This window comes from Ammospiza caudacuta, chromosome 28 (assembly GCF_027887145.1).
Source record: "Ammospiza caudacuta isolate bAmmCau1 chromosome 28, bAmmCau1.pri, whole genome shotgun sequence".
NCBI classification, from domain to species: Eukaryota; Metazoa; Chordata; class Aves; order Passeriformes; family Passerellidae; genus Ammospiza; species Ammospiza caudacuta.
Genome location: NC_080620.1, coordinates 5,625,785 through 5,763,813, shown reverse-complemented (window position 1 = coordinate 5,763,813; position 138,029 = coordinate 5,625,785). Strand labels below are relative to the sequence as shown.

General features: G+C 52.8%; 6 protein-coding genes and 1 non-coding gene across 9 annotated transcripts; 4 read left to right on the top strand and 3 right to left on the bottom strand.

The window, feature by feature from the left end:
• The first annotated feature begins 50,215 nt into the window (after positions 1 to 50,215).
• Positions 50,216 to 52,844, top strand: NRTN (neurturin). The gene is made up of 2 exons (XM_058821257.1): positions 50,216 to 50,465; positions 52,396 to 52,844. Exons 1-2 carry the CDS (start codon positions 50,237 to 50,239, stop codon positions 52,842 to 52,844), a joined length of 678 nt encoding a protein of 225 aa, XP_058677240.1. The 5' UTR covers positions 50,216 to 50,236.
• An 18,556-nt stretch (positions 52,845 to 71,400) lies between these two features.
• ATCAY (ATCAY kinesin light chain interacting caytaxin) lies at positions 71,401 to 89,256 on the top strand. 2 transcript variants are annotated; one of them, XM_058820921.1, is made up of 13 exons: positions 71,401 to 71,816; positions 72,882 to 73,005; positions 78,539 to 78,603; positions 79,378 to 79,599; positions 80,443 to 80,628; positions 81,102 to 81,204; positions 82,190 to 82,321; positions 83,068 to 83,154; positions 83,937 to 84,035; positions 84,260 to 84,295; positions 84,421 to 84,456; positions 85,174 to 85,209; positions 85,439 to 89,256. In XM_058820921.1, exons 2-13 carry the CDS (start codon positions 72,929 to 72,931, stop codon positions 85,446 to 85,448), a joined length of 1,089 nt encoding a protein of 362 aa, XP_058676904.1. In that variant the 5' UTR covers positions 71,401 to 71,816; positions 72,882 to 72,928; the 3' UTR covers positions 85,449 to 89,256. The 2 variants fall into 2 exon arrangements, with proteins under 2 accessions (XP_058676904.1, XP_058676903.1); XM_058820920.1 differs by having other exon boundaries at positions 79,378 to 79,638.
• A 4,738-nt stretch (positions 89,257 to 93,994) lies between these two features.
• On the top strand, positions 93,995 to 101,593 carry NMRK2 (nicotinamide riboside kinase 2). The gene is made up of 9 exons (XM_058821081.1): positions 93,995 to 94,092; positions 95,427 to 95,467; positions 97,144 to 97,234; positions 98,334 to 98,382; positions 98,610 to 98,781; positions 99,593 to 99,664; positions 100,567 to 100,673; positions 101,071 to 101,156; positions 101,245 to 101,593. Exons 1-8 carry the CDS (start codon positions 94,042 to 94,044, stop codon positions 101,154 to 101,156), a joined length of 669 nt encoding a protein of 222 aa, XP_058677064.1. The 5' UTR covers positions 93,995 to 94,041; the 3' UTR covers positions 101,245 to 101,593.
• A 2,830-nt stretch (positions 101,594 to 104,423) lies between these two features.
• DAPK3 (death associated protein kinase 3) lies at positions 104,424 to 110,305 on the bottom strand. 2 transcript variants are annotated; one of them, XM_058820978.1, is made up of 9 exons: positions 110,268 to 110,305; positions 109,059 to 109,202; positions 107,718 to 108,078; positions 107,031 to 107,160; positions 106,830 to 106,878; positions 106,681 to 106,707; positions 106,429 to 106,581; positions 105,926 to 105,971; positions 104,424 to 105,788 (listed from the first exon to the last, which is right to left on the bottom strand). In XM_058820978.1, exons 2-9 carry the CDS (start codon positions 109,118 to 109,120, stop codon positions 105,246 to 105,248), a joined length of 1,371 nt encoding a protein of 456 aa, XP_058676961.1. In that variant the 5' UTR covers positions 109,121 to 109,202; positions 110,268 to 110,305; the 3' UTR covers positions 104,424 to 105,245. The 2 variants fall into 2 exon arrangements, with proteins under 2 accessions (XP_058676961.1, XP_058676960.1); XM_058820977.1 differs by lacking the exon at positions 110,268 to 110,305 and adding an exon at positions 110,188 to 110,246.
• A 267-nt stretch (positions 110,306 to 110,572) lies between these two features.
• Positions 110,573 to 119,554, bottom strand: EEF2 (eukaryotic translation elongation factor 2). Its single transcript, XM_058821306.1, has 15 exons — positions 119,436 to 119,554; positions 118,608 to 118,822; positions 117,756 to 117,937; positions 117,461 to 117,672; positions 116,617 to 116,795; positions 116,237 to 116,342; positions 115,875 to 115,988; positions 115,590 to 115,728; positions 114,785 to 114,980; positions 114,388 to 114,646; positions 114,042 to 114,149; positions 113,609 to 113,962; positions 112,802 to 112,984; positions 111,812 to 111,944; positions 110,573 to 111,088 (listed from the first exon to the last, which is right to left on the bottom strand). Exons 1-15 carry the CDS (start codon positions 119,436 to 119,438, stop codon positions 110,895 to 110,897), a joined length of 2,577 nt encoding a protein of 858 aa, XP_058677289.1. The 5' UTR covers positions 119,439 to 119,554; the 3' UTR covers positions 110,573 to 110,894.
• LOC131569101 (small nucleolar RNA SNORD37) lies at positions 116,112 to 116,180 on the bottom strand. The gene has a single exon (XR_009275766.1). It is a non-coding gene; the product is annotated as a small nucleolar RNA SNORD37 (small nucleolar RNA).
• A 2,237-nt stretch (positions 119,555 to 121,791) lies between the features above and the next one.
• PIAS4 (protein inhibitor of activated STAT 4) lies at positions 121,792 to 136,792 on the top strand. Its single transcript, XM_058821065.1, has 11 exons — positions 121,792 to 121,828; positions 124,532 to 124,961; positions 128,761 to 128,845; positions 129,949 to 129,990; positions 130,258 to 130,348; positions 130,647 to 130,775; positions 130,857 to 130,962; positions 133,327 to 133,400; positions 133,863 to 134,023; positions 135,591 to 135,721; positions 136,165 to 136,792. Exons 1-11 carry the CDS (start codon positions 121,802 to 121,804, stop codon positions 136,368 to 136,370), a joined length of 1,482 nt encoding a protein of 493 aa, XP_058677048.1. The 5' UTR covers positions 121,792 to 121,801; the 3' UTR covers positions 136,371 to 136,792.
• The last annotated feature ends 1,237 nt before the right edge of the window (positions 136,793 to 138,029 follow it).

The following is a 138,029-nucleotide window of genomic DNA, read 5'->3' as shown; positions in this document are numbered from 1 at the left end:
TGTACGCCCTCCGAGGCTTGTTCGGGGGCTGCCACAGCCCCCTCATGAGTGTCAGGGTTGCCCAAGCAGGGAAAGGCGGCCGTTGTACAGCCCTTGTACCTTGGGGAGAGGTGTTGTCCCGTGTGGCAGCTCCTTAAGGCTTCACTTAGGGGACACCTGGGTGTGAGGGGGTCACAGGTGCTGCCCCAGGCCTGGGCCCTGAGGGTGGGCATGGCTGGGAGGACCCCTGAGACCAATGAATTCAACTTACAGCAGAACAGCATCCCGTCAGCCAGACACACAAAGTGTCCCTTTGTCTTTCCTTCAACAGTTCCCTGGTTTTGGGGGTGCCTTGGGGTCCCGCCTTCTGCTCCCTCCTCCTCACACCTATCAGGGGAGGGAATGCAGCTCTACAGCGATGTGGGGTACTTGCTATGGTTTTTTGTCATTTTAGGATTATTTTTAAGAGGTAAATGCACAGGCATGAACCAGCTCTTGCTGCCTTTGTAGTGCTCAAGCCGCCCTTGCCTTTGGTCCGTGGGTGGAAGTTTGGGCTGAAAACCAAAAAACGCGTCAGGCGTGGTGTGTCTGACCTTTCCTCCCTCCCCTGTAGCTGCCACATCTTCCTCATGTTTGTGCCACTTTTTACACTCTCCTGTTCCACAGCCCCTCCGAGATCTTGCAAGCCTGGCGTGTGTGGAAGATGCTGCATGAGGGGGCTGATGTCTGGTGGGTGACACATTTGGACCCTCCTGGATGACGTTTCCTTTCCAGCCCCATCATCCCCACAGCCCCGTTTGACTCACACTTGGCCTGGGCTGCTGAGAGGGCTGAGAAAAGGCTGTGAAATCCAAGTGCAGCAAGAGCTGGGCTCCATCTTCCCTGTCCCACGCCTTGCGCTGAATCCAAGATATTTTTAGCTGCGTTCAAACTGTCCGTGAGGCTGGACGTGGGGTCAGCCCAGCTTAATTTGTGGGTTTTGTCCTAATTTAGGAGCTTCTGGAACCTCTGCCCGTGGTGTTGGGATTGTTCGTGGGCACTGCCGGGTTCTGTGTGCACGTGGGGCAGAGGTAAAAGTGCACGTGGGGCTGGAATTCTGGTGTTTTCCTGTTTCAGCTCGGTTCTTTCCAGATGCTCCATCAGAAATGGCTTCTGGGAGGAGCTGGGGGCCCGCTGGGTGCTCCTGCTGCTGCCAAGGGTGGGCAGGTTGCACCACGGGGCCAGGCTGCTGTGGGAAGAGCTTTGGGCTGATTGGGTGTTAATTAGTGCTGGAGTGAAATATGAGGAATGCAAAATACTATTTTAAGCTTCAGCTTGGCCGGGGGAAGGAAGGAAGGAAGGAAGGAAACGAGGCTCTGGGGATGAATGAAGTGAAATCACTGCTGGTTTTTTGGGGCAATAAGCCCGAAGTCAGAGCTCTGCACCCGGCTGAGGTCACACTTCAGCATCTGATCCCTGCTCAGGGCTCTGGCTCGGCAGCTTTACGAGGCTGAGCCTTGGATGAGCTTCCCAACAAAGCCTTTCCCAGGCTGGACAGGGCTTGGAGCAACCTGGCCTAGTGGAGATGTCCGTGGCCATTCAGGGGTGGAAATGAGAGAGCTTTGAGGTCTCTTCCAACCCAAACGATTCCCTGACTCTCTGCTGGGTTTGGAGAGGTGCTGGCTCTTATCTCCTTCATCTTTTCAGCCCTTCAGGTCATGCTGAGGTTGGAAGAGGAGCCAGGGGAAGGAAGGAGGAGCTGGATAAATGTGGGGTGAATACAGAGCTTGGAAGGCCAGAGCTGTCACTCCCACATCCTCCAGCAGCTCCAGAGAAAACCAATACCCAGGAACTCACTGGGAAAGGCCAAGGCAGGAAAAAGGGAAAGGCTGATTACAGGAAAGTGGGATATAGATACAGGGAGAGCTAAGTCAGGAAAAGTTCAGCTCCTCCAAGGTCCAAGTTAAACACATGTTAATGAACCTGCCCCTTCCACAGGCTCCCACACAAAAGTCGGATGTGTCAAGCCCTGGGGTCTGGCTACCACGGCAGGAATTGGCCAAAAATGAGGCTGTGTAAAGCCCCAGGAGCAGCTGCCATGGGGAGAGAGCTCTGTGTCACTGGAGCTGTGCTGAGTGCTGTGACAAGCTCCGCTGGTCCCTCCTGCCCCAGGTGTGGGTTTGGGGGGCACCTCGGCGTCCTGTCCTCTGCTCAGCCCAAATCCGTTCCCGCTGTGCTGTCTCCCCTTTTATCCGGTCTGGTTTCAGCAGCACAGCTTGCAGCCCTCTGCAAAGGAGACAATTCCCAGCGCTCATAAATCTCCTATCAGGAAGCTGTTTCCAAGATTAAAGCTTTAAACGTTTCCCCTCTCTGGTTTCACGTCCCTGCTCCCAACTCCCTCCCTGCTGCAATCGGCAGCTCCATCCCCTCCACCAGGGTCTCTGTGCCTCACACCAAGCTGTGTCTGCTCCAGGAAAACCTGTGCTGGGACACTGGAACTGGGCTGTGCCCCTCCAAAGCCTGGGAACGGCCACTGCAGGCTTTGTGCGTGGAGTTTGGAAACTCTGCCTGCTGCAGGTCCCTCCTGGCTGCTGGGAGAGCTGGCCTAGCTTTTGGAGGAGCTAAAGGTCAATATCTGGGCAGGGTTTGGGATGAGCTCGGCGCCTGCTGTGGGTATGGGATCACTGGGAGCGTTCCTGGAGAATTATCCGTGGTGGGGAGGCTTTGGGATGGTGTGGCTGTGGGGTGTGGGCAGGGAAATGCAGGGAGCTGGGAAAGGGATGGAGCAGCAGGGAAAGGCAGGGAGAAGGGAAAAGCAGGGAAAGGCAGGGAAAGGGATGGAGCAGCAGGGAAAGGCAGTGAGCAGAGAAAAGGACAGGGCAGGGAAAGGCAGGGAGCTGGAAAAGGCAGAGAGCAGGGAAAGGGAAAGGGATGGAGCTGGGAAAGGGATGGAGCAGGAAAAAGCAGGGAAATTCAGGGGGTAGGCAAAGGCAGGGAGCTGGGAAAGGCAGAGAGCAGGGAAAGGGATGGAGCAGGAAAAAGCAGGGAAATTCGGGGGTAGGCAAAGGCAGGGAGCTGGGAAAGGCAGAGAGCAGGGAAAGGGAAAGGGATGGAGCTGGGAAAGGGATGGAGCAGGAAAAAGCAGGGAAATTCGGGGGTAGGCAAAGGCAGGGAGCTGGGAAAGGCAGAGAACAGGGAAAGGGGAAGGGAAAGGGATGGAGCAGGAAAAAGCAGGGAAATTCGGGCGTAGGCAAAGGCAGGGAGCTGGGAAAGGCAGAGAACAGGGAAAGGGGAAGGGATGGAGCAGGAAAAAGCAGGGAAATTCGGGGGTAGGCAAAGGCAGGGAGCTGGGAAAGGCAGAGAGCAGGGAAAGGGGAAGGGATGGAGCTGGGAAAGGCAGGGAGCAGCGGGGAAAGTTAAATGGATGGAGCTGGGAAAGGCACAGGCCATCTGGGCTCACGTGGGAGTGCTGAGGGATCCCGGGGCTCTTGGCTGTGGCACTCAGCCCTTTGTTAGGAAAGCTTGGAGGAGACCCCAGGCCTTTTCATCACACCCTAAAATTAGAGGCAGCCCAAGGCCCCAGAGCTGCGAGAGGCGGGTTCCTGGCAGGGGCTGCAGTGCTGATGGAGGAGCAGGATGTGGCTGTTCCCAGTGCCATGGCCGTGGCAGCAGGGGAAGGTCCCAGTTCTCCATTCTGGGGGCATCTCTCAGCAGCCTTTGTCCCTCTCAGCCTTCATCACCCTCAGCCCTGCTGTTCCCAGGGCTGGTTTGGGGCAGTTCCATGGGAGGATCCCCAAGGAACCTTCTGTGCTGGCTCTGTGTCACCTGAGGTCACCCTGTCCCCTTTCCTGCAGGTTCCCTAATCCCTGGTGGCTCAGCCTGTTGGGCATTAGGGGAGCTGAGGATCTGGACAGGAAAGGTGCTTGCCTTCAACCCTTTATCTCTCCTTTCCTAATGCCTTGTGTGCCACCAGATAAAATCCCGTGTGCATTTTGAATTTTTATTTTTACGCGAGAAGGCAACAGCGAAATTTCCTCCTGACATTTAACTCAGGCGGTCGGTGACAAACCGAATAAACATTCCTGTTCTGCTGGGACAAAGGCTCCAAGATCCTGCTGGGACTGAAATGTTTCATCATTTCCGAAGTAAAACGTTTCAGTTTAAATAAAAAAAATAAGAACAGCAACTAAAAATGACACGTTTCAATGTTTTTCTAATTATTTTCTCCACTTTGGCTACAGCTATTTGTCAAATCTGGCCTGGCTTCTCAAGTAGCTTTGGAGCCTTCCAAAACTGCTATTTTGGGCACTTTTCCTGCTATTGATGAATAATTTATCCCTGCCCTGTGTTCCTGCTCATTCCAGGTGTTTTCTGGGGTGTCTCACAGGTGGATGGGGCCTTGGTGCCATGGCAGGGACACCTCCCACCATCCCAGGTGGCTTCAGCCTGGCCCTGGGCAGTGCCGGGGATCCAGGGGCACCACAGCTGGGCTAGGAATCCCATCCCACGCTCCCAGGGAGGAATTCCATCCCATTTAATCTGTATCCCATCCAGGTGGTTCAATCTGTGTCCCATCCAGGTGGTTCAATCTGTGTCCCATCCAGGTGCTTTAATGTGTCCCATCCAAGTGATTTAATGTGTCCCATCCAGGTGGTTTAATGTGTCCCATCCAGGTGATTCAATCTGTGTCCCATCCAGGTGCTTTAATGTGTCCCATCCAGGTGATTTAATGTGTCCCATCCAGGTGGTTCAATCTGTGTCCCATCCAGGTGGTTTAATCTGTCCCATCCAGGTGGTTCAATCTGTGTCCCATCCAGGTGATTTAATGTGTCCCATCCAGGTGGTTTAATCTGTCCCATCCAGGTGATTCAATCTGTGTCCCATCCAGGTGGTTCAATCTGTGTCCCATCCAGGTGATTTAATGTATCCCATCCAGGTGATTTAATGTGTCCCATCCAGGTGATTTAATGTGTCCCATCCAGGTGATTTAATGTGTCCCATCCAGGTGATTCAATCTGTGTCCCATCCAGGTGATTTAATGTATCCCATCCAGGTGATTTAATCTGTCCCATCCAGGTGATTTAATGTGTCCCATCCAGGTGATTCAATCTGTGTCCCATCCAGGTGGTTTAATCTGTCCCATCCAGGTGGTTCAATCTGTGTCCCATCCAGGTGATTTAGTCTGTGTCCCATCCAGGTGGTTCAATCTGTGTCCCATCCAGGTGGTTCAATATTCACGTGCTCCATCAGCAGAGCCCCCGGCAGCAGCTCTGGAAAATCCTTTCCCTGGGCTCTGGGAGCCGAGGGTTTGCCACGAGAGGGGGGTGTGAGCCCGTGGGGTGGCTCAGGGCGCTGCTCCATCCCTGCTGCCCGGGGGTGGCAGCTGCAGGTGGGAAATCCGGGTCAAATATGGGAAATCCGGGTCAAATATGTATTTTCTGTATTTATCTGTATTTTCGCCATCTATCTGTGTTTTCCCCATCTGTTTTCTGTATCTGCATTTTCCCCATATATCTGAATTTTCCCCATCTGTCTGTATTTCCTGCACATATCTGTATTTCCCCCATCTATCTGTATTTTCTGTATTTATCTGTATTTTCCTCATCTATCTGTGTTTTCTGTATCTGTATTTTCCCCATGTACCTGTATTTTCTGCACATATCTATATTTTCCCCATGTATCTGTATTTTCCCCATCTCTCTATATTTTCTGTATATATCTGTATTTATTTTCCCCATATATCTGTGTTTTGTGTATTTATCTGCATTTATCTATCTGTGTTTTCTGTATCTGTATTTTCCCCATTTATCTGTATTTTCCCCACCTATCTGTGTTTTCTGTATTTATCTGTATTTATCTACCTGTGTTTTCCCCATGTATCTGTGTTTTCTGTATTTTCTGTATTTATCTGTATTTTCCCCATGTATCTATATTTTCCCCATCTATCTGTGTTTTCTGTATTTATCTGTATTTTCCCCATGTATCTATATTTTCCCCATGTATCTGTGTTTTCTGTATTTATCTGTATTTATCTATCTGCGTTTTCTGTATTTATCTGTATTTTCTGTATTTATCTGTATTCATTTTCCCCATCCATCTGTATTTATCTGTATTTATTTATCTGTATTTCTCTATCTGTGTTCCCCCCAGAGCTGCCCCCACTGCCTCACTCTCCCCTCTGCACTGATGCAACCCTTTGTGTCTGTGCTTGCAGAGAACCGGTCGATCTGGCTCACCCTAATTGTTTTAATTGTTTATTTCCCCTTTCCCAGGTCAGGAACATTTCTTTCCCAGGTGTTGATTGAGCGTGGTGTGTCCTGGGGCCTGCCTGTGAATTTCCCCAGCCACTCTCTTGTGCTGTCACACCAAAATCCCAGATTGCTCCTGCTGGGTCATCTCCAGCTCATCGAGGCAGATCCGTGTACAGAAACCTTGGAGAAATTGTTTGATTTCAGCTTGAACTCAGGCTGAGAATTGAGATTTTTCTGATTTATGTGTTTTCTCTTGTTGATTTCTTCCATTATTTTGCAGCCCACATGCAAAGACTAAAACGCTCAAGGAAGGGTTGGATGTTCAAATATCCTCCTGTGTGGAATATTCCCTCCCACATCAGAGAAGGAAATACAGAAAAACAGATCTTCGTCTTATTTTTTTTGAGGAGGAAAATCCTTAACATTCACAAGATTTTAAATTTTGAACTCAGTTTTTTGATTGTGGCTTGTTACGCACCTTTATAAACCAAATTATTTTAATCCAACAAATCATTTTATAGCAAAGCTGACTCCAGGGAGGGGCTATCCATGGGATCCAAATCCTGCTCTCCTCATTCTGGGGCTTTTTCCTGGGGATTTGAAACCTTGGGAGCAGGTTCTGGCTCTGTGCAGTCGCAGCCTTTGCAGCTGAATTCTTGTGTGAAATATCCCCTCTGCTCTGCTCTGGCTGCTGCAGGGAGATTAGGAATAATCCCCAGTCCCCATCCATCAAACTTAATTAGGGCCATTTCCTAACGAGCCTTTGGGAAGACTGAGCACCTTGTCAGCACTTCCAGGAGGGAGAAGGACCCAGGGCTGGGGCTGGCTGCAGGGTGGGCTGGAAAATCCCAGCAAAAACATCAGGAGTCTAAAAAAAAATCTGCTCAAAAAGCAGAAAACCCCCAGATTTTGGGGAAAACCAGATAGTGACTGGTGTTGTGCTCGGGGCTCTGCTCCTGACCTGGTTTCCTGCCTCTGCCTCCCAGAAAATGGGAGATCCTGGGCACTTCTTGCCCTGTTTTTCTCTGAAGTGGCCAGGGTTTATTTTTCCTGAGGAAGGCTTTGTTTTTTAGGAGATGTCAGTTGAAATAGAATCTGAATCTGTTCCAGGGAGGGTGTTGGTTGGACGAGCGTCTCGATTTATTTATTTTATTAGCATTTGTTAGTTTTTACATTGTTTATGCATCCCTTAGGTCCCATCCCAAGGAAAACACGGAGGGGAGGGGTTAAGCTAAAGCAATTTTGAAATGTCCATTAATCTCCATTTATACAAGAGAAGCTTTTTCCAGGGGTCACCAGCAAAACGTGTCCCAGTTATCCTGGTCAGTTGTTCCTCCCTCTCTCATTTAGTACCTTGACAAAATGTCCTGGATTTGATTTTTTTAAATTGGGATTTGAGGTTTCCTGGGTTGGTTTGGGGTTTTAAATGAGAGTTTTGGGCTCCAGGAGAGGTGAAGGGGGATTGGGGACAAGGGATGGAGGGACAGGACACAGGGAATGGGCAGGATAGCCACTGGTCATACTGGTTTAGGCTGTGCTTGCATTGATTTGAGCACTTTGTGCCACCAAACAGCCCCTCAGTGCCACACCTGGCAAATTCTCCAAAATATCCTGGTTGTCCAGGTATTGTTTTTGTTTTTCTCAGGGTATATTTTAGCGAGCCTGACTTTCCCTCCCTTGGCTGTGGCTGGCAGAGCCCTAATTACCGAGGGCTGGGATTTGTAATTCCTGTCACAGAAGCAGCATTAATGGATTTGTTCAGCCCCGTTTTTATCAGCCTTTCCAGCCTGCCTCTTATCTCAGAGCTCTGGGGAGGGCTGAGATGGGATTAGGAGAGGTGCAGGCCCGATGAGGGGAGGCAGGAACCGCGGAGCTGGGGTGGATCAATGGAGATCCAGCAGGGATGGATGCACCCAGCAGGGATGAGAGGTGGGGAGGGCCAGCCTGGGGGGAAGGAATGGCACCTCGGGGACTCAGCAATGAGTCAGGACCTCCTGGAACCTGTTGGGCTGGGTGAAAGTGAAGCACACGCGGAGGCATCTGACGCTTGGCTCCCTGCTCATCCTGGTCCTGACGCAGCTCCTTGCCCTGGTGCTGATCCATATCTGGCTTGGGTGGAACTTTCCCAAGGGTTGTTGGTGCCTCCAGAGGAGCCTCTGGCTGCTCTGAGGGGCACTGGGAGCTGTGGGATGTGCTGGGCACTTCCTGAGGGCTCAGCATGGACCTGGTGTTTGGGATGGGAGCCAGGATGCACAGCCTGGAAACCTTTCCCTGTGGGATTTGCAGGCAACCCTGACGAGGGAAGAGATGAGAATCCTGACTCTGTGTTTCAGAAGGCTGATACAATATACAATATACAATATACAATATACAATATACAATATACAATATACAATATACAATATACAATATACAATATGCAATATACAATATACAATATGCAATATCTAATATCTAATATCTAATATCTAATATCTAATATCTAATGTATAATATATAATATATAACATATATAACATATAACATATAACATATAGCATATAACATATCATATATAACACATGATATATTATATATCATATATAACATCTATATTATATATCATATATAATAAATTATATATTATACAATTAATATAATATAATATAATATAATATAATATAATATAATATAATATTTCTCTTAATCCCATCTCAACCGTCCCCAAAACGCTAAGCGGCTGGAAAGGCTGATAAAAAAGGGACTGAACAAATCCATATTTATATTATATTATATTCCCCTTCCCAGTAAAAACCTGGGAAGAATTTTCTCTTCACCTGGCGCTGGGCACAGATCTCTGCTCGTTCTCTCTCTCCTCACTTCTGTCTCTCCCTTCCCCTAATTCCCTCCTTTAATTTGCCTTTGCTTATTTTGAATACAAAGCTCCTCCATCTCAGTGTTTACAGTTCACAAAGCCTTGGGCCCTTTGCTTATTCTCTTACTTATTTCTCTCCTGAGCTGCCTTGGCTCCCTGTGCCCTTTCCCTGCTTCCAGAGCATCCAGGACGAATCCCAGTCCCCGTCCCCAGCAATCCTGTTCCCAGACACGGCAGTGCCTCAGCCACAAACCCTCCTCTTCCTCATCCCTCCAAATCCCTTTTTCTGGAGCCAGCCTCTCTCCGAGCCCTTCAGGAATGTCCCTGTCACCTGCACAGCGCCCTGGGTATTCCTGGTGTGGGCTCAGAGGGCTCCCACCTGCTCTGGGAGCTGTGGAGGTGCTGCCTGGCACCTCCTGGCCTTTATCTCCCTGGCACCAAGTCAATGCCAGCAGCTTTTCTCCATATCAGCCTCGGGCACGGCTTCCCTTCGGCTCTTCCCAAAATAGGCCAGCAGCACAAATGCCCCGATTCCCATCTCACCAAGGGTGTGGTGAGGAGCGAGGGCTGGCTGCATCCCAGCCCTGTTCCCCTCCAGCAGCTCCTGGACCAGGGTGGGGCCGGCTTTTGGTGGAATTTTCTCGTGGTTGTTTTCGCTGAGCTGAATTTTCAAGCCGCGTTCTGTGACGCCAGTGAGGACTGGAAAAGTTGGGGGGCAAACGGGATGAAAGAGTGAGCAGAAAATCAGTAGGATGAGAATGTGGGATGAGATGTGGGAAGCTTTGGGCTGAGACAGAGCAGATTGTGTCCCCTGGTGCTGTGGGGACAGAGCCACAGCCCTGCATGAGAGCAGAGTGTGGGCAGGGTGAGCTCAGGCCCTGCAGAGGAACACCCAGAGTTTCACTTTGCTGAGCTGAAATCCCCTCACTGCTGCACTTTTCCTGCCCGTGGCTCAGTCCTCCTCCTCCCCTTCCCCAGGCAGAGCATCTGCACTGAAATTATTCTGCACATGGAGCCCAGGACACGGCATCGTTTGAAATCCTTCCCTCTTCAATTCAATTCCCAATTCAACCCTTCCCTCTGGTCATTCCAGCTCAGGGTCCTGTTCCACACTGGGGACATTCCCACGGACACCAGGGCCCACTGAAGGGACAGCTCTGCCCCTTCTCCTGTCCTCCAGAGGAGCAGTGAGCCAGGCCAGCTGAAAATAGCTCTGCTTGTCAGAGTTTTCCATGAGAGCTCAGAGCCCCTTATCTCCCTGCTCCCTTCTGGCTCTGGATGAGTTGCAGATGGAGCAGCAGCTCCAGGAGCAGCTCCAAGGTTTCCTGTGGCCAGGCAGGACCTGGGGCTGTTGTCCCCTGGGATGTCACTGCGGGGTGACAGCAGCCTCTGGGTCGGAGCAATATTTTGGGGACTGAAACCTGCCTAATATCATGGGGTGGGGATACTGAGATGCTAGTGTCACCATCACATTTTCTGAAAAATCCCCTTTGGCAGGATTTCTTCAGGGAAGCTGAGAAGCCTCAGAGAAAATGAAAACAATAATTATCTCATTTGCTTCTCCCGTGTTTTGCTGCTTTGCAATGTGTTTGGGGATTGTTTATCCAACATGTGATTGTTTCATTGGTTTAATGTGAATTGTTTTGACTTAATGACCAATCAGGTCAGGCTGTGTTGGGACTCTGGAAGGAATCATGAGTTTTTCATGAGTATCTTTTAGCCTTCTGTCTGTATCCTTTCTGTATTTCTAGTGTAGTTTAGTACAGTATTCCAGAATAGGATAGAATAGAATAGAATAGAATAGAATAGAATAGAATAGAATAGAATAGAATAGAATAGAATATCACAAAATAATAAATCAGACTTCTAAGGACATGGAGTCAGATTCTCAATTCCTCCTCCATCTGGGGAACCCAGAAAATGCCACAGGCCTGGATTTGGTGACAGCAGGGATTTGAAGCTGTTGGAATGATGCTGGGATTTTTGGACCTCTGGAATCCAGCACTGCAAAAGTCAGCACGAATCTCCCAATCTATCAATAAATTCTGTGATTTTCTGTGAAAATGAATCAATTCTAGGGAGCAACCAGAGCTGCTGCCCCTGCCTGCAGGGTCCATTTTCTGAATGTCACCATTTTCTCAGGTGTCACCAGGCTGTGGCCCCGGGGCAGGTTTGGCAGCCTGACCTCCTGGTGCTTTCCACAAGTGCTTTCCTGGCCCTGCAAAAATGTTCTCGTGGCCTTAATGAGCCATCTGGGGGCAATTAGTTCTCGGTTTTATGAGGTCCTGGCTTTTCTCAGGGACGTGGCACGGCTGGGCTGGGCTGGTTCCCTTCCACATCTGGCAAGGATGGAGGGGAGCCAGAGGTGCTGAGCCCAGCTCTGCATCCACCCTTCCTCAGAGAGCCCAGCTGGGACCCTGCAGGAGCTTCATCCACATCCCTGGAGGATCAATCTGTTATAAATGAATACTCCAATTTAATAATTAAGGGAATTTATTCAATTATCCAAGTATCGATTTGGAAAAAGCCACAAGTGATCCGACTCTGAGCCAAGCAATCAGGGTTGGGGACACTCAGGATTTGGCTTCTATTACACCAAAGTCCCTGTGGGTCTCTGTACAAAATGTCATTTTATACAGTCCTTTGTGCTCTGGAAGGGGGCCCTTCTTTAGCGTATATTTGCATATTATCTTAGTTTTATCTTTTGGAATAGGTGGATAATTCCTGGAATAATCCTGTCAGGTGAAAACTTCCTGGCATGAACTTCTGATGATACCTATCAAATACCTCCTGCTGGGGTTTTGTCAGAGGAAAAATCCCTTTAAATATCCATCCCTGGAGCCAGTGTCCTTTGGTGTTTGAATCTCCACTCTTTATCACGTAGCTTGGTGGCATTTGGCAGGGTTTGGTGGCCCTGGTAGGGATGGATGATCCCCAGGAGGGTTTGGTGGCCCCCAGGACAGTTTGGTGGCCCCCAGGAGGGTTTGGTGGCCCCCAGGACACTGGCTGGGCACACAAGATGTGGTTTTATTTCCTTTGTCACGAATTACTGTATAACATATATCACAGATCCTGCTGCTCTCGAGCAATTCCCGAGGTTCAGGTGGAGCCAGCTCCCCATGCATGGATCCTGCAGCTCCCTGGAGTGAGGGATTACAGAGAGGATTAGCCACAAACCTCTGCTGCTGCAGTAAATCACATTTTTCACTGCTGCCAGCCAGGAGAGGTGATGGAGGCAGCGTTTCCCGTGGCAGCTCTGCTGACCCCAATTATTTTGGGGTGATAAAAGCCCCACCTGTCCCTGGTCTGCCATAAACGGCTGCAGAACCAACCAGTCAATGAGGAAACAACAAACTGCCTCTCCCACGGGGCTCTTTTCTAAGTTCTTGGCGTTTTGGGGCGAGGTTTTGGAGTTTTTTTCCTGACCCCAAGAGGAGTGTGAGCACTTTGGAGAGCGGGTTTTGGGATTGGCATTAAAGTTCATGGGGGCAGCTAACGAGATTTTCCATCACCAACTGGGACAGAGTTATGGTTGTGCCTTACAGAGGAAGAAGATGAGGCACAGAGTGTGTTCCTGACTGCTGGAAGTGGGGATTTCTGGGGTTTCTGGGGTTTCTGGGATTTCTGGGGTGTTTGGGGTTTCTGGGATTTCTGGGGTGTTTGGAATTTCTGGGATTTCTGGGGTTTGAGGCTGAAATCTGCCCCAGCCCTGCCTGCAGCAAGGGAAAACCCAAACTGTGCTGGGATTAACCGAGTCTGGCCTTGCAGAGAGCTCTGTTGAGCAGGGCTCAGGAAAAGCCAGCACAGGGAAGGTGGTGCTGACAGATTTATGGCCGAGGAAACAGCCCCTAACTCGGGAGATGCTGCTCCCCACCAGAAATAAATGCATTTAGGACGTTGTTCCCAGCACTAATTGGGATGAGGATTGATGTCCTCGCCCCTTCTCTCCAGAGGGGCTGGCAAACACCAGGGGCTTCCCTTTGGAGCTCCTGGAAGTGAGTTTTTTTTTAATTTTAATATATTAATTAAAATAAACAATTAATATTTGTTATTATATTAATATAATATATTAATTAAAATAAATAATTAATGTTGCTGAAGTGAGTTTTTTTTCTTTTCCCATGAATTCCTGCTGTCCTGGTGCCTTTTGGTTATCCAAGGAGCCTGAGCAGGTTTGGGGAAGCTCTCGTGCTCTCTGTGAATAGGAATATGTGTGACTACATCTGTATATTTACATTTTATGTACATATGAACATGTGTGTGGAGGCTAAAAGGAAATTAACTCCTATCCCATTGCTCAGGGCTGGGATCTGCACATTCTCTTTGGAGCATTTCGTGCCAGATATGAGCTCTGACTTATATTTTGAATAAAAAAAAAAAAAGAATTTAATTAAATTGGTGTTTGTGAGTTGCTGCAGGGTGGGGATGGGGGTGGCTTTGGAAAGAAAGGAAATAAAATGATGTCACTTGTGAGAGCTGTTTGGAAATAAAGGAAATAAAAGGATGTCACTTGTGAGAGCTGCAGGGTGACAGCCCCCAGCCCCAATCCCTGTTGGGAAGCTCCAAAATTTCATTTTTCACCAGGGATCACGATGAGAACGCCCTAAATGAGGCTCTGAGCACCTCAGGAACACCTCCAGCCACGTAGAGATTTTCCTCTTGCTCTTGCTTCAGTTCATGGGAGAAAAACATTTTGTGCAGAGCCCAGAGCAGCAGAAGGAATTATTTAATGGATAATCTGATCCAAAAGGTAATTCAGAGGGTAACAAAGCCATCAGAGCTGTTTTTCACCAGCCCAGAGGTGTTTTCCTGGGTGCTGGGTTGGGTTTGGCCATTGCAGGGTCTCCAAGCTGTCTGCTTCCCTTGGTGTATTCCCGTTGCCTTTTTCCTGAAAATCCAACACAATTCCTCCATTTCACCCCAGATTTGGGGAAGGATTCCTCCTGGCTGATGGGCAGGAGTGGGAAAAACATTGATCTGTTGGGAGGGGTTATTAGGAGGATTTTTAGGAGGGTTATTAGGAGGATTTTAGGAGGGTTATTAGGAGTGTTATTAGGAGGATTTTAGGACGGTTATTAGGAGGATATTATATTTTCCCCAGAGGGTTAGATTAGATATTAGGAAAATTCCTTCAGAGAAAAGTTTTGGAGTCCCCATTTCTGGAAGTGTTTAAAAAAGTCTGAATTTGGCACTTAGTGGTTGGGCTTGATGATCTCCCAGGGCTCTTCCAGCCTGGTTCCACCTGCTGAGGATCTCAGCTGCTGCCCTGGGAAAGGATCAGAGTGAGGAGCCCCTTCCAGGCCTGCCTCTAAATGAGAAACAGCCCCAGAGCTTCCCTCTCATGGATCCCTCTGCCCTTGGGAATGTTCTGGGCTGGGGAACATTCGGGGACTCATCATCCAAACCACGCTGGCTGTCACTGCAGACTTCCAATTGTGGTTTGTGGGGCTGGGACGATTTAAATTGCGTTTAAATTCAAGGCAGATCTGCTCTGCTCCTGGGGAATGGACGGGAGAGCCTGCTGGGAAATCAGAGTTCTGCAGGAGGGGCTGGCTGCAGCTCACCTGGCTGCTCAGGTGAGAGCTGGGCTGCTCTGGCTCCAGGAACCTGCTGAGGTGTGGAATTGTTGGATCCCAGTGGCTTCTGTTGGATTTCAGTGGTTTCTGTTGGATCTCTTGGATCCCAGTGTTTTATGTTGGATTTTTTGGATCCCAGTGGTTTCTGTTGGATCCCAGTGGTTTCTGTTGGATCTCTTGGATCCCAATGGTTTCTGTCGGATCCCAGTGGTTTCTCTTGGATCTGTCGGATCCCAGTGGTTTCTCTTGGATCTGTTGGATCCCAGTGGTTTCTGTTGGATCTCTTGGATCCCAGTGGTTTCTGTTGGATCCCAGTGGTTTCTCTTGGATCTGTTGGATCCCAGTGGTTTCTGTTGGATTTTTTGGATCCCAGTGGCTCCTGGAGAAGGGAAAAGGCAGAAGAGCTGGTCAGGGGATGCAGAGCTGAGGAAAGGGACACTGGACAAGAGGAAATGGTTTCCCACTGCCACGGGCAGGGATGGATGGGATTTTGGGATGGAATCCCCGGCCTGCAGCAGCTCACAAACACCAATTTAATTACTTTTTTTTTTTTTTTAATTCAAAATAAAATTGGCAGGGTGGGGAGGGGCTGGGATGGAGTTCCCAGAGCAGCTGGAATTCCCTGGCAGTGCCCAAGGCCAGGCTGGAGCCACCTGTGACAGTGGGAGCTGTCCCTGCCCATAACTGGGTAGGAACTGGATGAACTTTAAGGTCCCTTCCAGCCCAAACCAGTCTGGAATTCCACCAAGGAGGAATTCTGGCTGGGTGACAAAGCCCAACCTCAGTGGTTTGTTACCACCACGAGCTTTGCTCACCCTGCCCCTGCCCAGAGCAGCTCTGGTGGGTGAAGCCCCAGCATGCGGCCTGGTCCTTGATTTGCTCTTTGGTGTCTGCTGGGGCTGGCAGAGCCCAGCTCTGCTTTCAGCTGGACCAGGAACCTCATGAGAAGGTTCTCTGCTTCCAGCTGGATCGGGAACCTCATGAGAAGGTTCTCTGCTTTCAGCTGGATCGGGAACCTCATGAGAAGGTTCTCTGCTTTCAGCTGGATCAGGAACCTCATGAGAAGGTTCTCTGCTTTCAGCTGGATCGGGAACCTCATGAGAAGGTTCTCTGCTTTCAGCTGGATCGGGAACCTCATGAGAAGGTTCTCTGCTTTCAGCTGCATCAGGAACCTCATGAGAAGGTTCTCTGCTTTCAGCTGCATCAGGAACCTCATGAGAAGGTTCTCTGCTTTCAGCTGGACCGGGAACCTCATGAGAAGGTTCTCTGCTTTCAGCTGCATCAGGAACCTCATGAGAAGGTTCTCTGCTTTCAGCTGGATCGGGAACCTCATGAGAAGGTTCTCTGCTTTCAGCTGGATCAGGAACCTCATGAGAAGGTTCTCTGCTTTCAGCTGGACCGGGAACCTCATGAGAAGGTTCTCTGCTTTCAGCTGGATCAGGAACCTCATGAGAAGGTTTTGCAGCTGCAGAGGCAGCAAATGCTGGGGCTGGGTCCCAGCTGCACGCAGAGGGCTCTGGCTGAGGGCTCGGGGAGCTGCTGCTGCTGCACAGTAGCTCCAGAGAAGGGTCTGGGGATTAAATTTCCAGGAACTGCTGGGGCCCACAACCTCGTGTATCCCTCAGAAGCCGCTCAGTTTTGAGCCACCCTATTAAAAATAAACACAGAGCTGTGGATGGGCCCGTGCTGGGCCCCAGCTGATTTTTATCTGGCCTGGCTGGGCCTTGGGATGGAAAGAGTGCTGGGCTGGAGTCGCTCTGGATTCCCAATCTCGGGAGGATTTGGGGAGCAGAAAGTTCGAGCTGGGGCCTCTGTGAAACCCTGGCTGCTTGGAGATTTTCCCACATTTTCATTAGACGGACCTATGTCACAGACATCTTTTATGAAAAATCCTTTTCTTAGGATTTTTCCTTCCCGAGAAGCTGAGAGGCCTCAGGAACCAAATGTAAACAATGGTTGTCTGCTGCTGTGGAATGCAACAAGGAGATCTTTGATTAACCCATCTTAGATGTTTGTAATTAATGGCCAGTCACAGTCAGCTGGGTCAGACAGAGAGCCAAGCTGCAAACCACTGTTATCATTCTATTCTATTCTATTCTATTCTATTCTATTCTATTCTATTCTATTCTATTCTATTCTATTCTTAGCCAGCCTTCTGATGAAACCTTTTCTTCTATTCTTTTAGTATAGTTTTAATGTGTATATATATATATATATATAATAAAATAATATATATAATAAAATAAACAAATCAACCCTACTGAAGCATGGAGTCAGATCCACGTCTCTTCCCTCATCTGAAAACCCCTGTGAACACCATAACAGCTCATTGGAGTATTTTAGTTTTTTTCCAGAGGTTTTAAGGGCTGAAGAGCTCCCTGTGTCTGCCTGGTGATCCCTGGTTTCTCTGGGAGCTGCGCACTGTGCCCTGCAGGGTTAAACACTGGGGGAAAGGGTTTTTATTGTTTTCTGTCCCAGTTTAGGAGGTGCAGGAGGCAGCAGAAAGGCAGGGCTGGGGGATGGACACCTGCCCCAGGAGGTGTTTTAGCCAAGGTTTCCATCTGTGCAGCCACAGCTCCCAGGGAATACAAATAATAAAACTCCCTGGTGCCCGCAGGCCCTGGGGAACAGCAGGGTTATCTCAGAGGGGTGGCTCCTCTCTGGGATGGAAATTTCTCCTCTGGCCAGAGGCAGAGCTTGGCTGGCATCCCTGTCCCTGTCCCCGAGCCTCGGCACCTTCCAGGGCTCACTTTGTTCACAAAGAGCCTCAGATAAGCTCTTGGCAGGGCTGCTCCCTTCTGCACAGGGCTCGGGGCAGGGAGGGGGTGCTTTTAACCCCTTGTGTCCCTCGGGAGCTGCAGCTCAGACACAGAACCTGGGCTGGGGCAGCGCTCGGGGCTCTGTGTGGGTGGGTAGGGCAGCAGCACTGCCAGGGTGGCACCAGGGAGGGCACAGAAATGCCCTGAGCTGGAAAGGACCCACAGGGATCACGGGTCCAAGCCCTGCACCCCAACAACCCCACCGTGTCCCACAGCGTTGTCCTGGAGAAATGAGAATATGCGATGTTCCCATTCCCTGGGGAGCTGCAGTGCCAGGGGAAAGAGCCTCTCCTGAGGTCTGAGCTGAGCCTGCCAGAGCAGCTCCAGCCCTTCCTGGGCGCTGTCCTGTGACAGGGAGCAGAGGTTGGAGCTGCCTCTCCCCTTCCCATCCCCAGGAACTTCCAGATTTCCACGAGACCTTCCCTGGGTGTTGTCCCTGCTCACAAGGAGCAGAGTTTGTGGCTGCCTTTCCCCACCCCCAGGAACTGCAGATTTCCATGAGCTCTCCCCTCAGCGTCCCCTTCCCCAGGATGAGTCGCACCAAGAGCTTCCCCACCATGAAATTCCATTACCAGCCTGAAAACCCCCTATAACCCAAACTCCCACCGCCAGCAGCGATCAGAGGGAGCCGGGCTGAGGCACCTCTGGGGCTGCTGCACCCCCTGACCCCAGCAGAGCCCTGCAGCACCCCCAGATTCCCAGGAAGGGCTGCCTGGCCATGCTCAGCCCCATTAATCCTCTCCCTCGCTGTTTGCACAGCCGCAATTGGCCCGCGGTGCCCGCTGCGTGCCAGGGGAGGAAGCGGGCACAGCACAGGCTCTGGTGGCTGGCACCCTGTGCCAGGGCAGAACAAAGGGGCAGGATGCAGCTCCGTGCCCGGGGGCAGCCTGGGCTCCTCCTTTGATGCTCAGGCACCTTCCCACACGTCCCTGCCATCCCAGGGCCTCCATGGCTTTTGTCCCAAAGCTCTGCCCTTGGGTTTAGGTTCTGCTTAACCCTTGGTGGCTCAGCTGCTGCTGGGCGTGAGGAGGGACGTCCCACAGTTGGTGTCCCCTCGGTCACAGAGCCACCAGTGCTGTCCCAGTGCTGGGGAAGGTGAAACAGGAAAGCCTTATAAATGTGATTGTCCACAAAAGATTTGGAGAATATGGAAACTATAAGTGAGATTATATAAATATAAATATATTTATTATAAAGGATTTGAGATCCCTTAGCTACTAAACAACGGGAAAACAACGGTGTGGCTGCTGTTCCATCCCCTTTTGATGGAACAACACCCTCTGCCTGCAGACAGGCCCAAGGGTGGGAGCAGACCCTACAGCTTGACCCAAAGAGGAGTTTTTAGGGTTTAAAATGGAGCACAGTGTGGTTCCTGGGCACCATCCCGGCGTGTCACAGCAGCCTCAGATGGGACCCTCTCTGTTTGTTGTCCCTGTTTGTGTCTCCTTTGTGTGTCCCCCACCACAAACCAGGGCTTTGGGGTGTTTGGTCCCATGGGTTTCTGTCACAGACATCATTTATGAAAAATCCTTTCCTTATGATTTTTTCCTCCTGAGAAGCTGAGAGGCCTCAGGAACAAAATGCAAACAATGGTTATCTGCTGCTGTGGAATGCAACAGGTGCATCTGTGATTGGTCTCATGTGGTTGTTTCTAATTAATGGCCAATCACAGAGAGCTGGCTTGGACAGAGAGCCTGAGCCACAAACCTTTGTTATCATTCTTTCCTATTCTATTCTCAGCCAGCCTTCTGATGAAATCCTTTCTTCTGTTCTTTTAGTGTAGTTTTAATACAATATATATCATAAAATAATAAATCAAGCCCTCTGAAACATGGAGTCAGATCCTCGTCTCTTCCCTCACCCTCGGACCCCTGTGAGCACCGTCACAGGTTTGGGTCCCCCAGGGTCACACGGGGACACCGGCTCCCTCCCAGCTCCCTGGCAGGTGACGGGGAGCAAAAGCAGCGCAGCCATTTCAGAGCAGGAAGGCAGATTGTGTAAACTGTCTGCAAACGCATCCTCCGGAGACGGAGACGAGCCCTGGCTGCGGGCCCGAGGCGGGGATCCGAGCTCCGGAGGGGACAGCGAGGGAGGGACAATGGGGTGGGGATGTCCTGGGGTGTCCCCCTGCCTGGACAGCCCAGGGTGGCACCCCCGGGCCTGTGCACACCTGGGCGTGGAGCTGCTGCCTCTGAGCGGGGAGGATTTTAACTTAAAATCGCGTTGTTTTAATTCATTAACCCTGCACGGGATGGAGCTGCTGCCTCTGAGCGGGGCAGGTTTTAATTTAAAATCCTGTTATTTTAATTCATTATCCCTGCATGGCTGTGGCTTGTCGCAGACATCTTTTCATGAAAAATCCTTTCCTTAGGATTTTTCCTCCTGAGAAGCTGAGAGGCCTCAGGAACAAAATGCAAACAATGATTATCTGCTGCTGTGGAATGCAACAGGTGCATCTGTGATTGGTTTCATGTGGTTGTTTCTAATTAATGGCCAATCACAGTCAGCTGGCTCAGACAGAAAGCCTGAGCCACAAACCTTTGTTATCATTCCTTCTTTTTCTATTCTTAGCCAGCCTCCTGATGAAACCTTTTCTTCTACTCTTTTAGTATAGTTTTAATGTAATACATATCATAAAATAATAAATCAAGCCCTCTGAAACACGGAGTCACATCCTCATCTCTTCCCTCATCCCAAGACGCCTGTGAGCACCGTCACAGTGGCTGATCCAGGGATCAGATTCTCAGGAAAGGAATGATATTCCCAGGAAAGGAATTCCATTCCCAGGAAAGGAATGATATTCTCAGGAAAGGAATTCCATTCTCAGGAAAGGAATTCTATTCTCAGGAAAGGAATTCCATTCCCAGGAAAGGAATGATATTCCCAGGAAAAGAATGATATTCCCAGGAAAGGAATTCCATTCTCAGGAAAGGAATGATATTCCCAGGAAAGGAATTCCATTCCCAGGAAAGGAATGATATTCCCAGGAAAGGAAGGGCTCCCTGCTGCTGCAGGTAGGGCCACAGAAATCCCCAAAGTGAGGAGTCCAGGAGTTATGGAATGCCAGAGTCCCAGCATGGTTTGGGTTGGAAGAGACCTTAAAGCCCATCTGCCGCAGCCCTGGGTGGGATTTGGGGTCCCTCCGTCCCATCCTGTTCCCTGATTCCCCAGTTCTCCCCTCCGTCCCATGCCATTCCCCGATTCCCCAATTCTCCCCTCTGTCCCATGCCATTCCCCGATTCCCCAATTCTCCCCAGTCCCATGCCATTCCCTGATTCCCCAATTATCCCCTCCATCCCATGCCATTCCCCGATTCCCCAATTCTCCCCAGTCCCATGCCATTCCCGATTCCCCAGTTCTCCCCAGTCCCATGCCATTCCCTGATTCCCCAATTATCCCCTCCATCCCATGCCATTCCCGATTCCCCAATTCTCCCCAGTCCCATGCCATTCCCTGATTCCCCAATTCTCCCCAGTCCCACGCCATTCCCTGATTCCCCAATTCTCCCCAGTCCCATGCCATTCCCCAATTCCCCAGTTCTCCCCTCCGTCCCATGCCATTCCCTGATTCCCCAATTCTCCCCAGTCCCATGCCATTCCCCGATTCCCCAATTCTCCCCTCCATCCCATGCCATTCCCTGATTCCCCAGTTCTCCCCAGTCCCATGCCATTCCCCGATTCCCCAATTCTCCCCTCCATCCCATGCCATTCCCTGATTCCCCAATTCTCCCCAGTCCCATGCCATTCCCTGATTCCCCAATTCTCCCCAGTCCCATGCCATTCCCCGATTCCCCAATTCTCCCCTCCATCCCATGCCATTCCCTGATTCCCCAATTCTCCCCAGTCCCATGCCATTCCCCGATTCCCCAATTCTCCCCAGTCCCACGCCATTCCCTGATTCCCCAATTCTCCCCAGTCCCATGCCATTCCCCGATTCCCCAATTCTCCCCTCCGTCCCATGCCATTCCCCGATTCCCCAATTCTCCCCAGTCCCATGCCATTCCCCGATTCCCCAATTCTCCCCAGTCCCATGCCATTCCCCGATTCCCCAATTCTCCCCAGTCCCATGCCATTCCCTGATTCCCCAATTCTCCCCAGTCCCATGCCATTCCCTGATTCCCCAATTCTCCCCAGTCCCATGCCATTCCCTGATTCCCCAATTATCCCCTCCGTCCCATGCCATTCCCTGATTCCCCAGTTCTCCCCAGTCCCATGCCATTCCCCGATTCCCCAATTCTCCCCTCCATCCCATGCCATTCCCTGATTCCCCAATTCTCCCCAGTCCCATGCCATTCCCTGATTCCCCAATTCTCCCCAGTCCCATGCCATTCCCCGATTCCCCAATTCTCCCCAGTCCCATGCCATTCCCTGATTCCCCAGTTCTCCCCAGTCCCATGCCATTCCCCGATTCCCCAATTCTCCCCAGTCCCATGCCATTCCCCGATTCCCCAGCGGTCCCCAGTCCCAGCCCCGAGCTCGGTGCTGTCCCGCAGCCTGTCAGCACCTCGGGGGATGCACAACAGACCCCGAGCAGCCCAGCCCAGCGCTCTCCCGAGGCGGGCAGCGCTCACAGACATCCTCTCCCCGGAGAGCAGCTCTTCCTGCCTCCCCCATCCTATTTACAGCCCAAAGTACACCCTCGGAACGGCAAACCCAGACCGCTGGAAGGGGAAAAGCCGGGACATGCTGGGGTGCAGGGCTGAGGGAAGGTTGGGCAGCACAGGATGGAGCTGAGCTGCTCTGGGGGGGGCCTTTTCCGACCCCCAGTTTGTGCCCAGGATCCCTGGAAGAATTTGCAATAAAATAAGGAAACACTTAATTTGAGAGTGCTGAGGGAAAGGAAGAAGGGAGAGGAATAAAGAGAGAGGTTTAGTCCTCCCCATTACTATTATTATTATTATTATCATTATCATTATCATTATTATTATATTTAATAATTTCTATATTATTAATGTAATTATTATATTTTCTATTTAATTATTTATTTTTAATATATCATATTATAACATATTATTATATCATATCATATCATATCATATCATATCATATATAATAATAATATAATATAATATAATATAATATAATATAATATAATATAATATAATATAATATAATATAATATAATATAATATATATAATATATTATATTATATTATATTATATTATATTATATTATATTATATTATATTATATTATATTAATTATTTAGCCCAAGTAGTAATTAGTCCATGTGCTCCTGACTTTCACAGATCTGCCAAAACTAAGAAAGATAAAAAATCAGATTAGCTTTTCATCTAAAGGGCAAGAACTGACTGGGACGAGGGTGTGCAGTGAAAAGCCTCCAGGTACAGCTGCTTTTCTCCCCAGATGTTTCTCACAGCTCCTGATTTTAAAACAAATTTTTTTTTATTTTAGCTCCTGGCCTCATTTCACCTATTGAATTTTGGAAAGGGTCAATGGATTTTTGTTTTGATTTTCTCCCACCCTGAGATTGCAGAGAAGCTGCTTTCCCAAATGAAAACCTTTTTTTTCCCCTTTTTTTAAACCAAGCCTTGAAAACACCGCGGAAGAAAATGTAAATATTTTCATCCCAGTTATTTTACGGACTAAAAGTGACTTTTTTTTTTTTTTTTTTCTCCCCCTTCAGCTGCTCTTACTCCAAAACCTGGGTCTTATTTAAAAGCTCAGAGGGGAATTGTTTAGAAAACCAACCTAATGCTTGGAGCCTTTGCTTTGATTTCTCGGGAGCGTGGCCAAGCCTCTGCTGCTGCGGGAATTTGGGGGTTTGGGGGCGCTACACGGCAGCGTTCCCAAACCCCCAGCCCCAGCCGCTTTCTCTCTTTATTTGGGTTTTCTCTCTTTTTTTGGGGGGATTTTCTCTCTCTCTCTCTTTTTTTTTTTTTTTTTTTTTTTTTTTTTTGGTGCTTTATCTCTTTTTTGGGGGGCTTTCTCATTTTTTTTTTTCTCTCTTTTTCGGGGGGTGGGGGGTTTATCTCTTTTTTTTTTATTTTGGGTTTTCTCTCTTTCTTTGGGTTTTCTCTCTTTTTTTTTTTTTTTTTTTTTTGGTGCTTTATCTCTTTTTTGGGGGGTTTTCTCTTTTTTTTGGGGATTTTCTCTCTTTTTTGGGGGGTGGGGGGTTTCTCTTGTTTTTTTGGGTTTTCTCTCTTTCTTTGGGTTTTCTCTTTTTTTTTTTTTTTTTTTTTTGGTGCTTTATCTCCTTTTTGGGGGGTTTTCTCTTTTTTTTTGGGATTTTCTCTCTTTCTTTGGGTTTTCTCTCTTTTTTTTGGGGGGTTTTCTCTCCTGTTTTGGGGTTTTCTCCCTTTTGTTGGGTTTTCTCTCTTTTTTGGGGGGAGTTTGATCTCTTTTTTTTTTTGATTTTCTCTCTTTTTTGGGGGGGGGGAGTTTCTGTCTTTGTTTTCTTTTTGGGGGAGTTTCTCTCTTTTTTTTGATTTTCTCTTTTTTTGGGCTTTCTCTCTTTATTTGGGGGTTTTCTCTCTTTTTTTGGTTTTCTCTTTTTTTTTTTTTTTTTTTGTTTTCTCTCTTTTTTGGGGTTTTCTCTCTTTTTTGGGGGTTTTTCTCTCTTTATTTGGGGGGGTTTTCTCTCCTTTTTTTTTGGGTTTTCTCTCTTTTTGGAGGGTTTTCTCTCTTTCATGTTTTGGATTTTCTCCTTTTTTTTTTTTTTTTTTTTTTTTGGGGGGGGTGTTCTCTCTTTTATTCTTTTGCGTTTTCTCTCCATTTTTTTTGGGGGGTTTCCTCTCCCGTTTTCCACCCCCCTGCCCCGGTTTCAGGTCGCATTTCTGCCCTCCCAATTTCTCTCCTCCTTTGCCGAGGTTTTTCTTGGCCCGTGGCTGGAGGAGCAGGGGCGCCCAAGCGCGGCACATCCTTTGCGCTGATTGTAATTACTCGTCTCTAATTGCTGCTCAGCAAATAAACAACGCGGGGCCGGGGCACTCGGGCACTGCGCAACCCGGACACGGGACGGGCTGGGAAATGTTGGATTTTACCCTGGGACACACTGGGAAAAGGGAGTCGGGATCTTTGTGGGAATTCGGCACAGCTTTGCAGTAGGAAAAATTAATCTCTGCTCGTTTTTTGGGGTGGGAGTTTTGGGTGGGATTTAAGGGACAGGCTCGGGAAATGTTGGATTTTACCCTGGGGACACACTGGGAAAAGGGAGTCGGGATCTTTGTGGGTGTTGTATACAGGTTTGCAATAGGAAAAAATCATCCCTGCTCGTTTTTTGGGGTGTTTGGGTCTCCTCATCCCATGGAGCTCCTCATCCTATGGATCACCTCCTGATCCCATGGAGCAGCAAAGCCATGGTTCACTTCTTCCTTGGGTTCCATCCTCAGCTCCTGATCCCATGGTTCACCTCTTCCTTGGGATTCCACCCTAAGCTCCTCATTATTTTAATTCACCAATTGCTTGCATGGAGCTCCTCATCCCACGGATCTCCTCCTCATCCCAAGGAGCTCCTCCTGATCCCATGGATCTCCTCGTCCCATGGATTTCCTTCTCCCTGGTGTTCCTGGGTTCCATCCTGAGCTCCTGATCCCACGGATCTCCTCACCCCGTGGATCTCCTCCTCCCTGGGTTCCATTCTGATCTCCTGATCCCACGGATCTCCTCACCCCATGGATCTCCTGATCCCACGGATCTCCTCACCCCATGGATCTCCTCCTCCCTGGGTTCCATTCTGATCTCCTGGTCCCATGGATTTCCTCACCCCATGGATCTCCTGATCCCACAGATCTCCTCACCCCATGGATTTCCTTCTCCCTGGTGCTCCTGGGGCTGATCCCACAGCTGGATGTGCAGGGCAGGGATCCAGGCCAGCCTGGCCCCTCACCTGTGCCCTGTGCCCCCTGTGCCCCCTGTACCCTGTGCCCCCTCACCTGTGCCCCCTGTGCCCCCTCACCTGTGCCCCCTCACCTGTGCCCTGTGACCCCTGTGCCCCCGTGCCCCCTGTGCCCCCTCACCTGTGCCCCCTCACCTGTGCCCCCTCACCTGTGCCCCCTGTGCCCCCTGTGCCCCCTCACCTGTGCCCCCTCACCTGTGCCCTGCCCCAGGGCCCTGCCCAGGCAGGAGCAGCCCAGCCCGGAGCCACCCGGGCCTCACGCAGGAGATCCCCAGCTCATCCACTCACCCACCTCGTGTCAATGAATCCTCCTCAGCCCTGACCCCGTGTCTGCTCGTGTTCCTCATCCCCGGGTTCATTGCTGAGTTTACCTTTGGGCAGCACCCAGCGCGGGCAGCTTCTGCGAGTGCCTGGAACTGCCTTTTGCAGAGCCAGCCCTGCCGCAGTCCCCCAAATCCAGGGGGATTCTGGACCTGGCTGTGGGGACGGGACAGCTGCAGGGGCAGGGACAGAGTCTGGCTGGGATTTGTGGAGCTGGGAGGGACGGGAAGGGCTCCATCCTCCTCCTCCTCACTCCTTTCTAGGCTGAAACCCCAGCCCGTTCTCCATGTGGTTCCCAGTTTCTCTCCCTCCCTCCCTCCCTCCATGCCAGCTTTGTTTTCCTGACCTCCTGTGCTCCCCTGGGCCTCTCCGGGCTCAGCCCCAGCTCTGCCGCTGCTCTTTTCTCCCTGAGCAAGCCCGAGCCTGCAGAGCCAGCAATCCTTCCTGCTCACCTGTCCCCTCTGGCACGCAGGGCATGGGAGCTGCCAGCCCTGCCCGTGCCCTGGCCCCGGCTGCCAACACCTGGGAACAGCTGGAAACACCTGGGGACGTCTGGGAACATCTGGGAACACCTGGGAACACCTCACTGTCCCCACTGACAGCCCAGGGCTCTCCCCTCCCAGCTTTAGGCCACTCCAACCCAGCTCTTTGGTGGGAATTCAGGATGTTTTATCGCCCCTCTCCTGGAGTGCTGTGAGGGCAGCACATCCTAATTAAAAGCCGTTTTAATTGTGCTGTGGGGAGCGGAATTCGTCGGGGTATTTTTTGGTTTTTTTGCTCTCACCAGGCTCCTGCTCTGCTTCATTTCACACCCCTCAGCCGCAATAAATTCGGGTTTGTGGTGCTGGCAAAGCTTCTGCTGCTCCCCCAAATGCTGCAGGGGCACCAACTCCTCATCTCACCCTCCCCAAACCCCTGCCAGGACCCTGCACGGGTTGGGTCCTGCAGCTCCACGAATTCATTCCCACCTTTGAAGCTTTGTAGCTCCGGAGCAGATTTGATGTCAGAAAGGGGGGAAAAGGGGAAAAACATCCCCGGGGGAGCAGAGCCCTCCCTGCATCCCTTCCCCAGCGGCTTTTCCTGCTCCTCCCCGCAGTGACAGCGGGGAGAGGATTAATTAAGCTGCCTGTCAGGCCTTGGCAGGCGGCAGCTCTGCCACGCCAGCGCTAATTAATCCCAACAAAACCTGCCTTTATCTGCGGGCTGGGGTAAGGCCAGCGGGATGCGCCGTGCCCCGGAGCCTGGCACCCACTGCTGGGCACGGAGAGGGGCTGGGAATGGGGGTCCCGCCCTGGGCTGGGAAGGGAAAGGGGCTGGGGGGTCCGGAACCAGCGGTGACATCGGATTTTGGGGGGGCTGGCGGCTCTCAGGCAGGTTTGGGGCTGGGGGTTCCCCGAATGTGGAGGGATGAAGAGGAAATTCCCCCTAGTGTGGAGGGGTTGGGGATGAAGAGGAAATTTCCTCCGATGTGGAGGGGTCAGGGATGAAATGAAAATTCTCCCCAGTGTGGAGGGGTTGGGGATGAAGAGGGAATTTCCCCCAAATGTGGAAGGATGGGAAGATGAAGAGGAAATTTCCTCCAATGTGGAGGGGTCGGGGATGAAGAGGAAATTTCCTCTAATGTGGAGGGGTCAAGGATGAAGAGGAATTTCTCCCCAGTGTGGAGGAATTTGGGATGAAGAGGAAATCCCCACCCCGTCCCTGTTTTCTGCCCTAAAGGAGATTTTCCTGATCTCAGAGCAATCCCTTGGGTGGGCTCTGGCCCTTCCATTCATGAGGGGTTTCCTGCATGAAGCCTGGTACCTGTTGATGCTCAGACGCCTGGAAAGCCCCATTTAAACCAGAAATGGATGTAAAACAACCCCTCAGGGAGCACACGGCCCTCCAGGGGGGTGCAGATGTGCTGCTGCCAGCCTGGCGCTGCCGAGTGCCCCCCGTGCCCTGCTGTGCCAGGCTCTGAGCCGCGGAGCTCCCCTCTCTGCTCCTCCTGCTGGGCTGAGGGAGGCTGATAAGAGCATTATCGGGAGGTGCTGCTGCTGCTGAGGCAAAATCCTTCTGCTCGTTCCTAAGGAAGGGAAAAGGCCAGGCCAGGCCAGGCTGGGTGCTGCAAATCCATCCACACACGGGCTCAGCTGCTGTTTCACCTGGCTGAGGATCATCCCCAGCACACACCGGTGTGCTCCTGTCCTTCCAGAGTTCGTTCTCCAGCTGTATAATTAGGAGAACTTTAATTGCCCCGTGATTAAGTGACTTTTGATTCCCCTCTCATCAAACGTAATCTCATTTGCTTCTTCTCCTTTCCCTTTCTTTCTTTTTCTTCCCCCCCCCTCCCCTCCTGGAAATTGAATTAACATTCCATCTAATTACTCACTCAGCCACTTCTCTAATTGCTGAAGGGACTGTGGTTGTTGTGCTCATTTAATTAATTGAGACCCGCGATGTTTAATGAGGAGGAGGATTTATTGGCTGGGGAGTTGGTGTGCAGGGCTCTGGCAGGAGAGGGAGGTGGGTGCCAGAACAGCGGGGCAGAAAAGGCTGGATCTTGAATCCCTCTTTTTCTGAGGTATAAATATGGAAATAAACCACTTTCCCTGTTGGGGAGGATCCTTTTTAATGCAAATTAAAAGGACTAAAATGCGTTGTGGAGAGGGTGAGTCCTCTCCAAAGGTGACCCTTGGGATGCTCACTGGTGTGTGCACCCCATTCCCAGTGTGTGCACCCCATTCCCAGTGTGTGCACCCCATTCCCAATGTGTGCACCCCATTCCCGGTGTGTGCACCCCATTCCCAGTGTGTGCACCCCATTCCCAATGTGTGCCCCCCATTCCCATAGTGTGCACCCCATTCCCGGTGTGTGCACCCCATTCCCAGTGTGTGCCCCCCATTCCCAATGTGTGCCCCCCATTCCCAATGTGTGCACCCCATTCCCGGTGTGTGCACCCCATTCCCGGTGTGTGCCCCCCATTCTCAATGTGTGCACCCCATTCCCAATGTGTGCACCCCATTCCCGGTGTGTGCCCCCCATTCCCGGTGTGTGCACCCCATTCCCATTGTGTGCCCCCCATTCCCAATGTGTGCACCCCATTCCCAGTGTGTGCACCCCATTCCCAATGTGTGCACCCCATTCCCGGTGTGTGCACCCCATTCCCAGTGTCTGCACCCCATTCCCGGTGTGTGCACCCCATTCCCAGTGTGTGCACCCCATTCCCAGTATGTGCACCCCATTCCTGATGTGCTGCACCCCATTTCCAGTGTTCTGTACCCCATTCCCGTGTCCTGCTGACCCTCTCCAAAATCCCGGGGTTGGCTCCTGGCGCTATCCCAGGGATTGTTTGAGGTTGGCAGTGCCATCCCAGGGAATTTTTGAGGTTTGGCAATGCCATCCCAGGGAATGTTTTCAGTGCCATCCCAGGGAATGTTTGGCAATGCCAGCCCAGGGAATGTTTTCAGTGCCATCCCAGGGAATTTTTGAGGTTTGGCAGTGCCATCGCAGGGAATGTTTTCAGTGCCATCCCAGGGAATGTTTGGCAATGCCAGCCCAGGGAATGTTTTCAGTGCCATCCCAGGGAATTTTTGAGGTTTGGCAGTGCCATCGCAGGGAATGCTTTCAGTGCCAGCCCAGGGAATGTTTGGCAATGCCGGCCCCAGGGGAGGCAGCGCCGGGAACAGAGGCGCATTCAGCAGGGAGATAACAGAGATAACAGCTCCTGCTGCCGCTGGCCTGCGGGCAGGTGGCCTTGGCTGCGCTCCCGAGAGGGATTTGAGGGATTCCGTTGTGTTTTGCCTTTCTGTTGACGGGGAGCTGCCCGTTATTGTGCCCCCGGGGGCAGCAGCATCCAAAGGAGGCTCCGCTGGGATTGGATGTGGGAAAGGAGCTGTTGGAAGGGCTTGGAGCACCCTGGGACGGTGGGAGATGTCCCTGATTCCCCTGTCCTGATGCTCCAGGTCCCTCTCTCCGGCTCCTTCCCACCCCTCGGTGCAGAACCTGTCCCCGTGCGAGGCCCGATGCTCCCATCTGTTCCCATCATTTCCTCGCTTCCCTCGCACCCCCAGCCAGCCAAACGATCCAAACGTTTTATCTGCAGCCCTGCCGGGCATCTGGAAGCTCCAGGCATCCCCGTTTCCGTGGCAGAGGCTTTTGTGAAGCTTTGAAGTGGAGCCCCAGCGGCTCTCCCGGCGCTGGCAGCCGTCGGAAGCCGGGCTGGGCTGGCAGATCCAGCTGCAAACCTTCAGCTGGAGCTGGAGCTCCACGGGACGGCTCCGTAATGAGGGATAGCCCCGCTCAGAGCGCAGATTTTGGAGGGATTTTACCTGCCTGGAATGTGATGGAGAGGGAGGAGGGAGCAGAGCTCCTGGGCTGGGTGCTCCCATTGCCTCGCCAGGAGCGATGGCACCAATCCCCAGGACATTCCCTGAAATTCTTCTCCCCTGGCTGTGCCTGCGGGGCTCAGATCCATCCTGTCCCTTTTGCAGCACGGGCACGAGGCTGGGAGAGCAGATCCTGGGGGTTCACATGGTTGGGGGAGGCAGAACAAGGATTGCTCCCGTCCCAAAAGGAGCCCAGGTGCAGCTGGGACATTGCTGCGGAATCCAGAGAGCTCCGGTGACCCTCTGAGCACCCCAGCTCTGCCAGGATGGGCCTTGGAAGGAGTTTGGGGCTCTGGGGGTTAGACAGCTCCATAACACAGCCAGTTATTTTGGGAAAGGCCTGAGCAAGGCAGGCTCTGCTCTGGATTCCATGGATCCCACTCCTGGAGCAGCAGCGCTCACCCCTTCCCCAGCCAGACCCCGCTCCAGCAACCAGCATCGCTGGCCGCAGAAAATAAAGGAAATTTGGCTGCTGAAATCCGGTGTGAAACGTCCTTGCATCTGCTGCTGATGGGGAACATCTGGTGCGAGACCTGAGTGCCCGGGGAGGCGTGAGAGGAGCTGAGGAGATGCCCCGGCAGCGGGCAGGGGCTGTGAGAGCTCCAGAGCACGGCCCTGGGCAAAATTCCCAAATTTTCATTCTGGGGCATGGCAGTGGTGAGGGCAGGATGCTGCACAGGGGCTGTGAGAGCTCCAGAGCACGGCCCTGGGTAAAATTCCCAAATTTTCATTCTGGGGGATGGCAGTGGTGAGGGCAGGATGCTGCACAGGGGCTGTGAGAGCTCCAGAGCAGAGCCCTGGGTAAAATCCCCCGATTTTCACTTTAGGGACTACCTGATGGTGAGGGCAGGATGTGGCACAGGGGCTGTGGCAGCTCTGGGGCACAGCCCTGGGTAAAATCCCCCAGTTTTCATTCTGGGGGCTACCTGAGCTCAGGTGACAGGTTCAGGATGCTGCACAGGGGCTGCGACAGCTCCGGGGCACAACCCTGGGCAAAATCCCCCAATTTTAATTTTGGGGGCAGGATGCTGCACAGGCAGCTCCGGAGCACAGCCCCGGTGAAAATCCCCCAATTTTCATTTTGGGGACTGCCCGATGGCCGAGCTCAGGTGCCAGAGGGAGAAATGAGATGTGGCAGCACTTCTGTGCCTGCCTCACCTCTCCGAGTCCCCCGTGGCTTTTGTGCCCCCAAAATCTCCGTGTCCCCACCCTCCCAAACATCCCATCAGGGCAGGGACACGCGGGGAAGGTGCAGGACGCCGCGATCCTGGAAATCCCATCTGTTCCCCTGCCTAAACTTTGCTTTTGGGGACTCGGTTTATTAGAGCTTGAACGTTTAATCTGTTCATAATCCAGAGAGTGGCTCCAAGGAAAGAGAAGGGTCTGGAAAAAGGCAGAGCCACGGCTCTCCTGCATCCCAGAGCGTGCCCAGGGCTGGAGGAAAAGGGAATCATAAAAATGGGATGGAGAGTGCTCGTAACTCACAGTGACAGGGGAGGGGTCGCCGTGCTCAGACCCCACTGCAGGAGCCACTTTCAATCAGGGATTTTTTTTTTTGGCAGGTTCCCAATTTTGTGTCAAGCTCTTCTTTTAGCTGGGTCAGCCTCATCTGTGTAATTGAGTCCCTGCTGAGAGGCGAGGCGGGAGGGTTGTCTTTGCTGCGAGGAAGGTGGAGGATTGTTCCTCACAGGAGAATTTCCCATCCAGCTCTGGAAGCTGCCTCCGAGCTGAATTTTTCCATTATCAAAGGAAAAAAAAAAAAAAGAGAGAGAAGTTTTTTGGATACTACTAGATTTGGGTTGAAAATAAAATTATTTTTTCAAGAGGTACGCCAAACAAAAAATAGGATTAATCCGAGGTGTCCCTGTGCCACCTACCCAGGCTCCCAGGCTGGATCCAAGGTCCTGCTGAGGGGGTGAGGCAGCTCAAGGGCAGGAACGGGACATCCATGGGTTTGTGCTGGCCCGGATATCCCTGCCCTGGGCTGGAGCAGGGTCTCCCCTCAGCTCCTCTTCAGCATCCACCGAAAATATGTTAAAAAACCTTTTCTGGCCCAGAGCCTCCAAGGACGGAGTCGTTCTGAGCTCGTTGTGTTGATGCAGTGTGTGAGGGTTGCCATGGCTCTGGCCCGGCCCGGCCCGGCACGCCTGTCCTGGCTGGGAAATCGCGGCTGGCAACGGGCACAGAGCGAGGCAGGGCTGCTGCTGTCACCTGCCAGGCCAGCGGGGACACGGGGACAGCGTGGAGACACACACAGAGCCACGGGACATGGGGACAGTGCGGGGACACACACAGAGCCCTGGGGACACACACAGAGCCATGGGGACACATGGCAGAGCCCTGGGGACACACACAGAGCCCTGGGGACACACACAGAGCCATGGGGACACGGCAATGCCCTGGGGACACACACAGAGCCCTGGGGACACACACAGAGCCATGGGGACACATGGCAGAGCCCTGGGGACACACACAGAGCCATGGGGACACACACAGAGCCATGGGGACATGGGGACAGTGCGGGGACACACAGCAGAGCCCTGGGGACACACACAGAGCCATGGGGACACATGGCAATGCCCTGGGGACACACACAGAGCCATGGGGACAGATGACAATGCCTTGGGGACATATGGGAGTGCCCTGGGGACACACAGCAGTGCCATGGGGACAGCCTGGGGACACATGGCAATGCCTGAGGACACACAGCAATGCCTTGGGGACACACAGCAGTGCCTTGGGGACAGCCTGAGGACACGCAGCAATGTCCTGGGGACACATGGCAGAGCCTTGGGGACACACGGCCGAGCCATGGGGACACATAGAGCAGAGCCATGGGGACACTTGGCAGAGTCCTAGGGACACATGGCAGTGCCTTGAGGACATGGGGACAGCCTGGGGACACGCGACAATGCCCTGGGGACACAGGGCAGAGCCTTGGGGACACACAACATAGCCCTGGGGACACAGGCATTGCCCTGTCTCACGTCTCTCTTTCCTTTCTCGCTGTCTCGCGCCATTTCGCCACAATCCCCACATATTTATTTTATTTTTTTTTTTACTCTCCAGCTTTTCCCGGCCAGGGCTCGGGGTGTCCCGGGCGTCTCACGGCCCATTAGGATGCGGGAATGAGTCCCCACGGCCGGGTCAGGGCTCGGGGCTGCCGAGCAGAGGGCAGGGAGTGAATGATGAGCTGCATTTCCAGCAGGGATGGGATTGCTGGGGATGCAGAGATCCTGGCCGTGCTGCAGGGAGTGAATGATGAGCTGCATTTCCAGCAGGGATGGGATTGGGAGTGAATGATGAGCTGCGGGTCCAGCAGGGATGAATTTGGGATCCCATTGCTCGGGATGCAGCGATCCCGGCGATGCTGGGGTGGATGTTGGGATGCTGGGACCCCATCCCAGCCTGTCCCTGCAAATCTTGGCTTGGGTTTTGCTGCTCCCAGGGGATTTTTCTCCTCATTCACAGCCCTAAACCCCCCTCAGCCCCTGGCACCGCTCAGCCCCCTCCTTAATTAACTTTGCAGACTCCACAGCCGGATTTGATGAAAAACATCCCACAAAAAGCCGGTGAACAAGTCACCGAGCAGCGCTGCGGCCTCTTCTAATGATATTTGCTTTGTGGTTTTGGTTTGGAATATCTCCCTCTCAACTGAAGGAAGCCGCCTGCCTCTCGGGCTGCAAGGATTTGACTTTATCCCTTCATTTTCTCCCCTTCCTAAACGCTCAGTTCCGGCACTTGGGACTCAACAGCAGTTTGAAATTGGCCTTGGCACAGGAGATGCTGACCCCACTCCTTTCCCTGCCCATTCTTGCACCGAGATGCATCTGTATCCCAGATTTCTTGGGGTTTTATAAAACCCAGCTCATCCCAGGTGTGGCTCCTTGCAGGGACCAGCTGCTGTCACCAAGGAGGATTTGTCCCATGTCCAGCAGCACTTTCAGCAGGTGCCATCTCTTGGCTGCATCCTTTGGGAAAGGCCTTTTATCCAAAGGGATGTGTGGGAGCCACCCCAGCTCCTTCCCTGGGCCACCCCAGCTCCCTCCAGTGTGGTTGTGTTTTATCTGTGGAGCTCTGGAAGGATTTGGTTCCGTCATGCTGGAATTTTTATGACTCCTTTGTGTGTACATAATGCGATTGCCCTGGAACAGAGGGAAATTAATCATAGTTCCTTTGTTAGTTTTCAGGAATTTTTAATGTCCGTGATTTTGTTCATCTGTCATGTCCAAATGTGGGGTCCATGGGCTATTTGACATTTCAAATGACTTAATTGCTTAGATTTTCCCCCTTGCTGTTTACAGGCACTTGTTCCTCGTGGGTTTGGTGTGTGACATTCTGTACCACGGCTTTCCTGCCTGCTTCCAATTTCCCACTCCATTCCAGTGGTTCACAACATCCCCTCTGGTCCCATTCCAGTGGTTCACAGCATCCCCTCTGGATCCTGTGTCCAAACCCCTCGCCTTGGGTGTCACCATGCTGGAGCACATAGGGATGTGGGAACCCAGGGATCCTTGGCGTTCCTTGGGGTTCCTTGGGGCTTTTTCAGGATGCTGCACGAGGAACCAGCCCGAGATGTCCCTGCACAGCGTCTGAGAGCAGCAAACTCGGGGAGAGCCAAGGGGAATGTCCAGGATCAGCCTGGAGACGCTCTCAATCCCAGCGGATCAAGGGAGGCTCGGCTGGTCAAGGAGAGGCAGCCAAGCCAAACAGGAGAGGCTCCCAAACCTCCTGCACGGGCCAGAGGCTCCCAGTTACACTCTGGTTTGTGTGATTTGGGTACCAACCCAGCTAGAGACAGCGGGGTGAGGTGTAGGGATCGTGGAATATTGGAATATTCCCCAGATCCCACAGGGATCATGGAGCCAGGACAATCCCACCGTGAGCAGCAGGCAGGCTGACACTGGGAGCAAACACCAGGGGATGGATGGATGGATGGATGGATGGATGGATGGATGGATGGATGGATGGATGCTGCCTATCACCAGCCGTGTTACGCACGTCATTAGCAAAACGTTAATTAAAACAAAAGTCGCAAATTGTACCAGGCTGTGCTGCCTCCGCTGCGGCTCCGTAATGGCTCCGGCGCTTCCTTGGGCACGTTCGCTCCTTCTCCGCCGGGGCTGCTTTGCATTAAGTTGTTTGTTTAGCAGCTACCGGGGGTTTTGGCAGGACAGCCGCTGCCTCCCGAGGGGTGTGGAGCAGGAGGGGGGTCCTGCGGTGCCGTCCCAGAACAGCTGGACACGTCTGGTGAGGCCAGAGAGCAGCACCCTGCAGGCCCATGCCACCAGCAGCTCCCTGCTGCCCAGGCCGGGGGTCTCTGGCTTTGGATCCTGCCAGGCCTGGAGCAGCTCTGGCTCCTTGGAGCACTCCTGGGAAGGTGTTCCCGATGGGCCAAGGTCACCCAGATCCCAGAGCCCTCGCTGAACCCCCGCAGCCCCGACATGTGCTAAAGGAAACAGTCCCAGCGTATTAATACTTGCAAAAACAAACAGCGGGGAGATGGGAGAAGGAGGGAGCCAGGCACCGAGGGAGCGTTAAGTCTCTCATCTCCAGACTCTGATCCCTCTGTTTCCTGCAGCCACTGGCTCCCTGAGCATCCCCGTGCCAGGAGCAGCCTCTGGAAATGTGCCCGAGCAGGGCTGGCCCTTCACTCCGAGGGGCACCTGCGCCCCTCTCAAAGCTGGATTTGCCTTTTTTGGGGTCTCTCCAGCATCTCCAGCACTCACATCCCTGATTTCCATGTGGGAGAGCAAGGAGAGGAGGCAAAGCCGCGGGAGATGCTGCAGGATCAGCAGCTCGAGGAACCTCCTGGTCTCCTGCCTCTCCTCAGCACTTCTCATGGAATCCTGGAACGGTTTGGCTCGGGAGGTTGGGTGGGAAGGGGCCTCAAAGGCCATTTCCTCACTGGAAGGGTTGTCCACGGTGGAGTCACCACGGAGGGATGTCGGGGATGTGCAGGAGAGGCCCTTGGGGACAGGGGTGGAGGAACGGCTGGACCTGATGAGCTGAGAGGGCTTTTCCAGCTTAATTGACTCAGTGATTCCATCAATCCAGCCAGGCCATTTGGGGCTCACGCAGAAAGTACAAAATCACCGCTCATCTCCCAGGCGCTCAGCAGCCTGGCCCGGCTGGCACCGACCTCCAGCCTGTCCCGTGCCAAGCGGGGATCGTGCCGAGATCCTGCCCCGCTCCTGCCCCGATCGTGCTGAGATCCTGCCCCGCTCCTGCCCCGCTCCTGCCGCGCTCCTGGGTGGGGAAAGCCCCGATGGAAACCCAGCGGTGACTGTGCCCGAAAGCTGCTGACGGCCCCGCCGCGCCCTGCCCAGACCGGCTCCGAAATGCCCCCAATTAACGAGGGAGGGATGCGCCCATGGCCGGGGGCGTTCGGTGCCGCAGCGAGGGGAGGTTTGGGCACCGGGCCCGGGCCGGTCCCTGCCCGCGGCGGGCACCGGGTGCAGGAGCAGCGCCGAGGGGCGCGAGGGTGGCGAACCGGGGCGATGCCGTGGGCAGAACCGGGGCTCGGGGCCGGCAGCACCGGGGCAGGGTCGGCGCGCCTGGCGGAGCCCGGGCGGGGCGGGACCGGCACCGGGAGGGACCGGGGCGGCACCGGGAGGGACCGGGGCGGGGCGGGGCGGCCCCGTCGGCTCCGCTGCGAGAAGCAGCCGGTGCCTCCTCCGGGGGAGCCGCGGACTCGTGTGGCTGCGGGGCGCGGGCGGCGGCGGCACCGGGAGGCACCGGGAGGCACCGGGGCCAGACGGGCACCGGCAGCGGCGGCGGCAGCGAGCGCAGCCCGGCTCGGGAGCGGGCGGGGCGGGGGAACCGGCCGGCTCCGAACCCGCCCCGCGGCGCGGGAGGAGGCGCTGGCCGAGCCCCCCCGCCGCGCTCCAGCCGAGCCAGACCCGCGCCAGACCCGCGCCAGCCCCCCGCGCCAGCCCCGCGCCGCTCGCCCATGGCGACCCCCGGCCCCACGCGTGCCCCGGGCCCGGCACGGAGCGGCCGCTGAGCGCCGCGCACCGGCACCGGCACCGGCACCGGCGGCCAGGTAAGCGCCGCGGGCGGCCCCGGCCCGGCAGCGCCGGCCCCGGGCACCTGCCCGGCCCGGGACGCTCCTGCCCCGCGGCACCGGGGGCGGCTCCGGGGGTCCCGGTGAAGCCTCCTTGCCCCGGTCTCAGCCCCGGGGCTTCCCCGCTGTTTATTCCCCGCCGAGCCCCCGGCGGGTCGGACGCTGCCGCCGCCGAACGGGGCAGAACCGGAGCCTTGGGGCCGCCCCGGGGATGGGGGAGCGGGGGGACCGAGCGCCGCGCCGGGGTCGGGGCCGCCCGTGCGGCCGCCGCGGGACTTTGCTGCATTCTTGGAGCCCGTCCCGCCACGCAGGAACACAAACACTGCGCGGGACGGCTCCGGCAGCGCGGGAGGGAGGAGATGGGTCCTGTCTAAATATTAGTTTAAGGAACGGAAGGATCTCCAGCCGGCATCGTCACCTTCCCCCGGCCCGGCCCGGCCCGGCCGCAGCGCTGACCGTGCCCGGAGCCCGGCTGGGGCTGGGGGTGAATCCCCCCCATCCTCCCGGGACGGAGTTTCCCCCTCTCGCCGCCGTCTCTCCGAAGGCTTTAGCAAAACGAGGCAGACCTCGGGTGTCTTTATTGCACATATATGGTAGCTTGTAGCCAGCGCTGATTTAAATCCCATCCTCGCTCCGGGAGCCGACCCGCGATCCGCGCTGCGTGAAGGGCACGGTTTATCCCGGCGGGAGAAGGGGCTGGTGCCTGCTGCAGGCGCCGCGGGAGTCCTGGATGTGCTGAGATCCCGGATCCAAAGGCAGGATCCCGCTGGATCCCAAATTCATCCTCTGGTGCTCGTGGCGCTCCTGGCTTTAGGCACAGGGCAGAGACGCCGAGCGGGGAAGGGGCGGCTCTGTGCCGAATTTTGGGGTGTGTGAGCGCTCGGATTTGCCTTTTCCCCTTTGGTTCCGACCCAAATCCGCCCGCTGCGGCGGCTGCAGGGCTGCACCCGGCTCTGCTCCGCGCCCCGGTGTGAGCGCCCTCGGTGTCACCGCCGGTCCCGGGCCCGTCCTGCGCCTCCGTCCCTGCAGCTCCGGGGCTGGGGGAGGATTGGACGCTCCTGTCCCTGCAGCCCGGGTTTTCAACCAGGGCTGGGTGTTGAGAGCCGGCTCTGGCCCGCAGGAAGGGGCACGGGAGCTGTGGCACATCCCGGCAGGATGGGCACCCGTCAGAGCCTCTGCAAGGGCAGAGCCCGGCGCCTTCCAGGCCTCGTGGATGGGCTGGAAATAAAAGGAGCTGCTCGGGTTTGCTGTAGCACAGCCCGGGGGACACGCAGGGACGGGGGTGGGCAGCCCTGGTGCCCGTGCCGGGTGCTGGGCCCGGCGCTGGTGGCACTGGGTGCCCTCCCATGGCACTGCCATGAGTCACATCGGGCTCGGGCACCTCCCTCCCGCAGCCCCCTTGGGCTGTGCGGGGTGTGGGGGCTCCAGGATGAGCTGTGGGGTTGGTTTGCACCTTCGGGGTCTGCAGGGATGGATGTAAGGCTGGGAACATCCCCTTTTTGAGGTCAGGGCCCCTCCCATGAGCCCTAAACACAGCCCAGCGTGGCCGGAGCAGGTGTCACCTTGGCTGTCCCCATGCAGCACATGGGGGGTGGCACTCACAGCCCTGTTCTCTCCCCACCCAGCCGTGCTGAGCCAGGCCATGCCCTCACAGGGGTGGCTTTGGGGGGCACAAAGAGCTGGCACTGCCTCTCGATGCCAGCCTGCCCGTGGAGCAGCTCAGGGCACCCAGCAGGGAGAGGGAGATGCTGAGGGGAGGGGGCCCTGGTGGGTTCCCATCGGGAGGTGAGGTAGGACCAGATTGGTGAGGGCTTTACCAGATTGGTGTGGGGTTGTTTCACTGGGGTGGGGGTTATTTTACTGGTGTGGGCTTGTTTTACTGGTGTGGGGTTGTTTTACTGGTGTGGGTTAGTTTTACTGGTATGGGTTTTTTTTCACTCGTATTGGTTTGTTTCACTGGTGTGAGGTTATTTTACTGGTGTGGGGTTATTTTACTGGTGTGGGTTAGTTTCACTGGTGTGGGGTTATTTTACTGGTGTGGGTTATTTTACTGGTGTGGGGTTTTTTTAGTGGTGTGGGCTTGTTTTACTAGTGTAGGTTAGTTTTACTGGTATGGGTTTTTTTCACTCGTATTGGTTTGTTTCACTGGTGTGAGGTTATTTTACTGGTGTGGGTTTATTTTACTGGTGTGGGTTTGTTTTACTGGTGTGGGGGTTTTTTACTGGTGTAGGTTTTTTGTACTGGTGTGAGATTTTTCCACTGTGGGTTTGTTTCACTGGGCTCACTTGCCATCCCCAGAGCTCAACCATGGGGTGGCCCAGTCTCCTGGTCAAGGTGAGCCACCTACTCCAGCCCCACCATCAATGGCTTGGACTGGAGGAATCCCACCCAACTCTGATTTTTCTGTGTTTTGGCCAGTCTGGAGTACATTTCCCTGTGAAATTTGGAGAAGAGGACGAGCAGCTCCCTCCCGGCCGTGCCAGGCGTGCTGGAGCGGAGCCGTGGGAAGGGAAACACCACAAACAGCTCCATCCCCATCTCCTCTCCCTCACAAAACCCAAAACTGGCTCACTTTGCAGCCCAGCATCCCAGAGCTAAATTGAAACAATCCCTTTGCCACCGTGGTGTTCTCCAAAAAGCGTTTCCTCCTCCCGCCGTCGCTCAGAGGCTCGCAGGCGATGCCACTCGCATCAGTGCTGCTCCCTGGGCTGTTTCCATCTGCATGGAACCACATCCCATTTGATTTCCTGCAGCAGAGGCTCCCTCTGAGCAGCTCCAGGAGCAGGGGAGGGAGGCAGGGCAGCTCTGAGGGTCGGGGGTGTCCCAGGAGGGGAAGCTGCTCCTGCGGCATCGCTCCCCAGCTGCAGTAATCCAAAGCAGGAGCTGCATTTTGCTTTCCTTTTTTTGCATTTTGCTTTCCTTTTTTTGCGTTTTGCTTTCCTTTTTTTGCATTTTGCGTTTTGCTTTTTTTGCGTTTTGCTTTCCTTTTTTTTTGCATTTTGCTCTGTCTCAGCAGCTTTTGTTGCAGTGGTGCTTGGGCAGGGTGAGGAACCCATCCTGGAGCTCTCCTGAGGATGGAGCTGATTCAGGAGCAGGGTCCTGCCTTTGTGGCTCCAGGATTTGGGGATCCCCTTAATTCAATCCTGGCCTGGTTTGGAGCTGGTTGCAAACCCAGCCTTGGTCCTTCCCAGCGAGAAAACCAACTTTGCTCCATGATTGCCGTGTCTGGGCCTTGCTGGTGATGGCAGCAATGCAGAACTGCCCAAACCCATGGCTTGTGGGGGCCTTTTTGCCTTTAGAAATGTTGGTTTTGGCTCAAGGAGCTGCCTGGGAGCCCGGGCTGTGTTTACTGCTGCTGCTGTCACTCCGGCCAGGGCTGTGGGGTTTGCTGATGGCACCTGGAGGCTGAGGGCACCGTGACACAGGATGGACCCCCCCAGTCCTGCTGCCCTGCAAACCAAAACCCCACATCCCTGCAGGCTCCGTCCCAGCGATTGTGTTCCCCAAGCTGGGCTGGGAGGAGCAGGCAGGGAACGCTCCCAGAGAGGTTCTGGGGTGGCTTTTTCTGGTTTTCCCTGGGTTTTTCCCTCTCTGCTGCCTTCCCAAGGCCGCGTCCTCGTGCAGCACAGGCGGCACCAAGGCCAGGCCAAACCTCGGGTGTGAACCCACAGCACCTTCAGCGTGAATGTCCCAGCTGGGAACTCCCGTGCCGTCCTCCCCCTGCTTCAACAGGGCAGCTGCTCTCTTCATCAAGTGGTGTTGGCTCATTAAAAGCACATTTTTGAGGCTTAGCAGCTCCTCGGAGCGGTCTGGGAGGGGACGGTGCCAGCGCTGGGGGAGGATGAGGGAGGAGCAGAGCTCTGCTGAGCTGGGCACTGACAGCACCACCCTGAACTGGGGCAAAACCCCTCCTGTTTGGTGTCCTGGAGGAGTTTAGGGAGGGAAAGGAGAGGCTGGAAGGATCCAGGCAGGGTTTGGGTGGTGGGAACACTCTGAGCATGGCAGAGCATCCGTGGTGGGATCGCCCTGACCGAGGAGGGATGGGGAGGAGATGGAGGATCTGATCCCCTCCTGTCTCCAGGAGCAGGACATGGAGTCGTGGAATGGTTTGGGCTGGAAAGGATCTCGGGCAGGGATCCCACTCTCACAAGCTGTTCCAAACCCTTGGGCGCCTCCATGGATGGGGCAGCCCCAGCTGCTCTGGGCAGACAATCTTTGAATTTCTGAAACTTCACTTTTCTGCCCCTGCCCACCATCACAGCAGGAGCAGCTGCCAGCCCCATTCCCACGGGCAGGGACAGGGAAATGCCCCAATCCACGTTTTGCTGGAGTTCTTTGGCCGCGCCGTCATCTCCCAGCAGCACCTTCCTGAATTTCCCGTTGCTCTGAGCAGCCTCTGCTCTGGCAAAGGTGGGAAAGGGGCAGGAAAATGTGCAGGAAAAGGTGCAGATTGTCCCTGTCTGTGTCACCTGCCCCGCCCCTGGCTGCCGGTGGCAGTGTGGGCAGGATTTGGTGGCTGTGTTCCAGTTGTAATCGGTGCTTTTGTGGCAGCAGGAGCAACGATCCCAATCTGGAGCCATGGGATGGGAAGGGCAGAGACGCCACAGCTCTGCCTGGATATCGGCCACACCGATATCCAGGGTGGGAGCAAAGAGAAAATTCTGCTTTTTAGGAAATCGAGTGGCTCTTCCCAGTGGAAAACCTCTCATCCCTGAGCGTCACTATAGGACACAAAACAACATGATTCAAACTTGCTGCTCTTTCTAAGGTAAAAAGGGACCTTTATTTTTCTGACTCCAACATTTACGGATTTCCCAAAGTGACAGTGGATTGGAGGGTGACAGTGCCACCTCTGCAATGCCACTGGACAAACCAACAGCCCATCAAATTTCTCCTCCTCCATAAATGAATGCACAACAATGAGTTATTTTCATAAAGTGCGTGAGGAGGTTCGCTGCAAGAACGCAAACATCAGAAGGCTCAGAAAATCTTAAAAATTCAGGGATCCCAGCAGGTTTTCCCTGCAGGGACCGGAGGGCTCAGGCTCGTGTCCCTGTCCCTGCTGTCACCATCTCCACGTGCAAAGATCCACCTGAGCCAACCTGCTGCCCTGTGGGGACCCTCCAGCTCTCCCCATCGCCTCCAGCCCCATTTCCCCTGGGAGGAATCGTGGATTTGTCTTTACAGACAAGCTGGGAGATAAAACCAGCACTGGGGGATAAAAGAGACAATGGGAAGGATTCCACTGATTGATGGATGGAAAAAGATATTTGCTTTTACAAGTAAACTTTGGGGTTTGCTGATAAATGAAATTAGACATTGAAAGATGGAAGAAACAACGGGGGAGAAAATCTCAATTCTATGAGAATTAAAAATTAAAAGGGAGGGTTGTACATTAGAGGGGAATCTTTGGTATCAGGTGTATTGGGGAGTCTGTACCTCTCAAGTACCTCAGAAATGGGGAAAAACCCCTAAATTCAGTAAGAATTAAAGATGAAAAGGTAGGGTTATACATTAGAGGGAAATCTCTGGTATCAGGTGTATTGGGGAGTCTGTAACTCACAAGTACCTCAGAAATTGGGAAGAGAGAAGGGAAACGCAGAGATTTGGGTTAAAAGGGAGGCTGCATCCTCCAAAAATTTGAGAGATCAGGAGAATGCCCCACGGCCTCTCCCTTTATTCCAATAAAGGACTCCTCTGTCTCCTTTTCGGACATAAACCTCTGGTGTTTGCGGGTTAATTTTCGCAACACCCCCAAGCATCTCGCAGCTCTGCAATGCCCCTGGCTGCAATCCGCGTTCGCAGCTCTCTGCCGCTGCCGGCCCGGCCGGAATTCCTCCTCTGCAGCAGCTCTAAGTGCTTCAATGTGTTGGCCGGGGTCGGACAGTAAATCCTGACGGGATCCCGGGCCAAACCTCGCGGCGAGGCTTTAGCGCAAATTGGATTTGCAAACCCCGCTCGGGGCTCGGTGCCCTCAGCAAAGCGCTCTAATCCCCGGCAGGAGCCGGGGGGAATCTGTGCGGCCGGGAATGAGGGAGAAGAGAGGGGAAAACGGGGGGAAAATCCCGGCTGGGCATCGGCATCGCCGGGGCTGCCTGCTGGGGATGCTGTGGGTGCGGATCCCGAGGGGATGGATGCGGATCCCGAGGGGATGGATGCGGATCCCACAGGGATGGAATGCGGATCCCGAGGGGATGGATGCGGATCCCACAGGGATGGATGCGGATCCCACAGGGATGGATGCGGATCCCCCATCCCAGCCCTGCATCCCGCAGGAGTGCCGGGTCTGATTCCCCAGGGATGAGAATGGGAATTGGTCAGGTGGGAGCTGGAGGGATTGGGATGCACCATGTCACAGCGCACCTGTGGAAAAGGCAGAGGTGGGACCCTGGGAAAATCAGGAATCAATACCTGGATATTTCCCTGGTGCAACCCTGGGAAAATCAGGAATCAATACCTGGATATTTCCCTGTTGGAACCCCAGGAAAATCATTAATTAATACCTGGATATTTACTAGGTGGAACCCCAAGAAAATCAGGAATTAATACCTCTATATTTCCTAGGTGGAACCCTGGAAAATCAGGAATTAATACCTGGACATTTGCGTGTTGGAACCCCGGAAAAATCAGGAATTAATACCTGGATATTTCCCAGGTGGAACCCCGGGAAAATCAGGAATTAATACCTGGATATTTACCAGGTGGAACCCCGGGAAAATCAGGAATGAATACCTGGATATTTCCCAGGTGGAACCCCGGGAAAATCAGGAATCAATAACTGGATATTTCTCAGATGGAACCCTGAGAAAATCAGGAATTAATAAACACCTTCAAGGTGTTTTTCCAAGGGGGAAACTGAGGCACCCTGAGGCACCGTGACCCCCCAAGGGATTTGGGGAATCCACAACGGAGGAAACCCTACAAACCAGCCAAGCTGTGCTGTGGGAGGTGACCCCTCCTGCCTGTGGCCTATTCCTCCCTCCCTGATCCCACCGAGGGCTTTTCCTTTCTTGGAAAAAAGGAGATTTTTGCCCCCAGCGCAGCCGTGGCAGCTCTCCGATACCAGCGGTGTCGAAACGGGCCCAGAGCAAAGCACATCTGGGGCCTGGGCTCCGTCTCGCTGCCAAAATTTAAGCTTTTAACCCTCTTTCCCGAGGCACTGGGATTGTTCAAACAAGCCACAGTAATTAGTTTCCTCTGACAAACCGCCCCTTTTTGGCATCGGGAGGTTTATTAATTCCGGGGAGGGGGGGGGCGCCGCTCCGCATCCAAAAATAATTGACATTTAGAGTCCAGGTTTTGGCACGAGAGGGAAAATTCGGGCTGGAGAAGCAGCACCAGGCGTGCAAAGATTGGCACAGCAGCACCCAAAGGCGCCCAGCAGCGGCCGGGGGGCCCTTGGCCGGTGTTATCCCTGATTTCCTCCGTGGCCACATAAACCATGCTGGTTTTGGTGGCGTTTCAAGCGATGTAATTTGATTTTCTCTGCCCTTCAGCAGAGGGGATCTGTCTGCGGGGAGTTTTCTTGCAGACATCCCCGCTCGGTTTCGGTGTTATTCACCTGGAGCCGGGCTCTGCTCCCGCTGCAGCCCTCGGGCAATGCCCTGAAGGGTTTTATCAGTAATTAATCTCTAATTACTCACCTCTTCCCGAGAAGGGCGGCTCTTGCTGCTGCTTAGACCTGACGGAATCCGCTTAGGGAGGGGTTTGGGTTCTGCTGCAGCCGCGGTGACCTTGGCAGGGCTGCGACACCTTGAGGGGTCAATGGGGACACTGGGCTGGGAGCACAAACTGGAACAGAAACTGGGGTCACAAACTGGGAACACTGGGCTGGGAGCACGAACTGGAGCAGCACAAACTGGGAGCGCAAACTGGGAACATAAACTGGAACAGAAACTGGGAGCTCAAACTGGGAGCAGCACAAACTGGGAGTGCAAAATGGGAACACAAACTGGGAGCAGCACAAACTGGGAGCGCAAACTGGGAACACAAACTGGGAGTGCAAAATGGGAACACAAACCGCAACACAGACTGGGAACACAAACTGGGATCACAAACTGGGAACACAAACTGGAACACAAACTGGGAACACAAACTGGGATCACAAACTGGGAACACAAACTGGAACACAAACTGGGAACACAAACTGGAACACAAACTGGGAACACAAACTGGGAACACAAACTGGGAGAACAAACTGGGAGCGCAAACTGGGAGCAGCACAAACTGGGAACACAAGCTGGGAGCAGCACAAACTGGGAACAGCATAAACTGGGAGTGCAAACTGGGAACACAAACTGGGAGCAGCACAAACTGGGAGCAGCACAAACTGGGAACACACCCACCCCACAACGATTTTTGGCTGCTTTTTAGCTGCAAAGCGAACAAATCTCCCCGAAACGTGCGGGGTTTGATGATGTGTGTCAGGGCTGGGCGGTGTCGGGGGGCACATCCCGGCCAGGTGTCCCCCCGGGCCCTGCACAGACACCCCCAGGTGTCCCCGGGCCGGGCTGGGTGACACTGCAGGGGCTGCGCTGCATCAAACCCCGCTTGTATTCGCTGCTGATTTATATTGCAGCTGCATTCCCAGCCTGCGGCGGCATGGAGGGGGAGCCGCGGGAAGCCGGGGCGTGCAGCATCATTATCTGCCCTTGCAGGGACGGGCCGAGCCCAGCCTGGGCTGAACCGGGGCTGAACTGGGGCTGAACCGGTCCCAGACTGGTCCGGGCAGGGGTGGAAACCCCCGCGCTCGGCCCCGCTCTGCGGATCCCGCTAATTAATGACATGAAATAATGACATAATAATGAAAGCCCACGCGAGACCTCCGGGGAAGGAATCAAAGGCGGCTCCTCCGCAGCTTCCCAGGGCATGGACCCATCCCCGCGGGCCGGCGGCTCCCAGCGCCGGGGCGGATGGAGGGAGCGGGGACCCCGCGGGACGCGGTGAGACCCCTGCCCCGGGGATTCCCTGCACGAATCCAGCCCCAAAATGGGTCTGGGGGCAGCTCCTGGGGGTGGGGGGGACACAGGGGGGTCGTGGCCGCGGGGTCTCTGGTTTGGGGCCATCGGAGCTGTGCTCCTTGTCGGGGTTTCCATCCCGGGGGATTTGGTTTCTCCCCGTGCAAACCGGCTGGGCTCGGGCGCAGGATGCCATGCAGGGATGGCTCAAGGTGCCCCTGGGCCCTGGCACGAGTTGGGATTTTCCTCCTCTGCGCTCCTTTCCGTACTGGAAGAGCTTCCAGACCCCTCTCTGGCAGGATTTGTTCTGTTCCAACAGGAACTATTGGGATTTGGGAATTTGGGATGGGGGGCCCTGGGGGTCCCATGCAAAGGTGATGCCCTTTGGTGTCTGGGATGTGGAAATGGATGGGGCAGTGTCCCCAGATCCCTGCCTTGTCCTGGTGCCTCCTCCTTTGATCTGGTTTGGCTCTGCCAAATCCAAAATGAGGGAAAATTTCAAACTGGGTTGGGTGGGACTTGGAACAGCCTGGGAGAGTGGAAAGTGTGGAAGGTGTAGAAGGTGTGGAAGGTGAGGAAGGTGTGGCAGGTGTGGAAGGTGAGGAAGGTGTGGAAGGTGAGGAAGGTGAGGAAGGTGTGGAAGGTGTGGAAGGTGTGGAAGGTGAGGAAGGTGTGGAAGGTGAGGAAGATGAGGAAGGTGTGGAAGGTGTGGAAGGTGTGGAAGGTGTGGCAGGTATGGAAGGTGAGGAAGGTGTGGAAGGTGTGGAAGGTGAGGAAGGTGTGGAAGGTGAGGAAGGTGTGGAAGGTGTGGAAGGTGTGGAAGGTGAGGAAGGTGTGGAAGGTGTGGAAGTGTCCCTGCCCGTGTCAGGGGTGCCACTGGATGGGCTTTAAGGTCCCTTACAACCCAGACCAGTCTGGGATTCCGTGACTCCATGGAATGGTGGGAATGTGGATGTGGCCACAGCAAGAGCTGCTCTGTTGGCTGGAAGCTCCCCAGGCTTCCTCCTCCAGCCACTTGGCGTGGCCACCACCCCGGCACCGCTGCCAGCACCACGGGGTGCCCTGGCCCATCCATCCCCATCCCACAGGCTCGGCAGGGGAGGCTCTTCCTTATTATTCCCACCGTGTTGAGGTTGGGTTTGTTGCTCTGCAGCTGTTTGGAGAGATGTAAACCAAACCCGCCGTAATTCAGCCCGAACGTAAATGTCATGGCAGCGTGGGAACGAGCGAGGGCTTGGCCGCTCAGCCTGGGGCTCTGGGATTGCTGGAGCTGCTGCTGCCCCACACCATCCACCATCCCACCTTCTCCTCCATCCCACTGCTTATCCACCATCCCACTGCTTATCCACCATCCCACTGCTTATCCACCATCCCACCTTCTCCTCCATCCCACTGCTTATCCACCATCCCACTCCTTATCCTCCATCCCACTCCTTATCCACCATCCCACTGCTTATCCACCATCCCACTCCTTATCCACCATCCCATCTCCTTCTCCTCCATCCCACCTCCCTCTCCTCTATCCTGTTTCCCTCTCCTCCACCCCTTTTTCCTCTCCCCCATCCCACCTCCTTCTCCACCCTCCCATCTCCCTCTTTTCCATCCCATTTTCCTCTCCCTTGTCCCATTTTCCTCTCCCCATCCCACCTCCTTCTCCACCATCTCCCCTTCCTCTCCACCCTCCCATTTCCCTCTCCACCACTCCAGTTCCTTCTCCACCACCTTATTTCCCTCTCCCCCATCCCATTTCCCTCTCCACCCTCCCATTTTCCTCTCCACCACCTCATTTCCCTCTCCCCCACCCCATTTCCCTCCCTGTGCTCCCACCTCCCCCAGCCCCTCCCCAGAGCAGCAGGGCTGCATCCCAGGGCTGGGGCTGTGCCTGCTTTGTGGTCGGCCCTTTGGGGGGCTCTGGGGGGAGCTGGGGCAGAGCTCTGGAGCTGCTGGGCTGGGTTTCACCGAAGCAAAGCAGAACCATGTGTCCCACACTGCGCTCTGGCTCTGCTCGGGGGGACTGGGGAGAGCTGCAGGGGGAGGAGGAGGAGGAGCAGGGATGAGCTGAGAGCAGAGATGGAGATGGGGACAGGGACATTTCCCCTCCTTTGCGCACCCACTTGCTGTCAAAAGAGCAGGGAAATCCAACAGGTCCACCCCCGATCAGGGTTTGGGGCTTTTTCCCCTTTCAATGTTCCTTATTTTGGGGCCAGTTTTGGCACTTTGAGACCAGTTTGATCCAGGGGCGCTGCAGGCTCCAGTCCTCCCAGTTCAATCCCCAAGAAAGTACTTTGGGAGCTTGTGATAAGTTTTGGGGGAGGTCTGATGCAATTTTGGGATGGTCTGAAGAAATTTTGGGGGAAAATCAGAAGGAATTTTGGGGACACTGTGAGGAAGTTCTTGGGGTAAAATCTGAAGAAGCTTGGGGGAAAATCTGGAGGAATTTTGGGGACAGTCTGAGGAAGTTTTGAGTGAAAATCTGAAGGTGTTTTAGGGACAGTCTGAGGAAGTTTTGGGGTAAAATCTGAGGAAGTTTTGGGGAAAATCTGGAGGAGTTTTGAGGACAATCTGAGGAAGTTTTGGGGTAAAATCTGAAGAAGTTTTGAGGACAATCTGAAGAAGTTTTTTGGGGAAAATCTGAGGGTGTTTTTCTTATGGTCTGAGGGAGTTTTGGGGAAAATCTGGAGGAGTTTTGAGGACAGTCTGAGGCAGTTTTTGGGGAAAATCTGAGACAGTTTTGGGGAAGATCAGAGGCCGTCTAGGGAGCAGTCTGTCTCTCCACCACCCTCATCCTCTCCAGGACAGCCCAGCCCCATCCTGTGAGCAGGACCAGGCGTTGAGCCGGAGCTGCTGCTGGAGGAGCAGCCTCTGGAGCTGCTGCCCATGGAAATTGTTTAATTCCTGCGGGATGAGTCATGAGGAGCCGGGATTTCAAAGCAGCTTGGCTCCCATGTAAGGCGCTCAAATAAACAGTGTGTGGCAGGTGGAAGCTCTCTCTGATGTCCCATCAAGGCCTCTGTCTTTCCAAGCCCTTTGTGCTGCCAAAAATCCTTCGGCCACACCGTGGCTCCATCCATTCTTGAGGCTGGGCTCTGGAAAATAATGAATCAATGCCCGGAAACATGAATCGACGGAAAATTTATGGCACACTTAGAATATAATGTCTTTTGGGTCCTCTGCTTTGAAGCATCAGCACCGAAAGTTTTGGCATCTCCTTCTTTCAACCCTTCAGCAAGGAGGATTTAGGGGAAAAAAAAATTCACTTTTCTCCCTCTGTGAGCTTTAAGGAGTCTGTGGATATTGGGAACAAATCCCAAGAGTCTGCTGGAAAAACTGGGAGTGGGGTTGAAAAATGAGAAGGATGGGGAAAAGTGAGAGTGTGAAAAGTGAGGGGCACCAGAGAACCCCAAACACTCCACTTTTTGTGAGCAAAAACATTTGCTGGATTTTGATTTATCAGGAAAAACAAGTGGAAACGCCGTCATCCCTGGAAGTGTCCAAGGCCAGGTTGGATGGGGCTGGTCTGGGGCTTTTTAGAGCAAAAAGAAACCAACAGCAAAGCCTGGAATAACTTTGTTGTTATTGTTTTGCACTTTGGAGCCGGGATTTGAGTCTTTCGAAAGGTCACAGGCGAGTGGGTGGGGGCCAGGATTGCTGGCTGCCGGAATGGGAGGCTGCTGTTTTATGGGACGTGCAGCGAGGCTGGAACCGCTCTCCTAAAGTTTTATGGGGCTGCAAGAAGCCAGAGGCCCTTTCTCAGGTGGGGGGATCGAGTGTCACAGCCCTGCTCCGGCCCAGAGCAGGACAAAGGGGGCTGAGCCCCCCTGGGTGATGGAGGTTGTGGCATCCCCATTGTCCCCATTGGTGCCACCTTGGTCCTATTGGTGCCACTTCATCCCTATTGGTGCCACCTCATCCCCGCTGGTGCCACCTCGTCCCCATTGGTGCCACCTTGTCCCCATTGCCACCTTGTCCCCAAGGCACCTTTTCCATGGCCATTCTCCCAGCCCAGGCCCCTCGTGCCTCAGTTTCCCATCTCAGCACGGTGCTGGTGTTGGGAAGGGAGGAGCTGGAGCCAAGGGGGTCCCAGGGGAAGGATCCCCCATCCTGACGTGAGGGAGGGAGGGAGGTGAGGGGCTCTGGGGGCTGGGGGCACACATTAAGGATGTTTGTTTTGCCTGTTTTGCAGAGTTTCAATGTTCTGACTTGCTCTAAGATGAAGGTATGGAAGTTTGCAGCCATTGCATCGATGCTCCTCAGTTCCATGTTATCCATTTTAGTTTGTAGAGACATGTTCAGCGGAAGCCGGGAACTCAGCCCCTTGCCTTCCTCGCCGTCTTCCTCACGGGATTCCTCTTCTTCCTCTTCTTCTTCCTCCTCCTCCTCCTCCTTGCTGCGGAGATCCCCACGGGCGCTGCGACGCCACGGCTCTCTGCTGGCCCAGTGTAAGCGCTGCTCCTCCAGTCTGGGGTCACTGTCCCCCCATCCCAGCCCCACAGATCCCCCAAATCCCTCTGGGGTCACTGCCTGCCCTCTCCTGCATCCCAACATCCCCTTTAGGAGGGTTTAAACAAGAATTTGGGGCGAGCAGGAGGCACTGGGCACAAAACTGGTGTGAGCACAGCAGCTCTCCACAGAGGGGACCTCAAACAGCTCAGTTCCTGCAAAGAAAAGAAGCTGCTTTTATTCCCTTCCAAATGGTTCTTTTTTGGTAATTTTTTTTTTTTTTTTTTTGTGTTCAGTGCTATTTTTTACAAATGGAAAATGTCAAACAGGAGCTGAAGATGAGGGCACGGCAGCAGCTCCCCCTGCTCACCCCTCAGCGCTCCCTGAGGGCTGGAAATCCCCACGTGTTTGTTTTGATTCCAAACCAGAGGAACTGCTTTTTTTTGGGTGGAAATCTGGAAATCGATGACAAGCTGTCAGATCACGCTTTCCTCTGCCTTTCCTGTGCCTCCTGCAGAGCTGAGCTGGAATAACCCTGGATTTAGGGCTGGGACAGAGGGATGGAGTGTTGCCAGCAGTGCTGGGCACAGTTTGTGTGTTGGTGCTGACCCTGGGGTCTCAGGGGCTCTTGGGGGTCCCAGACCACAGTGGAACAGTGCAAATAGGAAATTTACTGGGGCTTCTCCCCAAATCCACCTGCCCCAAGGGACCTCCATCTTAGGAGACCCACTCCAGGGGATTTTCATTCTGGGGATGTCCTCCCACCTCAGGGAGTTTCCATCCTGGGGATCATCCATCCACCTTAAGGCACCTCCATCCTGGAGGATCCTGAGATCCTCAGCCGTGGAGGATTTCCCATCTCAGGTGGCCTCCATCCAGGTGGATGTTAACCCACCATGGGAATCTCAATCCTGGGAGTCATGAACCCCAAGGAACCTTTTTCCTGGAGGGATTTACCAACTCCAAGGAGTCTCCACCCTGGGGGATATCCACCCACCTCAAAGCCACCTCCATCCTAGGAGTCATGATCCCCAAGGAACCTTCTTCCTGGAGGATGTTTACCAACCCCAGGGAGTCTCCATCCTGGGAGATGTCCACCCATCCCAGGGAATCTCCATCCTGAGGTTACCCATCCACTCCAAGGCACCTCCATCCTGGGGGATGTCCATCCACCCCAAGGCACCTCTATCCTGAGGTTATCCACCTGCCCCAGGGAATCTCCATCCTGAGGGAATCTCCATTTTGAGGTTATCCACCCACCTCAGGGAATCTCCATCCTGGGGGAATCTCCATCCTGAGGGAATCTCCATTTTGAGGTTATCCACCCGCCCCAGGGAATCTCCATCCTGAGGCAATCTCCATCCTGAGGGAATCTCCATTTTGAGGTTATCCACCCGCCCCAGGGAATCTCCATCCTGAGGGAATCTCCATCCTGAGGGAATCTCCATTTTGAGGTTATCCACCCGCCCCAGAGAATCTCCATCCTGAGGCAATCGCCATCCTGAGGGAATCTCCATTTTGAGGTTATCCACCCGCCCCAGGGAATCTCCATCCTGAGGGAATCTCCATCCTGAGGGAATCTCCATTTTGAGGTTATCCACCCGCCCCAGGGAATCTCCATCCTGAGGGAATCTCCATTTTGAGGTTATCCACCCGCCCCAGGGAATCTCCATCCTGAGGGAATCTCCATTTTGAGGTTATCCACCCGCCCCAGGGAATCTCCATCCTGAGGGAATCTCCATCCTGAGGGAATCTCCTTTTTGAAGTTATCCACCCACCCCGGGGAATCTCCACTCTGACATTATCTACCCACCCCAAGGCCCCTCCATCCTGGAGGAACCCCAGATCCCCACCCATGGACGATCTCCCACCCTGACCCAGCCCACCCTCCACGAGGACACCCTCTAACCGCGTCCCCTCCTCCTGCAGACAGCGCCTTGCTGGAGAGCTACACGGAGGGCGAGATGCGCCAGCTGCTGTCGGCGCTGGTGGAGCGCTACCGCCAGGCCGTGAACTCGGGCGGGCACGAGCTGCCGCTGTTCCCCCGCGCCGGCGGCCGCCGCAAGCGCGCCCGCGCCCGCCACAAACCCTGCGAGCTGCGCGAGCTCGAGGTCAGCGTCAGCGAGCTGGGCCTGGGCTACGAGTCGGACGAGACCGTGCTGTTCCGCTACTGCAGCGGCACCTGCGAGGCCGCCGTGCGCAGCTACGACCTCTCCCTCAAGAGCATGCGGAGCCGCAGAAAGATCCGGAAGGAGAAGATCCGCGCGCGGCCCTGCTGCAGGCCGCTGGCCTACGACGACGACGTCTCCTTCCTGGACGCCTACAACCGCTACTACACCGTCAACGAGCTGTCGGCCAAGGAGTGCGGCTGCGTGTGACGCGGGGGACGGCCGTGATGGAGGCCGGGGCGGCTGCAGGAGGAGAGACTGAGCCGCTGGCGTGTCCCTCGGTGTCACCGTCACCGGACTAGAGACCTGCCCGCTGCCATGGTGGGGTGGCTGGAGGGGTGACGGTGGCTCTAGGCTGTTGTCCCCTCTGTGGCGGCCCAGTGCCTGCTGAGGTGACAGTGGGTGTGCATCATGCCCATGGGCTGCACTGCGTGTCACAGGTGTCACATATGTCACGCGTGTCACGCGTGTCACAGGCTACATTACCTGCACAGGGGTGGTGCAGCGCAGGTGTCTCTGGCATGAGGGACACACACAGATGCCAGGGGGTTCTGTGTCAGGGTGTGGCACAGGGGTGTGGCACAGGGGTGTGGCATGTGCAAGGGGTGTTGTGAGCAGTGTCAGTGCTGTGTGGTACTGGACAGGGTGTGCTGCACACCCGGGGTGTGTTTTGGGGTGTGCTGCACGCTCAAGGTGTGTTTTGGGGTGTGCTGCACACTCTGGGTGTGTTTTAGGGTGCGTTACAGGTTTGGGGTGCGTCAGGTGCCCTGTGCTGCCCCAGGGTGGGAGCTGAGTCTTTCTCTCTGCAGCTTTGGGGTTTTGTGACCACCCCGAGCTGCTGGGGGAGGTCCCACCACCTCAGATCCCGGTGTTTGGGGACACAGAAACCCTGAGAGTGATTTGCGTGTGGCTCTGACTCCCCCTGGCTTGTGCCCCTTTTGCCATCCTCTCATTCCTGCAGCCCTGGGGCTTTTCTTCTTACAACTTGGGATAATCTGAAGTAACTGGATTAACCTCCTGTGCCCCTGCCACAGGCATCTGGGCCAGAGCCTGGCCACCACCAGGGAGGTGACAGAACCTCCCCAGGGCCACCAGCAGAGTGGCATGGGCAGGAGCATCCCTGGTTTGGCGTCTCCCAAAATCCCCCCAGCTCTCCTGGGAGCATCCCCCGTGCTCTGCCCGTGGCTGGGATCCTGCAGGAGAGAGGACTCAGGCCTGGCTTTGGCTCTGCTCACATTTACAGCAGTGTCACTGCTGTTTACTCTGCGGGGAAATAAATGAGCCCGCAGGCTCTCACATTCCCTGGGCAGGCTCGAGCTGTTGCCTGGGATTGATGGGTTTTCTCCCCTTGGCTCCCTGCCCAGAAAAGGCAAATCATAAACAGAAGGAGAATATTGGTGTCATGTCCTGGGCATTAACCAACGTGAGGGAAAACACTCCGTGTGCCACCCTCCCCGTCCTGGCTCCTCTCTCTGGACAAATGGGGGGGAAAAATCCCTTGTGCCTTCATCCCGAGGAGGAGGAGGGCTGCTGGTGGTGATCCCAGCTCAGGGATGGTGCTGCAGCATTGGGGGAGCAGGGTGGCATCCCTTGGGATGGGATGGGGGGCAGCATCTCGTGTTGGACCAGCCGCGTTCCCGACCTCCACACAGGCCCAGCCTGGTGGGGATGATTTTTTAATTCCCTTCCTTTTTATCCAAAGGCAGCTCTTGGCTGAGTGGAGCCAGGGTGTAGTGGAGGAATATAAACACCATCCCTCAGCAGGGCTGGCAGCCCGGGAAGGCAGCCTGGAGTCTGTAACACGGAGTTTTCCCTGGATTTTGGGAAAGGCAGGAGGCAGCTGTAGGTATAGGGTGCAAAACCTGCACCCAGGAAATGGGAACTGAGAGTGGATAAACTCCACAGTCCAGGTGCAGCTCCCCAACCAAGGTGTGAGTTTGCAGCCCTGATGTTGGCTGGAAATGGGAAAAGTGGCCCAGAAGAATCAGCTGGAGGATGGGAATGGCAGATGGGCAGCAGGAGCTGTGGATAAGCGGCTCACTCGAGTTTAAGGAAAAAAATAAAGCACCCAAATCTAATAATAATAATAATGATAATAATAATAATAACTGTCCTCTCAAGGGCTTGGGTGCTTTCCAGCTCTCGCTGCTATAAAACTAAAATTAGTTTTGTTGCAGTAAGGAAAAAGGAATGGAAGCAGAGCAAGGAAGGTAGGGAAGGTGGTGTGGAAGCAGAGCAGGACCTGGTGCTGCAGAGGAGGGTTTGGAGCAGGAGCTGCCTCTGCTCAGCGTTTGCACCCTGGTTTGGGGCAGTTTTTGGCAGAATCCAGGGATTTAGGGTGCCTTGAGGGTGGGCACCAGGCCCAAGGGACCCTCCTCTTGCCAGTGTGGTGGGAGCAGCAAGGAAGACGAGGGGACAAGGGACATCTCCCAAAATGCCCCATTCCCGCTGCAAATCCAGCTTGGAGCCCCCAAAACCAGGAGGAAAACCTGACTCGACGCAACGGTGTGTTAAACCCAGCAGGAATAGCTCCAATCCATCATTTTTTGTGCTTTTTTTTGGTTTTTAATTTCCCCCTGCTGGCAGCGCAGCTCCGGCCCGTGCGGAGGGGATGTTCCCCATCTGCCTCCCACTGCTCCTGCTGGGTTTTTTTTCGGAGAACAGCTGGGATTTACAGCCACAAAACTCCCCGATGGGGCGAGCTGGGGCATCGTGGCGTGGCCAAAGGATGGGTTCTGCTTCCATGCCTTCTTCAGGGCTCCTCCTCCTCCTCCTCCTCCTCCTCCTCCTCGTGGAGCTCCTCCAGCTGCCCCGGTGCCATCCCGCTGCCAACCAGCCCTGGAAATGTGGTTCCAATAGAAAGGCTGAGGTTTCCCTAATGCTTTCCATTTCTCCAGCCCCCTCTGCTGTAATAGGAGCTGGAGCAGCCCGGAAGAATGTCTACAATGCAAAAAAAAAAAAAAAAAAAAAAAAGAAGAAGAAAAAAAAAAAAAGTGGAAAATTCCCTCCTCAAAGCCTCAGCAGAATCTCATCTGGCTCCTTCCTCAGCATCCCATGTGCTGGTTAATATTAATGTTAATAATAACAATAATAACCAGCGTGCAACAGCTGTTGGGGGGATTTTGGGGTTGGGTTTTTGTCTGTCTGGGGCTGCAGGGTTTGAGGAGCAGGAGGTTTGGAGATGTTTAAATTGATCCTGGTGGTTGTGACAGCGCAAAACCCCAGGGTTGTGCTCTCCCAGCCCTGCCACGGCGAGTTCTGGGATTTCCAGTGGGTTTTCCATCAGGACACGCTGATTTTGGGATCAGACCCACAAATCCCATAAATCCCTTGGGATCTCGTTCCCTCCCAGGGTCCAATTTGGGATCCAAATTGGGGGAAATTGGGGAAATTTCATCGTCGTTTCCACTCGATGGAAGCGCTGGCAGAGGGAATATTCTGGGTTTAAACAGCTCCAGGATCCTGCTGGGATCAAGGATTTTCCCAATTTATCACAAGAAACGATGTTTTGGTGGGATTCAGAGCCTCAGATGGTAAATTTGGAACGGGGCTGCCACGTGTTTTCCTTCTGGGCTAAACAAAGCGTGGCCTCAAAGGGGAGGCACGAGAGAAAGAGGGAGAAAAGGAAATAAAAGAAAAAGGAGGAAAAAAGGGGGGAGAAAAAAGAAAAAAAAGGGGAAAAGGAAAAAAAGGGAGAAAGGAAAAAGGGGGGAGGAGAAAAAAGAAAAAGAGGAAAAAAAGACGAAGGGAGGGAAAAGGGTAAAAAAGGAATAAAAGGAAAAAAGGGAAAAACAAGTTTAAAAAAGGAAAAAAGGGAAGGAAGGGAAAAGAGCAATTAAAATGAAAAAGTGGAAATAGGGGAAAGAGGAGAAGGTAAGGGAAAGAGGTAAAAAGAGAAAAGGGGCAAAAAGGAAAAATATAATTGGAAAAAGGGGGAAGAGCAAAAAAGAAAAGGGGAAAGAGGGTGAAGAGAAAGGGGGAAAAGGAAAAGGGAGAAAAGGAAAAAGGGGAGAAAAGGGGAAAAAAGAGGAAAAAGGAGAAAAAAGGAAATTAAAGAGGGGGGAAAGGAGAAAAAAGGGAAAAATAAAAAAGGGGAAAATGAAAAAAAAAAGGGAGAATATAAAAAGGAGAAAAAGGAATAAAAAAAGGTAGAAAAGGGGGAAGGGGGAGAAGGGATTCCTGTTCCAGCACCGCCGGCACCATCCGGATTTTGCTGTTCCCCTCCGGAATGGCCGGGCCCGTGCCCGGCTGCAGAAGTGGATGCAATGCATCTGTATTTTGGATACTGCTATTTATTGGAAGTAACTTATGTTATTTATTTAGATCCCAAAGCGCCGCCTCCCAAACGCCTCCCACGCTCGCTCCCTTTTTTATGTTATTTATTGACCCCGACGGTGCCAAGTGCAGTTTACATTTATTACATTTGTACCATTTATCCTGGACCTTGAGGGGGGGGGAAAAATAAAATAAGGTAAAATAAAATGAAATAAAAAGCTGTTTGATATTATTTTTTTTAAACAAACCTGAACTCGGGTGTGATCTGTTCCATCCTCGTGGCAAAGAGGGAATAAAGTGAAGGGTTTTTATGAATTTCTCTTCTATCACAATGGTTGAGTGATGGTCAGTCCCCACCATGGCCAAAGAAAAGGGGAATTTGGGTTTTTGGGGGGAAAGACCCAGAAATAATCAGCTTTGGCCCTTCTGGGAAAAGAGCTTCTAACTGGATTGGCTCAAAAATGTGAAAATTCTGAGGAAATCACATGAAATGGGAAGGGAAAGGGAAAGGGAATAATCTCTGTCCTTTAACACCACCAGTCCTAGCCCAGTCTGTCCAGCAAAACAGAATTTATTTTGATTTTCACTCCAAAATAGGCTCAAACCTGGCACTGGAAAACGGAGAACAATGGGAGGGGGGGACAAAAAACGGATAAAAGGTTTATAGGATTTTTTTTGGGAATGGAAAAAAAGGTCTGTTTATATTCCCCCCTCATGCCACCCAGAGGCCTGACAGCCATGGCCGAGTCAAACATTCCCGAGTCAAACTCCACTTTGTAAATATTTTAGGAAGAATCTTTGGAGAGCCATAAATCTCCCCTGTGCTCGTGCACGGCGTGTGCACGCTCCAGAAACGCCAAGGAAAATCCAAATCCCGCTGCCAGCCCGCCCAGAATCAAATAAATAAACATTAAAAATGGAGAAATTAATGTAAAAAAATATAAAATAAATATAAAAAATGGAGAAATTAAAGTTTCATGATCCAGTGGGAAGGGGATGATTGGAAAATCTGACCCCTCCGAAAGCATAAAATAAAAAATAGAATAAAAAGAAATTTAGGATGAAAACAGTGGGGGAAAAAATGTGAAGTTGGGAAGCGTTGGGATGAGGGGTGGTTTTGGGTGTGATTCCTGGGAAATGAGGGGTGTGTTGTCAGCTTCCACAGAGTAAGTGACAAATTTTATATCATATATGCTGTAATTTTGTATTATACATATTATTCCAACGTGTCATGGGTGTTTCCTTCTCTTTCCTTTGGTGACCTCATCGAATATTTCAAAGCAGCTCCTCTGGACTGATGGAGCAGCCAGAGATTCCCCACCCTCCCAGGGGAGGATTTTCCCCAAAATCCCACCCCAAACTCCTCCAGGACAGGTGAGGAGGCCTCGAGCATCACGGGGGGACAGGGATGGGGACAGGGATGGGGACAGGGACAGGTTGGTTCTCTGCCATGGCCACAGTGGATGATCCTGCATTGAGCTGGGCTGGGATGTAAACCAGCCCGTGTGTGTAATTACCAGGCTTAATTAGCTCCAGCTGTTAGCACGGATGGTTGCTCTGGGATTAAAGTCACAGAGAGAGCTTTGGGGCAGGTTCGAGGTGGTTTGGGTGGGCAGGAGATGCGAATTCCAACGCGGCGTGGAAGATCTTCCATTCCAGGCCTCCTGTGCTTCCTGGGGCTCACCTGTGCCCAGGTGTCTCCTGCAGGCTTGGGAGCACTCATTTGCTTGGGAACACTCATTTTTTGGGAACAAAAAATACCCCATGGCCTGAAGGATGGGGTTGTAACTCAAGGTTTGCTCACCCCAAGCTGACCTGGGTGTCCTGAGGTCTCACCTGGCCATGAGAAGGAACCAGAATTTCTCAACATTCTGCCTAAAAATCCCATCCTTGAGAAACTCCCTGTCCTTTCCCCACTACAAATGTCCTAAAGATTTTCATTTCCAGCCCCAAGGGAAGCCTCAAGTGGCAGAGGGAGCAGCAGAGAAGAAACCTCACGCCAGGAAGAAAATTCAACTTTTGTACCCTTAAAACCAAGACCACGAGGAACCCGAGCTCAGCAGGGTTAATTAACACAAATTAAACAAACTACAAGCACGGGGAAGTGGTGGAGAGTGAGGGGAGGGATGGCTCAGTCCTGGGGGTGAATCTGGGAACAAAGGGCCCGTTGGGGTGATGGGCTTGGCAGGGCTGGCAGGAGCAGTTATTGTCTTTTGGTGAATGCTTTCACTAATCCCCAGGGCTGAGCACAAATAACTCTGTGTTTGGGGGCAGCTTCCTGGTTCCTGCCCTTCCTCACCCCACGGATGCTGAGCTCTGGCCAGGTGAGCTTGGGATCTAGCCAGGAGGAACGAGGGATGAGCTCACAGAATGCACAGAATTCACAAAATCCACAGAATTCACAAAATCCACAGAATTCACAAAATTCACAGAATTCACGGAATTCACAGAATGACCAAATTGGAAGAGATCTTTACAATCATTGAGTCCAACTCAGCCCCAACATCTCAACCAAACCCTGGCACCCAGTGCCACATCCAGTCTGTTTTCAAACACATCCAGGGATGGTGACTCCACCACCTCCCCAGTCCCTGGGAATTCCCAAAATTCCCCCAAATTCACAGAAATCACAGAATTCCCAGAATTCACAGAATCACCGGGTTGGAAGAGACCTGAAGGTCATTGAGTCCAACCCAGCCTCAACAGCTCAGCTGAGCCCTGGCACCCAGTGCCACATCCAGGCTTTATCCTGGGATGGTGACTCCAGCACCTCCCCGGGTTCCCAGAGGGACCAGCTGGCAGAAACCCACCAGCCAGGTTGGTTTGGAACCTTTTTTTTTGGCTTTAAAATCCATCAGGGAAGTCTCTCATCTCCTTTTTTCCTCTCTGAACACCTTCAGCACCCACTTTCCTCACGCCATGGCACGAAGAACGTGCTGGATAACCCAGCCACGAGCACAGAGGGCAAACCTGGGCGTTTCAGAGGCAGCTCCAGAACCCTCCCATCGCCCCCAGCCTCTGCTCCCAACCTGGAGGAGGGAGATAAAATATTCCCAGCTAATGGGTTTGCACATAAATACGAGGAGCTGCCCTCGCCAGCAGGTTACTCAGTGCCCTGACCCCTGTGAGGGTTCACAGGGAAGCTGTGGGAGGTTTCCCAGAGCAGGGATGGACACCCAGGAGCTGATTGATGGAGCCTCGAGGGGCTCCTGGAGGGGAGCAGGGATTACCAGGAGATTCAACAGCTCAGGTGGATTAAGGGTGATTTGTCACTTGTCTGCCCTGGGTCTTCACCAAAACAAAAACCCCAACCAGAAAGTGGCTGAGAAGCACTCAGGAGGTGAAACCAGAGTTGGCCTTGGGGTTTGAGGGGTTGAGGCTCAGCTCTGGTGGCAGTGAGTAGCCCTAAAAACCCGCTGTGACCACCTGTGGCTCCATGGGACCCCCTGAGCTGCAGAGGAGCCCTGAGGGGCCCAGAGCCCATCTCCTGTCCCCAGGCCGTGGTTCCATGGAGCCCCCCGAGCTGCAGAGGAGCCCCAGTGAGGCTGGGGTCCATCTCCTGTGCCCAGGCCGTGGTTCCATGGAGCCCCCTGAGCCCCAGTGAGGCTGGGGTCCATCTCCTGTGCCCAGGCCGTGGTTCCATCCTGCAGCCCCCCGGGTGTGACCCCAGCTCCCAGCCCAAGCCGGGCCCCGTTCCTGCAGGATCCCAGCTGGATCCCAGCCCTGTCCCTGCAGCAGCTGCCCCCAATGAGCTCCAGATGGGGGGTGGGCAGTGACACGTCCAGGAGTGCGCAGGAACTCCCTCTGGGCCCATCCTCCCCCCTGAGCCGTTTTTCCCTTACTTCATCCATCAAACTTCATCAAATTCAGGATTTTCCCCCCCTCAGTCCAGCCCTGAGCCCTTTTCCACAGGGCTGGGAATGAGCCGGGCCAGGAGCTCCTCCTTTCCCAGGAGAGCAAGCCAATTTTTTTATATATATATATATATATATATATTTTTTTTTTTTTTTTTTTTTTTTACTCACTCTTATTTACTGCAGCTCTGCCAAGAAGGTGCTCAGTGTTTTGCAAACCCCACCAGGGCCTGCCTGCCCGGAGATTTGATTCAGGGCAGCTCCTTGCAGGGCTGGCACAACCCCAAACTCGTGCTCTGAGCCTGCAGAGGGACTCAGGGAAACGAGAGCAGCAGCCAGAGCCTGTTCTGCTGGGAGGTGTCCCATGGTATGGGACTGGATGAGCTTTAAAGTCCTTTCTGTGGTATTTTTGGGGTCCCCAGGGCAAAGGAAAAATTTGACTTTACGCTCTTAGAAATCTAATTTATTTTAAAATTATTATTTATATATTAAAATTTTAATTATTATTTTATTTATTTTATTATTATTTTAAATTACTATTATTTATATATTATTTTTATTTTTATTTTATTTTTATTATATATATTAAAATTTCTATTTTTATTATTTATATATTATTTTTTTAATTTATTATTCTATGTACTTATATAAAAGAATACTGTACTAAAACTACACCAAAGAATAGAAAAAAGATACTTACAAAAGGTTTAACAAAATACTAATGAAAAACTCATGACTGCTTCCAGAGCTAGACAGTAATTAGTCATTAAGTTTAAATGTTCACATGTTACATAAACAATCTCCAAACCGCATTCCAAAACAACAAGACAACAAAAAAAATCCCAAATAAAATAAAATAATATAATATTCTTTTCCTTTTTCTCTGAGGCTTCTCATCTTCCCAAACAAAAAAAATCCTGACAAAAAGATTTTAAAAAAATATATAACATATAATAATATTTAATAATTATATTAATAATTATATTAACTATAATATCACACATTTTAAATATAGTATATTATATATTTTAATTCTTTATTATATTATATGTTGTATATTATATATTATGTTATATGGTATATATTATATACTATATGTTATATGTTATATATATTATATGTTATATGTTATATGTTATATGTTATATGTTATATATATTATATGTTATATATATTACATATTACATATTACATATTACATATTACATATTATATATTATATAATATATATTATATATTATATATTATATATTATATATTATATATTATATATTATATATTATATATTATATATTATATATTATATATTATATATTATATATTATATATTATATATTATATATTATATATTACATATTACATATTATCAGCTCCCCTTCCCCAGGACCCCTTCCAGCCCCATTCACCCCACCCAGGGCTCTCTGTCCCTCCTGAGCCCAGCACAGGGAGCTCCCAGCCCTGCTCCTGCTGCTCTGCACTCCCCAGATGAGCTCAAGATGCTTCTCCTGCTGCCTCCCCCCATGGCTGAGCCCCTCGAGGGGTTGGACTTTCCTGATTTTCCTGGTTTGTAAAGGTTTGGGGAATTCAGAGCAGAGCACAGCCCGTGATGTGTCTCATTTTCCACTTTATTCCCTCCTGGAATAGGAATGATGGAAGATGTAAAAGAGAGAGGCCCAAGCACCCCCTGGTTTCACACTGTGCTGCTGTTTGGGGTTTTCTCTTCCAGTTTGGGGGATGCAGCTATTCTGCAAAATGTGTCATGGCTGAGGAAATTGTTTCAGCCCTTAAAAACGCCTCCAAGGCCAGCCTGGATGGAGCCTGGAGCAGCCCGGGGTAGTGGAAGGTCTCCCTGTCCATGGGGTGGAATGAGATGAAATTCAAGATCCCTCCCAAGCCACTCTGGGATCCTGTGGCTCAATGGCCACGTCCACAGCGAGAATGAAATAAAACATCTGAGCTCTGCACGGCTCCATGAGTCACCCCAGCACGGGATTCCTCCCTCCCCAGACACCCAAGGACCCTCAGCCACATCCATCAGCTGCCTTCTCCCCCTGCTCCGTGTCATCGGGAAGGAATTCGGGCGCTGTTTGATGATCAGGAGGGATCAGAGCAGCGCTGGAAGCCTCTGGCCACAAAGATTTCGGCGGGGCTTTCAAGCCTGGCTCGTGTGGCCGCTGTCCAAGGAGCTGCTCCTGCCCGGGCATCCCCAGCCCCACCATAAATCAAAGCATTCCAGCCCCTGCCTCCTCTCTGCGGCCACGAATCCTCACAGAGGTTTCTTCTCTAAAAAAAAAAAAAAAAATTAATCTGGGCAATTGTTCAAAAATGTTAAAATTACCTGCTCCTTTTATTCTCTAATGACAGCCTGTGGAGGAGTAATTCAAGCCAGACATGGAAATGTCTGGTTTAAGGCTAGAAAGTCCCCCAAGCTGAGCTTTATCCAGCAGCAGCCAGGAGAAATCAGCTTGCCTGGTGTTAATTTTTGGTTCCTCTCATTAATGAGGTCGTTAATGAGGATCCCAGCCTGGGAGATCCAGCTTTGTGTTATCCCAACTTCACATCTTCAGTGCAAGGTCTAGTCTGGTTTCATGATTAATTTGGTTTTGTGTTTAATCTGGTTTCATGTTAAATTTGGTTTCATTTTTAATCTGGTTTCACGTTTAATTTGGTTTTGTGTTTAATTTAGTTTCACTTTTAATTTGGCTTCATTTTTTATTTGGCTTAATCTTTAATTTGGCTTCATCTTTATTCTGGTTTCATCTTTAATCTGGTTTCATTTTTAATTTGGTTTCATCTTTAATCTGGTCTCTGGAACCAGGGCCTGACGAGGATTGAAAATCACGGGATCATGGGATCATTAGGGTTGGAAAAGTCCTGCAAGATCAATCCCAGCCCATGATTGTGTCCCCACTCCCACTAAACATGAGGAGCCACCTGGATCCCTCTGGATCCCTTCCAGCCCAGGAGATTCCACGATGATGATAATGATGATGATGTTCTTGTTCCTGCATTGATATTTCTGGGAATCCTCCAGCCCACAAGGAATAATCTCCACTTTAGGTGCTGAATTCGTGCCCTGAACATTTCACAGCGAGGAGACCGAGGTGCCTCCACCCGCAGCTGGTTCATTCCAGCGGTTTGCTGGGAATTCCTGTGGCTTCTCCTCAGCCATTACTCACTCCCTGCCCGTGACACCTGAGTGGGGAATGGGGCAAATCCCCAGCAGCCTTGCCCAGCCCCGAGGGAGCTCATTATATTATATTATATTATATTATATTATATTATATTATATACCATATTAATATATGGTATATTAACGTATTCTATATTAATATATAATATGTAATATATAGTATATAATATATAATATATCATATATATTATATTATATAATATATATAATACATAATATATAAATATATAATACATAATATGTAATTATATATTATATATTATATACACTATATATTATATGTATATAATATATAATATATAATATATAATATATAATATATAATATATAATATATAATATATATATTATATATTATATATTATATATTATATATTATATATTATATATTATATATTATATATAATACATATAATATATATAATACATATAATATATATAATACATATATATAATATATAATCCCAAATCCCTGCTGGCTCCATGTGGGTGCTCCCAGGTGGGACCATCGCAGCTCCTAGGGGTTCCCTGGAGCAGATATCCCATAGGGAACTGTCAAAATCTCCATTTCCCCCATTAAAAACCTGTTGGGAAGGATTTGCTGCCTGGGTTTGACAGTGGGGAGAAATCCCTGCCGGGTCCCGGCAGCGCTGAGGATTTACGAGCTGGGGCTTCGCTTTGGGTTGCTCTGCCTGATGCTGGTATGTAGGAAAGGAGCAAAAAAAAAAAAAAAAAAAACAAAAAAAAACAACCAAACCCCAAAAGAAGGAGGGATGATGTCTGCATTCCTGCTGCCTGAATCAGAGCGGTTTCCTGGCAGATCCAGGCCCTCCCCAGCTGCAGGGACTCGGGGAAGGTGCAGCAGTGGCTGCTCTGAGCAGATCCATCCCCACCATCCCCAGAGCCTCATCCCAAACCAGCTCCACGCTCCCCTTCCTCTTCCTCGGGGCTGGAAATCCTTCCCCGTCACTCCTGAGCACTTTTTAGGGATGTGGTGGAAGTTTTGTGCCAGTTTGCTAAAGGGCAGATTGTCACCCTGATTTTTTAAGATTTTTCCAAGCCTTCTGATGTTTACATTCTTGTAGCAAACTTCCTCACACACTTTCTGTAAATAACTCATTGTTTTGCATTCTTTTTTGGAGGAGGAGAAATTTGATGAACTGTTGGTTTGTCCATTGCAGAGGTGGCACTGTCGCCCTCCAGCCCGCTGTCACTTTGGGAAATCTATAAATGTTGGAGTCAGAAATTTAAAAGTCCCTTTTTTTACCTTGAAAGGAGCAGTGTGGGACATGCAGATCCAAATCCTTTTCTTTGCCAATCCTTTTCCCTCCCCAATCCTTTTCCCTCCCCAATCCTTTTCCCTCCCCAATCCTTTTCCCACTCCCAATCCTTTCCCTTCCCCAATCCTTTTCCCTTCCCCAATCCTTTTCCCTTCCCCAATCCTTTTCCCTCCCCAATCCTTTCCCTCCCCAATCCTTTCCCCTTCCCCAATCCTTTCCCTCCCCAATCCTTTCCCCCTCCCCAATCCTTTCCCCCTCCCCAATCATTTTCCCTCCCCAATCCTTTTCCCTCTCCCAATCCTTTCCCTTCCCCAATCCTTTCCCTCCCCAATCCTTTCCCCCTCCCCAATCCTTTCCCTCCCCAATCCTTTCCCCCTCCCCAATCCTTTTCCCTCCCCAATCCTTTTCCCTCTCCCAATCCTTTCCCCCTCCCCAATCCTTTCCCTTCCCCAATCCTTTCCCCTTTCCCCAATCCTTTCCCCCTCCCCAATCCTTTCCCTTCCCCAATCCTTTTCCCTTCCCCAATCCTTTCCCTCCCCAATCCTTTTCCCTTCCCCAATCCTTTTCCCTCCCCAATCCTTTTCCCTCCCCAATCCTTTTCCTTTCCCAATCCTTTTCCCTTCCCCAATCCTTTTCCCTCCCCAATCCTTTCCCCCTCCCCAATCCCTTTCCCCTTCCCCAATCCTTTCCCCTTTCCCCAATCCTTTCCCCTTTCCCCAATCCTTTCCCCCTCCCCAATCCTTTTCCCTTCCCCAATCCTTTCCCTCCCCAATCCTTTTCCCTTCCCCAATCCTTTCCCTTCCCCAATCCTTTCCCTTCCCCAATCCTTTCCCTCCCCAATCCTTTTCCCTCCCCAATCCTTTTCCTTTCCCAATCCTTTTCCCTTCCCCAATCCTTTCCCTCCCCAATCCTTTTCCCTCTTTCTGATCCAAGCTGAAGGGAGCTGGGATGAACCCAACCTGCCCCGGGTGTTCCTTTTCCATACCTGAAAACATCCCCTGAGTTCAGGAAAGGAGGCAGAGGGACCTCCGAGCCCTCTGCCTTTCTGCAGGGTGTGATTGGGACACCCATTATTCATTGTCCCAATTTATTTATTCTATTTATTAGCAGGGAATGGGAGCCACGTGGCCGCCAAACCCCCAGGTGGGCTCTGAGCATCTCCCCAGGGCCCGGAGCTTCCTCTGCTCTCCCTCCTCTCCCTCCTCACCTGCTCCAGCCCAAAATCCCAGCTCCCACCTGGTCCCTCTCTCCATGCCTGACACAGCCGGGCCTGGTGTTTCTCTTCCAGGCAATATAAAAATGAAAGGAGAAAAATTAGAAGTTATTTCAAAGCTCTTTGCTTCAAAAAAACATCCCAGCCGAATTTAGGCAGCGGAGCCATAAACGTTGCTTTTATTGCACACACAAAATTACTCTCTGCAATATGATTCCTCTCAATTTATGGCTCTCCCAGAGCTATTAATTCAGCCCAGCTCTTTTCTTCTTCTCCTTTTTTTTTTCTTTTTTTTTTTTTTATTTCCCCCCTACTTTAAGTCAAATAATTCATAAGTACTTCACTCTGGAGTGTGCTTTATGAGCATTATTATGATCACTTGAATGTGGAAACTCCTGTGAAGTTGTTACAAGGGTTTTAATACAGCACAGACTCCCCAGAGGGGCAGAACAGCTCCATCACACTCCAGAGGGACGAGCCCTCTTGTGAGGCTCTTTATTTACCCAAATAATCAGAATTCTGCAGCCCAGACACCCCTGAATCCAGTGAATCACAACCCTGGGCTGGGTTTTAGTTTTGCTGTCTCTGGCCAGAGCGAGATGAGGGTCAGGGCTGCAGGACCCCATGAGATTTTCAGACCTAAACACAGAAAAAAAAAAGGTTAAAAATATTTTTAAAATAAAAAGTGGCCAGTGGAGCACCAGCAGGGCCGTTGGATTGTTGGATTGGGTGATCTTAGAGGTCTTTTCCAGCCTGGTTCTATGAGAAAAGGTGGAGAAGAGCAGGTAACTGGATTCCTTGGGTTTCCCAGGCATGAAGGAGGCTGGAGAACCTGGATTGCCCTGGGCTGAAGGCAAACACAATTTTCCTGTCATCCTGGCACGCATCACACACTGCTGGAAGGCAGAAATTCACTGACAGATGTGAAAGTCAGAGCTGGAAACCTCTGGAGCATTTCAAGGACAGGGAGAACCTGAGAGCTCACCTGGGTGGGAAGGGAGCTCCCAGAATGAAATGGATTTTCTGCTTTTCCCACAGCCTGTCCCAAACAAGGAGCTTTGCACATTCCCTGTGCACATTCTGCATTTCTCCTCCTCACTCTCCCATGTCTGTCCATCCCTGGGGGCAGCCACGGGAGCTGTGAGGCCAAAATTCAGTGGGAGCTTGTTTGGATTCCCCAGGAGGGTTTTGCAGCCCCCAAAACCTCAGGATCCTCCCCAAGACCACCCAGGCAGGGCTGCACAAGGATTCCAGCTCCGCTCCCCAGCAAATCCATCTTTCCCCTCGGAAAAGCTCCCCCCAGCCATCCCCTCCCTATCTCCAAGGTGTCTCCCAGCCTCGGAGGTGCAAATATTTATCCATACTTGGAATTGCAGCCTGAGGCCTGGCTAAGTGCTCCCAGACTCTGCTGCAGTTGTTGTTTTTAGGGCCTGAACCGTGGACACCTGGCTGGAATTAATCAGGGAGCAGGGAGGCAGAGCAGAGCCCTCATTAACCCTTCAATTAACATCAATGCCAAGGGCAGCCTGTGCCACCTGCCTGGGCATCCCAAGGGCAGGAATGTCCTTCCCTGCTCAGGATTTATCACCCCAGGCAGCAGGGATAAACGTTTATGGGCAGATATTAAACCACAAAAGCAGCTCCCCAAGGGACAGGATCCACTTTGCTCCGCCCGGTTTTGGGTGGAAGGATTGGGTAAATTCCAGGAGATGGGGTATGAGGGAAAATTTACTCATGAGATTGGATGTTGGGAAGAAGATCTTCACCGAAAGGGTGGTGGTGGTGGAGTCTCCATCCCTGGAATGTTCCAAAAACCTGGATATGGCACTTGGGGACACGGTTCAGTGGTGGCCTTGGCAGTGCTGGGTTGGTGGTTGGGCTCCATGGCCTCAGAGGGATTTTCCAACCTTAACAATGGCATGATTTGATGGCTCTGAGGATTTCACATCACCCACAGCTCAGAGTGGAGTCTGCTCTGCCCCTTGGGCCTGTCTGCAAGCAGAGGGTGTTGTTCCATCACAAGGGGATCACCTTCAGCTGGCCACACCATTGTTTTCCAGTTGTTCAGTAACTGAGGGATCTCCAAGCTTGTTTTCATTTCAATCTCACTTACAGTTTCCATATTCTCCAAATCTTTTGCCAGGCAATCACATTTATAAGGCTTTCCTGTTTCATCTTCGCCAACACACCAGGAACTCCCAAATTCTGCATCCTGAGCAGGTGTGGCAGCACCAGGATCCTTCAGGACCAGGATCTTCTCACCTGGACACCAAACCGTCCCCATCAAACCCCACAGGAGCTGAACACATCCTAGAGAACTGAAATCTCCCAAACTCTGCATCCTGAGCAGGTGTGGCAGGACCAGGATCCTCTCACCTGGACATCAACCCATCCCCGCCCAGCCAGCAGGGCCCAGAGCAGCTCTGGCCAGCTCTGGCTGTGCCTTTCCCGTGTTCTCCTGCCCAGGGAGGCTCAGGGGGCTGGGGAAGGGAGGATTTGGTGCTGATCGCCGGGGCTGGGGCGAGGTTTGGCTCCTGTGAGATGTAAACAAGGCCCGGAGCAGGTCAGGCCCTGGTGCCCCCCGGTCACGAGTGCTTTCCCTTGGAATAAACACCAGCCCTGGGGCAGGGCCAGAATCCCCCCCAGGTGCTTTTGGGGGCCTGATTTGAGATTTCGAAACCTAAATTAGGGGGGTCAAGTAACCCCCACCCACTGCTTTGTGTCTCCAGAGTCAATTTTCACCCAAAGATGTCACCCAATGGTGGTTCCTATGGGAGGTGGCCTCCTCCTCAGGTCCCCAAACCCATCCAGCCTGGCCTTGGACACTCCCAGGGATTTCTCAGAGCCTGGACTCTGCAAACAGCTGCTCTGGCCTTTAGATATTCCATTAGAAAATTAGGAAATGCAAGGTTGTCCCTCCTTAGGTCAAGCCAGAACGAAACCTTCCCACTTGTCCCAGCAAAACAGGTTTGGTTTTGGTTTTTTTTCCTTAAGTGGAGTCAGTGAAAACATCTTGTTCTCCCCAAAATAAAACATTTCTGGGCTTGCAAATGCATCTTTGAAGGCTCTTGTGGTCCCCTGCTTTTCTTAATTAAAGGCAGGCAGATTTCAACTGGGAAATGCCACAGCTCAATAAAAGGCAAAGCGTTTAATTTCAAGCATATCTCAAACAAAGCTGCAGCTTTTCATCCCCAAAATACTCCTTTTGGTTTTGCTTCAAGTTGTAAATAATTTCAAAGGACCCAAAATAACTTTTATTTTCCCTACAACAAATGTTTCATCTTGATTTCAGCTCGCCAAGCTCCCAGTGATTGGAGCCAGACTCTTCCCAGAGGTGCCCAGTGAGTGGACAAGAGGCCAGTGGAGGAGTGGAGACCCAGAAATTCCCTTTAAAGACAGGACAAATATTATATTTATATTTTATTTTTTTATTTTAATTTTTTAAATTTTGTAATTTATATTTTCATTTTTAAAAAACTATATTTTGTATTTTATTTTTTAATTTTATAATTTATGTTTTATTTTTAAAATTTTATATTTTATACTATTTAATTATATATTAAATATATGATAATAAAATATAGTAATAATTATATATTAAATATATAATAAAATAATATATGTTTTATATTATTTTATTATATAGTGTCATAACTATATTATAATTTAAATTATTTATTTTTTATATTTTATATTTTAATTTTTTAAAAATATATGTATTGTATTTTAATTTTTATATATTTATATTTTATAATTTAATTTTTAAATTTTAATATTTTTATTTAAAAATATATTTTATATTTTAATTTTTTAAAATTTAAAATTTTATATTTTATATTCATTTAAGGGTGGCCAAACACTGGAGCAGATTGGGCAGGGCAGGTGTGGAGTGTCCATCCTTGGGGAGAATCAACTCCTGACCTGGAGAACCTGGAGGAGGGAGCCCATGGGAAGATCTTGAGGTTCAACAGGAACCTCCCAGGCCCCAAAGGGCTCCAGGAGAGCTGGGGAGGGATTTGGGATGCGGGATGGAGGGACAGGACCCGGAGGGCAGGGCTGGCTGGGATACCGGGGAGGAATTCCTGGCTGGCATGGAATTCCCAGACTCAGCTTTTGGGTAAATTCACAATTCCTGCTTTTCCCTTGGAGAAATCCCGCGGGAATTCTTTCCCTGCCTCCATCTCCTGGTGCGCGGGGACCTCTGCAGGTCCGAGCTGTGCATCGCTGGGAGGGATCCAGGGAAGGATCCAGGGAAAGGAGGGATCCACAAGGAGGGATCCATGGAAGGGATGGATCCGTGGAAAGGAGGGATCCACAGGGATGGAGCCATGGCAGGGAATGATGCCCCCAAATCCCAGGGAACTTTCCCCTTCACAGGGAATGATGCCCCCAAATCCCAAACCCCACATCCCAGGGCACTTTCCACTTCTCAGGGAACGATGCATCCCAATCCCACATCCCAAACCCCACAGCACCTTTCCCTTTCTCGGGGAATGATGCACCCAAATCCCAGCACCCAAACCCCACATCGCAGGGCACCTCTCAGTTTCTCAGGGAATGATGTCCCCAAACCCCACATCCCACATCCCAGGGTACTTTTCACTCTTAGGGCATTATGCCCCCAAATCCCAAACCCCACATCCCAGGGTATTTTTCTCAGGGAATGATGCCCCCAAACCCCACATCCCGGGGCACTTTCCCCTTCTCAGGGAACGATGTCCGCAGACCCCTCGGTGCCTCCTGCAGGAGCAGCCCTACCCCTGGCACCCCCTGTGCCAGCGCTGGCAGCTCCACCCGCCCAGCCGGGCACGGGTTCGGAGCCTGGCAGCCGATTGGGGCGGCGCTGGCACGGGGAGGGCTCCGGGGCTGTCCCTCCCCTCCTGCAGAGCACGGAATTAATTCGCTGATTTAGGGGAGCGCAGGCTCCGCCAGCTGCGGGCGGAAAGCCACCACCGAATCCCCAAAAATCATCATCACCGAATCCCAAAAACCATCACCGAATCCCAAAAACCATCACCGAACCCCAAAAACCACCACCAAAATCTCACCGAATCCCAAAAGCCGCCACCGCATCCCGAAATCCGCCAGGAAATCCCGCGGAGGCGTTCGGGGGAGCAGCAGCAGCCATGGAGGAGCAGGAATAACGCCCTGAGCCCGTCCCTCTTTCCGAGCCGAACCGCGGAGCAGCGGCTGCTGCCGGGAAAACCGACCTGGATGCATCCGCACGCTGCTCCATCCTCATCCTCCTCGTCCCCGCCGCCATCCGCGGGCCGCACCTGCTGAGCCGCGTCCAGCGGGAGGAGGAATGCGGAGCTGGCGGGGAGGAAGGCTCGGGCTCGCCTTTGTTCCCCTCTGAGCAGCGGCAGCGGTGAGTACGGGACGGACGGACGGACGGACGGACGGACGGACGGACGGACGGATGGATGGATGGATGGATGGATGGATGGATGGATGGATGCTGCAGCCGCCTCCAGCCGGGATTTCTCCTTCCCTTCTCCTTCTCTCCTCCTTCTTTTCTCCTTCCCTTCTCCTCCCTCGGCCCCTCCATGATGCCCGCGGGGCTGGCACGGAGCAGCTGCCGCCGGCCAGGGGGAGGAAATCGGGATTTTCCAGAGCCTGGAGGTGTCTGGGGTAGGGAAGGGCAGGGATGGAGCCAGACAAGGCCAGGGGCTCGCTGGGAAGGGCGGGAATGCCAGTCTGGGAGTGCCAATCCTGGGAATGCCGATCTGGAATGCCAATCGGGAATGTCAATCCCGGGAATGGCAATTTGGGAATGCTGATCTGGGAGTGCCAATCTGAGAATGCCAATCCTGAAATGCCAGTCCTGGGAATGGCAGTCTGGAATGCCAATCCCAGAAATGCCAGTCCTGGAATGTCAATCCTGGGATGCCAATCTAGGAATGTCAGTCTGGAATGTCAATCCTGTAATGCCAATCCTGGGATGCCAATCTGAAATGCCAGTCAGGGAATGTCAATCTGGGAATGCCAATCCCAGAAATGCCAATTTGGGAATGCCAGTCTGGGAATGCTGATCTGGGAATGCCAATCTGGAAGTGCCAAACCTGGGAATGCCAATTTGGGAGTGCCAATCTGGGAGTGCCAATCCCAGAAATACCAATTCTGGAATGGCAATCTGGGAATGCCAATCTGGAATGCCAATCTGGGAATGCCCCAGGGCAGCTCACCCTCAGCACAGAGGGGCTGATGAGCAGATTGGTGCTGCATGAGACACAAGAATGGGAACCCTGTGGGTGTCAGGGGGAGCAGCTGGGGCCCAAACAGACCCACACCCCGACCCTCACCTCCTCCCTGTGTCCCAAAACGTGCCCAGAGTGCAGAATTTGTGCTTTTCCCAGACGATCCCCTCTCACCCTGCCCTCCCAAGGGGTGTGGGTGCCCCATCCATGCCAACCTCTGTGCCTCCCCTCTGCAGCCTGAGCCCCTCCTGGGGGATCTGCTGGCCCCAGCCCCCCGAGAGCCATGGGCACCACGGAGGCCACGCTGAGGATGGAGAATGTGGATGTGAAGGAGGAGTGGCAGGACGAGGACTTCCCCAGGTGTGTTCCCCAAAACAAACAAAACAAAACCAGAATCATTTTAATTTTTTTTTTTTTTTTTTTTTGTTCCCTGTGAGAGACCATCAGAGTGGGAGGGTCCATGCCCAGGCCTCAGAGGCAACAGGAGCCTGAACTCCAAGAGGGGCTCAGAATTTTTGGGGCCGCTCTGAGCGCATCAAAAATCTGGGGATGTTTTTGGCATCTCTGGGTAGGCATGGGAAGGAGCCGGGTGTGGGGCACAGGGAGATTGGGACGGATGGAGGGATCCACAGAGGGTGGATGGATGCACGTGGGAGTGCATTTATGGATTTATGGACTCATTCCCAGGCTCTGAACCCAGCAGAATCCCAAACACAGCAGCGCTGCTGTGCCAGGATCCCTGCACCCAACGGGTGCCAGCCCTGTGGAGCTGACAGGAGGTGCCAAAGTAGCGCCTTCCACCTTCAGATCGGCTCCAGCAGCTGCACAGGGGTGCCAAACCCATCCCAAAACCCATCCCCGAGTGCCTGAATCGCCAGCACATTCCCACCCCCATTCCCAGCTCGTTCCCACTGCCAGGCTGCCGGGGCAGGGCTGGATTCTCCCTCTCTGGGGGCATTCCAGGGACATCCCAAATCCACTGGATTTGGGATTCTCCCTTTCCAGACATCCCAAACCCACCAGGGCTGGATTCTCCCTCTCAGGGACATCCCAAACCCAGTGGGTGTGGATTCCCCTACTCCAGGGACATCCCAAACCCACTGGGTGTGGATTCTCCCTTTCCAGACATCCCAAACCCACCAGGGCTGGATTCTCCCTCTCAGGGACATCCCAAACCCACTGGGTGTGGATTCCCCTACTCCAGGGACATCCCAAACCCACTGGATGTGGATTCTCCCTTTCCAGACATCCCAAACCCCATCGGGTGTGGATTCCTCTGCTCAGGAGACATCCCAATCCCACCAGGTCTGGATTCTCCCTCTGCAGACATCCCAAACCCACTGAGTGTGGATTCTCCCTCTCAGGAGACATCCCAAACCCACCAGGTGTGGATTCCCCTGCTCCAGGTGGCCCTGCCTGGGCAGCAGGGGTGACGCTGAGGGGGTTTCTCAGCTCCCTTCCAACGCTGCCCGTTCTTGGATCTGGAGCCCCTGCAGGTGCCCGGGGGCTCTCAGGGCTGGCGCAGCCCCTGCAGCTGCAGGCTCAGAGCCCCAGCATTGCCAGGCACAGAGAAAGGGGCTCCTGTTCCCTGGGATGAGCCTGGCTCTGTTCCTGGCAGCCCCAGCTGCGTGCCCTGTGAGCCCCTCTGTGCTGCAGCCCACAGCACGGCGTTTGTCCTTCCCTCCTCCCAGCCCCAGAGAGGATAAAATTCCCTCTGAGAGCTGCTGGATCCCTGCCAGCCCCGGGGTTTAATGGAGAAAAAGGAGAGAGAAGTGTGGGAAAGAAAGGGATGGATGATGGATGGATGGATGGATGGATGGATGGATGGATGGATGGATGGATGGATGGATGAGGGATGGATGGATGGATGGATGGATGGATGGATGGATGGATGGATGGATGAGGGATGGATGGATGATGGATAGATGATGGATGATGGATGGATGGATGGATGGATGGATGGATGGATGGATGGATGGATGAGGGATGGATGGATGGATGGATGGATGGATGGATGGATGGATGGATGGATGGATGGATGAGGGATGGATGGATGGATGGATGGATGGATGATGGATGATGGATGGATGGATGGATGGATGGATGAATGATGGATGGATGGATGGATGATGGATGGATGGATGGATGGATGGATGGATGGATGGATGGATGATGGATGGATGGATGATGGATGGATGGATGATGGATGGATGGATGATGGATGGATGGATGGATGGATGGATGGATGGATGGATGATGGATGGATGGATGGATGATGGATGATGGATGAATGATGGATGGATGGATGAATGATGGATGGATGGATGAATGATGGATGGATGGATGGATGATGGATGGATGGATGGATGATGGATGATGGATGGATGGATGGATGATGGATGGATGGATGATGGATGGATGGATGATGGATGATGGATGGATGGATGGATGGATGGATGGATGGATGGATGATGGATGGATGGATGATGGATGGATGGATGATGGATGGATGGATGATGGATGATGGATGGATGGATGATGGATGAGGGATGGATGGATGGATGGATGGATGGATGGGAATTGTGGAATTTTGGTTGGAAGCGGCCTTAAAACTCATTTCCCTCCCAAAGTGGGGATTCCTTCCAGCAAACCAGGCTGCTCAGAGAACAGAGACAGGAAATGAAGGTGTAGGAAGGAAAAGATCATCCCAGAGCTCCCTAAATATCCAGATAAAACTGCTGTGGCTCTGGGGCACCACCTGGGAGCTCTGTCCCACTCTGCCCATGCAGCAGCAAACACCAGGCCCAGCATTCCATGGAAATCCCTCCTGGAAAGCTCCAGGCACCCCCAAACCCAGGAAAACGCCCTGGGAATGAACCCCGGGAAAGGCAGAGGGATGTGAGAGGGGAGGGATGAGGCCGGAGCCCTGGGAGGAGCCTCCTCCGGAGGGATTGAGCAGGAACGACGCCAGACAGAGCCCAAACAGCCCCAGGCAAAGCAGGGAAAGCCAGCTGGGCTCTGCCGGCAATGAAAATAAATAAATTGTCCTTTTCCAGCCGCTTCCCCGCTGGAAGCGTTGCAATAATAGGGCAGGAGCTGCTGCATGTGGGACAGCCGCTCTCCAGCAGCTGATTTGCTGCAGAGCTATTTTTGCCTGCCTGCCATTAGCCAGTCTTGCCCCCCCCCCCCCCCCCAAAAAAAAAAAAAAAAAGGAAAAGAAAAAGAAAAGCCACATCCTAGACAGAGACCTGGGCCGGGAAAACAGAAAAACAGAACCCGGGCGCTGCTTGAGGGCCCGGGCCGACATTCCAGCGTTTCTGGGAGGCCGAACGGCGGCAGCCGCTGCGAGGAGGAGCCGGGAGAGGAGCGGGCGGATCCTCGGTGCTGCCCCGGCTCCGATCCCGGCCCGGCTCGGGCGGCCCGGGGCGGGGATGCCGTGACCGAGACGCGGGCGGCGCGGAGCGGGAGCATGCTCACTCCTGCATCCGTCCCTGCATCCCTTCCTGCATCCCTTCCTGCATCCGTTCCTGCATCCATCCCTGCATCCATCCCTGCATCCGTTCTTGCGTCTATTCCTGGATCTATTCCTCCATCTACCCTTGCATCCATCGCTGCAACTGTCCTGTCTGCATTCCTGGATCCATCACTGCATCCATTCCTGGATCTATCCTTGCTTCCATCACTGCATCCATTCCTGGATCTAACCCTGCATCTATTCCTGCATCTATTCCCTGCATCCATCACTGCATTCATTCCTGCACCCATTCCTGCATCTATTCCTGCATCCATTCCTGCATCCATTCCTGGATCTATTCCCTGCATCTAATCCTGCATCTAATTCTGCATCTATTCCCTGCATCCATCCCTGCCTCCCTCCTGCATCCTTCCCCTCATCCCTCCCTGCATCCGTCCCTTCATCCATTCCCGGATCTTTTCCTGCATCCCCCCCTCATCCCGCGGTCCCGCTCTGTCCCTGCGGGCCGGGGCTGGCCCAGGGCCCCGAGCAGAGCCCCGGCTCTCCCCGAATTTGTCCCGGGGGGTTTGGAGGCAGGAGGAGCCGCGGGAGGAGGCGGCGATCGCCCCGCAGCAGCCTCGGGGAAGGTGAGCGCGGCTTTTCCTCCCCTCGGCCCGCCCGAGCCGAGCTCGGTGTGAGCAGCACGTACTCAGCTCCCCTCCCTTCTCCTCCCTCATCCCCATCCGGATGCTGTGTCACCAGCCCGTGCCGGGCGCCAAATCCCGGGACAAACCGCGCCAGGCCCGGGTGGGCGCGGGCAGGGGGAGCCGAGGGGGGCTCGGGGGGTTTTTCCTTCTGCTCCGGAGGGTCCCGCACGTGCCTTTGATCGGGTGCTGAGCCCTCATGAATATGCAGTGACCGGCAGCCGGGGATTATCCCTTAATCTGCATATTTATGGGGTTTAATTTGCCTGGTGGCCGCGGTGTCGTGGAAAGGAGCGGGGCAGAGCTGGGCTGGATCCTGTCCCCGCTGTCACCTCCCTCCTTTGCTGTGCGCCGGGGCCATCGGGCTGCGGGCCAGCGACTCTGCTCAGGCTCATCATCCTCATCATCCTCATCCTTGTCCTCATCCTCATCCTCATCTCATCCTCATCTCATCCTCATCATCCTTATCCCCATCCTCATCTCATCCCCATCCTCATCCTCATCATCTTCATCCCCATCCTCATCCCCATCCCCATCCTCATCTTCCCCATCCCCATCCTCATCTTCCCCATCCCCATCCTCATCCTCATCCCCATCCTCAAACCCATCCCCATCCTCATCATCCTCATCATCCCCATCCCCATCCCCATCCCCATCCTCATCCTCATCCTCATCCTCATCCACATCCTCATCCTCATCCTCATCCTCATCTCATCCCCATTCCCAGATTTGTCCCAGGGATTTCGCAGCTCCTCCCTGGCCAGGGGGAAGGAGGGATCTCAAACAGAGATTTGAGAGCATGGACTGGTGCAGTTGGTGGGGTTTGATGAGGAAATGTCAAACACAGATAATTCCAGGGGCCAGAACAAATCCCAGCTCCAGCTGAGGGAAAAAGCACCCAGGGTGAGGCTCAGGCACAGCAAAGGTTCCTGGCCACAGCCCAGACCCAAATTCCCACTTTTCCCACCCAGACTGGGGCAGGAGCAGCTCCAGCAGCTGCCCAGGGGTGCCAGCCGTACCCTGGGGGTTGACTTTAGCAAGGAAAACTTTCCAATCCGTTGATGCCTCCAGCTGGAGGGGCCCAGATTTGAGCTGGGAGGGTGCAGGAGCTGAGCAGGAGAGGCTGCAAACCCCAGGAAAAGAGGGGTGGCCCCAAAATAGGGGTTGGACGCTGATACCTGGATTTTAGCATGGATTCGACCCAATTCCAGCCCACAGCAGGGGCTGGGAGTCACCCAGGGGGGCTGAGGTGACAATTTGGGGTCACTGGTCCCAAATAGAGCCAGAACCAAGGAGTTCCTGGGGAAGGAAGTTGTGGGTAAAACTGTGATGGATTGGGGTGAAAACATCCCTGCCTGTGTGCTGTGTCCATCCCAGAGCCCTGCCAGGGAATGGGGACACAGCCCTGGGGTGCCCTAATTAGGGGGTGCCCTAACGAGGAGCCCCAGGGCCTGGCACTGCCCCTCGGAGCTCCTGCAGAATAAAAATGAGCAGAACACAGAGGAGGAGAACGCTGCCAAGGCCAGGATTTGTTCTCTGCTGGATTTTTTCATCCCTTGCGGTGTTCTGGAGGTCGGTGGGGATTGCAGAGCAGCCAGGAGGGAAGCCCAGACCCTCAGGGTGACAAAGGGAAAGGGCAGAGCTGGGGTTGGGTTTTTTCCCTGCTGCCTCCATTCCCTCAGGATGATTTCCCCCCTCATTTCCCCCGCTCTCTGCTGTGTTCTTTGTCCTGCAGGCCTCTCCCAGAGGAGACAGGGATGGAGTCTCTGGGAAGCCCCACGGAGGACGAGACCACGTCCTGTAAGTACCAAATTCTGCAAGCGCGGGGGAGCTGCCAGGCAGGGAGAAAACCTTGGATTCTCCACCAAAATAAAAATTAAAAATTCTCACTTGGGAGAGGGAACCCGCGGGGATTTGAAGTTGTTCGTGCATCCTGAGGATCTGGGGGAGGAAACTGGGATTTCAGGGCTGTGGGTGCTCCCATCCCAGTGCCTTCCAGTGGGACCCACCACCCTGAGGGCTCCAGCTCCATCTTCCAGCAGGAATTATCCTTGAGGGTGCCTTGCTCTGTGCCTCCAGAATGTGTTGGAATGCCAGGCTCTTGCTTGTTCTAAGGCCAGGAGGAATAAAACTCAGGAGACCTTTTTGAAGTCTCACTCCAGAGTGAGACTGCAATATTATCTTTATTTATTGCAAACTTACGAGATGTGAGCTCTCACTAACAAGTCGAGAAAGTGAGCTAAATTGGTGTTTATCCAAGGCTATTTAAGTCTTAATTCTTTAATAAACGGTTGATATTAATATTATTTATATTTATAGTTGATATCTCTATTATTTATGCTTCTAACTCGGTTATGATTACTGGAAACCTGCAGCACAGACATAATTAGAGCAAACTGAAGAAGGAAGAAGGTGTAAAACAGACAATTAACCTACCCAAAATCTTCTACCTTGGCTCCTATGTATTACTATCCGCTAAAACCCCGGATCTGAGATTTTTTTACCTTGTGAGATCACACAGCACTGCCCGAACCCCACATCACCCTGTCAGTTTTATTTTCCTCTGGACTCCAGCTCCCCCCAACACCCTGAACTTCAACGGGGCCCATCGGAAGAGGAAGACCCTGGTGGCACCCGAGATCAACATTTCCCTGGACCAGAGCGAGGGCTCCATCCTCTCTGACGACTTCCTGGACACCCCGGACGACCTGGACATCAACGTGGACGACATCGAGACCCCTGACGAGACAGATTCCCTCGAGTTCCTGGGCAACGGCAACGAGCTGGAATGGGAAGGTGAAAGAACGTCATTTTTCGAAGTTATTACGACTATGTGTTAGTAAAATAAAGTTATGAATATATTCATAATTAAATAAAATTTAAATGATTAATAAATTGGCCCAAAAATAAAAATAATTAATAAATCGGCCCAAAAATAAAAATAATGAATAAATTGGCCCAGATCGATGAGCTGGAAGGGGAAGGTAAAACAACCCTGGTTCTGGGTGAGCGTTTCCAGGGGTTGGGGTGGTTTATTCTGCCTCATTTTAAAGATTTTTGTTAGTAAAATTAGGAATATATTCATAATTAAATAAAATTTAAATTATTAATAAATTGGCCCAAAAATAAAAATTATTAATAAATTGGCCCAATTTATATTATATTGTAGAAAAACTTTAAAATCTCCCTCTGATAAGCAGAGGGAGATTTTAAAGTTATTTCTATAATATTTGGGCAGCAGAGCAAGGTTAAAACCTGTAGGATTGTACCCTCTTCTGAATGGTTAGGCGAATTTATACAATGTCATTTTTCGAAGTTATTACAACTGTGTGTTAGCAAAATAAAATTATGAACATATTAATAATTAAATAAAATAAAAATGATTAATAAATTGGCCCAAAAATAAAAATAATGAATAAATTGGCCCAAAAATAAAAATAACTAATAAATTGGTCCAAGAATAAAAACAATGAATAAATTGGCCCAGATCAAGGCTGGAGGTGAAACCCCATCAGAGCATCATCCCTGAGCGTCCTGGGCTGACAAGAAAGTGAATTTTTTGGGAACCCCACAACATTGGCGTTCCCAAAGCTCTTCCCCGTTCCTCCTCAAGGCAAGAGCCCTTTGTCCCTTTCCCAGATGACACCCCGGTGGCCACGGCCAAGAACATGCCAGGGGACAGCGCAGACCTGTTTGGGGACGGTGGCACCGAGGATGGCAGTGCCACCAACGGGCGCCTCTGGAGAACCGTCATCATCGGCGAGCAGGAGCACAGGATCGACCTGCAGATGATCAAACCCTACATGAGGGTGGTGACGCACGGAGGTGAGCCCAAACCCTGGTCCCTCTGTCCCTCTGTCCCTCTGTCCGTCCCACCAAGGCTGGCTGGGCCCTGTTTGGGGGGAAAAATTTGGGGTTTTTCGGTAGAAAAGCACAAAAGCGCTCAGATGGTGCTAAAGATGTTTAGTGATTGTAGAATTTTCATCTGGACGGATTGTGCCAGTCCCTGGGATGCTCGAGGGTCCACACATGTGCAGTCAGGTTTGTTTCCAAAGTCCAAGCCGAGCCAAGGGGCAATCCAGCTTTAAAACCCCAAAATCCATTCTCTGAGCCCCAAACCCACATTATAACCAAGCCAAGGAGGAAATTTCACAGTGGAAAATATCTGAAGAGAGAAACGCTCACCTGGAGCTGAGCAGAGACACAAAAACCACCCCAGGGCCAAATTCCAGCGCTGTTTTCCCCTCGGCTGTCCCGTTTTTGCCTGGAAAGTGTCACTTTGGTGGTTTTTTGGGCAGGATACTACGGAGAAGGTCTCAACGCCATCATCGTCTTTGCTGCCTGCTACCTCCCCGACAGCAACCTGGCAGATTATCACTACATCATGGAGAACCTCTTCCTGTGAGTGCCTGGGAGGGACAGCAGCCTGGGGGAACGCTGGCTCTGGGTTCGTCTGGGTTGGGATTGAAGGAACTTGAGGCAGTAATTCATGTTGGGACCCGGGTGTTTGTTATCTCTTATCAGTAAAACAGTCTCACTGCTGTGAGTTGGGCAGCAAGGCACAAAATGGCCAGCAATCTCTTGGTACAAGAGATTTTAAGACTAAACCATCCAATTAAGAGCCGACACCTGGATTATTTTCCCTTTTAACCCAATAACTGATCCCAATGTGGATTTTTCCACCCAATTACAAAATGCCGCCCAAACCCAAGAAGAAGAAACCGAGGACAGCACCCTGTGCCCTCCATCCTGCTCCCGTCCACAACACACTAAAAACCCAAAACCTCGATTTCTCACCAAGTGATCCACCTGCACCACTCTCTACGATCTATTTCACACTTTTGTGGATTATATTTTGAAGTTTAGGAAGCTTTCTCCATGGATGAGGGTCAAAGTCAGTGCTGCCCTGAGGGTCAGGACACTCCAGAGCAGACAGAGGAATATTCCCAGTGCTCTGGGCATCCAGAGGAAAGCACACAGCAGCTTCCCTGGAATTTCAGCTGGGAGCAGGCTGGATGCAAGCCCAGCCCTGCCAGGGGCTGCTGGGACACTGGTGGGACACTGGTGGGACATTGGTGGGACATTGGTGGGACACTGGTGGGACACCGGTGGGACATTGGTGGGACATTGGTGGCACAATGGGCACAGTTCCGAGTCCAACAAGGCCAAGAGCTCAAACATTGCAGGAATTATGGCCAGGATGGACTCACTGTGCCCAGGCTGGGACAGTCCCTGCTGAGCAGGGCACAAAGTTCTGATCCCTGAGGGACACCCAAAGCTGTTCCCAGCCCTATAAAGAGGCTCTGGAGCTGTTCCAGGGTGGCACAGGGGCACTTGCAGAAATCTCGAGGATGTTTTTGGGGTCTCACTGGGTTCCTCTCGGCAGGTATGTGATCAGCAGCCTGGAGCTGCTGGTGGCTGAGGATTACATGATCGTGTACCTGAACGGGGCCACGCCGCGCAGGAGGATGCCAGGCCTGGGCTGGCTCAAGAAGTGCTACCAGATGATCGACAGAAGGTGAGGAACCTGCTCCTGGGGCCTCTCCAGAGGAAAATCAGAGGCTGCTTGTGACCCCTGGTGTTCGCAGGGGCGAGGGAAGAGATGAGGATGTGACTCCGTGTTTCAAAAGGCTTGATTTATTATTTTATGATATGTATTACATTAAAACTATACTAAAAGAATAGAAGAAAAGGTTCTCATCAAAAGGCTGGCTAAGGATAGAAAGGAATAAATAACAAAGGTTTGTGGCTCAGGCTCTCTGTCCGAGCCAGCTGACTGTGATTGGCCATTAATTAGAAACAACCACATGAGACCAATCACAGATGCACCTGTTGCATTCCACAGCAGCAGATAACCATTGTTTGCATTTTGTTCCTGAGGCCTCTCAGCTTCTCGGGAGGAAAAAAATCCTAAGGAAAGGATTTTTTATAAAAGTTGTCTGCCACAGCTGTTCCTCAACAGGAACGAGCCTGAGCCAGTCCCACATTCCTTACACCTGCCAGGTGCTGGAATGCACCTCAGAAATCACCTCAGTGCCCTCCCCTTGGGCAGGGACAGCTCCCACCACCCCAGGCTGCTCCCAGCCCTGTCCAGGGATATTTTAATTTATAATGATATTTCCAGAGCAGTGCTCCACATCCTGCTGAGCTGGGATGAGCTTCCCAAGGGTTTCACCTGGGCAGCCCCTGCTGGAGCCCAGCACAGCACAGGGCAGCTCAGGAAACGTCCCTGGGATGTGACTCTGTCCCCTGACCTGTCCCCAGGCTGAGGAAGAACCTCAAGGCCCTGATCATCGTGCACCCCTCGTGGTTCATCAGGACTGTCCTGGCCATCTCCAGGCCCTTCATCAGGTGGGCACAGCAGCCCCAGGCTCAGCAGGTGTGGGGTGGGAGTTTGGAATCACAGAGTGATGGAGCATCCTCGGTTTGAGGGGTCCACAGGGATCATCCAGCCCAGCCCCTGGCCCTGCACAGGCTCCCCAACAATCCCAGCCTGTCCCAGAGTGGTGTCCAGGGGCTCCTGCAGCTCTGGCAGGGCTGGGAAGGGACCATTCCCTGGGAAATTCAGTGCCCACCACCCTCAGGGGGAAGAACCTTTCCTGATCTCCCTCCCAAATCCCAGAACCTCTCCCTGACCTCCATCCCAAACCCCTGAACCTTTCCTTGATTTCCATCCCAAATCCCAGAACCTTTCCTGGGATCCATTGCAAACCCAGAACCTTTTCCTGATCCCCATCCCTGAACCTCTCCCTGACCTCCATCCCAAACCCTTGAACCTTTCCCTGATCTCCATCCCAAACCCTTGAACCTTTCCTGATCTCCATCCCAAACCCCTGAACCTTTCCTTGATCCCCTGAACCTTCCCCTGATCTCCATCCCAAACCCCTGAACATTTCCCTGATCTCCATCCCAAACCCCTGAACATTTCCCTGATCTCCATCCCACCCCAGCCCCAGCCCTTCCCTGGGTTTTAATCCCACAAATCACATTTCGAGCTCACCCTCAGCCAGGGGTGACCAGGGTGGAGCTCCCCCTTGTCCTGCACCCCTCAGACCCGCCCAGTGCCACCTCCAGAGGTGTTTTTGGAGCCCCTGGGGTGGCAGTGCCTCTCTCTCTGTGTCTCTCCCTGCCAGTGTGAAGTTCATCAACAAGATCCAGTACGTGCACAGCCTGGAGGAGCTGGAGCAGCTCATCCCCATGGAGCACGTGCAGATCCCAGAGTGTGTCCTGCAGTGAGTGCCAGGGGGGCCCTGGGGCTCTGGGGGGGACAGCTGGGGGGTCCTGAGCCCAAATCCATGGATGGGGAGGGCAAACCTGCCCAGAGCCTGGGCAAACCTGGCCCCAGCCAAGGAATGGCCCCAGACTGTGGCTCAGAGCTTCTGCCCCTCAGCAAACGCCAAAAAATGGGGCTAAAAGGGAACAGCAGCAGCTAAAGGAGGCTTTGTCTCTGTTGCAGATATGAAGAAGAGAGGATCAAGGCCAGGAAAGAAAGGTAAGATGGATTTGGGGAGGGATGGAGAGCGGCTCCTCTCCAGGGCTCATCCATCACCCCAGGAAGGCCCTGGGGGCTCCTCCTTCCCCCTGGGGATGGATTCCCAATGGGATTTGTGTTTACAGGGCAGAGGAGAAACAAGACATGGCTGAGAGGGAAAGGTAAGGACTCTGATTTCCCCTTCCCTTCCCTTTGATTTCCCCTTCCTCTGATTTCCCCTTCCTCTGATTTCCCCTTCCTCTGACTTCTCCCCTCCTCTGATTTCCCCTTCCCTTGAAGGGTCTCTGGGCATGAGAACAGCCCCCCAGCTTGGGAGCCCCCCTGGAACCCACCAGGGCATTCCCAGAGTGTCCAGGAGCTGATAAAGGCTGGAACTGTAGGGAAGGGAAATTCTGGAGGGGTTTGGAAGATAAAATCCTTCACCAGGATAATGTGGCTCCGGTCCTGATCAGACACAGCCTCTCTTCTTATTCTAATTCCTGAGGGGAGCAGGGAAAGATGCCCTGGATGAGGCTGAAATATTCCTGGAGATCAGGGCAGAGAGGGGGATTGGTTTATTTTGAGATTTATTTGATATTAGAGATTTATTAATTATTATTTATTTGTTTGTTTATTTATTTATTATTATTTTTATTTATTAATTAATTTTTATTTTTATTTTTATTTTTAATTTATTTTTATTTTTATTTTTATTTTTATTTTTTATTTTTTATTTTTGATTTTATTATTTATTATTCATTATTCATTACTCATTATTCATTATTTAATAATTATTATTTATTTTAGTATTTAGTATTTGGTATTTAGTATTTCTTTATTTTTTATTTTTTTATGTACCATGTGCTGGAGGTTTATTTATTTTTATTTTCTCTTTGCAGCATGCCTGTGCCCCCAGCAGAGGATCAGGAGACCAGGTTTGAGCTCTTGGTGTGGCTGGGTCCCATCCTGTGCCATTTGTGATCCAGGGTCCCCCAGCCCGATGTCACTTTGTCCCCTCTGCCCATGGAATCCATGGCTGGCACCATCAGTGTCCCCAGCAACCATTTCACCCAAATTCCCTCGTTGTTTTTGTTGGTGTGGTGGCAATAATCACATTTTTAACCTCAGTTTGAGCCTGAAAGTGCCTCCTGTCCCTTTTGCCAGCATGTCCTGAGTGGCAGCAGCACCGAGGATGGAGCAGAAGGAGCAGCCTGGAGCCACCACCTCAACAAGGACCTCTGGGGACAAGAGCTTGCCACCACCTTCCCCCGAGCCCTGTAAATCCTGGAGCCTGCCTCCTCTGCCTCCAAAGTCCTTTCACCTCTTGGGAATCACTTTCCTCTTTTTAAAAATAGAAAAGAAAAAGAAGAACAAAAACCAAACAAACCCCCCCAGAACACGAAGCAGGAGCAGCACTTTACAGCACAGGTTCTGGTGTGTTTAGGGAATGGTCTGTGGAGAGCATTGCACAGCGCAGATACTCACTGTGTATCCTTGGAGTAAGTCAAGAGCATCCCCCAGCCCATGAATCTCCAGCCCAGAGAGAGAATTTATTTTGGTTTCGATGATAAAACCTTCCCTTCACTCGCTGCTGGCCAGCACGGAGCACCCCAGGCTCCTCCAGGACACCCCAAAAGCTGAGAACAACCAACCACACAGGCAATGGCAAGAGCTTTCCCCTCCTTTCTCCAGCCAGTGTGAGTTTCTTCCAGAAGATTCCGAGTGCAGCACTGCCAGCTCCCACCGTTCCTCTGGAACTCATTGCCAGCAAGAAATCTCATGGTTTTTCCTGGTTTTTTCCTGATTTATCCCGTCCAGGAGCATGAGGCACTCTGAAGGGATCCCACAGAACCTTCTCCTGAGGGCACACACCCCAAAGGGGTTTGGAAGCAGTTTTCCGTGATAAGGAAGTTGCCCAGGCCCTGTTTTGGTCTCCACTGGACAATCACTCTCTGCTGATGCTGCTGAAATGTTGGGAGGTTCCCTGAGGAGGGAAATGCTCCTCCAGCACATTAAATTCCACCTAAAATTCCACATTCCAGCCTGGGATGGCCCCATGGAGGGTGCAGGACACGGGGACGGCTGCTGGAACCCAGAGGTGCAGGTGGGACTTGGACCCTTGGGATTCGGGACTGGGACTTGTGAGGGTTCTGTGAGCAAAGGAAGGGGGAAAGAAACGAAGGAACATTCAAAATTCTTTGGAAATTCCTGATTTCAGAGGCAGAGGCAGCTTGCATGGCCTCGGGCTGGGTCCCTGGAATGGCCAAGGCCAGGCTGGGACAGTGGGAGATGTCCCTGCCCATGGCACGGTGGCACTGATGGGATTTCAGTTCCCTCCAAACCAAATTTTAGGTTTTCCTGATCCCATGATCAGCTAAAACCCCTCTCAGACTCCTGCAGATGAGGAATTCCCTCATTTCTTCACTTCACCACCCCTTTCATTCTCCAGATGAAGAATTCCCTTCTCATGGTTTCAAGGAGAATTCTGGATTTCTCCTGGAAGTGGGGATGGCTCCCCTGGACACACAAAGCTGCTTTTCTCCTCCTTTCAGTGAACAAAACCACGCTGGGTGAGCCCCTTCCTCCCCTTGGGTGCTCCAAGGAAGCACCAAAATGACTTTTTAAACCTTAATTCCCATTTGAGACGTTCTCCTCACACGCTCCAGCCAGGGATGGAAAGCAGAGCTCCGCGCCCACAGCACCAGCCCAGAGGCTGAAGGTGGAAAAGAAAAATAAAATTCCACATTCCATCTGAACAAGATAATTATAAACCAATTATTGACAAAATATTCCAAGTTGGAAGGGGCTGGGATCATGGCGGGGTGGCACTGGATGGGATTTAAGGTCTTTTCCAGCCCAAACCAATGGAATTTTATGAGGAATTCTGTAAAATTCGAGGCAAGGGGAGCCCTGCAGGTGTTGGTGGAGCTCAGGTTTGTTCCAGGTGGCTCCTCCCTGCTGTCCTGAGCTCCCAGCTCTGTCTGGAGGCAGAAGGAGCAGCCAGGAATCCCCAAATTCCCAAATGCCCAAATCCCCAAATCCCCAAATCCCCAAATTCCCAAATTCCCAAATTCCCAAATCCCCAAATCCCCAAATGCCCAAATTCCCTCCCAGTGCCTCTGTGCCAGAGTGGAGGAAGGACTTTGCTGATTAATCCAATTTCAGTTCCCACCATGAACAATCACAAAGCTCCTCGTGGACCCAGAGGCTGGGACTGCACTGAGAACACTTCAAGGTGATTTCCCTTTTTCTTTTTTTTTCCCTTTGTTTTTATGGATTTAGAGAGAAATTCATCAGTTTTCCACCCAGGGCGTGACCCACGCTGGCACTGCAAGGGAAGTTTGTGATTATTCAACAATAAAATGGATAAAGCATTGAGTGACGGGGTCAAAATCCAGCTCTAGGAAGAGTTTGTGCATCAAAAAACGTTCAAAAATACTTCTGGGATGGAAGAGATGGAAGTGGGAGATGAGGAATCCCAATCTCCTTTCAGGAGGGATCCACACCAGGATGGAATTTGCTTTTTTATTGTTTTTTATTTATTCCTGCCCAAACCCACTCTGCCTGCACTTTCAGGAAAAAAGGAAAAATACAGAATGAGCAGATCTGACAATGAAACTTCACCTTTCTCCAAGTAATTCCCTCAGAACAAGGGAATTTCAGCTGGGAAAAGGACAGATCCCCAATTTCCCTTCATGAGATGGAGGTGGGCACTCGTTTCCATACAAAAAAAATCAATTTTTAACTTCTTGGAAGAGATTTTTGGTTTTGTTCTGTTTCAAAAAGTGCACTTTGTGATGGAGCGCTCCAAGTGCTGTGCATTAGATTTTAATTTTCACAGCTTTATAAGCATGTAAAGTTTATGTTCATGGATGGATGGATGGATGGATGGACACATGGATAAAGTTTTTATGTCTTTTAACACAGAGAAGAACCTGCCGCCCCATCAATTAGAAATGCCAAAAGTGCATTTTATAGCAGCAAAAAAAAATTAATTACTATTAACTTATTTCAACCAGTTGATTGCAAAGCAAAAAAAAAAATTACAAATTTTTGGACAAAAACAGCAAAAAAAGAAAATGTCCCTGTCCCAAAGGTGGAGTGACAAATCTCAGCTGGATGGGGAGAAATCTGCACTGCTGCTGGTGGAAATGCATTTCCAGTGGGACTTTGACCAGTCTATAAATATATAAATATGTTTAAAGGAGAAAATGAAATGAACTCATCCCTTTAGCAATACTGCTGGACTGCTCGGTGCCCCCTGTTCCTGCCTCAGAAATCAGCCCTGCAGGACCCAGATCTTCATTTCTCAGTTCCCTGGATTGCATCGAGCACTTTCTGGTCTGATCTGACTTTTCCTGAGGTTTTTCTCCCATGGGAAGTCGCGTTTTAGCTGCAGGAAAAGTTCTTTTATGCCCAAATTCACCAAATCCTGGTGGTTTTACTCGAAGTGTGTTTCATGGCAGGACCTCAATTCGCTCCACGTCAGCCTGAAAAATCCAATTTCTTCCTGTGCAGGGCAGGATTTCCCTTCCCCTCTCCTGGAGGATTTATCCTCAGCCCCAGAAACTCCAAATTTTCTGCTTTTTACACCCAGAATTGGGGCTGGCCATGAGTTTTTGTCGTGGTTCACCAGGAAGGCACAGGAACCAAAGCTGGATTCCAGGGCAGGAATTCACCCCAATCCTTCCTCTCCAGTGCTGTGCTAATGTAAATGGATATTTAGAGATTCCCTCATGGTTATTTTTCCATCTTTACTCCCCACAGAGGTGCAGAAAAAGGTTTTAAAGGTGAAAAATCCTCTTTTTTAGAGGGTTTCAAAAAACAGGAGTCAAGGAAGGGCTGTGGCAGGAAAAAGGGACAAAAAACCCCACAAAAAGCACATTTTCCTCTTTTCTATTTCCGTCTTTCCTTCCTTCCTGGCAGCCAGAAACTCAGCAGGTTTTGGTAAAGGACAATAAACCACAATCCCAGGGGTTTAATTTTTTTTTTTTTTTTGTTCCTTTCCAGCCCAACCCCACCTGTACAAACGTGTGAAATGTCATTTTCTGCAGTGGTTGTAATTTAGGTGGTTTGTGCTAGCAGACTCTTCATCTGTACCCTGAGTTTTGCTTTGTATTATTCCATAAATTCTGTGGGTATTCTATTAAAATGAGACTAATCCTTCAGCCACAAGATTCTGTCAAGTAGATTTTATTTAGGATTTGGCTTCATGTGGAAAATATGAGGGAAATTTGTTGTTTGGATGTTGTTCCCTTGAAGAAAGGCATTCAAAGGAAATTCTGACACTGCAAAATTCCAATTATTTTCCTAAAATAACTCCTGTTCTGGAGGATTCTTTCCCAAAAAGAGCCATGGAAAAAATTCCTTTCCTTGGGTTTCTCTCAACCTGCACAGGACCCTGCTCGTCTCAAGTTGTTTAAGCTCACATTATTTTTATATTTATTTTTATAATCCAATTAATACCATGACTGTAAATTGAGAATTATAAACCCAAACACACAAAAATCAACCCAAAGCCACTTAAATGGAAAAATACCAAACCTCACGAACCCCTTTTTTATTTATAATATTATTATTATTATATTTAATATTATTTAATATTCAACATCCAACTATTTACAGTGAGATGCCTAATTTGAGTGGGTTTAGACAAATCATTAACATAATTAATGAACTGGAAATAGGAATATACACAAATCTAATCCTCTAACAAGCATTGCTCTAGTCATGCTGTGAATTCTTTCAGGAAATGCATATTAATTGAAATTAATTTTAAATTAGGGCTACACTTGTGCTGGAAATTTGTATGAAGCAGATTTTTTTTCTCTGATTTCATTTTTTCCATAAAAACCAAAATCCCATCAGGATCAATTCAATTTTTTTTTCTGTTCATCCTCTGCTTTTTTTGTTTCATTTCTATAGAAAAGCCTTTTGGGGTTGCAATTTTGCAGCTCAAATATTCAATTTATGGCATCAACAAGCACATGGGAGTTTGGGGTGACCGATTTGGGGCTTTCCAGGGCCTGAAGGGGGCTCCAGGAGAGGGATTTGGGATTTGGGATTTGGGATTTGGGATGGAGGGACAGGACACAGGGAGAGGTGGGATTTTGGGAAGGAATTTGTCCCTGGGTGGAATTAAAAAAAAAAAAAAAATCAAAAACTTGGAATTTAAATTGGGCTCTGTGTGGAATTAAAAATAAAATTAAAAAAAAAAAATTAAAAAAAAAAAAAAAAAAAAAAAACCAGCAACAACAAAAACCACCAAAAACTCGGAATTTTAATTCGGCTCTGACACCCCGTTATTCCAGGCTGATCCCAGTCCCCAAGTGAAAATAATTCCCATCTCTTGCCTCTTCACCAATCCCAAGTGAAAATAATTCCCATCTCTTGCCTCTGACGTCCCCTCCGCGCAGGAGGAACCTTGGTGTAACCTTGCTCATCCCATCAACAACGTCTCACGATCAGAGGAGGGTTGGAATTGTGAATTAAAGCTGCAGAAGAAATGAGTCACGTCCCGCAGCAGAAAGGGCGCCCAGGAACTCGGCAATGCCGGGGGAACCATTCCCCCGTGGCTCCAGGATTATCAAACTCCTTCCTGCTAAATTTAGCCAGGTTTGAACAAAGAACATTAATGTGAGCTTTCAGTAAACGTTAGTATTCTAAAAATAACGCCGGGACAGGGAACATTGTCTGTCTTTGATTCAGAGCCGCTGCTGAATGGCATTTGTATGAGCAAAGTGTCGGGCAGATAACGTATCTGTGCCACAAACAAACCCCAGAAAAAGGAACTTTCAGGTGACCCACGAGCAGCTCGCCAGCAAGGGGGGCTAAAAAAAGCCTTTCTGAGCATTGCCATTTGCATAACTCATATTTTTATTTTATTTTTTTTTTATGGTTTGGGTGAAGTTTGCTGCAGCTGGGCAGCGCTGGGGTGGGTTTTGCTGGGGAGGAAGGAAGGAGACAGCTGGAATGGCATCTCCAAATACAGCAGCAGCTCCCAGGCCGGGCAGGAATTTGGGAATTCCAGCTATGAGGGTGAATTCCAGCTCCCAGCGTGGCTGGGGTGTGAGCAGGAACAGGGCAGAGAGAAAAATCACCCCTGAAAACAAACTGGGGAAAGGGGAGCACCGAGGGGATGGGGAAAAAAAAAAACTTAGAAAATGAGATTTTGTACTGAGGAAAAGGAATTTTACACTGAGGAGTGAGTTTTATCAGTGAGGAGAAATGAGCTTTTAATTTAGGAGAAATGAGCCTTACACTGAGAAGAAGGGAGCTTTTAAATGAGGAGAAATGAGCCTTTATACTGAGGAAAAGGAGCTTTTACACCGAGGAGAAAAGAGCTTTTACAGTGAGGAAAGGGAGATTTTAAACGAGCTTTTAAATGAAAAGAAATGAGTTTTACACTAACAGGAATGGGGTTTGATCTCCAAAAACCCCCAAGAGCAGCCACAGCCGTGTCCTTCAATCCTCCCATTCCCAGGAGAAACAGAAATGTTGAAATTCCTTGTGGAGATAGTGGGACACTGCTCTGATTCCCTGATCCCAAACAATCCAGTCCTGCTGCTCCCACCCCGATTGTTTTCTGCTTCCAGAACTAAAAATCCATGTTCTCTTTAGATATACTAAAAACTCACTGTTTCTTTTCATACACTAAAAATTCATTGTTTCCTCTGATACAACTTTGGCCAAAATCTCTTTATTTTGTCCCAGGGATAAAATCCTCACCTGTATTCCCCAGCCACAGCCCTGCAGGCAAACCCAGCTGGGACCAAATTTCAAAAACACAAATTTCAAAAGCACAAATTTCAAAAGCACAAATTTCACCCACTGGGAGGGAATCTCCCAAAACTATTTGGATCAGCAGGTCTGCAGAGGGAAGGGAACTGGAGCAGAGTGTCCGGTGTCCCCTCGGAACTTTGACACAATTTTGGAGCCTCTTGGTTTCCTTTTCCCTTCTCATGAGGTCAAATGCAGTAAAATCATCCCTGGAGTTGGGTTTCTTGACCCAGACAACTTCCCGATTCAGGGATGGGTGAGAAAAGCAATAAAAAATTTGAGTAGGAGCTAATTTGAGGATAATTTATCATTTTTGTACCTTTGGCAGCTGAGGGGATGATGTGGGGACACCCTGCAATGGCCAAGCAAGGCTGGAAATTCAACTTCCCTGGGTTTGTTCAAACTCAGGAATCCAAGCTCCAGATTTCTCTGGAATTATAATTTTACCATGGAATTGATGTTGAAAGTGCAAGGAACAACAAAATTATCGATTAATTTTTATTATTAAATAATGGTATTATAATATTTATATATTATATTATAATATATTAAATATATTACCATATAATAATATAATATATAATATATATTATATAAAATATAATATGTAATATATATTATATAATATATAATATATAATATATAACATATAATATATAGTATATAATATATAATATATTATATATTATATATTATATATTATATGTTATATGTTATATGTTATATGTTATATGTTATATGTTATATGTTATATACTATATACTATATACTATATACTATAATGTAATATATAATATATAATACATAATATATAATATGATACATAATATATATTGTATACTATAATATACAATATATAACGTTGTATATTATCTGATATTATATATAATATTATGTAATATATTTATATAATAGCATTGTTATATAATTATTATTTATTAATATTATTATTTATTAATATTTCCCCTCACAATAAGAACAATGGGAACACTGGAATTAAGACTGGAAAAGCTCATGTGCTGTTTTCCCATCCATAAATTCACCCTAAATTCACTATCTTAAACCTGATTTCATTTCTTGCCTTCAATATCTTCCCTGTAAAACCTCCAGAATCGTGACCTCTGACAGTTAAAATTTCCCTAATTTGCAGTTCATGTTTATTCACGAGCAGCTGATTTTAGCACTTGGCCTTGGCCTGGTGGCTGAGGAGCAGAAACAGCTTTGAAGAGAAAAATAACATTTTTTATTTTTATTTCAGCTCAACGGACACAGCTGGGCTGAGATAAAGGAGGTTTGAGGCCACAAACCTTCTTCATGCCTGAAAGAGAAAATTTAAACTTAAACACAGCTCAGGAGCAGGTCTGACTAAAAGTTAATGGTGTCAAAATAATTTGAGGAAAATTATATATATATAATTTTTTTTTCCTTCAGAAACTTCCCTTGGAATCCAGGATATTTGGATTTTACACTGTAAAAGCTGAAGACCCCAAGATAAAATGTCAAACAGGACCCCAAATACCCAAATTTGGTGTCACTGATTTTTTTACCATCCCTTTACAGCTCACTGTAGGAACCTTTAATATTTTTAACAGTGACCTTTTAATTCTGCCACGCTGTGGTTTTATAACAAGGAAGAACAAGGCAAGATATTATTTAAAAATGCACATTGTAAACTTCAAAAATACTGTTGGAAAGCCTGACATTGCTCCAAGAACCCCTAATAAGAAATATCTGGAATAATTCAAATTAAAATACAGGTTCCACAAGGTGCAGAGTTAACTTACCTTAAAAAGCTTTATTTTATGTGAGTTAACTGGGGAGGAGGAGGAGGCTCTCTGGAGAGATAATAGTTTAGGAATTTGTGTCTATTTACAAAAAATAAACTGCTCCAAAAATTCCTTGTAAAGAGACATTCCAGGAAGATTCACTCCACATTCCTTTCTCTGAACAGCTGGACTGAAAAGGAAAAAAAATGTAAAAAAATTTCAATGTATTTCCTCCTTTTATTCCAGGAGTTTGGAGAAAAATTCCTTCCCTGGGTGAGTTTGAGATAATCAGATTTTTGGGGAATTGGGGAATAAAGGAGAGGAACTGGGGAATAAAGGAGGGGAGAGAGCAAGGGAAAAATCCCAATTTAATGATTTCCTCTGGGGCTCCCGGGATGGCGGCAGGGTGACATTTCCACCTGCCCCATGACTAATTTAGGAAAAGGAAGAGCTGGCCAAAAAGTTATTTTTGGCCACCACGGCGACGGGGCCAGCGAGGGAGAGGGACAGGTGCAGGGCCAGAGTGTGACATGGGGGTGGCACGAGCCCCCCAAAAAGGGGACATTGCAGGGTGGGCTGAAATTCCCCCAAAATGGGACTTTGCGGGGTGGCATTCCAACAAAAATGTGATTTTTGAAGGGGTTGAAGACTCTCTTTATCCCCAAAAATAAAAAAGTGGAGTTAGAGGGTTGGAACAGCACAAAGTGTGGCTTGAAATGTTGGCTGAAATCCTCCTAAATTGGGGCAGTGTGGGCTTGAACACCCCAAAAATGGGACACTGAAGGGTGGGTGGAAAAGCCCCTAAAATGTGGCACTGGGGGTGGGCTGGACCCCCCCAAAATGTGACATTTGGGAGTTAAAACCCTTTAAAATATGACATTGTCAGGTTGAACCCCCCCAAAATGTGACATTTGGTGGTTAAATCCCCCTAAAATGTGACACCGAGGGGTTGAAACCCTCCAAAATGTGACATTGAGGGGTTAAACCCCCCAAAATGTAATATTGAAGGGTTAAACACCCTAAAGTGTGACATTGAGGGGTTCGACCCCACAATATGTGACACTGAGGGGTTGAGCCCCCCCAAAATGCAACATTGAGGGGTTAAATCCCCCAAAATGTGACATTGAGGGGTTGAACCCCCACAAAAAAGTGACCTTGAGGGGTTGAACCCCCCCCCCCCCCCGCAAATGTGACACTGAGGGGTTGAATGCTTCCAAAATGTGACACTGGGGGATTAAACCCCCTCAAAAAGTGACACCGAGGGGTTAAATCCCCATAAATGTGACACTGAGGGGTTAAATCCCCCAAAATGTGACATTGAGTGTTGAACCCCCCCCAAAAAGTGACATTGAGGCTTGGCCGGCCCTGCCCCGAGCGTGACATCGCGGCTCATGACGGTCACAGGGCTCCTCCGGGGCGGGGACACGGCCCTATAAATCCGCCCCAAAAGCGCCTTTTCCTCAATGAAAAGCTCGGGGAGGCAAAGCAGAGCCAGGGGAATAAGAAGGAGCAGGGACAGCGCGGGTTTTGTTCCGCTTTAAGTTCTTTTAGCCTTCCCGATTTTATTTTTTACCCCCCCCCCCTCCCTCGCCACATTCCGGCTCAAGAGGCGGCTCGGCGAAATGAAATATATTATAGGCATCGGAGGGTAAGTCTCTGCTAAAATCTGGCTTATTTTATGGTTTTCCTGGTTTAATTTTTGGGGGTTATTCATTTGGGATATAGGATTTGAGATATTTGAGGATATTCGGGATATAGGATTTGAGAGCTAATACAACTTTGATGAGTGTTAATTCGTGGTGCTTAAATACAGCAGGGTCTATTTAAGGCATACTTTAAAGACATCCACTTTTATATATTCTTTAATTTATATCTTAATATGTACTTTTAGACGTCCTTTTATTTGATATATCCTTTTATATATTTTATAGAATTTAAAGGATGGATGCTGCTTCAACGGAGAGCAGCACATCCTTTCATACAGACTTATCTATATACATTTTATATACTTATTTGTGTTATATACATATTTTTATATACAAATTTTATACGTTTATATATTTTTTGAGATACTTTCATCCAGTTTTATATATCCTTTTATAGTTTTAACAAGAGGGATGCTGAGATGGCAAAAACACTCAAGTAAATTTAGAGGCCAGATAGACCAAGAAAATTATTTTTAAATTTTCTCTGACAGACGAAGAGGGGGAAAATCCCGTTTCTAATAAAATGGGGTGGTGTATAAAGGGCATTGATTTTAATTTTAAAAAGTAGGATTTAAGGTGTGCTCGTGCTGGGACGGGGTGAGAGTGCGGCGGGAGAGTTCCGGAAATGGAACAGTGAAGGGTAATACGGGTTATTAGAATAATATATTAATAACATGCGACCGAGGGATTTGTACCGCCTCAGGTTTAAAAAAAAGGGAGGAATAGTTAAGTTATTTAGGGCTTTTATGTTAAACGGTTTATGGGGCGTGTGAGGGCAGCGAGGCCGCTCCATCTTGAGCAGCGGGGCTGCGGCTGTGAGGGACCGGCCATGGGGGCCCCATTGCCTCTGGAGCCCGGGCTGTGAGGGACCGGCCATGGCGGCACCGCTCCCTCAGGAGCCTGGATTGTGAAGAACCGGCTTTGGCGGCCCCTCAGGTGTGCGGACTGTGAGGGACCAGCCACGGCGGCCCCGTAACTCTGAGGGACCAGCCATGGCGGCCCCTCGGGAACCCGGGCTGTGAGGGACCGGCCATGGCGGGCCGCGCGCGCGCGCTCCCCTCGGCGCCTCCGTTGCGCGCGCGCGGGAACCGGCGGGGCCGTTACACGCGGCCGAGCGCGCGCGCGCGCGGGGCGCTGGAAAGGGGCGGGACCGGGAGGGGCGGCCACAGCCAATCGGCAGCCGGGGAAAAGGCGGGGCTGGGATCGCAGCCAATCGGCGAGCGGCGCGGGAGGGGCGGGAAATTCGAACGGGGGGCGCGAGAGGGGATGGGGACCCTGAGGGTCAATGCCGGGGTCCCCTCAGGGGCTCCCTCAGGCTCCGTGCCCGGGTCCCCTCAGGGGCTGCCGGGCGGCGTTCGGATCCCTCAGGGTCAATTCCCGGGTCCCCTCAGGGGCTGCCTCAGGCTCCGTGCCCGGGTCCCCTCAGGGGCTGCCGGGCGGGGTTCGGATGCCTCACGGTCAATTCCCGCGTCCCCTCAGGGGCTCCCGCCGCCGGGCGGGGTTCGGATCCCTCAGGGCTCGGCTCCTTCAGCGGTGTCCGCCCCGCCGCGGGTCCCCGGGGCTCCCAGACCGGTTCTAATGCCATTCTTCCACCTCTGTCTCGCCCCGCTCCCTGTAGGGTCACCAATGGTGGCAAAACCACCTTGACCAACAGGCTCGTCAAGGCGCTGCCCAACTGCTGCGTGGTCCATCAGGATGATTTCTTCAAGGTGAGTCTCCTCTTCCTTGCAGCGTTGGTTGTACATGCAGGGCAAGTAAATTTTGACAGCTTAGGAGTCACAAGCTTTCTGGTTTTGTGGGGGGTTTTATATATATATTTGATTTTTAAATGACTGGGCAGGTGGGGAGTTCCTGACCTTTATAAATGCCACAGGAGCCTTTAAGTGTTAACAACAGATTTAAATTTAGTACTGAATTCAGGCAGAGGTTATTTACTGTGCTCTGCATGAATGATTTTCTCCATATTGGGATTTCCCACGTTATTTTATTAAATTAAGAATGAGAGTGCTAAATTATGCTTCAAGATTTAAGCACCTCTATACTGGTTTAAATACAGAAAGGGGGTTTATGGGGGAGCTTTTATAGTTCTGTACCAGAACCCAATTAAAATATTGCAGAGATTAATGCAGAAGACTTTCACTGCCTTCTGCCTGGGAGTGCAGAGCGTTCCTAAACCCTGCACATTTCATGGGAATGAGGATATCCCTGGACCCCACCACCCGTGGAAGTCCAAGGGATGCAGGGATGGACTTGGAGCACTTGTGGGTCATCCCCAAAACATGAATTGCTCCAGCCCCAGCATGGTGGGCTCAGTGTGTGCTGCACAGATTTGATCACTTAGGAGCCCTTGGGGGAGGCATTCTGTATGATTTTCCACAAAAATCTGTAACTTCTCTTTTGAGTGAATGCCAACACGAGGAAAGCAGTAACTGAGCAACCAAAGTACTGCCATACCCTCCTGCATTTTTATTAGAGTTCAAATACCTACTCTTCAAAAAACCACACATTCTAACGCTTATTTAACCGTATCAGCACTTTAAAACTCCTGTATTATTTGCAAACAACACCCTGTAGCAGTGCACCGATGAACATAAAAATCTTTACCCAGAGTGGTTTGAGTGAGCCAAGGGAGCTTCCCAGTTGGGGTTGGGGCAGGCTGGGGCTGTGGCTGTCCCTGCAGGCCCAGCTGGGGCTGTGGCTGGCAGTGCCAGGGGTGGTTGTGTGGCAGTGGTGCCAGGTGCCGATGGCATCGGAGGGAACTGGTCCCGCTGAGGTTGCAGCAATGTTTTATTGCTCACTATATTTCAGCCACAAGATCAAATAGAAGTCGGGGAAGACGGCTTTAAGCAGTGGGATGGTAAGAGCAGTGTTCCCTATAGGATGCAGTAATGTATATTCTTTTCCTAAGTATTTCTTTTTTTTTTTTTTTTTTTTTTTTTTTTTTTTGTTATTAAAAGCTTTAACAGTAAATTTCTGTAATTGTAACTTTACCGAGCTCAATCTGTTTTAATTCTTTGGAGCCCGTGGTGTGTGATGGTGTTTGATGGTGTCCCTTTTTCCCACCCACCCCTTTCTCCTGAGCAGTGTTGGATTCCCTGGACATGGAGGCCCTGGTGAGCACAGTGCGGGCCTGGATTGAGAACCCAGTGAAGTTTGCCCGCTCGCACGGGGTGAATGTCACACCTGGCTCCAGAGAGCCAGCCTCCCAAGATATTCATATATTGGTCATTGAAGGCTTCCTGCTCTATAATTACAAGTAAGGTTTGGAGAACTCTTCGTGGTTTGCCAGGGGAGATCCTTAAATCCCTCGTGCCAGAGCTAAAACTCCTTTTTACTAATTTCCCCTTCCTGCCTTGTTCTGAATTCTCATCCCGGAGAGTTTCCTGCTGAAAAATGTAAAATTAACTCCTAAGTGTAGAAGTGAGGTGAATTTAAGTTCTGATTTAGGGCAGAGCCTTGAACTCCGGGGGAGTTTCAGGGCAGGAATTTTGCAGGTTTCCCCTCATCCCCCCACCTTGGTGAGAGGAAGGCAATAATCCATTCCCTGCCTGGAATCTGCTGGAATTCGGGAACAACTCTCTGCTGTGCTTGTTTAACACTGACTGCACTGAGCTCAGTGAGAGGAGCAAGTGGGGCAGAGACAGCTCCTGGGTGTTTGTGGAGAACCACGGAATCCCAGAAAGGTTTGGAAGGGACCTTAAAGCCCGTCCAGCCTGGCCTTGGGCACTTCTATGAACGTGAGCTGAGGAGTTGCCCTGTCGCAGATTTTGCTGCAAACTGATTTTGGAATGGTGTAGGAAGAGCCAGGGTTCCCAGCCTGATCCTCCACAGGATCCCCTCTGATCCCCCTCAGGACCAGTGGGGGTGTTTGGGTGGGAAAAGTCCCTGCTTGGGCCATTCTGCCCTTCAGAAAGGAGCTTTCCATGGTTTTGAGTTAACAAACCCTTGGCTTGTCTTCAACAGACACAAACCCCATAGAGGCAGAGAGATTTCTGTGGTGTCTGGGCTGATTTCATGCTTTTTGCTGTCGTTAAAAGTGACATCTCCACGTTCTGTCCCCTCCCCAGACCTCTGATCGAGCTGTTTGACCTTCGCTACTACCTGGCAGTGCCCTACGACGAGTGCAAGAGGAGGAGGAGGTGAGAACATCCCAGGGTGGCATCCAGCCCTGCCCTCCTGTCCTTCACACTGCTCTGGGTCATGGAGGCGTGCAGGGGCTGGGGTTGGAAGGACCTTGAAGGTCCTTAGAGGTCATCTCATTGAATCATGGAGGGGTTGGAAGGACCTTGAAGGTCCTTAGAGGTCATCTCATGGAGGGGTTGGGGTTGGAAGGACCTTGAAGGTCCTTAGAGGTCATCTCATGGGATCATGGAGGGGTTGGAAGGACCTTGAAGGTCCTTAGAGGTCATCTCATGGAGGGGTTGGGGTTGGAAGGACCTTGAAGGTCCTTAGAGGTCATCTCATGGGATCATGGAGGGGTTGGAAGGACCTTGAAGGTCCTTAGAGGTCATCTCATGGAGGGGTTGGGGTTGGAAGGACCTTGAAGGTCCTTAGAGGTCATCTCATGGAATCATGGAGGGGTTGGAAGGACCTTAAAGGTGATCCTATGAAATCATGGAGTGTTGGGGTTGGAAGGACCTTAAAGGTCATCTCATGGAGGCCCTGCTATGGCAGGGACACCTCCCACCACCCCAGGCTGGCCCTGGGCACTGCCAGGGACGGACATTCACGGTTCTGGGATGTGTTGGTGCCATGAGCTGGATTTGAGTGGAAATTGGACCAGAAGGGGAGGAAGGGAGTTTGATGTGGTCAGCCTGGAATGATGGGCTGGGCTTGGAGAGGACCTGAGGTGGAGCCCAGCCGTGAACCCCTCACCACTGACCACGTCCCCAGGTGCCCACACACAGCCATGGGCACTCCAGCACTGCCTGGGCAGCCTGTGCTGATCCCTCACAACCCTTTCCATGAGAATTTATTTTCCCAGCTGCACCCAGGCCCCTCCCTGAATGAATTAATTCCTTCTCCATGTTATTAATTGCAGTACACGGAATTACACCGTGCCCGACCCACCGGGGCTCTTCGACGGCCACGTGTGGCCCATGTACCTCAAACACAGGAAGGAGATGGAGGACTCGGGGGTGGATGTGGGTGAGTGTTCCCCAAACACAAATCCTTCGCTCCTGGCACTGGGATTGAAGGAAGTGGGTGATTTCATTCCAGGAGACTTCCACTGGGATGATGCAGGGGGATATTTTTACTGCCAAGTTGTAATCCTGGCCTACTTTGGATAAATGCTGGCAGTTTTAGAGCTAAGAACTTCTCTCCTTTGTTTTGTACCCTTAAAGACTCAGAGGGGACAACAAAGTCCAAAAGCAAAAGAAGGGATTTATAATGGATAAGGATTTCATAGGCCATTGTATTTTCTGGATGGGTCTGTTTTTCCAAGTCGTCCTTTGGGTCAATAAAATATGAAATATTTAAAAACTAATCTCCCAAAATCTTATCCTGCTGGAAAGCCCAGCCTGACTCCCCCTTTGTCTCCCAGTTTATTTAGATGGCCTGAAGTCCAGGGATGAACTCTACAACCAAGTGTTTGAAGACATTCACAACAAGCTCCTAAATTGCTCATAGGTAACTAAACTGCAGAGGGTGGAGGATGAGGGATTGTTCAGGGAATTTCACAGTTTGGGGCTCACCCTTCTTCCCTTCACCTTTGCAGGGTTGGGAGGACCCCGAAGATCCGTGTACAGCGATGTAAATAATACTGGGAAGTGGGAGTGGGAATTTGGGTGAACTCCTCTCCCACTGCCCTTTGGCAAGTCCCTTCTGTATATAATTGAAAACTGAGGATAACTTATTCCCGCCACATGGACAGGATGGCCTGGGTGGGGTTTATTTTTTAATTATTTTATATTCTGCTGGCTTACAGAGAAGCTGGAAACGGCATTTTTATAGCAGAGCAAGTAGAGCTGTGCTGGGAAAACAAAGAGAGCTGCTGCAGACAGAAAGGCTTCGTGCAAGGCTTGTTTGTAACATCACCAACTCAGTAAAAATCCACTTCAGTCTCCTTTTGAGGCCCTGGTTTAATTCATCACTCAGCTTTGTTGCAATAAAATGGGTGTGAAGCTCACCCGGAACACAACAGCAGCCCCTTTTTCCTGGGTGTGTGGAAATCCTCAAAGCTCCTTGCACCTGTCACTGCTTGGGTTTGGGTGCTCACATGGCCCAGCCAGGTGGGAATGGCTCAGTTTGTGAATTTAAACCATGAGGTGAACGAGGGGATTTCTGAGGGAATGAGAAGTGAGAACTGTGCTTCCCTTGGAGCCATTTCAGGCATTAAAGGTAAAACAGCATCCAGATTTCAGCCTGAGAGAGGGCAGTGCCATCCCTGAAGAGAAATGAGAACTGTGCTTCCCTAGGAGCCATTTCAGGCATTAAAGGTAAAACAACATCCAGATTTCAGCCTCAGAGAGGGCAGTGCCATCCCTGAACCTGTGTGGGGCCTGCCATACAACATTTTGGGGCCTGAATTAAAAAGCAGCTGCTTTTAATTAATTAATTTTAGTTAATAACCCAAAAACCCACCAAGGGGGGCTTTCAGCAGCCCGAGGGGAGCCAGATCCATCTCCTCGTGCTCGTCCCACCCCGATGGTTTCCCCGTTGTCCCAGGCAGGGATGGCACGGCCAGAAAGGGATGTGGGGACACCACGCCACAGTGATGGCACTGTCCCCAGGCAGGGACACTGCTGTGAGCTGTCGCCCTGGGGAGCCCTGCCCAGAGCTCAGCAGAGCCCAGGGGATGCAGCCGGGGCTTTCCCTCTGCCTGCACCCGTTGGTTTAAGGGCACAGAAGCGTTTGGGGTTTGTGAAGACGTATAAGGGAAAAGCCCTCGCTCCCATCTCCTGCCAAACTCTGGGAAGCAGAAATGGGAGCCTAAAAAAGGAATTTTGGTGTCTGTCCACAGAGGGAAAACGTCACGGGGGGGTGGCAGCTCCAGCTGCTGAGAGGGGCTGGAGCAGAACGTCCTGGGAATGTCACAGTGCTGGAACCGCCAGGGGCAGCACAGCCCGTTCCTGCGGGCCTCAGGATGAGGAGATTTGTGCCATCATGAATCACACCCCAAATTCTCCTTTTTTAGAGCTATTCTGGTGTCATTCTGTGCACCCACGTGAGTGAGATCCCCCTGCTGCTCCGGGGCTGGGGTGAACGACCGGTGACTTCCAGGAGCCTTTTGGGAGTGTGAAACCCAAAGCCTGGGCAGGAGGAGAACGCAGGAAATGTTTCTCACTATGTGCCCTTTGCCCAGCCCGGGAACAGCCGGGGCTATGGGATTTCCATACATCCTTTCACCCACTGCCCCTGCAGAGCTGGGGCTGCACCAGCCCCACAAACAGGGCCCGGGTGGGCACCCTGAGCCCCCAGGTGTCCCCTCACTCACGTGGCCAGGGCTGGTGGCCCTGCTGGACACTGGGACAGCCCGGTCACCTCCCCTGGCAGCCAAGAGCCTTGGCAGGGAACACCAGGCAGATTAAATGATCACAGGTCCACGTGTGCCGTGCACGGGGGTGAAACCTGCACCTGCTGGGACGTCAGCAGGGACAGGGGGCACAGCCCCCCTGGTCCCCAGGGAGCCACAGGGGACACAAAACAGTGACAAACCCTAAATGGAGCAAATCCCCTGGGCCCGGAGCTGAGCTGGAGGTGAAGCCACCCTGGCCAGCCAGGGGGACGCCTGCCATGCACTGGCATTTGGCATTTGGCTGGTGATTCCCCAGATCAAATTCTGCTGGAGCTGGGCTCCAGGGGCCGCAGGCAGTCGGGAAGCCCGCGGTGCTCCCAGGGAAAACGTGCTCCCTGCCGTGGTAAATGGGGAAATGTGCTCCCTGCCGTGGTAAATGGGAACGTGCTCCCTGCTCTGGTAAATGGGAACCGTGCTCCCTGCGGTGGTAAACGGGGAAATGTGCTCCCTGCCCTGGTAAATGGGGAAATGTGCTCCCTGCCCTGGTAAATGGGAACCGTGCTCCCTGCCCTGGTAAATGGGGAAATGTGCTCCCTGCCCTGGTAAATGGGGAAATGTGCTCCCTGCCCTGGTAAATGGGGAAATGTGCTCCCTGCTCTGGTAAATGGGAAATGTGCTCCCTGCCCTGGTAAATGGGGAAATGTGCTCCCTGCTCTGGTAAATGGGAACCGTGCTCCCTGCCCTGGTAAATGGGGAAATGTGCTCCCTGCTCTGGTAAATGGGAACTGTGCTCCCTGCCCTGGTAAATGGGGAAATGTGCTCCCTGCTCTGGTAAATGGGGAAATGTGCTCCCTGCCCTGGTAAATGGGAACCGTGCTCCCTGCTCTGGTAAATGGGGAAATGTGCTCCCTGCTCTGGTAAATGGGGAAATGTGCTCCCTGCCGTGGTAAATGGGAACCGTGCTCCCTGCTCTGGTAAATGGGGAAATGTGCTCCCTGCCCTGGTAAATGGGAACCGTGCTCCCTGCCCTGGTAAATGGGGAAATGTGCTCCCTGCCCTGGTAAATGAGAACCGTGCTCCCTGCCCTGGTGTTCTCTGGAACGTGAGAACGGTTTGGGACCTGGCTCCCCCTGTCCCCAGGAGTGAGGGATCTGAGGCACGAGGAGCTGGGGGCTCCCCCAGCCTGGGAACACCCCACAAAGCACCCCCAGACCTCCCTCCATGCCCACAGCGAGCTCACCCACCAGCACTGGGTTTCACAAGGAATAAAAAGCATTTTTCTCCCCAAATTAAGGAATTCCCTCTGGGATAGGAGCACAGTGGGGGAGTTGTCACCACAGGGCACATCCTTATCTCCCTCCCAAGCCCTGTCCCACCATGGCAGGAGCTGAGGCAGCCACCCCACTACACAGAAACCTTTATTGTGGGAAAAGGGGGAGCCAGGGCTGGGACAGGGGGACAAGGGGTGCAGCAGCCTGGGGGGAATGTGGGGTGCAGGGGGGCTGCGGAGCGTGAGGCCACGCAGGGATCAGTCCTTGGTCCCAGCCCGTGCATGGCTGCTGCTGCAGCGCAGAGGGGAGCTCTGCACACCAACCCCCCCATGGGGCACTGGGGCAGCTCGGGGACCCGGGTGACAGGGGGGGGACAAACGTCCTGGGGAGTGCAGGAACAGGAGCCAGAGAGGAGCTGCACGTGGCACAGCCCCAGCACCCTGAGGGGGGGCTCCAGGGAGGCACAAACCCCCCCTTAACACCGAGCTGGGGCACTGCCCGGGGGTGAGCAGGGGCACCGGGGGTGAGCAGGGGCACCAGGAGCAGCCCCAGCCCCAGGAGGTGAGCAGGGGCACCGGGGGTGAGCAGGGGCACTGGGGAGCAGCCCCAGCCCCAAGGAAGGAGCAGGGGGAGCGGGGAGCAGCGGAGCCCCCAGGGATGAGCAGGGGCACCAGGGGTGAGCAGGGGCACCAGGAGCAGCCCCAGCCCCCAGGGAGGAGCAGGGGGAGTGGGGAGCAGCAGAGCCCCCGGGGATGAGCAGGGGCACCAGGGGTGAGCAGGGGCACCAGGAGCAGCCCCAGCCCCCAGGAAGGAGCAGGGGGAGCGGGAAGCAGCGCAGCCCCCGGGGATGAGCAGGGGCACCAGGAGCAGCCCCAGCCCCAGGAGGTGAGCAGGAGCACCGGGGATGAGCAGGGGCACCAGGAGCAGTCCCAGCCCCCAGGGAGGAGCAGAGGGAGTGGGGAGCAGCGCAGCCCCCGGGGATGAGCAGGGTTAGCGGATGCTGCCGTCGCCCTCGCTGCTCTGCAGCTTCTCCCTCTCGATGGACCACACCAGCTCCTGCACAAACTTCATCTCCGAGGCCACCTGCTTGGCCAGGGCCTCGTAGTGGTTCTCCAGCTTGCGGTAGCGCCGCTTGAGCCCGTTGGCCGCCTGCACCACGCTCTTGGTCTCCTCCTGCGCCTGCTTCTTCAGCGCCTCCGTCTTGTGCAGCTCCTGCCGGATCTGCCGCAGGTCCTGGCTGATGCTCTCGTTCTCCTCTTTGTACCACGACTCCTTCTCCTCGTAGATGGACAGCAGCGCCTCGATGTCCTCCTGGAAGGACTTCTTGTTCCTCCCCAGCTCTCGGAGGCTCTCCTCGGCCGCAGCCACCTCCTCCATGACCTTGGAGAAGCGCTCGAAGTTGATGTAGGTGTTGTTGGGGGGCATGCTGGAGTGGGATTTGATGGTGTACTCCTTGAGGCGCGTGGTCTTCAGCCGGCGCCGCTCGGGCTTCTTGCCGCTGTCCTCGTTGCGCACGTTCCTCCTCTTGATCACCTGTGGCAGGGACAGCGGTGGCTGCAGCAGCGTCACAGGCAGTGACACCAAACTGGTCCCCACAGGGCTGGGGGAGCAGCAGAGCCCTGGCCTCGGGGGGTCAGGCACCCAAAAATGCTGATTCTTTGACTTCTCACCTTAATCCAAGGGTGCTCTAGGCTCTGGGCGATGGTCATTCGCTTCCTGTAAACACAGCACGGCTGGGATCAGGGCAGAGGCTCTGCTCCTCTCTCCCTGTTACAGCCCTGCAAAAGCAGCTTGGATCCTGTGATTGAGCCTTGCTGCACTCAGGGCCCTCCAGGCAGGGGCTGCATCCAGCCCCCAACCCCTCAAACTGCCTCCCAAGGGAAACAGGCAGAGGATGATGTGGGAACCTCCTGTCCCCACTGCTCCTTCCCAAACCCGGAGCCCAGCTCAAACCCCCCCCAAACCCCAGTGGAGCTCCTGCACCCTCGGGGTGATCCCAGAATTCACCCCACCCTGGTGCAGGCAGGGGAGAGGGAGCTGCCTGTGCACAGCAGGGTGGGCAGGGGGGACTGTCCCCTCTCCCAGAGACACCCCCAGCTCTGCTCCCTGTCCCTCACTGGGGGGACTGTCCCCTCTCCCAGAGACACCCCCAGCTCTGCTCCCTGTCCCTCACTTGGGGTCCTTGACCAGCAGGCGGCGGATGAAGTCCTTGGCCAGCTCGCTGGTGTTGCTGAAATATTCCTCATCGAAGTCGTAGTTGACAGCAGAGATGTTGGTCAGCGTCTCCTGCTTTGTCTCCCCCAGGAACGGGGAGGCTCCGCTCAGCCTGAGGAGAGAGTGGGTTGGGACACCCCAAAAAGGCTCCAGCCCGAGGTGGGGGGCTCGTCCTGCAGCCCTGTCCCCTCCAGAGCTGCCTCATACTCACAGGATGTAGGTGATGACCCCGATGCTCCTGGAAGAGAGAGGGGGAGGAGGATGAAGTCCCACAGAGGAGGATGAAGTCCCACAGAGCTTTTGGCATGAGGGGTTTGGCTGCTGGAGCCATGGAAGGGGTTCAGGAGGGGAATCACTCACCACATGTCGGCCTCCAGCCCCAGGGGCTCGTAGTTCACAATTTCTGGGGCTTTAGGAGGAAAGGGGAGAAAATGGATTTATTGTGGGGGAAGGAAGCCTGGCCCCATGGACACATCCTGGCAGCAGCACCAGAGTGCTGGGTGTCTCTCCAGGGTTAATCCAAAGCTTTCAGTACCCCGAGAAGCCCCCAGGAATGCTCACCTACAAACTCTGGGGTCCCAAAGATATTCTTGAACTCGTTGCCAGCCTCGATCTTGTGGGCAATCCCAAAGTCGATGAGTTTGATGCGAGGGTTTGGCACGTTCTTGTCCAGCAGCATGATGTTCTCTGGCTGTGGGGGGAGAGGAGCTGGGGCTGTCCCTACACAGCAGCCTGGGAAGCTGCCCTGGGCTCCTCATTCCAGAGGAGAGGATGAGTGCCTCAAATTAGGAGAGATCCCAAACACTAGAGTGGAAGGATGACTGCCTCAAGCTGGGAGAGATCCCAAGCACCAGAGAGGATGTGCCTCAAATGGGGAGAGATCCCAAGCACCAAAGGAGAGGATGAGATCCCAAGCACCAGCCCCACTGCTCTGCAGGAGTGCACTGACCCTCACTGATTTCCAGACCCCACCTGGGGGCCCATCCCTGCTCCCAGAGCTGAACACAGGGTGTCTGCAGCTCCCAGAGCCCACCTGGGGGCCCATCCCTGCTCCCAGAGCTGAACACAGGGTGTCTGCAGCTCCCAGAGCCCACCTGGGGCCCATCCCTGCTCCCAGAGTGGTGTCTGCAGCTCCCAGAGCCCACCTGGGGGCCCATCCCTGCTCCCAGCGTGGTGTCTGCAGCTCCCAGAGCCCACCTGGGGCCCATCCCTGCTCCCAGGGTGGTGTCTGCAGCTCCCAGAGCTCACCTTGAGGTCGAAGTGGGCGATGCGCTTGGAGTGCAGGTAGTGCACCCCGTCCAGGATCTGCTTGAGGAACTGCGTGGCCTCCTCCTCCGTCAGCGACTCCTTCTCGGCCAGGAAGTCGAAGAGCTCCCCGCCGGACACCAGCTCCAGGATGAGCACCACGTCGGTCTTGTTCTCGAAGATGTCGTGCAGGGTGATGATGTTGGGGTGCTGGATCTCGCGCAGGATGTCCACCTCGCGCTCGATCTCCTCGCGGCTCACGCCCCTGCGGCTGGACGACAGCCGCCGCTTCTTGATGAACTTGGCCGCGTACTCCAGCCCCGTCTTCCTCTCCCGGCACTTCCTGACGATGGCGAACTGCCCGCTGCGGGGAGAGGGAGCTCAGCACGTCCTGCCTGGGCGCTGCAGGAGGGGCACTGCACGATGGGCACTGCACGATGGGCACTGCACGATGGGCACTGCAGGATGAGGGTTTCATCCCAGGAGTGCCATGAGCTGGGATCTGGGGATGCCCACCCACTCCTGGAGCAAACCCCAGGCTTTGGGGTCTTGGGAGACCCCAAAGCCCTGACGGAGAAGGCAGGTGGAGGGGAAATACCTGAAATCAGAGAGACTGCACATGGACCTGAGACTCTTTTACACCTTTATCCATCCCTGAATCATGGCCAGGGAAACTCCTTTATACCTTTATACATCTCTGGATTATGGCCAGGGAGACTCCTTTATCCATCCCTGAATCATGGCCAGGGAAACTCCTTTATACCTTTATACAGCCCAGGATCGTGGCCAGGCACCTGCACAGCCCTGGGGGACAGAGTGGGTCCAGCCACGGCCACCACATCCCTCCCCATGGCTCACAAACAACCCCAGCCACAGAGAGGCAAAAGAACCTGCAGCAACTCCTGCAAGTTCCTCTGCTTTGATAAAAACCCACTTAAGTGACCCAGAACGCTTTTGCTGCCCCAGCGCCCGCGGGGCTGGCGCGGCCGAGGCAGCGCTGGAGGATCCCGAGGCAGGCGGCTCCCCCAGCGCCGCCTCTGCATCCCGGCTGATTAAATCCCATCTGGGCTCTGAGTCACCCTGGATCCCTCCCACAGGCGCGGGGCCAGGCGAGGAGAGCCGGAAGCCGCCAGCCCCGGACCGGAGCTCCGCCGGGAACAACGTTAATTAACGCTTTTAAAAAAACCTCCATCCGCCAGAGATGCCTGACTGGGCACAGCCCCGGCCCTGCTGCCTGCAGAGGGGCACAGGGACAGCGCGGGGACCCAGCAGGCGGATCCAGCGGAGCCCCCGGCAGGGCTGCAGCCATGGAGACCCCCGAGAAGGCAGCGGGATGAGCCTCACCTGCCCAGCTCCTCTCCCATCTCATAGAAATCCTCCACGCTCTCCTGGCGGAAGGTGGACATGGCTGCGGGGCCCTCGGAGCGGGAGCCGCCCCGCCGCTGCCAGCGCTGGGTGTCAGGAGCGGGAGCAGCCGGGGATCAGCACCTGTGGCACCGGGAACGGGGGGGCTGAGTCCCGGAGATCACACTGATAGCCACGGACCAGCACCGGGAACGGGGGGGCTGAGTCCCGGAGATCACACTGATAGCCAAGGACCAGCACCGGGAACGGGGGGCTGAGTCCCGGAGATCACACTGATAGCCACGGACCAGCACCGGGAACGGGGGGCTGAGTCCCGGAGATCACACCGACACCCAGCACAGGGATCCCGGGGGATGCACAGCCCCGGGCCGGGCGGCAGAACCACGGGCTCATTCCCTGGTCTCACCACACCCCAAAAAGCCCGGGGATAGAGAAGGGAAGGGGGCCACGGCCTCTCCCTGCTCCACAGGCCCCACACCCGCTGTCCCCCCAATCCTCATCCCTTTCCTGGCCCATTTCCCCTCCGCTGACCCTCCCTGCCCCACAGCCCCCAGACCCACTCAGCTCCCGATCCCTGCACATCCCTTTGCAGCCCCACAGCCCCTCCCCACCCAATTCCCCAGAGCCCCTCTCGCACCCACAGCGCCCCAGTCCCTCCCCGTCCCTTCCCTTCTCCACATCCCCCCCATCCCAATCCCCGCCCCTCCTTTTCCAGCCCCACAGCCCCTCCCCACCCCAATTCCCCAGAGCCCCTCTCGCACCCACATCCCCCAGTCCCTCCCCATCCCAATCCCTACCCCTCCTTTTCCAGCCCCTCCCAATCCGCTCCCACACAGCCCCTCCCTATCCCACAGGCCCCCCAATCCCTCTCCACCCCTCTCCCGACCCGCAGCCCCTCCCAGCCCCACAGCCCCCACACCCACAGCCCCCCCATTCCTCCTTTCCTTCCCCACGCCACCCCACAGGCCTCACCACCCCCACGCACCGCTCCCCGCGCCATCCCTCGCTCCCCACGCCACGCAGCCTCCGTCCATCACCCCTCTCCCGCCCGCACGGCCCCTCCCGGCCTCTCCCGGACCCCTCATCAGCACCGGCCCCCGTTCCCAACCTGGGCCGCCGCCGCCCGCGCCGCCACCGCCACATTCCAGCACAGCAGGCCACGCCCCCTCCCACACCGACCACGCCCACCTCCGCATGAAGCCACGCCCACATCGCAGCACCCCATTCATCCAAGCCTCGCCCACTCCCGTCAGAGGCCCCGCCCCGCGGCTCGCGGCCGAGTGGGCGGAGCCAAGGTGGCACCACCCCTTCACTCCCACCAGAGGGCGCCACCCTCACCCTTAAAACGCCCCAAAAATTCACTTTTCGTCACCATTTATCCAATTTTATTAATTCCAGTGGCACTAATACAGGCGGCGATGGGCACGACGGACAGTCACGCTGCAGATAAGGCATCCTCACCCCCTCTCTCTTTCCCCCCATTTTCCTTGTCCTCTTTAAGCACGCCCCCACTCCCTTCTAGGCCATTCTGCAGCAGTATTTTTTTTTTTTTTTTGAGTCAAATAAATACAGAATTGGGCAGATCTAGTGGAAATGTTTTAGTTACAATGGCAAAGATGAGTCATGTGCAACACAGAAACCTATAAGGCTTTTTTTTTTCTTTTTGTTTGTTTTCCTCATTTGAAGTTCTCAAAATCGCTATGAAACCCATTTAATTAACAAGATGGTGGTCACAGGCGCCTAGCCCCTGGCGGCATGGGTGATAACGCTAATTAATTAAATTTTTCCTGCTCTCCCAGAGTTCCATGAGTGTCATTAGAGTTTGTCCAGGAAGTTGTCGAGGGCAGGGATTCCTTCCTTGAGCCCTTTGCGCTTGCGGGTCTCGGCCACCACCTGGGCTGGCCGGGTGGCACTGTCGAAGGGGTCCCCGGGCAGGATCTGCCAGTGGTCAAAGACACACTGGGGGAAGGCCTGGCCACCCGTGTTGGACCTCAGATCTGCTGTGAAACCTGTGAGGGACAAGACAAAACGTGAGGTGGGACAGGAGTGGTTGTAGTTCAATGTTGCGTCCATGGATAGATCTTTCCTCCTTTCCATGGAGGAACCCTGAGCAGCTCTCAAAAGCCTCCTGAGATCCCAACCAATGGGAGGTGGGAAGGGAAAAAACGCTCCAGGAAGAACTTAGAGACCATTCCAACGCCTAAAACTGGAGAGGAACTTTGGACAAGCATATGGAAGGACAGGACACAGGGAATGGATTCCCACTGCCAGTGGGCAGGGATAGATGGGATATTGGGAAGGGATTGCTGGCTGGGAAGGGCTGGGATGAATTCCCAGAGCAGGTGTGGCTGCCCCTGGATCCCTGGAAATGTCCAAGGCCAGGGACAGTGGAAGGTGTCCCTGCCCATGGCAGGGGTGGCACTGAAGACACTGAAATGTCCCTTCCAACCTAAAATGTTCTGCACCCTTGGTCTCTTCTCCCAGGCAACAAGTGACAGGATGAGAGGGAACAGCCCCAAGCTGTACCAAGGGAGGGTTGGAGATTTCTAGGTTAAGTTTTCCCCCAGAAGGATGGTCAAGCCTGGCACGGCTGCCCAGGGCAGTGCTGGAGTCCCCGTCTGTGTGGATGTGGCACCTGGGCACACGGCTCAGTGCTGGGTGAACAGCTCAACCCAAGGATCTCCTGAGGCCCTGCCCAGGGCTGTCCCTCCCAGGATGGCCCCAGCACTCACCGAAGGACTCATTGACAGGCAGGTACGCCTTGACCACGAACATGGGGGTCCCGGCCACCTGGGTCTCCTCAAACACGTGGCCACGTTTCCTGTTCAGCACTCCATAGATGCCTCCCACCACCTGCTCCGGGCACTGCAGGAGAGACCAGGGTCAGGACTGCACCCAGCTGCTGTTCCCCCTTCCCTCAGGGCTGGCAGGGGCTGGGGTGTGTTGTGATTTCAGGGTTTACCTCAGAACCTGGGTCCCTCCCCTGAAGATTCCCTCCCAGGTGTGTCAGTCCCCTCTCCTTTCCCCTCCCTGACCCCTGCCCAGCACTGTCTGTCAGTCCTGGAATTCCAGAAGGGATTGGGCAGATTCAAAGGATGCCCTCTACCCCTGGGGGGCATTGGGGCCATCCAGGTGTCCTTTGTCCCTCCCCTCCTGTCCCTGGTCGGTGGCTCCCTGACCCTTGGGGTTCAAAGGAACAGCAACCAGGGGCTCAGGGAGTTCTGCTGGAGCTGATGCTGCATTCAGAGGCCAGAATAAAGCTCTGGATCCAAACCTTCCATCAGAACCGACTCCTTTCCTTCACCATTGCCTTAAAGCTTCTCCACAGAGGGAAACCTGAGGAGCAGCCCCTCCACAGGAGGGAGCTCCATCCCACCACCACCAGAGCTCCTGCAGGCCTGGACTTGTCCCCATGGGCCCAGCTGCAGCACCCAGCCAGCCAAAACTGTCTGTGGGGTGAAACACCACACACCCACCAGCCCAAAGTGTCTGTGGGGTGAAACACCACACACCCAGCCAGCCAAAAGTGTCTGTGGGGTGAAACATCACACACCCAGCTGGCCCAAAGTGTCTGTGGGGTGAAACACCACACAACTAGCCAGCCAAAGGTGTCTCTGGGGTCAAACACCACAGTGCCACTATTAGGTTCAGCACCAAGGGCCAGCCAAGCTGAGGCGGGTCCCACCTGTGATATTGGTGACTACCCCACCAGGGCTGCTCACCTGGATCTCCACCAGGTAGATGGGCTCCATGAGGCGGGGCTGGGCGGTCAGCACGCAGGCGTAGAGGCAGCGCCGCGCCGTGGGGATGATCTGGCCGCCGCCGCGGTGGATGGCGTCGGCGTGCAGGGTCACGTCGTGCACGTCGAAACGCACGGCGCGCATGTTCTCCTCACACAGCACCCCCTGCCAGGGCACGACGGGGGCACATGTCACCAACCTGGGCACTGCCACATGGGTGCTGCTGCCCTGGCTCACAGGAGCGCCGTGGAAGCGGCTCCTTGAGCAGCAAGCCCACCCAGGTGCCGCTCCATCTCCCTGCTGAGGGATGAACCTTCAAACCTACAAAGGTTGGACTCTGGGAGGTCTTTCCCAACTTAAGGGGCACCAGCTCCCAACCCTGTGCCATCACTGCAGCATCCTTGTGATCAGCTGAGGTTCAAGCCACAAGAGCTGTCACACATTTATGGCGCTGAAACCCAAGTATTTGGCCAAGGGAAATGGGGTGTTTTTTGGTCTCAGTAATGTCATAGAAGTTGCTGGCTCGGAATCTCCCTCAGACTGAAACTGAATGGTAAACAGGAAAATGAATTCTCCTGTTGCTGCTCCCAGTTTGTCAATTTACCCTGCAGTCCTGTCTAATCCTGAAAATAATTGCTAGATAAGGCCAAGACCCTCAGAGCATCTTTCCTCCTGAAGCCAACTGTGTTATTCACTGGCCTGTCCAGATATTACATTTTGCTCCATGAGAAGCATTACAAAAATAAGGATGTGTTGAACCCTGGATGCCACCAAGACACCATGCCTCACCTCCTTGGTGGCCCACTGGAAGCCGGCCACCACGCTGTCCTTGATCTCGTTGAGGTACTGCACTCCCTTGGTGATGTCGGTGAGGATGTTGGGGCCGGTGCCGTCGGGCCCGAAGCACCAGATCTTCCTGGCCTCGGTGACGTCCCACTCGTACTTCTCGGCCAGGTACCGCGCCCGCTGCTTCAGCTCCTGGCGCGCCGACACCTCGCCCTTGTCGATGTCCTCGGCCAGCCCGTCGGGGAAGGGCCGCGCCTTCATGTACAGCCGGTTGTGTTTGTTGGGGGACTTGGAAAGGCACATCACGTTGGACTCCTCGCTGACTGTCTCGCGGTACGACACCACGGGATCCGATTTCTGCGGGACAGGGGGGTGTGAGGAACCACAGCTGGACAAACCCCCAACCCTGAGCTCAGCCAGCACTCAGCCTCTCTACCTTAATGGGGATGCAGGCGTGGTCCTCCTCCAGGTCCTTCAGGCAGATCTCCAGGTGCAGCTCCCCAGCGCCAGCGATGATGTGCTCCCCAGACTCCTCAATGATGCACTGGGAACAGCGGGTGAAGCTTCAGAATGAGCCACAGCCACAAACACCAGCAACACCCTCTGCCTGTCTGTGTTTGACCCACAGAGCTACCTCTAGATGTTCTCCCCACCGATCTGCTGGTATCACAGCACCAAGCCAGCAGATTGGTGCTGTGATACCAGCTCAATACTTCCCAACTCAATACTTCCCCAGGAGTTGAGGCAGCATCCTTAGATCCGTCCCTGCACCATGCACTCACCTGCACCATGGGGTCAGACTTGGCCAGGCGCTTCAGCCCCTCCACCAGCTTGGGCAGGTCGGCCGGGTTCTTGGCCTCCACGGCCACGCGCACCACGGGGCTGACGCTGAACTTCATCACCCTCATGTTGTGGGCGTGCTCGAAGGTGGTGATGGTTCCAGTCTTCACCAGGAACTGGTCCACACCAACCAGCCCCACGATGTTTCCACAAGGCACGTCCTCGATGGGCTCCACGTAGCGGCCCATCATGAGAATGGTCCTGAAGGGAAAGGTGGGTTAGTGAGGTTGGGATGGGGAGGAGATCCCAGTGAGCCCATAACCAAGCACCTTGACAGGCCTCAGACAGAAGAGACCTGAGACAGCACCAGGACCCCTCAACACCGCAGCCAGGACACACCTTTGAATTGGCTTCAGGTACAGATCCTCCTTCTTGCCAGGGGTGTAGTTTGGTCCCATGATTCTGACTTTCAAGCCAGTAGAGACGAGACCAGAGAAGACACGGCCGAAAGCGTAGAAACGTCCCTTGTCAGAGGTTGGCACCATTTTGGAGATGTACATCATCAGGGGGCCTTTGGGGTCACAGTTCTTAATGCCTGGCAGGGGAGAGAGACCAGGTTAGCGCAGAGGTATTGATGGATCTGGTACCCAGCCCAAACCCCAACTCAAGACTTGCACCCACTGTCACAGCCCAAGGGTTTTTGTCTGGACAAGAGGAAATGGAGAATGGCTTCCCACTACCAGAGGGCAGGAATAGATGGGACATTGGGAAGGCATTGTTCCCTGGGAGGCACAGGGTGCCCAGAGCAGCTGTGGCTGCTCCTGGATCCCTGGAAGTGCCCAAGGCCAAGCTGGATGGGGCTTGGAGCAGCCTGGGAATGTGGGAGGTGTCCCTGCCATGGCAGGAGATGGGGCTGACCTCCAAGATCTCTTCCAAACCAATCTATTCTGAGATTCCATGGAAGATCACATCACCAAGGAATGTCTTCAACAAATCCAGGCTCAGATGGACCCTCTGGCTACTCTGAGATTACTCAGTCAGCTCAGTGCTCCAGAACCGAGCTGTGAGCCACTAAACTGTTTGATCCATGCTAGAAAAGGTACAGACTCAATCCCAGACACTCCTGAGCTGTGCACATGGAGAACAAGCTGGTTACAGGCGTGCTGGAGCTGAGGCCTGGCAGCAAAGCAGCAGCTCCTCCTACCTATGGCAGCCTCATCGTCAGGGGGGCCCTCGTAGAGCAGCTCGCAGCGATACTTCTGGGCTGTGACGGGGGAAGGCAGGTGGATGGTGATCATCTGCAGCAGGGCATCTCCAGCTGGCAGCCACCGCCTCATCACGGCCTGGGCAGAGCAGCAGGACCCAGTCAGAGGGTTCCCAACAGGGTTCACCTCCTCCTCCTTCCCCACCTCCCAAGTAGGTTGATGTTGACACAGCTGGAGCAGCACAACTGCTCAGCTGCTCCCCAGAGAACTCAAACCAGCCTCACCTTCAGCAGGGGTTTGCCCTCCTTGTCCTTGTCCTCACTGTCCAGCTTGATGTCCAGTTTCTCAATCAGTTTAGCAGCCTCTTCCTTCTTGAAGTTCATGATTGCATCGAAAACCTGCGACAAGAGCAGCCATTGGAGCACTGACCCAGTTTGGAGTAGCTGCACCTGCAGAGAACTCCTGCTCCTCCTCAGCACCCAGCCTCCCCCCAGCGGACACAGCCCATGTGCCCCCAGGTGTGTCAGACAGCTGAATTTCTTCAATCAAACACGTCAGGTCAAAGTGAAGAAATTTTCCATCATCACGCACGGAATAGAAGCGCAGAGCGGGAGGTGCCGGCCAAGGAGGAACCTGAGGAACTCACCTTGAAGATGGGGTCAAGGATGAGCTGGCAGAAGGTCCTGGGCAGTTTCTTTCCATCAGGGCTGGTGGCAGATTTGCTGAATTTGCCAGTAGCAGGGTCAAAGTATCTGTGGAGAGAAGGAAATCAGACAAATGTCCACGCTCAGGTCAGCTCCAGACACACAGCTTGTCCTGCCTGCTCAGGGCACAGCCCAGGGCTGCTGAGGAAGAGCCATTTCCTGCCTTCCCTCTCCTTCAGCCTTCCAGCACTCACCCAAATGTAATTAACTCCTGTTAAACCAGGCACAACCACACCCTGCCCCCTTTACCCACCCTCTGCAGGGCCAGGCTGCAGCCATGCAGAGCTGATCTGGAATTCAATCACCACCATCCCCTCCTCACCTGTCTCCCCACAGCTTCTTCATCATGTCCTCGACTTTCTTGGCACGCTCGGCCGGGCTGAGCTGGGCATCTCCCTTGGCAGCAAACTTTGCCACGTACATCTCAGCAAACTGCTTCAGGGTGAAGGCCCAGCCGTGCAGGCCTGAGCCAAAGCCCACGGTCCCGAGCACCGGGTCGATCTGAGGGGGAACAGCAGAGCTGGGTCAGGGGGGCAGCCTCAGCCCATCCCAAAACACCCCAGTACAAAATGGGCCTCCAGGACACTGAGATTCTGGATAGTTCTGTGCCAGTGACCACTCTGAGGGCTGGGACAGGCACCAGTTTAGCTTTGCACCATAGAATCGGGTTGGTTTTCCTCCACTCCCAGCAGGTGTGTGCTCAGGTTCATGTGCAGGTAGGATTCCCATCCTTCCCAGGAGGAGCAGGAAGGCTTGGACACCTCCAGCTTGTCCTCAGAACCTGACACCCACAGCCCTGCTCCCTTCCCAGGAACATTAAGGTGGGAAGGCACCATTAGGACCATCCCATTCCACCCCTGCCATGAGCAGGGACACCTTCCACAACCCCAGGGTGCTCCAAGCCCCGTCCAGCCTGGCCTTGGACTCTTTAGGGACTGGGCAGCCACAGCTGCTCTGGGCACCAATCCCAACCTTTATTTGCTCAGGCTTTGAACAGGAAATTTGGGAGGGGAGCCAGCAGGAGCCCCAAGCCATCCCAAGCCTGGGAGCTCAGGCACCCTCACAATCTCACAATCCCGTCCTCCACCTGGGACAGGGAATTCTCCCTGAGGGAGCTGCTCCCTCTCCCCACAGTGGCTCCATCCCATGCCCAGAGGCTCCCTCACCATGATGTTGCCCATGGGGCCGCTCTCTCCCTCTCCGTAGGTGGAGATGATGACGTTGACGTTCTCCACGATGCGCTGGAAGGTCTGGTACAGCTCCTCTGGCTCCAGCTGCAGCTCCAGCAGCGCTCTGTCCATCTTGTTCATCATCAGCACGGGCTTGATCCTCTCGGCGATGGCCTGACGCAGCACGGTCTCTGTCTGCACGCACACGCCTGCCAAACACAGCCGCAGTTAGCAGTGAGCTACCCCCAGCTCCAAATCCCCCAAAATCCTCTCCAGCTGCACGAAACCTCACCAGAGACACAGTCCACGACGACCAGGGCACCGTCAGTGACTCGCAGAGCTGCAGTGACCTCTGAGGAGAAGTCCACGTGCCCAGGGGAGTCAATGAGGTTGATCAAGAAACCAGAACCATCCTTGCTCTGCTTGATGAAGGCCAAGTCGTTCTCAGAGAGCTCATAGAACAGAGAAATGGCTCTGAAAGAAAGAGAAACCATTAAAATGATGATCTGTGTTGTTCTTCTCTGAAGTTTAGAAGTGTTTTGCCCCACACAAACTGCTGCCACCACTGGAGGTGGCACCTAGTGCTCTGCTCTGGTTGACAAGGATGGAGTTGGTGACCTTGGAGATCTTTTCCAACCCGAATGCTGGGCTCCAGGATTTCCTCAAGTGTATTCCAGGGAGGTCAGGGTGTGAGATAACAGGAGCACAGACTACAACCTGTCCTTCCTCAACCACAACATCCTCCAGAATCCCAACCTCCTCCAACTCCCTGCAGTCCTCCAGCACCCATAAAGGGTTCCATTCCCAATTCATTTATTTAAGGTTTTCTTACTAATCTAAACCCTTTTTCAGCCCCAGAGTCCTCACACTCCCTGTGGCAGCACAGCCACCAGGAACATCCCCAGAGATGCTCCCAAGGTCTCCACACCACATCCACGGTTCATCCAACAATCCTGGTGCTCAAGTGGGAGGATGAAGCTCCTGCTTCCCCAGCAAAGAACTGCTCAGTGACTGAGCACAAGTTTGCTCCACCATTCAAGACCCTCATGAGCAGAGATGAGCTTCTGGACTAGACCAAATTTTCTTCCACTTCCTGGAGGAGCCCAGCCCAGGGAGCAGCAGGAGCCCGAGGGAGGGCACTCACGTGGATTTGATGGTGATGCACCGCTCCTGCTCGTCCTTGCGGGTGTCGGTGAATCGGGTCTCGCCGGCCCGAGCCGAGGCAATGATCCCGGCCTTGCACACCAGGGAATCCGTCAGCGTGGACTTGCCGTGGTCCACGTGGGCGATCACGGACATGTTCCTGATGTTGGCCTTTTTGTCCATGATGGCCCGTATCTGGTCTACTGTGAAGTTCACCTTGAGGGAGGGGAGAAGGGGGACTCAGCGCGTACAAAACCAGCTTTGGCGATTCCAAGGAAGCCGAACCGCCCATAAATACCTGCCATAATCACGGTGACACCACCTCTGCCTGGCTGACAACACAACCCGCAGCAATGGCACCGCAGCGGGGCTGCGGCACCAACCCCTCCCTGCCCCGTGTCCCTCAAGCCGCGGTGTCAGCGGGTACGGGGCACGAATCGCCCCCAAAGCCGAGCCCGGGCCGGTGCGGGTGCCGGTGACAGCCCAGACCGCAGCGTTACATAAGGCATGACCGGCACCGCAGCGCCCCGTCCCCGGCGCCGCCACCGCGCTGCCACATCAGTGCGGCCGCTCCCGAGCCCCGCGGGCCAACGGCAGCCCCGGCACCGACACCGGCGGCTCCTGCCGGCTCCGGGGGTGTCACGGCCTTCCAGACCGGCCCCCTCTCGCCGCCCCACCCTCGCCCCGCAGCCGCGGCCCAGCCCGGCAGCACAGGCCGCAGCCGCCACCGTGTGACCCGCGGCGGCCGCGGAACCGCCATCCCCGGCGATACGGGAAGCGCGGCGGCCGCTGATCCCGCCGGGAGCGGCGGGGGGCGGCGGGGGCTCACCATGGTGGCGGATGGCGGCGGATGCTGCGGGGCGGGGGGGTCACGGCAATGGCGGCGGCTCGGCCCTGTCTCGCTGGCGAGCGCAGAGCGGGCGGAAGAGAGCGCTGACGTCAGCCGGAGCCCTCTTATAGGGCGGCGGCGCCGAGGGGCGGGGCCTGCGCAGAGCGCGTGCGCTGCCGCGCCGCTCTATCCCGCGGACTCTATGGTCGGGAGGCTGTTCCGCCTCGCCGGCACCACGTGGGTGTCCCCGCGGCTGCACCGGGACCGCAGCGAGGCGACACCGGGGGAACAGCGACCGGCAGCGACAGCCCCGCCCCGCCCCGGCTGCAGCGGGTTGAAAGTCACGCCGTCAGCGGGAGGGGCGAAGAACCGGCCCGGGGCACCGGGGTCGGTGAGGCCGCCCTCAGAGCCGGGCACGGGGGCTCGGCACTAGCAGAAGGCGGTACGGCCGAGCCCGGTGGCAGGCAGCGGCTCTGGGCACCGGAGGGTCCGGCCCGCCCCGCCCCGGTCCCGCAGGGTGCCCGCAGTGCGCATGCTCCGGGCGGGCCGGTGCTGCAGCGCCCCCTGCGGGCGGGGAGGAGCGCGGGGGCAGCACCGGCCGGAGCTCCCGCCGGGCCCGGGGACACCGGGCTGGCACCGAGCTCAGCGCCCGGGCTCCAAACCGTCCCTGTGCGCCCTCATCCGCCTTAGAGCCGGCAGGAATCACGGAGTGAATGGTTTGGGTCGGAAGGGACACGGAGGAACAGCCAGTGCCGTGGCAGGGATGTTCCACCATCCCAGGGGCCTCCAGCCTGGCCTTGGGCACTGCCAGGGATCCAGGGGCAGCCACAGCTGCTCTGGGAATTCCATCCCAGCCCTTTCCCACCCTCCCAGCCAGGAATTCCATCCCAAAATCCCATCCAGCCCTGCCCCCTGGCAGTGGGAGCCATTCCCTCTGAGCTGTCCCTCTGTCCCTCGTCTCTCTCTGTGTTTCTTGTTGGGTCCCTCCAGGTCCTGGAGGCCACAATGAGCTCACCCCAAAGCCGCTCCTCTCCGGGCTGGACAATCCCAGTTCTGTCTCTGGCAGCTCCCAAAGCCCCAGCACAGCCCCAGGCTGCCCGTGTGAGGCAGGGACAGGCAGGACGGCCATGGAGGGACACCCAGGATGGCTCTGGGCCCAGCTCTGCCACCGTGACAGGATGAATTCTCGGCCTTTGGGGTTTCCATAGCAATCTGGTGGGGTTTTAGCACCGACCCTGGCTTTTGCCAGCCTAGAAGGGAAAACTGGGAAACCTGATTAACATCCTGCTCTTCCTGAGAAAGTGCTAATTGCCTTTTTCTTTAATTAGTATGTGGGATCGATGGCACGGAGAGGAAAGTGCTGGAAAACCTCACCTAGTGCAGCAATTTGCCCCAAACACTGGAGTTACCTTGAAATCATCCAGCCCAACTCCTGGCCCTGCACAGACACCCCAACAACCCCACCCTGTCCCAGAGCGTGTCCCAAAGGCTCCTGGAGCTCTGGCAGGGTGGGAATGTGCCCATTCCCTGGGGAGCCTGGGCAGTGCCACCACCCTCAGAGGCAGAACCTTTCCCTGAGCACCATCCCAAACCCCTGACACAGCTCCAGCCCTTCCTGAGGTCCTGTCCCTGTCCCAGAGCAGAGACTGGAGCTGCCTATCGGGAGAAAGAAAGAAAGAAAGTACAATATACATATATATAATTATTATTGTTATTGTTGTTATTACTACCACTAATATTATTATTATTGAAAATATTTACTATTATTATAACATGGAAGGTATTGTTAATTAGCGATGGGTTAAGTTGCAGAAAGGGGCACAAACACTCACTGGGGAAGGGAGAAGGAAGGCTCAGGGGTCTCTGGGACATCGCTGCCATGGAGCAAATTTTGGCCAGGAGATCCCCCTGCTCCGCCCTCCCTTACCCGGGAACCGGGGTACCGGGACCCTTCCCCATTCCCTTCCCTGCTCACCGGGGACGGCCGCGGAGCCTCGGGCCGAGCCCACGGGGCCCTGCCCTGCCCTGGGGCACCCACCTGCCGCCATCTAGGGGGCAGCCCCCACTGCCTGCCCGCCCACCCCCTCCCGCAGTGCCCGCGGAGCCGCCTCCATCCCATCCCCGGGATGGGGCCCCCCCACCGCTCCCGCCGTCGCTCCCCCGGTTTAGCGGAGCGTGGCCCCTTTAAGACTCCCGGGGGAGGCGTGGCCTGGCAGGGCGTGGTCCGATGGGCGTGGCCGGAGAGCGAGGAGCGCGCGCGCCGATTGGGCGGCGCTGGCGGCGCGGCCCCGCCCTCCCGCCGGCGCGAGGGCGTCACGTGACCCGGCGGCGGCGGCGGCCGGCGCGGTGGACGCTGGAGGCCCAAGATGGCGGCGGAGCTGGTGGAGGCGAAGGTGAGGGAAGCGGCGCCGCCGCCCCGCCCGCGGGGCCCGGCCGGCACCGGGCGGCTCCCGGCGCGGAGGGAAGGCGGGGGGCGGCGCTGCGAACCGCGGGGGCGGCGCTCCGGGGCCTCCCCCTCGCCTTTTTACCTCAGAGACTGCCCCGCCCCGGCCTCAGGGCCGCAGCCCCCGCCGGACCTCCCGGGGCCGAACCGGGCCGTGGTGCTGCCCGCCCTCCTCGGGGCTGCCCCCGCCGCGGGCCTGCCCCGCTCACTGCGGGATCGAGGAGCGTTGGTGCTGCCCCCGCGCCCCCCGGGCCGGTCCCGCTGCCCGCCCGGGGCTGAGCGCTCGGTGCGGAGCCGTCCGGGGCTCGGGGAACCGCTGGGACCGGCGCTGCCGGTAGTGGAGGCGGCCGCAGGGCTCCTGTGGGATGGGCGAAGCGAATCCACGCTGGGAGTTGTGTTTCCGAGGCCGTTCGTGCCGCGGGAAGCACCGGGAGCTTTCCCGGTCCCCTCGGGATCCCGGTTCCGAGGGAGCCGGGGCAGCGGCCGGGGGCAGCCGGTGCTGAGGGCGGTTACGGAGCAACGGCGGCGGCCGGGGAGCGCTCCCTGGAAGGGTTCCCTGGAGTGTTCCCGGACAGCGCTCCCGAGCAGCCCCTCGGCGGGGATGGGGCTGCGCGGCCGCAGCCATCCCGGCGGGAGCGGGGTCTGGGGGGCTCTGCCCTCCCCGTGCGCTCCCGGAGCGCTCCCCGGGCACCGCGGTGGCCGCAGAGGCTCTGGGGGACCGGGGCCGTGCCCGGTGGGGTCAGAGCCGTGCCCGGTGTGGGGACCGGGGCCGTGCCCGGAGGGTTCTGAGAGGAGGACCAGCAGCGGTGTCGGGAATCTCCGCTCTCCATGTGCTCTCCCTGCTCGCACGGGGAACCTCGAGCCCTCGGTTTGCTTTGTCTGGGGTTTGTTGTTGTTTTGCTGCTTGAATCTCATCGTCTTTAATTCCTTCAAAATGGAAATTCTGGGCTCCAGCTCCGCTTTCCAGGCCGAGGGTCCTGGGTGAGGCTCCAGGAGCAATTCCCACAGGGAGCTCCTGTCTCCTGAGCTCCTGGGATGCCCTGGCACCTCCTGCTGCTGTGTCTTGATGAATTTATCTTTCCAAATGCACCTTTTATCCCCGAATCCCTTGGGGACAGCAAGGTTCTCTCGATTTCCTAGCACACTTTAATGATCCTGGTGGGATTTCATCAGACTTGATGATCTTGGAGGTCTTTTCCACCCCTAATGATCCTGATTCTATTTTTGAGTTGAACAAAAGTGAGGCACAAAGTAGATTTCTCCAGGATTTCACAGGTGGTGTGTGCTGGAGCAGCACCATGAATCCAGGGCTCTGAAATTCTGACTTTCTGGCAATTAAACATCTTTTCTCTCCTCTTTAGTCATCAGTCTTTTTTTCCCCTCATCAGGGATATTTTGGGACTCATCACGACTCCCAAAGTTCTAACTGCAGACAGTGACATAACAGCTTTTGGGGTTTCAGATTGAATGACATATGTAAGGGAAAAGGAGAAAATCAAATGGCATTTTTCTCTCTCGTCTAATTCCCACACATCCAAAAGTGGCTGTGAAATGTTTCTGGAAACAGTTGTAGATTTCTTAATTAAAAAATTTTAAAAAAATCTGTAGCTGGTTTATTCCAGGAAATAAGACTGTTGGATTATCTTTTATGCTTTCTTTTAAATTATTAATTTGAGAGTTGGGTAGAGGTTGGGGAAGATCTGCTGGATCTTTGCTGCTGGATTGTTTTTGTGGGGTTTCTTCTTGAATTCCCCCACAAACAGGAAGGATGCGGAGTGAATACGTGTGGTGTTTATTTCCAGGGCAGCTTGAATTTTCCAGCCCCAGGACTTTATTTGCTGCTTCTTTGCCATTTTAAGGCTGTTTGGAGATCTGAAATGCCAGCCTGGAGCTGTGGGCTCAGGAAGAATTCCTGGGTTCTGATGGGAACTTGCCTTGTGGCCTTTGCTGACAGTCACAGGCCTCAGAGAGGGAATTTTGGAAGCCTGAGCTGGGTTTTGCTGCTTATCAGACGCTGAATTTGATAATTGCAAGGCAGCTCCTGGCTGGGATCTCGGGGAAGTGCTTGGCATCGTTCTCCTGGGAGCACACTGCTCCCTGCAGTAATCTCACTGTCCTTCCACACTCTTCAGTGTGTGGGGTTTGTAAAGGTCCTGTGGATGTAGGGAGGATCCTGGAGGGGTTTTCCCATCCAGACATCCAGGATTGGTGGCCCCAGTTCATGTCGTTTTGATTTCCTCCCTGTGCCTTGCCCTGGCACCGTTTGGGATGAAGTTTTCCGCATTTCTCTGGGAATTCTGGAGGCTCGGGCTGCTGCAGGAGTCCATGAGCTCTTCCACAAGTGAGGCCTCTTGCTTTAGACCTTTGGGGTCGCTCCTGCTTCCAGCTGAGCTGTCCTGAGGATGCTTGGCACCTATCCAAGTGATTTTGGAGTCATTTGGTGCCCGTGCTGGCGGTTCTGTCCTTCAGCGGGCGATCTCTGCGTTCAACCAAGAAATGGGAACCAAAACCAGGTGACAGCAGCGGGTTTGGACAGGTTCGGGGTCTTTCTTTGAGGGGAAATTTTAAATATCTTGCCTTGTAGTTATAAAGTGACAACTAAACCTTTGCCTTTTATAACTATGAGAACATCTTTTAATTTTTTATCCCCCAGAACATGGTGATGAGTTTCCGAGTCTCAGATCTTCAGATGTTGCTGGGTTTTGTTGGCAGGAGTAAAAGCGGACTAAAACACGAACTAGTGACCCGAGCTTTGCAGCTGGTCCAGTTTGACTGCAGCCCCGAGGTGTTCAAGAAGATCAAGGAGCTCTACGAGACTCGCTACAACAAGAAGGGCTCGGAGGTGGCTCCGCCGCCGCCGGCGCCGCCCCGCGCCGAGGCGCTGCCGCTGCACTCCGCGTACGAGCGCGGCGGCGCCGTGGCCCGCAGCCTGCCGGCCGCCGGCATCGACTACCCTGCCCTCTACGGCAAATACCTGAACGGACTGGGCAGGTTGCCCCCCAAAGTGGCCAAGCCCGAGGTTCGCTTGGTCAAGCTGCCCTTTTATACCACGCTGGACGAGCTGTTGAAGCCCACGGAGTTAGGTGAGTCTGGCGGGGGGGTGTTGGTAAATAAGGTGTAAGTTGAATAAAGGTGATAAGTAAGGTAGAAGTTGAATAAAGTTGATAAATAACGTATAAGTTGAATAAAGTTGATGAACGTGAGTTGATAACTAAGTTGTGTTTTTAAGGAGTTTCTAAAGTTTTGTGGCAGGAGAGGCTGATGGATGGGGTGGTCAGACCCCTCTCTCCTTCCTTCTCTCTCTCTTTGCCCCTTTCTCTCTTCCCTTTTCCCCCCTTTTCTCTCTTCCCTTTTCCCCCCTTTTCTCTCTTCCCTTTTCCCCCCTTTTCTCTCTTCCCTTTTCCCCCCTTTTCTCTCTTCCCTTTTCCCCCCTTTTCTCTCTTCCCTTTTCCCCCCTTTTCTCTCTTCCCTTTTCCCCCCTTTTCTCTCTTCCCTTTTCCCCCCTTTTCTCTCTTCCCTTTTCCCCCCTTTTCTCTCTTCCCTTTTCCCCCCTTTTCTCTCTTCCCTTTTCCCCCCTTTTCTCTCTTCCCTTTTCCCCCCTTTTCTCTCTTCCCTTTTCCCCCCTTTTCTCTCTTCCCTTTTCCCCCCTTTTCTCTCTTCTCTTTTCCCCCCTTTTCTCTCTTCTCTTTTCCCCCCCCTTTCTCTCTTCTCTTTCCCCCCCCCTTTCTCTCTTCTCTTTCCCCCTTCTCTTTCTCTCTTCCTCCCTCCTTTCTTCCCCCCCACTTTCCCTCCTTTCTTTTTCCCCCTTTCTCTCTCTTCTCTTTCCCCCTCTCTCTCCCCTCATACTCAGAATTTACAGAGAAATGTTGATCCCTGGGCTTGCCAGTGCTTAAAGGTTGATAAAGGAGGGAGAGCAGCTTTTACAGAGAGGGAGAATGCTGGGAAAGGGGGAATGGTTTCAAACTAAAAGAGGAGGGATTTAGATGGGATATTGGGGAGCAATTCCTCCCTGTGAGGGTGGGCAGGAGAAGCTGTGGCTGCCCTGGCAGTGTCCGAGGCCAGGCTGGAGCACCCTGGGACAGTGGAAGGTGTCCCTGCCCGTGGGGTGGGATGGGGATGATCCTTCAGGTCCTTCAAATCCAAATCCTGGGATTTTCCCCAGACCTGGAATGTGCTCACTTTGGAATCCCACCTTGTTTGGTTCCTGTGGACTGTGGAGCCAAATTCCACACTAATGCTGATTTTCAGCACTAGAAATCCCTGACCTGAAGCATCCTGTGCATAAAAGAGGGTGGCAACACCTCCAACTGTATTTTTGGCCTTTATTTTGTGTGCTTGTCACAGTTATTTGTGTATGGTGCTGTGTGTTTTGAGGGGTAACCAGTAAAACTGGAAGAGCTTTTTCCCTGGGGTGTGGAGACTGATTTTTCATTATTTAATTTGGAGAAACAAAGAATGTTGTTAACTGATGTTAAATAGAATGTTCTGGTGGCAAATTCAGCGTGTCCAGAGAAGTTGAGTTCTGCTGAGTGTCTCATAAATTCATGTGCTAATGTCAGAATTCTCATAAATTTGTGTGGTAATGTCAGAATTCTCTACCAATGATTCTACAACTTGAGCTGCTCTGGCTTTGCTGAAAATATATCTGTTGTGGCTTGGGGGAAAAATAGATGAAGATTTGATTGTGCAGAAACAAAAAGATAAAGGTCTAATTAGTCAGATTTTATATAATTTCTTCTTCATTTGAAGGCGTTAATGCTGTGACAAAACAGCTGAGTGGTGACAGAGTCAAGCTCAAACACGATAATTGTGTGGGGAATGGTTTGCTCAGTGTTAAATGTGTGTTAGTCAGCAAGTCCAATATGGGATTCTGAAGGAAAACAAATTTCCAGGAGGTGGAAGCACCCAGAGGCAGAGGATGCACTCTCTGGGATTACCAGGTTTGGTTCCAGGGAGCCACTGAATGTCCCCAGATTGCCAGGTTTGGTTCCAGGGTGCCACTGGATGTCCCCTGATCACCAGGTTTGTTCCAGGGTGCCACTGAATGTCCCCAGATCACCAGGTTTGGTTCCAGGGTGCCACTGAATGTCCCCAGATTGCCACTGAATGTCCCCAGATTGCCAGGTTTGTTCCAGGGAGCCACTGAATGTCCCCAGATTGCCAGGTTTGGTTCCAGGGTGCCACTGGATGTCCCCTGATCACCAGGTTTGTTCCAGGGAGCCACTGAATGTCCCCAGATTGCCAGGTTTGTTCCAGGGTGCCACTGAATGTCCCCAGATTGCCAGGTTTGTTCCAGGGTGCCACTGAATGCCCCCAGATTGCCAGGTTTGGTTCCAGGGAGCCACTGAATGTCCCCTGATCACCAGGTTTGTGCCAGGGAGTCACTGGATGTCCCCTGCCCTGCTCAGAGCCCAGGGCTCATTAAACGCAGCCTTGGCCCTGCACTGGCAGCTCCCCTGGGCCAGGCAGGCCCTGCAGGGCTCTCCCTGATTTCCCTGCTGCTGCCTGAGGCTCTGTGCAGCCAGGGAGCTTCAGCTCTCCCACCTGAGCAGGCTGCACCTCCCATTCTGGGTTTCGATTCCAGCAGCAGTTCGGTTTTTGTATGAAGACTGAGCTGACAAAAATGCAAAACAAACCGTGAGCAGCTTCTCACTTTTCCTAATCAGGTTTGCTTTGTCTTTGTGTGGCTGAACAATCAGCAGGGCTCAGTTTATTGGCAGTTTCTTAATCAGAAACATTAAAATTACTTTTTGTTGTCGTCCTTGTCAGTCATCACTTTGCTAAAAATACCTCATGAGATGTTTTACTTTCTGCTGTTGTTTTTGTCAGGAGATATTTGGGCGGAAACTGGAATTAAACAGAAAGTTCCACAAAGATATCTTAATTCTTACTTCTGAAATATATTTTTGTAGGTTCCATTTGCATTTTTAAAGCAGAAAAGGGACCAGAGGGGAAGCACCTGCAGTGACTCAAGTTGTCACCAGGTCTTCCAAGAGCTGCTGAGGTTTTATCCTTCCTTCATCTCCTCTTTTTCATACAAAAGTGCATTTTCCTCCTTCTGAACTCCTGGTGGCTTTGAGTAACCATGCAATGGAAGTGAGACAAAACAAAACACCCAATTCCTGCTAAATGATTTTTAAAAAGCTGTTTTAGCACTTCCTCTTTGTGTTCCTCTCGTGACTTTCAGCAGCTCAGGGTCTGAACTTTGCTTAGAGACACAAAACTGAAAATAAAACGTGTTTTGGTTGAAGCACAGGTTGCAACAAAAGTTTCCCAGGTCTCAAACTTCATCTTCCCCACATTAAATGCCCTTGGTGTTCAAATTCTCAGTGTGCAAAAGGCCCCAGTTAATGCTGGGCTCTCTCCAGCCCCTCTGAGGGTGAGCTGCTGTCCCACCCTCAAGGTCAGGGGGTTTGAAGTCGTGTTTTGTCACTTCCAGCTGCTTTTTGTGTTGCTTTTTTATTATCTGAGCTAATCGTTTTTGTTGCTGGGGTTGTTTTCTTTCTTTTCCAGAACCCGCCTGCTCTGGCTGGTTGGTTTTGGGCTTTTGTGTCAGGCTCAGGTCTCCTCTTGGGCTTCTTGAGGATGTGGTCACGCTGTGACACCACTGATGTGCTGAGCTGATGGCTCTTGAATTATTTGAGGGGAGGAAAAATAATTTTAAGAACAGAAAAATCAAATCCAAAGCCTGTGCTGGTTGCACTGAACAGTGAGCAATAAATGAGCAAAGTCTAATCAAAGCAGAATTACCAAAACAGATGAAAACTGCAGTTCTGGGGTGTGGGAGAAAACAAGACTTGGAGATAAACAGAGCGTAGCAATCACCTCGTGCTCAGAGCTGCTGGTCTCAGTTTGATGGACACTCTTTTCTTCCCTCCTCAGTCCCACAGAATAATGAGAAGCTTCAGGAAAGTCCGTGCATTTTTGCATTAACACCAAGACAAGTGGAGCTGATCAGAAATTCCAGGTACTCCTCACTGGCTATTAGCAGTTCCAGAAAATGCAGCTGCACCATTCCATCATTCCTCAGTGCTCCCTGCCTGTGGAATTTTTGTTCTCTGCAAGGGAACAGGATTTGGGTGAGGACACCAGGCTGCTCCTCATGTACAGCAAAAGCTTTGGGGGCAGTGGGAGCTGCAAATTCCCCCATCCAGGTCCTTAAATTGCATTTGTGCTGCTCTAATCTCCCTTTGGAATGGTGCATTTGGGCAGGAAAATGGGGATGAAATCATGGATGACCTAAATTCTCTGCTGAGCTGCTGGTGTGAGTGTGTGCAGCCTTTCCTGGGGCCAGGTTCAAAAGGCAGAGTGTGCAGCTCTTTGCATCTGAAAGGAACTTCCTTGGTGGGGAGGAAACATCTGGGATCAGGATTTACCCTGACCTCTGTCAGATGCAACTTTTGAGTCAGACAAAGGCTCCCCTCAGATGTGGCAGTGCAGGCACGGAGGTTTCCTCTTGGCTGACCTGCTCCCTTCATGCAGAATTCCTCCAAAAATTCAACATAAAACCTTTGGCTATTTATCTTTGTCATAAAATTAAAGAGCTGGAGGAACAATATCTTGGTTATTTTGCCTCCTGGTAAAACATCCTTGTTGTGCCTTCCATTTCTTTCCTGATTGCAGTTAAAATCCTGTCAGGAACAGCCCTGATGGAGGCTGCGATATTCACAGTGGGGCCTTAATATTCAGTCCCTTGGTTTGCATGAGCAGCTTCAGCTGAATAATTAAACACAGGGAGTCTTGAACACTGTCAGGTAAACCTGACCTTAAAACCCAGTTTTTATAAATTCTCACAAATCACCAGAAGGCACCTGAGCAGTTTTAAAAACCCAGAGAAAAGCTGTGAGTTGGTGCATCAGGAAAAAAATAATAATTACAGAACCACTGATATTTGCAAGGGGAATTGTACAATTTAAATAAAGTTCTGGGAGGTAATTTTTTGAAGTTCTATTTTAAAAAATTAGGAACAACTGAAGTTCTTGAGTCTGGCAGCTGGTTTGGGTGATTCTTTTGAGGGTAGGGATTTTTTTACACAATTAATTTGAAGTTTTCTGTTCTTTCATTTATCAGGGAGTTGCAGCCCGGCGTGAAATCGGTTCAGGTGGTGCTCAGGTAGGTCTGGGCTGGGCTCATTGAACATCAGGGGCAGAGCGAGGGAGGAGGGAGTGTTCTAAAACGTTCCAACAAGGATTTCATGGCTCCAGAGAGAATTTCCAGTGAACTTTTTGTTCTTGGGCCTCTTAAATTCCACTTTGGAACCTCGAGCAGAAACAGCAAAGTCCCACCTGGAGGGCTCTGCTGAGGGAGCAAGGATTGGGATGGGTCTGTGGGAGCTGTGCAGAGTGGTGGGATATTATGGGATGTGTTGTTTCTGCCCAGAATCTGCTACACAGACACCAGTTCCCCCCAGGAGGACCAGTACCCTCCCAACATCGCCGTCAAGGTGAACCACAGCTACTGCTCCGTGCCGGTGAGGACTGGGGACTGGGGAGGGAAATCTGGGGGAAATCTGGGGAATGTGGAAGGAAATGGCTTTGCCATGTTGTAGAAGTGCACTGCTTAGTTTAAAGCTAATTTTTTATGGATTAGCCATGTTGTTAACGAGCTGTTCTGTATAAAGGCTCAATCCTGTTTAATTGTGCTCCAGCTGTACTCGGTTCCTTCCCCCCATCCCTGAGAGCTGGGGCTGAGTGCACCTTAATGGAGCTGATGAACAGATGTACCTTGAGTAAAATAATAAATACCTGTATTTAATCTTCCTGCTCTAGGGCTACTACCCCTCAAACAAACCCGGGGTGGAACCCAAGAGGCCCTGCAGGCCCATCAACCTCACCCACCTCATGTACCTGTCAGCGGCCACCAACCGCATCACGGTCACCTGGGGCAACTACGGCAAGGTCAGAGGCCAGGGAGCGCCCAGAGCCGCCCAGGCAGCCCTGCAGAGCGGCCTCCTCATCCTCTCCTCCCTCTCTCCCCAGAGCTACTCGGTGGGGCTGTACCTGGTGCGGCAGATGACCTCAGCAGAGCTGCTGCAGAGGTTGAAAACCATCGGCATCAAGCACCCGGAGCTCTGCAAAGCGCTGGGTGAGTGGCTCGGGAGGGGCCCGTCTGCAGCCTGCTGGGGAGCAACCACCACCTTGCACACCTGTGCTCCCCTCCAGCTGTGTAAACCCCGCTTTTTATCTGAACAGACTTGCTGAGCTGTGTGTGAGCCGTGGGAGGTCACCCCAAAGCCGTGGTTCTGGTGGCTCTCCCTGTAGGTGGCTGTAGGATTTGTGCCGCTGTCGGTGTCGCTGGAAGGGCTTCATGCCTTCAGCTGAGTCAGTCTGAGCAGCACTGACCTCGGGATTCCCAAAGGACATTGCTGGAGCGAGGGATCCTGGTGACAATGTCCTGCTGCCCCAGGCCCTGGCACTCCTTGGGGTGGCACTGGGATGTCACCAGCAGCACTTTGATATGCCTTGAGAGCTTCAGAGAAGAGATGGTCCCCAGAGATGCTTATCCCAAACCACTCAGGTAAATCCTCCTGGTATGAGGCTCATGTAAAAATTACTGGAAATGAGGGGAAGGTACTTTTCCAAGGTGGACTCTGACTTGGAGCTCATGAGTGTGGAAGATTCCCAGTTTCTCATGTTGCTGGACAAAACCTTCTCACTGTTTCATTCTGCGTGGGAGAGCTGACCCTGCGATCCTGATGGTCTTTAAAACTGCCCAGATCCTGGAAAACTCCTCCCAAGGATAGGAAATGTCAGGGAATCCCAGCATAGTTTGGGTTGGAAGGACCTTAAAGCTCATCCAGTGCCACCCCTGCCATGGCAGGGACACTCCCACTGTGCCCAGTGCCCAGCCTGGCCTTGGGCACTGCCAGGGATCCATGGGCAGCCCCAGCTGCTCTGGGCGCCTGTGCCAGGGCCTGCCCACAGGGAGGAATTTCTCCTGCACATCTTAACCCCAGTTTCCCCTCTTCAAGCCATTCCCCCTTGTGCTGTCACTACAGTTCCTAATGCAGAGCCCCTTTCCAGCATCCCTGGAGCCCCTCCAGGGACTGGAATGTTCTGGGAGGTCTCCACTCAACCTTCTCTTCTCCAGGCTGAGCTTCCTCAGCCTGCCAGCCTTGGAGGTGGATGGCAGTTCACAGGGAAGGTGATGGCTCCAGGTGTGTCCAGCCTGCAGACACCTGGATTTTGGGCAGGGATCAGCTGTATTTGGTGAATTTAAATAAAACCAAATAAGAGCAATCTCTTACTTCAGCTCCTTCGTGTTTTCGTGCTTGGAAGTTGTTTGGATATCCAGAACTGACCAACCTGAGGAGATCCTAAACTTTGCTTTTCTAGCTCTGGTCTGCTTTGCAAATAATTCCCTGTCACTGAAGCCGCCCTTTGGCTTCAGCCTCATCTCACTGCTGACTCATCTTGCTTTGCATAAAATTCTGCAGAACTTAATACACGAGCAGTGTCTGAGAACAGATTATGGCTTTGGATCCAAAATCCTGATCTGGAGATCCTAGAAAATTCTCCTTCCCAGGTCTCCCAGTAATTGATGCACAGAGAGAGCTCTTACAAAGAACTTCATAAAAAATTAAGCTTGGATGAAAAGGCTCCTAATGTGAGGAAAACAAGCCCAAATCTTGTAATCTCCTGGGAATTTCACATCTGAGAAGTCACTCTCTAATTAAAGCTGGGTGTTGCAGAGCTGCATGTAGCCTCATTGTCTGGAGACATCTTGTTATGATCTGAAAAGGTCAAAAGAAATGGTTGACTTGCTCCAAAGAAAAACGGTGATGGAAGTGTCAGAGGCAGTTGCAGACAGCAGTGGGAGCAGCAGCTCCTCCTCAGGACTTGGGGAGCAGTTCAAAGCTGGTTTTGTTGATTTTTGCACCTTGGTGTGGGACCTGCCCATCTGCTGCTTGCTTTGATTTCCCTGCTGCTCCTCTGGGTTTTGCTTTCAGGCTGCAGCAGCAGGGGCAGGATTCCTCCTTTGCTGACATCTGATTCTTGCCAGATCTGTGCTGGATGGCTGCTGTGCCTGGTCTTGCATGGCTGCCTCGCTCTGAGCTGTCTGCCTGGCTACCTCTGGGCCTGGTTGTGGTTCCTGTGGAACGTTCTGGAATAAGGGAGGTGCCAGTGGAGAGGGCAAGGAGTGGCAGCCCAGCGGTGCTGGGAGGAGGCTTGATAACCTGATGGCACAAGGATGGGATGTGTTTTCCCTCTCTGTTTGCTCACTTGTGGGGGGACTTGCTCTGAGCTGGAAGTGCCAGGGAAGTGCCACATTTCCCCAAATCCTGCTGCTCAGGAGGGATTAACCCCAGGTCCATGTGTTCATTCCCTGCCTGGCAGGGAAAGTGCTCCACACACACAGCCCAGGGCTGGGTGAGCTGCTCCCCCTGTGCTGCACAGTCCTGCTGAGGCTGAGTTTGGTTAAATGCTGTGTCCTCTGCTCTCCCTGCAGTGAAAGAGAAGCTACGCCTGGACCCTGACAGCGAAATCGCCACCACCGGGGTCCGAGTGTCCCTCATCTGTCCGGTGAGACCCTGCAGGCTCCTCCTGGACTTGGGGTTTGCCTTGGAAGGGAGCTTAAAACCATCCAGTGACACAGAGAGGGACACCTCCCACTGTCCCAGGCTGCTCCAGCCTGGCCTTGGGCACTGCCAGGGATCCAGGGGCAGCCACAGCTGCTCTGGGCACCCTGTGCCAGGGCCTGCCCACCCTCACAGCCAGGAATTCCTTCCCAGTATTCCCTCTAGGGTGTGGGAAACCACTCCCTGTGTCCTGTCCCTCCATCCTGTGTCCCCAGTCCCTCTCCAGCTCTCCCAGTTTAATCCAGAACCAAGGAGCTCCAGCTCTGTTTTAGCCTGGTTTTGTCAAGAACCCAAACCATACTCTCAGACCAGCTTTGCAAACTCCCGGATTAAATGTTTTTTCCTCCTGAGGGGACCTGGGTTCCTCCCAGGTGTCGTGGCTGATGCTCTGCTCTCTGCCCCACAGCTGGTGAAGATGCGCCTGTCGGTGCCGTGCCGGGCCGAGACCTGTGCACACCTGCAGTGCTTTGATGCCGTCTTCTACCTACAGATGAATGAGAAAAAGCCCACATGGATGTGCCCTGTGTGTGACAAACCTGCCCCCTACGACCAGCTCATCATCGATGGGTGAGCTTTGCACCTCTCTGCCCTTTCCCCTTCCCCATTGGGTGCAGCATTCAGCTCTTGGTTGAAGTTCACTTTGAAACTGTTCAAAGTTTATTCTGCTGGTGCATCATATTCTGGTTTCAGTGTTCTGGTGTGTTAGAGCAAGTGGGAATGTGCTGGGGGGTAACAGGCTTGTGGTACAGCATTTTTGGGGTGAGTCTGGGAGCAGCTTTGTGCCCCCAAATGCTGGGAGCCTTCTGTGGACTGGGACCACTGACCAGGGCTGGTGGAACAACACACGTGGTTCTTGCATGCTGGGAAATGGTCTCCACCCTCATGGCTGTGTGATTGGCCTCCAGTGCAGGTTCCCTCAAGAGCAGGAGAGTTTAAAGTGATGTTTGGGGTGGCTGAGCTGCCCTGGCACAGGGAAGTGAGCAGACCAGTCTGTCCCAGCCTCACCGAGGGCTCCTGCAGCGTCGCTGCCTTGTGGGCCCTGGGCAGATCCAGGAGCTGTAGCTTTGCAGGCAGCCTGGAGCAGCCTCAGCACTGATAACCTGTTTGCTTTGTCCCCTGGCCAGCCCTGACAGGAAAATCCAGTTCTTGGAGATCTCTGGCAGGGGGAGATGAAGGGGAAACTGTGAGGGGTGGGATTGTGGGACCCACACGGGTCAGCCATGCCCGTGTCCTGCACGAGGAGCAGCAGGATGTACCTGGGGAGGGCTCAGCAGACTTTTGTTCCTGCTCAGGGCTGGTTTGATGCCAGTTCTGTTGGGTGAAATCCTTCCCAGATTCCCTGGAAGTGAGGGAGGGAAGCTGGCACTCAGTGGGTGCTGGGAGGCAGAAAAGAGCCCGAGGCTCCTGAGCAGGGTGGTTGGTCAGGTCTGGCATCCTCAGGGCCTTGTCAGCCTTTTGGGAGCTGCAGCCTGGTGGTTGCTGTGCTGGTGATGGGATTGGCTGTGGGAACAATTCCTACAGGAGCTGGGGAAAGCTGAAACTCTCCCACTGGGGTGCCACAAAGTTCTCCTGACCTTGGAAGTCTTTCCACTAAGAGTTCTCCTTCCTCCTGAAGGAAAGTGCTCGAGTCCAGGAGGGATTTCCAAACACAGGGAATGAAGCAAGTGCCCAGTTTCTCTGCAATCAGGGCCTCATTCCAGGCGGATTTTCATGGTGTTCCTGATGCAGGAATGTTGTGGAGATTTGGGAAATAAAACTGGGAAGGAAGGGAAGTGCTGCTGCTTGGATTGCTGAGTTCCCAATGCCAAAGGATCTCTCACCTTTTGCTAAAGCCTTGCTGGGAATGTCCCATGGGATGGGGCAGCAGGGCCTGCCTGGAAGCAGTGCCTGGGAAACTGGGTGAAGAGGCAAAGCTGTGTTTAATTGCAGCTAATTAAGCTGGTAGTTGATGATTTGGGTGCTTGGACAGGAAGGGCTGGGATGGATTTGCACAGTCAGAACCTGCACTGGTTTTATGGGGAATAAAGTCCGTGGCTCCAAGGGCTCTCAGCAGCAGGTTCCTTTGGCTCCAGGGTCACTGCACACACCCTGCTGATTGCCAGGGCTGTGACAGCTCCTGCTGTCCCCTCTGCAGGCTCCTGTCCAAGATCCTGACAGAATGTGAAGATGCAGATGAGATTGAGTACCTGGTGGATGGCTCCTGGTGCCCCATCCGAGCCGAGAAGGAGCGGAGCTGCAGCCCCCAGTGTCCCATCCTGGTTCTAGGTGAGCAAGGCTGGAAACCCTGGGGGAAATCACACAATTCCAGCATGGCTTGGGTTGGAAGGGACCTGCAGGATCATCCAGTGCCACCCCTGCCATGGCAAGGACACCTTCCACGGTCCCAGGTTGCTCCAAGCCCTGTCCAGCCTGGCCTTGGACATTTCCAGGGATCCAGAGGCAGCCACAGCTGCTCTGTGCACCCTGTGCCAGGGCCTCAGCACCCTCACAAGGAGGAATTTCTCTCCAATATTCCCTCTGGCTGTGGAAGCCATTCCCTGTGTCCTGTCCCTCCATGCCTTGTCCCCAGTCCCTCTCCAGCTCTCCTGCAGCCCCTTTAGGCTCTGAGCTCTCCCTGGAGCCTTCCCTTGTCCAGGCTGACCAGCCAGGGGTGCTGGACCCTTCCCTGAGCTGGGCAGGGGTGGTTTCAGCTCCTCCTCCTCCTCCAGGTTCCTCGGAGGTGAACGGGCTCCTGGCCACTGCCAACGGCACCGGCGAGAACGGCAAAGCCCCAGCAGATGTTGTGGATTTAACACTGGACAGCTCATCCTCGGAGGAGGACGAGGAGGAGGATGAGGAGGAGGAGGATGATGATGAGGGACCCCAGCCCAAACGACGCTGCTCTTACGAGAAAGGTTTAGTCTCTGCCTGCTGACTGCAGCCACGGCTCGGAATTCCCAACGGACAGACTTGAATACTCTGGTGCTTATTAAACTGGAGGAGGGGGAGAACGTCCTCTCCCACCTCATCTCCCTCCCTCCCTCATCTCCTGTGACTTTCCTATTCCAAATTACTCATTAAAACGAGAGAAAAAAGAAAAAAAAAAAAAAAAAAAAAGACACAAAACAAAAAAACAAAAACCATTGAGCTGCTTCTTGGTTGGAAAACGACCCCACTCAGAGCCTGACCCTGAACTGGAGCCTGAAGTAAAGAAAGTGTCTTAAGCCAGGCAGGATCCTCCCTCACCTGGATCCCGGGATCGTGGGAGCTCCCTGCACACCTCCAGGACACCCACCCTGCATCTCCAAAGCCGTGTGCAGTTTGATCCTCTTGTTAATTAACCATTCCTTAATTAATCTAAAGGTTTTGCTGGACGTGTGAGTCCGGGGCGGGGCGGGAGGGGGGAGCGGGGAGGGCTCTGGGGGGGTTGGATGACCCAGAGAGGATGGAGGGGGGTTTGTAGGGGTGGGACTGGGGGCATGGGGTGCCAGGGGGGAGATGCCCGCTTGGCAGTGGCACTGGTCTAGCTCGGAGCTCCAGCAGCTCTGCACCTCATGTAAAGAGACACGTTTGGAATTTTAACCTAATCCCAAGGGAAATGTAGAGGTTTGTGCAGTAGTGACTCGTTTTAGTTGAGCAGAAGCCATGGGGGGGGGCGGGGGGTGGGAGGGGGGGGGCTCGAACCACAGATCTGTTGTATTTTTGAAGTGCAATAACTTTGGTGTTTTTGAAGACTGACAAGGGCTGCGCATTCCCTTTTCGTTGAGGTTGGTTCTGGAGGCGGTGGCCGTGACCTGCAGGGACAGCACCAGGCCTGGGGATGGGGACAGTGACCTGCAGGACACCCCCAGCCCCAGACCTGGGGACAGTGACCTGCAGGGACACCCCCACTGACCTGCAGGACACCCCCAGGCCCGGGGATGGGGACAGTGACCTGCAGGGACACCCCCAGGCCCGGGGATGGGGACAGTGGCTGTGACCTGCAGGCCACCCCCGCACCTGGGCACACCTGGCACCACGAGCAGGAGCAGGGCAGGGGGGTCCTTCCAGAAGATGCCGGGTGGGGGAATCTCAGTTTTTAGCCAACTACCTCGGTAACTCCAATTCAGGTTTCTTTGAGTCCCGAGCCCGTCGCGGGCGGTGCGAGGGCGGGGCCCGGGCGCTGCCGCCGCTCCGGCCCCTCCACTTCTCTGTCCCAGCCTTTGGCCCCGGAGCCAAAGCTCCTCCTGTGCTCTTTGGTGGCAAAACGTTGTTGCTTTTGAGTTTGCGAAGCGTCACCTTTTTGACTTTGTCTTGGAGAGTTTCTGTCCCGGCCTCTGCGCCAGCTCTGCTGTTCCCGCGGGCTCCTCCCGGCTCTGCTTTGCTCCGGACCTCGCTGGCTTTTCCCCCTGGAGCTCGGGAGAGCCCGCAGGGAGCTGGGGCTGCCCCTGGGCTGGGTGAGGAGCAGGGGCCGTGTCCCTGTGCTGGCCTGAGACCCCCGAGGGGCTTGGTGCTGCTGGGCACTGCCAGACCCCAAACCCTTTATCCTTCCTTTATCCTCCCCTCGGGGTACCCCAAACCCTTTATCCTCCCTCCATCCTCCCCTCGGGGTACC

Coding starts and splice junctions, on each gene's coding strand:
- EEF2 (XM_058821306.1), bottom strand. Junction 117,673..117,755: donor CGTCGTGGACTGTGTCTCTG/GTGAGGTTTCGT, acceptor TGTGTTTGGCAG/GCGTGTGCGTGCAGACAGAG. Junction 114,150..114,387: donor AGTCTGACCCCATGGTGCAG/GTGAGTGCATGG, acceptor CGCTGTTCCCAG/TGCATCATTGAGGAGTCTGG.
- PIAS4 (XM_058821065.1), top strand. CDS start 121,802: ATGGCGGCGGAGCTGGTGGAGGCGAAG. Junction 130,349..130,646: donor ACAGCTACTGCTCCGTGCCG/GTGAGGACTGGG, acceptor TTCCTGCTCTAG/GGCTACTACCCCTCAAACAA. Junction 134,024..135,590: donor GACCAGCTCATCATCGATGG/GTGAGCTTTGCA, acceptor TCCCCTCTGCAG/GCTCCTGTCCAAGATCCTGA.
- NMRK2 (XM_058821081.1), top strand. CDS start 94,042: ATGTATTTCCTCCTTTTATTCCAGGAGTTTGGAGAAAAATTCCTTCCC. Junction 97,235..98,333: donor ATCAGGATGATTTCTTCAAG/GTGAGTCTCCTC, acceptor ACTATATTTCAG/CCACAAGATCAAATAGAAGT. Junction 98,782..99,592: donor TTCCTGCTCTATAATTACAA/GTAAGGTTTGGA, acceptor TCCCCTCCCCAG/ACCTCTGATCGAGCTGTTTG.
- NRTN (XM_058821257.1), top strand. CDS start 50,237: ATGAAGGTATGGAAGTTTGCAGCCATTGCATCGATGCTCCTCAGTTCC. Junction 50,466..52,395: donor CGGCTCTCTGCTGGCCCAGT/GTAAGCGCTGCT, acceptor CTCCTCCTGCAG/ACAGCGCCTTGCTGGAGAGC.
- DAPK3 (XM_058820978.1), bottom strand. CDS start 109,120: ATGTCCACCTTCCGCCAGGAGAGCGTGGAGGATTTCTATGAGATGGGA. Junction 106,708..106,829: donor GGGCTGGAGGCCGACATGTG/GTGAGTGATTCC, acceptor TCTCTCTTCCAG/GAGCATCGGGGTCATCACCT. Junction 105,789..105,925: donor TAGAGCACCCTTGGATTAAG/GTGAGAAGTCAA, acceptor TCCCTGCCACAG/GTGATCAAGAGGAGGAACGT.
- ATCAY (XM_058820920.1), top strand. CDS start 72,929: ATGGGCACCACGGAGGCCACGCTGAGGATGGAGAATGTGGATGTGAAG. Junction 80,629..81,101: donor GAGGGTGGTGACGCACGGAG/GTGAGCCCAAAC, acceptor TTTTTTGGGCAG/GATACTACGGAGAAGGTCTC. Junction 84,457..85,173: donor GACATGGCTGAGAGGGAAAG/GTAAGGACTCTG, acceptor TTCTCTTTGCAG/CATGCCTGTGCCCCCAGCAG.